The sequence below is a fragment of the Capricornis sumatraensis genome, chromosome 9 (assembly GCF_032405125.1).
Source record: "Capricornis sumatraensis isolate serow.1 chromosome 9, serow.2, whole genome shotgun sequence".
NCBI lineage: Eukaryota > Metazoa > Chordata > Mammalia > Artiodactyla > Bovidae > Capricornis > Capricornis sumatraensis.
In genome coordinates this window covers 87,069,173-87,213,351 of record NC_091077.1, presented here as the reverse complement: position 1 = coordinate 87,213,351, position 144,179 = coordinate 87,069,173, and the positions used below count along the sequence as shown (strand labels likewise).

At 37.9% G+C, this 144,179-nt stretch overlaps 1 protein-coding gene across 3 annotated transcripts; it reads left to right on the top strand.

Moving 5' to 3' along the window:
- The first annotated feature begins 39,066 nt into the window (after positions 1-39,066).
- TMEM161B (transmembrane protein 161B) lies at positions 39,067-111,335 on the top strand. 3 transcript variants are annotated; one of them, XM_068980441.1, is made up of 12 exons: positions 39,067-39,123; positions 62,104-62,207; positions 75,671-75,754; positions 77,843-77,940; positions 81,390-81,546; positions 99,904-100,055; positions 100,473-100,533; positions 101,027-101,167; positions 103,812-103,925; positions 107,522-107,696; positions 108,971-109,067; positions 110,245-111,335. In XM_068980441.1, the coding sequence occupies exons 1-12, from the start codon at positions 39,121-39,123 to the stop codon at positions 110,520-110,522; spliced, it is 1,464 nt and encodes a 487-aa protein (XP_068836542.1). In that variant the 5' UTR covers positions 39,067-39,120; the 3' UTR covers positions 110,523-111,335. The 3 variants fall into 3 exon arrangements, with proteins under 3 accessions (XP_068836542.1, XP_068836543.1, XP_068836544.1); XM_068980442.1 differs by lacking the exon at positions 108,971-109,067 and having other exon boundaries at positions 110,245-110,476; XM_068980443.1 differs by lacking the exons at positions 39,067-39,123; positions 62,104-62,207; positions 75,671-75,754; positions 77,843-77,940 and having other exon boundaries at positions 81,418-81,546; positions 99,942-100,055.
- Positions 111,336-144,179: the final 32,844 nt, after the last annotated feature.

Here is a 144,179-nt window from a genome sequence, read left to right as displayed (position 1 = left end):
TGAAGAAGCTGAAGTTGAACAGTTCTATGAAGACCTACAAGACCTTTTAGAACTAACACCAAAAAAAAGATGTCCTTTTCATTATAGGGGACTGGAATGCAAAACTAGGAAGTCAAGAGATACCTGAAGTAACAGGCAAATTTGGTCTCGGAATACGGAATGAAGCAGGGCAAAGACTAATAGAGTTTTGCCAAGAAAATGCACTGGTCATAGCAAACACCCTATTCCAACAACACAAGAGAAGACTCTACACATGGACATCACCAGATGGTCAATACCAAAATCAGATTGATTATATTCTTTGCAGCCAAAGATGGAGAAGTTCTATACAGCCAACAAAGGGTCCATCTAGTCAAGGCTATGGTTTTTCCAGTAGTCATGTATGGATTTAAGAGTTGGACTATAAAGAAAGCTGATTGCCAAAGAATTGATGCTTTTGAACTATGGAGTTGAAGAAGATTTTTGAGAGTCCCTTGGACTGCAAGGAGATCCAAAAAGTCCATCCTAAAGGAAATTAGTCCTGAATAGTCATTGGAAGGACTGATGTTGAAGCTGAAACTCCAATACTTTGGCCACCTCATGTGAAGAACTGACTCATTTGAAAAGACCCTGTTGCTGGGAAGGATTGAAGGTGGGAGGAAAAAAGGACAACAGAGGATGAGATGGTTGGATGGCATCACCAATCAGTGGACATGAGTTTGAGTAAGCTCTGGGAGTTTGTGATAGACAAGGAAGCCTGGCATCCTACAGTCCATGGGGTCACAAAGACTATGACACAACAGTGATTGAACTGAACTAAACTGATTCTTTTCCATGCAGCTGTCCAGTTTTCCCAACACCATTTATTAAAGAGCTGTCTTTTCCTGTTGTATATTTGTGCCTCCTTTGTCATAGATTAACTGACTATAAAAGCATGGATTTTTTTCTAGGCTATCTAATTTATTCCATTGATCTCTGTGTTTTTATGCTAGTGCTATACTTCTTTGGTTACTGTAGCCTTCCAGTATAGCTTGAAATTAGGAAGGATGATATCTGAAACTTTCTTCTCCTTTCTCAAGATTGTTTGGCTATTCAGGTCTTTTGGTGTGTTTTCATACAAATTTTAGAATTACTTGCTCTAGTTCTGTTTAAATGCCTTTGGTATTTAGATAGAGATTGTATTGAATCTGTAGATTGCTTGGGAGTATGTTCATTTTAACAATATTAATTCTTCCAATCTATGATACATATTTCCATTTGTTTGTGTCATTTTCAGTTTCTTTCATCAGTGTCTTACAGTCTCCAAGTACATGTCTTTTACATCCTTGGTTAGATTTAGCCTAGGTGTTTTGTTCTTTTTGATGCAGTTGTAAATTGGATTGTTTTCTTAATCTCTCTTTCTAATTCATCATTATTGTATAGACATGCAACAGGTTTTTTGTATATTAATTTCATATCCTGCAACTTTACTGAATTCATTTATCAGTTCTAATAGTTTTTTGGTGTTGTCTTCAGGATTTTCCACATATAACATCTTTTCATCTTCAATCAGTGACCGTTTTACTTCCTTTTCTATTTGGATTCCTTTCGTTTCTTGTCTGATTGCTGTGACTAGGACTTCCACTGTTATACTAGATAACATTATGAGAATCGGTATGCTTGTCTTCTTCATGATTTTAAAGGAAATACTTTCAGCTTTTCACTGTTGAGTATGATACTGGTTGTGGGCTTATCACATATTAATATAAACTTTATCATGTGGAAGTATGCTCCCTCTATATGCACTTTGTTGAGAATTTTTATCATATGTCAATGTTGGACTTCATCAAAAGCTTTTTCTGCATCTGTTGAGATGATCATATGATTTATATGCCTATCCTTTTTTTAAAAAGTCCTTAAAATGTAAATTAGTTGAAAATATTAAAATATATTTATTTGCTAAAATAATCATTTCATCACTTCTTGTTTCTTCTCTGAATTCCTCTCTGCTATACTTCTTAAAACAGATGGTATTGCATAGTTATGGATATTTTGGGAATTGGACCAAGAAAATAATTTAATTTAAATTTATGGGAATACATTAAGGTGGTTCATGGTCAATTTGTGAACAGTTAACTTTTCTCCATAGTGCCCTCAATGTAGAAAAGGTCTAAGGAACCCTGCTTCCAACTGTGCTGACTCACCTGGTGAAGCTACAGAACTGAGGCATGTATTGTGATGTAAGTATATCACACAGTACCCAGAGGTTCTGTAGATAGTTGTGGGGACAGAGGGACCACGCATGAAATGTACACAGCTGGTTTAACTTTCCAATAATCAGAAATGCAAAAGCTTTTGACTGTGCGGATCACAATAAACTGTGGAAAATTCTGAAAGAGATGGGAATACCAGACCACCTAACCTGCCTCTTGAGAAACCTGCAGGTCAGGAAGCAACAGTTAGAACTGGACATGGTTCCAAACAGGAAAAAGGAATACGTCAAGGCTGTATATTGTCACCCTGCTTATTTAACTTATATGCAGAGTACATCATGAGAAAAGCTGGGCTGGAGGAAGCACAAGATGGAATCAAGATTGCCGGGAGAAATATCAATCACCTCAGATATGCAGATGACACCACCCTTATGGCAGAAAGTGAAGAGGAACTAAAAAGCCTCTTGATGAAAGTGAAAGAAGAGAGTGAAAAAGTTGGCTTAAAGCTCAACATTCAGAAAACGAAGATCATGGCATCCAGTCCCATCACTTCATGGGAAATAGATGGGGAAACAGTGAAAACAGTGTCAGACTTTATTTTGGGGGGCTCCAAAGTCACTGCAGATGGTGATTGCAGCTGTGAAATTAAAAGATGCTTACTCCTTGGAAGGAAAGTTATGACCAACCTAGATAGTATATTGAAAAGCAGAGACATTACTTTGTCAACAATGGTCCGTCTAGTCAAGGCTATGGTTTTTCCAGTAGTCATGTATGGATGTGAGAGTTGGACTGTGAAGAAAGCTGAGCACAGAAGAATTGATGCTTTTGAACTGTGGTGTTGGAGAAGACTCTTGAGAGTGCCTTGGACTGCAAGGAGGTCCAACCAGTCCATCTTAAAGGAGATTAGTCCTGGGATTTCTTTGGAAGGAATGATGCTGAAGCTGAAACTCCAGTACTTTGGCCACCTCATGTGAAGAGCTGACTCATTGGAAAAGACTCTGATGCTGGGAGGGATTGGGGGCAGGAGGAGAAGGGGACGACAGAGGATGAGATGGCTGGATGGCATCACTGTCTTGATGGACATGGGTTTGGGTGAACTCCAGGAGTTGGTGATGGACAGGGAGGCCTGGCGTGCTGCGATGCATGAGGTCTCAAAGAGTCGGACACGACTGAGCGACTAAACTGAACTGAACTGAACTGAAGAGAAAATGTAGGAGAAAAGCACTATAGCAGTGCCCTAGGCAGTTAAGAGAAATATTATGTTATTTCCTGGATCCCATTGTGTTTTTGAAACTATCATTCTTTAAAGATTTGTGCTTGTGCATACTTAATTGCTCAGTCGTGTCTGGCTCTTTGTGACCTTTGGACTTTATCCTGACAGGCTCCTCTGTCCAAAGGATTTTTCAGGCCGGAATACTGGAGTGGGTTGCTTTTCCTTCTCCAAGGGATATTCCCAATGCAGGGAGCAAAACTGCATTTCCTGTGCCTTCTGCATTGCAGGTGGATTCTTCACCCACTGAGCCACCAGAGAAGCCCATACTTTTGTAAATTTGTAAAATCCAAAAATTTACATTTTGTTCTGATTTCTCTTCTCATTCTAAGTACACATTCACTTTCTGACTCAATTTTTAAATTTAGAATTTAAAATTATTTAAAGAAGATCCCCAGATTGTATAAGCTTCTGGCTGTACAAAAAATTGAATCTTTCTCGGTTTGAGTTGTAGGAGAACGTGTGAAAGAAGGGCAGGATCAAGGGCAGGATACAGATGCTGCTTAATTCTACACTTTAAGACCAAATATACATTAAATGAAAGTTAAAATGAAAATATCTAGGAGCAGAATAAAAAATAAGATGTATACTATCTAAACTACTAAAATAAGAAAAAAGCAAGCTTCGTTAATTCCACAAAAGGCAAAAAAGAAAAAAAAGTACTATAAATAAAATGGCAATCACGAATAAATACAACCACGATAACTATAAGTAAGTTGAACCCCTATAATAAAATAAAGTGTCTCATTGGGCTTTGAAAAATCTAGTCGTATGCTTTTTAAGTGTAAAGGGAAATAGAATTTTAAATAATGTTGGAACAAACTTGTATCAGAACTACCTAGAAACAATATCAGAATCACCTAGAGATGCCATTTCATTAGAATCAGGGAGGTAGACTTTGGGATAAGGGGTTTCTCTATTTAGGACCCTAGAATGTCATGCAGTATTGTTTGCGTATCTGAGCACTGACACTTGTCATTGTTTCTAGAGAAAGAAATAGAGTACGGAAGAACAGGATAGAAGGTACATTTTCTTCTGCTCTTCACCATCTGCATTTTTGAACCCTTTTGAGTTTAGTTTCTTCATTAATTTGCTTTGATTTTCTTATCAATTGAATCTATTGTTTACTCAAATAATACGTTTAGCAGAATATTTAGGTTAAATCATCACACTTTAAGAATTGTGTGATTTATGACAAAGGTGCAATCAGTGGAGGAAAGGATTATCTTTTGAATGAATGGCTCTGGATCAATTGAATATGTACCAAATTTTGACCCTGACCCCTTCTTCACATTATACACAATATTAACTCAAAATGGACCAAAGATCTAAAGTGAAGGGTAAAGCAATGAAACTTCTAGAAGAAAACATAGGGAACTATGTTCATGACTTTAAGACAGGCAACGTTTTCTTAAATACAAAAGAACAAACCATGAAAAACAGAGACTGATGAAATAGACTTCATTAAATGAGTAACTTTCATTTATCAAAAGACATTTTTAAGAGAATGAGAAAATCATACACAGAATAAGAAGAGACAAATACGAAACAACTATTGACAAAGATCGTACATCCAAAATATATAAGGCACCACTATATATCAACAAGAGAGAGAAAAACTACTCAAGTTTTTGAAAACAGGCAAAAGATTTGAATGTACATTTCATAAATCTAGATAAATAAATGATCAGTGAGCATATGACAATGATTCAGTATCATTATTTATGGGGGAAATGTAGATTAAAACCATAATCAGATACCACTGCACCCTAACATTTTTGCAAATGGATACTACTACTCTTTTACAATGCTGGTGTAAGTTAGGACAACTCCTTTGCCACCATTTCCATCTTTCCTACACCCACCAGCAAATGGTGATCCTGCCACAAACTCTTTGCTCATCACAAGGAGACAGATTTTCTCACACGTAGTTTTTCCTTTCTAGTTCAACTGGCAAATATCAGGCACATGATAATAGTTAAGTGTATAAATCTGTACCAGCCTCCTTCCTTATCTATTCATCTTACCTTTACTTTTTGTATATTACTTGGTTCCTTGTTAGAAGACAAAGGGACCTGTATTTCCTCACTTATTAGTAGACAGGGTCTCAATCTAACAGACACAGCTTAACAGGTAAGCAGTGTATGCACTGGTGATGAACTACTGGCGAGAGGACACGTGGAGAGCTTCTTTAAGAAAACTTTTGTAAGAAAACTTCAAAATCTTGTACTACCCTCAAGGTGCTCTATATGTACTAATCACTCTATAAGTGAGGGATGAATTTAGCATGATTATGGTCAGAAAAAAAGCTAAAGGCCAGGATATTTAAAAAATTTATTTATTTTTTAATTGAAAGATAATTGCTTTACAGAATTTTGCTCTTTTCTGTCAAACCTCAACATGAATCAGCCATAGGTATACATATATCCCCTTCCTTTTGAACCTCCCTCCCATCTCCCTCTCCACCCCACCCCTCTAGGTTGATACAGAGCCCCTGTTTGAGTTTCCTGAGCCATTCAGCAAATTCCCATTGGCTCTCTATTTTACATGTGGTAAAGACCAGGATATTTAAGAAAGTGGAGTTGTCATCACATTCTAGGCACAACAGGACTCTCCTATGTTGTCTGTGTCATTTTCATTGTATCTCATCATACTGTGATGTATTTTCTTTCTTCTATTGTAGATGCTCAGAGTAACAAATGAAAACATGTACTCTTTCAACGTTTTCTCTCCATACCGTCCTACAGTCAAATCAGAGCTTTTAGGGGCTAGTGTTACCTCTCTCAGTGCTTTCAAAATTCACTTTCAGGAAAAATTCACTTCTTTCCACAGTTAACTGCTTGAAGGAATTACTGTTTAAAATGCAAACAAATGAGTTTCTAATGGTGGAATTTTAAGTTCTGACAAGGTGGCAGGGAAATGGAGGTTGGTTTTTTAGGCTAGCAACCCCTCCAACCTTTCCTCTGCTCCTTATAACTCTAACACATAATAATCTCTTTTCCAGTAGAGCTAGCTCTGTTTTCAACAGACTACAAAGTATAGCTATCTGATCCACCCTTAGTCCCGTGTAACTTTGATCTATTTTCTTTCAGAGGTATCGCCTTCTCAAAAAGCCAGGAGGAACTGGCAAGGAGTTGAAAAGAATTCTTTTCTTTTCCCTCCCAAGCTAAAATGACCTAAGTTGCAAGGACTGGATGATCTCAGTTTCTCTGGAAAGTACAGTGTTGTTTTTCATGGTTGTTAGTAAACAAAGAACAGAACACATCATTTGCAACACTTACCTAAAACAACCCTTCAGTTTATGACCTATTCTCCAAATGAATGGCCGCTTACAAAGACCTATCCATAGGTGAGGACTCTGAATATAATAAAATGCAAGCATTCACAACTTCTGTAAGAAGTATTTGCTAAACAAGATCCAACCATTGCTGCCTTTGCACTGAGTGTCAATATTTCCACTGTAAGTAAGTGGACGCCATTTCAATCGTTTATAACATGCAGTGTTAAAAAGTTACAAACCTGCAGCTTTAACATTTTAAAGTCAGTGCCTCAAAGTATGGAAGGTTTATAATCCAAAGAGATTGGTAGTATTATTATACATATTATGTTAATATCTTGCCATTATTTGAAGTACAAGGAGGTAATCAATGCAAAAAACTCAAAGAGATGGTAGGCTCAATTTTTTTTTTGGTGCGTTAACTATGCCCTAGTAAAAGATAGCTATAGAACTCTTCGAAATTCTCATGATCCAAATCCTGCTTTGTCTTTTCATATAAATAGTATACTACCAAAGAAACACCGTGATATGAGGATTAATATGAGTGTCCTTATACCTCAGTCAAAACAGGACAATCGAAAAGGTTTAGAGACTCTGCCCTCACTTTGTGTCGTTGATATAGCTTCTTGTTTTTACACAGACCCTTGGGATTTGTTATCTATAAAAAAAGAATGAATTTATCCAAGGAAGTAGTAGCCATGGCCTAAAGGAACTCGCATGACAAGATGACTAAGCATGTTAATAACAATAGCGATAAAGATTGCGCTTGCCATACAGTACTCATTTATTCCTTGCAATACCCTACAAGGTAATTATTATTCCCAGTTTAGAGAGGACAGCGAGGTGATGTAATTTTAACCTTACACAGTCAGGAACTGCCAGAATCTGAACCTAGGCACTCTGGCTCTTGGAGCGACATTTACACCCACCTGAGTTCATTCAATGAGTTAATCAGTTATTCGGTTTTTTAATCAAATATCTACCAAATATGCACTGTGCTCTTGGGCTCCAAGGCATACATAAATGAGTTAAATTAGACATGGTGTGTGCTCTTACAGAATGTACAGCAGTAAACACAAACATTGGTCAACTAGTTACACACACAAATGTAAAACTGCAGTGTGACAGGTACACAAAGGAGGCAATGTGTGAGGCTGAGCGAATCAGGGAGGTTGGGGAAAGCTTTGACTTACGCATGAGATACGAAGGATAGGCAGACGTGAACTAGACAAAGGGGAAAAGGAAGAGATTTCAAGGCAGAGGAAATGCCCCCGGCGAATTCCTTGCTATGAGCGGGAACAGGAAAAGAATAATTGAAGGAAGGCCAGTGACGGGCAATCAAAGAGAGCGAGAGTGAGAAGAGTTCAGGACAACACTCAGTCAATAGGACCGAATCGGCCAGGAGTTTGGTAGGGCTATGTTAGGCTATATCTCTGCCTTATGACCTTTTCTGAGACCTAAAAGATTTTAAATAGGGGGAGAGGTGGTGGTGGAATTACTTGAATAGATGTGTGTTTTAAAACGGCCCCTCTAACACTAATATTGATAATGGGATAGAAGAGGACGTGCGGGTATGACTAGATGAGTGAGGAGGTTGTTGTAGTGGTCCAGAGAGAGAGATGAAGGTAGTCTGGACTGGGTTGTTGGTGGTGATAAAGAGAAATGGAAAGAGCCAAGCTGTAGTAGGCAGAAAAATCAATAGGCCTGTCTTGCAAAATTATCTAAGTCAATTTGGTCACGTACGTTATTTTGTTCTTTTTGACAGTTAGAAGTCGTCACCAATTTTTGATGTAAGTGAAGAGGGTGGTTACCCTGACATAGCCCTGCTACTCAGTTACAGTGAAAGCACGTATTTGACCAAGTTCTATCATATAAACAGACCTTTTAAAATAAATGGTTATTAGCAAGGAGGTTTATGTACAATAGTTCATCCAGTCTCTTCTATAAATTCAATTAGGTTCCACCTCCCTTTCATGTCCTTTTATGTATCAGTAGTATGGTGTATTGTATCTATTGCTGCATAACAAATTACCTCAAAACTTTGTGACCTAAAGTAACAATAAACACTCATTAACTCATCGTTTCTGTAGATCAGCGATAAATCAAGTTGGCTGGGTGGTTTTGGTTTGGGGTCTCTCATGAGTCCAGATGCTGGCTGGGGCCGTTGTTAGCTGAAGGCTTGACTAGACCTGAAGGATCTGCTTCCACGATGGCTCACTTTAGCGCTGGCAAGATAGTGTTGACCGCCAGCAGGGGACCAAGCTCCTCCCAATGTGGGTGGCTCTGTAACAGTTTCACAGCACGGTGCCTGTCTTTCTCAAGAATAGATAATCCAAGAGAGAAAAAGGCAGAGTCTGCAATATCTTTTCAGACTTGGCCTTGGAAGGCACTATCTTCATTTCCAGACTATCTTAATCACACAGGTCATCTCTCTTCAGTGCAAGGGTGGAGAGAACTACACAAAGGGATGAATACTAACAATCACTAATATTAAGGGCATTAAGGATCAATTTGAAGACTGGCTACCACAAATGAGGGCTTCCCCAGGGGCTCAGCAGTAAAGAATCTTCCTATCAATGCAGGAGATGCAGGAGATATGGGTTCAATCCCTGGATCAGGAAGATCTCCTGGAAAAGGAAATGGCAACCCACTCCGGTTTTCTTGCTGGGAAAGTCCTATGGACAGAGAAGGTGGGCTGCGGTCCGTGGGGTCCAAAGAGTCAGACACAACTGAGCACGCATGTGCCACATATGACTACAACATGCATGAAAAGTTCGCTTAAGGTAGATGCAGTAATATTTGGAGGCAGGATTCAGACAACCAGAATCCAACAAATCAATAGCTAGATACAGGTTGGTACCTTTCCTAGAGATACAGATTATGGTGCTTGCTAGATTGTTATACCCTATTCAGCAAAAGTAGAATGTCTAAATTATATGAGGCAAACCATATACCTTGAACAACACTAATTTCACCAATGAAAACTGATTGTTAATATTTCATTATGCGAATTAGCAAAATTCTGATGTTGATCAAGATAAGTATGACAAAAGCACTTGCAGTAGCTTCTTCTGGAGTGTGGCTTTGTGGGTAAATATCAGCTGACCATATCTGGGAGTGTGAGTTCCTAATTATGGCAAGCAATAGCACTTATGACATAGCCTAAATCAACACACATATATATTCACACATATTGTCACGTTATCCATGCTCAATTACTTTAAAGTAAATTACAAACATCATGATACCATCCATGGTTTAGAAGGTATAGCCCATGAAAAGAGTAACTATCCTGGCCCATGACAGTTCCTGAATGATACTGCTCATACTGGATACAGTAAGTTAAAATGCAAATGACTGGTCATTAGTGATGCATTTCTGGGATTAGTGTATGTTGCATAAAGCACCTATATTGATTTTTAATTTTGAAGACAAAAGGCATTTAAAATTATATTATAGGGTTATCTGGGGAATTACATGAGTTATTACAGGGTTATTTGGGGAGTTATGTAAGTTAACAGTTTCAAAGTCATTAAGACATGTGCCTGAGCACGTAGTAAAACTGCTAGTAATGGGACAATGATGATGGTAGTGGTGATTGTCTAACAATGTCAGATAGTTAAATGCCTCTTCATGATTATGAGGTATACTGTACACTGGGGTAGATTCCACTGACACCATATTACTCTTTAGGACTGAAGGACTTGTTTGTCTAGCTGCTGGGAATGCTGTGGCTCACCACTCTCAAGATGTCAGCTCTATCAAGAAACTGTCTTACCCAAGGTCACACCCACTTCCTGGGGGCAGTCTTTTATCCAGTGTCTGATCATTGGAGGGTATACCAGGGCCCAGCACGCTTGCCTCAACTTGGAACACTGCTGAGGGCCACCCTAGCTTCAGAGCCACCCATAGCTTTGGTTTAGGAATTATTATAAGCTTTCACAGCCCAGCTTCTCCCTCTATCCAATTCTGCATATCACTGGAAGTGTTAATGCCAAGAGAACCTCCTAATAAATCTTCCTGCATGCAAATCTGTCTCAGGGCCTGCTTCCCAGGGAACATGACTAAAAGCATTGATGGTTATTTAATGAATTAAAATACTGCATAAGCAAATGTATCCTCTTTTATTGGTTGATAATCATTAGCACAAAGTATAAGTTTGAGATATGTGCTGTGCTTAGTAGCTGGTCGTGTCTAACTCTTTGTGACCTCATGGACTGTAGCCCACCAGGCTCCGCTGTCCATGGGGATTCTACAGGCTAGAATACTGGAATGGGTTGCCATACCCTCCTCCAGGGGATCTTCCCAACCCAGGGATTGAACCCAGGTCTCCTGCATTGCAGGCATATTGAGCCACCAGAGAAGCCCAAGAATACTGATGGGTAGCCTATCCCTTCTCCAGGGGAACTTCCCAACCCAAGAATCTAACTGGGGTCTCCTGCATTACAGGTGGATTCTTTACCAGCCGAGTAGGTCTATATAATTAAAAATGTTGTTCATTTAGATTTGAAATTTGTGATCTTAGGTTGGTAGTGTTAGTCACTCAGTCGTGTCTGATTCTATGTGACACCATGAACTGTAGCCCACCAAGCTCCTCTGTCCATGGAATTCTCCATGCAAGAATACTGGAGTGGGTTGCCATTCCCTTCTGTAGCGGATATTCCCAAGCCAGGGATCGAACCCAAGTCTTCCACATTGCAGGCAGATTCTTCACCATCTGAGCCATTAAGTTGGTGGTAGAGACTAATAGAATAAGTTTTTAATTAAAAGCCTAATTATATTAAATATTATTAGAAAAGCTCTAATTTATAACTATTATCTAATGTATGGAAAACAGAAAAGGCCATGACAACCTTTGATATAGGCGGAGTTAGTATACAGAGTCAACTTTTTATTTTAGGCTAGGGAATGCTGCCAGAGAAGGCGATGGCATCCCACTCCAATACTCTTGCCTGGAAAATCCCATGGATGGAAAAGCCTGGTAGGCTGCAGTCCATGGGGTTGTGAAGAGTTGGACACGACTGAGCGACCTCACTTTCACTTTTCACTTTCATGCATTAGAGAAGGAAATGGCAACCCACTCCAGTGTTCTTGCCTGGAGAATCCCAGGGACAGCGGAGCCTAGAGGGCTGCTGACTATGGGGTCGCACAGAGTCAGACACGACTGAAGCAACTTAGCAGCAGCAGCAGCAGGAAATGCTACAGTAGTAAACTATGCCAGAATTTCAGAGGCATCTCACATAAAAGTTTCTTACTTGGGCAAATCTGCTAAGAGTCCAGGAGTTTCTCCAGGGCAGCACTTTATGCAGTGACTCAACATTCCAGACTGCTTCCTTTCTCTGGTAACTCCTTCTTAATGATGCCTCAGGGTTCTTTGTGCCAGGAAAGACAGCGTGGTGAATCCCATGCTGACTTGTAAATGCTTTGGTGTAGAAGTAACGTTCCACCTCTGGCCACTGTTCATTGATAGAACTAGCCACACGGTTCTGCCTCACTTGCAGAACTAAGAAATATAAACTCTTACATATCTAGGAAAAAAAAATGAAAATGTTGAACACTGGTCATTTTAGCCACAAGAACGCATTTACACTATGTGAGAGACACTAATATTTTAGTGTCCATAAGGATCATTGTATGAGAGACATTTAGTCTTTTTTATTGTTTTTGTTATATTAAAATGTATTTGTATGTAAACATATACATGTAAATGCGGTCACAGCATACATAATTTTTAGGTCCTTTAAAAAATTGTGTTTATATTTTTGTTCATTATATATGTATATATATTTATATATATATTTTAAATTGGAGTATAATTGCTTCACAATGTTGTGTTGGTTCTGTACAACGAAGTGAATCAGCTATTTGTATACATATATCCCCGCCCTTGTGAGTCTCCGGCTCAGTCACTGCCCCATTCCACCCATCCAGGTCATCACAAAGCACCGAGCTCAGTTCCCTGCGATAGACAGCAGCTGCCCACTAGCTCTCTTTGGCCCACAGTCGTGTGTATATGTCGATGCTCCTCTCCCAGTTTGGCCCACCCTCCCCTTCCCCGCTGTGCCCACAAGTCCATCCTCTACGTCTCGTCTCTGTACCTGTCCTGCAAGGAGGTTCATTTGTACCATTTTCCCACATATGGGCATTAATATACAATATATATTTTTCTCTTTCTGACTTACTTCATTCTGTTTGACAGACATCCATAAGAAATTCACTCTTGGGACAAACTCTCTGTGTAGATCTTATCCTAGGAGAGGAATTAATTTTAAGTTTCTGTGTTTATTTGATTGGAATTCTGTGTACAATTTGATTGAAAGTAAATTTAGTTCAGTATAAACAGAGAGAATTAGCAGCTAAAGTAGAACCCAGCAAGGTGTAAATAGTCTCTCAAATCATAAGATAAATAGTTTAAATACAGATTACATTTGAGTGAGCTGTGAAAATTTATGTAAAAATATTTTTTCAGAGGCTTCCTTAAAAACGAGATAGTAAACTTTTAAAATAAGAATGAAATATAAATAAAAATGAGCTTTATCTGAATTTACTTTCATGTTTAACCATTTATTCTTTTAAATAAAAAGAATAAAAGTAATATTAAGAAAATAAATAATTAATTTACTTAATACCATGGGGTCAAAAAGTCAGACACAACTGAGCGACTGAACTGAACAGAAATATACCTCACACCTTTATTTCTATGGCACGTATCAATAAAAAAAGTTTCACATGAAAACCATTTAATATTATTGGTTATAAGACAGTCCAAAGCTAAACATAAAAAATAAGTTTAAACAAAAAGTGGAAAATGAAACAAATTTTCTTGCTTTCTAAAACTGCAAAGATAAACATAATTCTCTTTTGGTGTATAGTTGCATAAATGGTGACCCACTCCAGTACTCTTGCCTGGAAAATCTCATGGACAGAGGAGCCTGATAGGCTGCAGTCCATTGGTTCGCTAAGAGTCGGACACAACTGAGTGACTTCACTTTCACTCTTCACTTTCATGCATTGGAGAAGGACATGGCAACCCATTCCAGTGTTCTTGCCTGGAGAATCCCAGGGACGGAGGAGCCTGGTGGGCTGCCATCTATGGGGTCGTATAGAGCTGGACACGACTGAAGTGACTTAGCAGCAGCAGCAGCAGTATAAAACTTTATCATGTGTAATAGATTAGCATAGTGATCACCACAATTAGGATATGAAATTCTTAAAATTATTCTGCTACCCCAAAGTAATTTCCTCATACTACCCCTTTATAGTTATACCCTCTCCCAACCCTAAATCCTGGCACCACTTGTTTGTTCTCTATCAGTGTACTTTTGCCATCTTGAGAATGTTATATAAATGGAGTCATAACTTTTTGAGGCTGATTTCTCATCAGCACAATGGCCTTGAGATCCCTGCAAACTGTTGCATGTACCAAATTTGTTCGTTTTATGGCTGAATAGTGTTCCATGATATGGATGTACCATAGTTTATTAATTCACCCATTGGAGAGTATTGGGTGGTTTCCAGTTTTTAGCTGTAACAAATAAGGCTGATTTGAACATTTATGTACAGATTTTTGAGTGAATGTAAGTTTTCATTTCTCTAGAGTAAATATCCAGTAGTTGGATTACTGGGTTTTATGATAAGTATATATTTCACTTTGTAAAAAACTACCCACTGTTTCTAGAGTGGCTGTCCCATTTTACATTCCCCTCAGCGAAGTATGAGACATAGCTAGTCCATGTCTTGTCAGCACTTGGGATAATCAGTATTTTTTATTTTAGCCATTCTAATAGGTGTGTAGCATTATTTCATTGTGGTGCTAACATGGCCAATGAAGTTGAACCACAATAATGTCTTACATAAAGTTTTGCATTTTTATAAATTTTTTTTAAACATCTAAATTAATTCTTACAGGAACAGTGTGATGTATTTCAAGTGATAAGAGGCTGATATAAAGTAAATCTGGAAAAATCAGTCAAATGTAATTACCCCAATGCAGAATCAAAACAATTTAAAACTCAAAAGGAACATGGAGATATTTTACAGAAAACTGTCCCAGAAAGGTTAAATGACTTCTCACACAGCTGGAATTTTACCAAAAGCCACACTTCTGATACTTGAATCTCTTCCATAATGTCCAGTGAAGTAGGTGACAATTTATGCTTGAATCCTTCAAGTGACTGGAAATTCACTCATTTTTTGCCCCATTCCGTTAGAAAGTGTTTCCTGACATTGAGCTGAAATGGCCTATAAACAAATAAACAAGTTTGTTACTGTTTGACGTTGACCTGAAATGGCTTACTATAGCTCTTGTCAGTGGGTCTAGTTTCATCCTCTGAGACATTCCTAAGGAAGTATGGACCCTTTTCCTTATGAAGGCACTTCAGATACTTGAAGACAGCCATTATGCTCTCACACATAAACTCCAGGCCAAACATTCACATTTCCTCCAGTCGTTCTTAGATGAGCTTGTTTACCAACCTTGCTTGTGTGTAAACTTGCCCTAGATTTCTTAGAGTGAAAAATACTGAACAAAATGTTTGTAGTCACACAGCCAGAATTATCTAGGCATTTTCCAATTATATGAATTCACTACAGGACTTAATAAATTTTTCTTGCTTTTCACTTAGTGTATTCCCTTCCATCATTAGAAATATTTGTAAGTGTAGTTTAAAAAATTTAGGCTAAATATTTTATTTTTAAATTGTTTCTTTTTCAGATGTGTTACATTCAAAATTCGAAATATTTAAGAAGGTTTATGGGCTTCTCAGGTGGTGCTAGTGGTAAAGAACTCATTTGCCAATGCTGGAGACGTAAAAGATGCAGATTCAATCCCTGGGTCTGGAAGATCCCCTGGAGCATGGCGATGTACTCCAGTATTCTTGCCTGGAGAATCCCATGGACAGAGGAGCCTGGTGGGCTACAGTCCATAGGGTCACAAAGAGTTGGACACAACTGAAGCGCTTATTTAACTTCTATGCAGAGTACATCATGAGAAACACAAGCTGGAATCAAGATTGCCGGGAGAAATATCAATAACCTTAGACATGCAGATGACACCACCCTTATGGCAGAAAGTGAAGAGGAACTAAAAAGCCTCTTGATGAGAGTGAAAAAGGAGAGTGAAAAATTTGGCTTAAAGCTCAACATTCAGAAAACGAAGATCATGGCATCTGGTCCCATCACTTCATGGGAAATAGATGGGGAAACAGTGGAAACAGTGTCAGACTTTATTTTTGGGGGCTCCAAAATCACTGCAGATGGTGACTGCAGCCATGAAATTAAAAGATGCTTACTCCTTGAAAGAAAAGTAATGACCAACCTAGATAGCATATTCAAAAGCAGAGACACTACTTTGCCGACTAAGGTGCATCTAGTCAAGGCTATGGTTTTTCCTGTGGTCATGTATGGATGTGAGAGTTGGACTGTGAAGAAGGCTGAGCGCCGAAGAATTGATGCTTTTGAACTGTGGTGTTGGAGAAGACTCTTGAGAGTGCCTTGGACTGCAAGGAGATCCAACCAGTCCATTCTGAAGGAGATCAGCCCTGGGATTTCTTTGGAAGGAATGATGCTAAAGCTGAAACTCCAGTACTTTGGCTACCTCATGCAAAGAGTTGACTCATTGGAAAAGACTCTGATGCTGGGAGGGATTAGGGGCAGGAGGAGAAGGGGATGACAGAGGATGAGATGGCTGGATGGCATCACGGACTCGATGAACATGAATCTGAGTGAACTCCGGGAGTTGGTGATGGACAGGGAGGCCTGGCGTGCTATGATTCATGGGTTGTAGAGTTGGACACGACTGAGCGACTGAACTGAACTGAAGTGACTTAGCATCCAAGAAAGTTTACAGTGAGAAGTCACGATCCCTAGCCTCCTATGAATATAATATGATATTATATAAAACAATATAATATTGATATATAAAACAACATATCAATATTACATTCTCATAAGACACATGATTCTAATTATGACATTCCATTTTATGACTATACATTAAAATTTTTATCTTAATTTTTTATTAATATTATTGTGGGCTTCCTTATGTATATTTTATGTATATATTTCAGATTATTTCTAAAAGTAGACTCCTAGAAGAAAATAGCTGCATTACATAGTATGACTTGTCTTACTATAACTTTCCACAAAGTTGCCACTTTATATACTTAAAATGTTTATAAATGTACACCAGCAGTTTATGTGTCCATTTTACGACACCTTTACAAGCATGGAATACTATCATTATTGATTTTTTCAAATTTGTTGTTCTGATTTGCTTTTAACTGAGAATGAATTTTTTAATGTTTTTATATCTCTATTTTATATCTCTACTTCCTAGTAGTAAACATTTCCTAGTGATAAAGAACCTGCCTGCCAATGCAGGGAACATAAGAGATGCAGGTTCGATAATTGGGTTGGGAAAATCCCTAGGAGTAGGAAATGGCAACCCATTCCAGTATTCTTGCCTGGAGAATCCCATGGACAGAGAAGCCTGGTGGGCGACAGTCCATAAGGTCACAAAAAGTCACACACGACAGAAGCAACTTAGCATGCATGCACACATCTCTATTGGCTATTTGTGTTTCTTCCTTAGGGTGTTTAAATCATTGCTGATTTTTAGAAGATAAACTTGTATGAGCTAGAAGAGTATCTGCCCATTGATACTTAACAAATATTGTTTCGTCCATCTTGTTAAACTATTGTAATATATCTTATCTCTTTACAAGTCTGTTTCACCTACCAGATTTCAAACTAGTGTAATCCGAGGGCAATACCTTCATCAGCTTTCTGAAGCCTGACGGAGACATATACAGAGGATAGATGTTCCCTAAATGTATTTACTTGGCTGCACTGGATCTTAGTTGTGGCACACAGGATCTTTAGTTTCAGCCACGTGGGATCATTCAGCTGTAGCATGTGAACTCTCAGTCGTGGCATGTGGGATCTAGTTCCTTGACCAGGGATCAAACCTGGGCCCCCTGTATGGGAGCACTGAGTCTTAGCCACTTCACACACTGGAAGTCCCAGATGTTCCCTAATTTTATGATATCTAAATGAGTAAATAAACTTAAAAACTTTGTATTAGTTTGCTGGGTCTGTATGGTTATGGATTCCCCCAATTTTTAAAATTCCAATTATGACTATCTAGAATTTAGCCCAGAGTCAACATCAAGCTGTTCTCAAGTTTGTTAAAGCCCCTACTCTTCCCAACTTCGAATTGGATAAAAATTTGATGAGTATGGGTTTTCTCAAGTCAGTGAAATACAGTGTTGAGCCATATAGGGACAGTAGTTCTACACTAAAAACCTCTGGAGAGGCTGAGTGCCTCCAGGAGTCAGTACCCTTTGAGTATTAAGCCACTGCCTGAAGGTGCTATCTTGTAGCCCTGTTTCCTCCCCAATTTACTTGTGAGTTTATGATGAAAAATGTCAGTAATGCTTGTTGGGCACAGATAAATATTGTGTACTGCATTTTATTGGTGCACGGGTCTAGAAACCCTGTCAGGAAGAAAATAAAATTAGAGAGAGTCTGGTTGATAAACCCATACTGTATTTGATTGACTGCAGCTTTATCTTACGGGGTTTCCTGATAGCTCAGTTGGTAAAGAATCCACCTACGTTGTAGGAGACTCCGGTTCGATTCCTAGGTTGGGAAGATCCACTGGAGAATGGATAGGCTACCCACTCCAGTATTCTTGGGCTTCCCCTGTGGTTCAGCTAGTAAAGAATCCACCTGCAATGAGGGAGACCTGGGTTCGATCCCTGGGTTGGGAAGGTCCCCTGGAGAAGGGAAAGGCTATCTATCCACTTCAGTAGGATTGCAGAGAATCAAACATGACTGAGCGACTTTCACTTTCACTTTTTTCTCTTATAGATTCTCCCGGAGCGTCCTGTTATTTCCTTTTAGATTCTTGCCTAAGATCAGAGTACTCCTGATGGAGGGTTAGATGTGTTAGGGACTCTCAACTCAATGAATAAAGTCCCAATCAAGTCAAGATTGAAGGCAGGGTTTCCAAATCATGTGGATTTCCATACTATATCCCTGGAACTCCTTTAGTTGTCCATGATCTTTTCTCTATTTCTGAGGGTTTGAGACTGCCAGCGACTATTGAAGAGTACCTTTTCCTCTGAATAGTTTGTACATGATTATGAAAAGTATTGGCATATAGACAGCTGTAACTCCTGCTACAGATCAAGAGAGTGGGGAGGGAGAAGCATTTGTCAATCCAACAAACTGTCTGAGGACATGAAATACTCTTTGACTATTAGAATATTCTGCCACATGATTTTCTGGTTCTATTAAAGCACGGTAACCCTGTCAGGTCTCTTCCAAACTCTGACATACACTGTCAAAGCAGACTGTGGGATCTGTAATTTGCTAACTCCATCCTGCTTCATGTATTTCCTCCAAGGAGTCCCTTAGACCTTCTTCACCCTCCAGCAATCCATTTCACAAGCCCCCATTCCCTCCAATCCAGGGAAGACTAATACTGAGATTCCCTTTAAACTCTTTGTATTAACTTCATAGGGTTGCTGTAACAAATTACCACACACTGATGGCTTAAAACCATAGAAACGTATTCTCTTACCGTTCTGAGGCCAGAAATCTGAAATTAAAGTGTCAGCAGGGATGCACTTTTGGAGGACTTAGAAGAGAATCTGCTTTTCGCCCCTCCCAGGGCCTGGGAGGTGTCAGCAGTTTTTCACTTGTGGCTGCCAATCTCAGCCTCACTGTCACACTGCCGCCTCTTCCCTGTGTCTCCTCTTCAGCCTGTCACATAAAGATACTCGTCGTTGAAGTTACAGCTGATCAGACAGTCGAGGGTGACTGATCTCTTCATCTCCAGATCCTTAACTTAATTACATCTGCAAAGACCCTTTTTCTAAATAACGTAACATTCACACTGTTCCAGGGCTTGAGACATGGGCATTATCTTTTTGGGTGCTACTATTCAACCCACTACATCTTGCTTAAGGTTACAATTTTTTTCCCGCTTATTTTAAGTTTTACCTCTTGAAGTTTTGAGGAAGTTCAAGAAATCTGTTCTTTCTTCATCACCTTAGCTTTGAAGACTGTGGCTTCATATTGTGCACTTCTTTGGAAAATTCAATCTACTCCTTTGTTTCTGGTTTTTCTTTTTTTAATTCCCCCTTCCCTGGGCAAATGAATATTACACTAACGGGGAGAAACAGCCCCCCAAATTCCAGGTTTCAGATTTCCACGTGTCACCCTGAAAGCAGACATTTGCCCATGTCATTCTAGCAATATTCTGTTTTCCATAATTCCTCAAAGATGGGAAAAATGCTCAGGTCTTATTTGTACCCCTTGCCCTTCCATCCCCAAAATGTGCAGTACAAGCAATTCATATTAGATGATGGATTCTAAATTGGAACTGTTAGGTACTTTCTTATAATTCCTTCTATTTGTTAAGAGTACTGTTTCCTGTCACTATTTATACTACTCTTTTGGCTAATATTAGTAAGTTCCTATTTACTTGAGTCACTACTATCAGCCTGGCTCAGTGTTTTGAATGCATTACTTCCATTACTCAGAACAATCCTATGAGAAAGAAATACTTATCTCCATTTTACAGATAGGGACAAGGAGACCCAGGTTAATTTAACTGAGTATTGAAACAGAAAATTATATCCAAGTTTGCCTGACCTCACAAATATACAAAATTTTTTCTGCTATGTCAACCAGCTTCTCAAGTTTCCTTTGTAGAGAATGAAGAAAACAATATTTAAGGAGTCTGCTTTCTCTCTCAGCTCTAACCTTACAACAGAAGCTGTAAGTGGGCTTTCCCTTTCTTGATCTTCTGCTTTTGAATAGAATTTTTAAAAACCCCTTCTTTGCCTTTTCTTAGCAATTTTTTTTTTTTTTTGCAAGTCTCACTTCATTTGGGAGTTTCAGGTTTCTTGACACTATATTTTAAGGCCCATGTTACCTTCTTATAATTATCCTTGGTATGTAGCGGTTTACTCCCAAGGTTTCTGTCACTTCCAATTAGCCAAGCAATTCTTCCTTGTTGGTCAGAATTAGGTTCCCCAGTTGTTCTGTTGGGACATCAAATCATGAGAAAGTCAAATCAAAAAGTTGTCAGATGTTTTGCTTTTAGGCAATGAAACTTTCAGGTATCCAGCTATTTGAATTTTCTTTTTTGATTGTTGCATTGCTGCAGGTATTGACAAATAGTATACTGTAGGGTATTGTGGTATCAATAATGAATCCTTTTACGAATAACTGCATGTGGCAGTACACGTTTGGAATCAGTTTTGAACCTCTTAAATAAAACAATGTAAAGCAGTTCTGAGCTTCCCATTGTCTATGTGTATACCTAGTCATTCTAACATATTCCACATTCAAGTTCATCACATGGAAAATATTTTTTTATTTCTAGTAAACTAGGTTTTGTATCTCATTTTGAGTGTAATCCCAAACCAGAAAGTGAGAGGCTAAGGAATATGACCTCTCTGGAGTAAAACAGATGTCAGGAAGTCTGTGAATTAAGGTCATAAAACAGAGTTCTATGAATTTTGATGACAAAAATATTATAACTTAATTTTTGCACAGCTTTAAGTGAAATTTAGCATTTCTTTCAATTGTGAACATAGGCAACAAACCAGTGTTATCAGAAGTACCAGTGATTTTTTTTCCAATAAAAATCACAAATATTTCCCCATTGCATTACTATAGCTGTAGACATCTCAAGAAGTAATCAGTATTCAGTACTTTATGGGTATTATTTGACCCTCTGCTAGATTTTGAAACATTTGGTTTTCAATGTGTTAATAAAGAAGCACATGTACAGGATATTTTTGTTGAATAACTTGATTACTATATTTTAGTATGGTTGGGCAGAAGCATGGCAGCTGTGACAGAGAAGCTCTATAGAGTCAGCAAAAACAAGACCAGGAGCTGACTGTGGCTCAGATCATGAACTCCTTACTGCCAAATTCAGACTTAAATTGAAGAAAGTAGGGAAAACCACTACACCATTCAGGTATGACCTAAATCAAAGCCCTTATGACTATGCAGTGGAAGTGAGAAAGATTTAAGGGACTAGATCTGAAAGACAGAGTGCCTGATGAACTATGGATGGAGGTTTGTGACATTGCACAGGAGACAAGAATTGGGACCATCCCCAAGAAAAAGAAATGCAAAAAAGCAAAATGGCTGTCTGAGGAGGCCTTACAAATAGCTGTGAAAAGAAGGGAAGGGAAAAGCCAAGGACAAAAGGAAAGATATACTCATTTGAATGCAGAGTTCCAACGAATAGCAAAGAAGTATAAGAAAGCCTTCCTCAGCGATCAATTCAAAGACATAGAGGAAAACAACAGAATGAGAAAGACTAGAGATCTCTTCAGGAAAATTAGAGATACCAAGGGAACATTTCATGCAAAGATGGGCTCAATAAAGGACAGAAATGGTATGAACCTAACAGAAGCAGAAGATATTAAGAAGAGGTGGCAAGAATACACAGAGGAACTGTACAAAAAAGATCTTCATGACCAAGATAATCACGATGGTGTGATCACTCACCTAGAGCCAGACACCCTGGAGTGTGAAGTCAAGTGGATCTTAGGAAGCATCATGATGAAGAAAGCTAGTGGCAATGATGGAAGTCCAGTTGAGCTATTTCAAATCCTGAAAGATGATGCTGTGAAAGTGCTGCACTCAATATGCCAGCACATTTGGAAAACTCAGCAGGGGCCACAGGACTGGAAATGTCAGTTTTCATTCCAAAGAAAGGCAATGCCAAAGACTGCTCAAACTACCACACAATTGCACTCATCTCACACGCTAGTAAAGGAATGCTCAAAATTCTCCAAGCCAGGCTTCAGCAATACGTGAAATACATGAAATTCCAGATGTTGAAGCTGGTTTTAGAAAGGCAGAGGAACCAGAGATCAAAGTCCCAACATCCAATGGATCATCAAAAAAGCAAGAGAGTTCCAGTAAAACATCTATTTCTGCTTTATTGACTATGCCAAAGCCTTTGACTGTGTGGATCACAATCAACTGTGGAAAATTCTTCAAGAGATGGGAATACCAGACCACTTGACCTGCCTCTTGAGAAATCTGTATGCAGGTCAGGAAGCAACAGTTAGAACTGGACATGGAACAACAGACTGGTTCCAAATAGGAAAAGGAGTACTTCAAGGCTGTATATTGACACACCACTTATTTAACGTATATGCAGAGTACATCATGAGAAACGCTGGACTGGAGGAAACACAAGCTGAAATCAAGATTGCCGGGAGAAATATCAATAATCTAAGATATGCAGATGACACCACCCTTATGGCAGAAAGTGAAGAAGAACTAAAGAGCCTCTTGATGAAAGTGAAAGAGGAGAGTGAAAAAGTTAGCTTAAAGCTCAACATTCAGAAAACGAAGATCATGGCATCTGGTCCCATCACTTCATGGGAAATAGATGGGGAAACAGTGGAAACAGTGTCAGACTTAATTTTTTTGAGCTCCAAAATCACTGCAGATGGTGATTGCAGCCATGAAATTAAAAGATGCTTACTCCTTGAAAGGAAAGTTATGACCAACCTAGATAGCATATTAAAAAGCAGAGACATTACTTTGTCAACAAAGGTGCATATAGTCAAGGCTATGGTTTTTCCAGTGGTCATGTATGGATGTGAGAATTGGACTATAAAGAAAGCTGAGCGCTGAAGAATTGATGCTTTTGAACTGCGGTGTTGGAGAAGACTCTTGAGAGTCCCTTGGACTGCAAGGAGGTCCAACCAGTCCATCCTAAAGCAGTTCAGTCCTGGTGTTCACTGGAAGGACTGATGTTGAAGCTGAAACTCCAATACTTTGGCCACCTGATGCAAAGAGCTGACTCATTTGAAAAGACCCTGATGCTGGGAAAGATTGAGGGCAGGAGGAGAAGGGGACGACCGAGGATGAGATGGTTGGATGGCATCACCAACTCAGTGGACATGGGTTTGGGTGGACTCCCGGAGTTGGTGATGGACAGGGAGGCCTGGTGTGCTGCGGTTCACGAGGTCACAAAGATTCAGACACGACTGAGCGACTGAACTGAACTGAACTGTATGACATAAGGAAGAATTATGCAATACCCTCCATCTAGGTTAAAGGGAAAAAAGATACTTAAAAAATGATGAACATATATTTTATTATCCAAACTGGGACACTTTTGAGAGTGAAAGAGTGCTTTTAGTTATTACACCATGAAAACAGGCAAACAGGACTGTTACAAGTAAATCAGCATGTATAATCACACTACTTTTATATTCCTTGCATTCCCCTGCCTTAGTCCATCCTTTCTTTCTGTAGCAAGACATGATCACTACCTTGATTTTGAGGTTATCATTCTGTTGTTTTATAGATTTGCCTCTTATGCTAGTACTCAAAATACTGTTTACTTTTATTGATTCTTTGATTTATAGACGTGGAATCCTCTGTACTATTCTTTTGTGAGTTGCTCTTTTATTCAGTGCTGTTAGACAGTCGTCCATGTCCATGGATTTGTGATACATTTTCCCCACTGTTGTATTCTACTGTATATGTAATATATTTAACCACTTTACTATTGACAGACAGTTGGGTTGTTTCCATTTTTTTCTGTTATAATAATGTTAGGAATTTTCTTGCTCATATACCCTGATACACATTTTTCCTGAGTCATAAAAAACATGTGGTTTTTAAATGTTTACTAGATAATGCCAAATTATTTTCCAAATGGATATACCAATTTGTTCTCCAACCAGTAGTGTAGAAGTGTTCTGGTAATATTGTCAGACTTTAAAAATTTTATGTGGTGGGTGTGAAATAATAACAAGCATGTGGCTGAGCATGTCTTCAAGTTTCCTCCTTTATGAGTTATGTTTATAGTGTGGTTATTAAGAGCATTATCTATTTTTTAAAAATTTAAATTGTAGTAATTCTTTATACAATTTGAGTATTAATTCCTTTCCTAGTAATATGGGTTGTAAAGATAACAAAGCCTATGTCTTGTCTTCTACTCTACTTAGGATGTCTTTAAAAAACTTTTATTGTGGAAAACTTTAAGCATATATAATAGTATAAAAGTATGTAGAATAATGATCTCTGATTTATCTACCACTGAGCATCAATAGTTATCAACTGATAACCAATTCAGCTTCATTTATACTACTACTCACTTTCTCTCTCTTAATATTTTAACATATATCCCAGACATTATATTGTTACATCTCTAAATATTTCCATATACATCTCTAAAAAATAGGCATCTTTAAAAATTACTATAACACAAAAAATTTGCAATACTTCCCTAATATCGTCTAGTATTCACTAAGCCTCCAAATTTCCAGTTATCTTAAGTGTGTGTGTGTGTGTATGTGTGTTTTTTAAACTTTGTTTGAATCATGATCCAGATAAAGTCCTGTGGTAGCAGGCTTCGAAAATGGTACCCAATGATTCCTTTAATGTAGAAGGCATAGTGGCTTCTGTCTCTTTCTTTTGGATTTCTTGCTGAGAGGGGAGCCAGGCTGTTATGTGGAGAGGTATATTGTGAGAAACTGAGGCATTCTGCTAAATAACTAATAAAGAACTGAAGCATCCTAACAATGACAGTAAGCTATGTTGGACATCTAGCATTCAGTTCAGTTCAGTTCAGTTGCTCAGTCGTGTCCGACTCTTTGCAACCCGTGAATCACAGCACACCATGCCTCCCTGTCCATCATCGACTCCCGGAGTTCACTCAGACTCACATCCATCGAGTCAGTGATGCCATCCAGCCATCTCATCCTCTGTCGTCCCCTTCTCCTCCTGCCCCCAATCCCTCCCAGCATCAGAGTCTTTTCCAATGAGTCAACTCTTCGCATGAGGTAGCCAAAGTACTGGAGTTTCAGCTTCAGCATCAGTCCTTCCAAAGAACACCCAGGGCTGATCTCCTTCAGAATGGACTGGTTGGATCTCCTTGCAGTCCAAGGGACTCTCAAGAGTCTTCTCCAACACCACAGTTCAAAAGCATCAGTTCTTCAGTGCTCAGCTTTCTTCACAGTCCAACTCTCACATCCATAAATGACCACTGGAAAAACCATAGCCTTGACTAGACAGACCTTTGTTGGCAAAGTAATGTCTCTGCTTTTCAGTATACATCTAGGTTGGTCATAACTTTCCTTCCAAGGAGTAAGTATCTTTTAATTTCATGGCTGCAGTCATCATCTGCAGTGATTTTGTAGCCCCCCAAAATAAAGTTTGACACTGTTTCTACTGTTTCCTATCTATTTCCCATGAAATGATGGGACCAGATGCTGTGATCTTCATTTTCTGAATGTTGAAATTTAAGCCAACTTTTTCACTCTCCTCTTTCACTTTCATCAAGAAGCTTTTTAGTTCCTCTTCACTTTCTGCCATAAGGGTTGTGTCATCTGCATATCTGAGGTTATTGATATTTCTCCCGGCAATCTTGATTCCAGCTTGTGCTTCTTCCAGCCCAGCATTTCTCATGATGTACTCTGCATATAAGTTAAATAAGTGGTGTGACAATATACAGCCTTGATGTACTTCTTTTCCTATTTGGAACCAGTCTGTTGTTCCATGTCCAGTTCTAACTGTTGCTTCCTGACCTGCATACAGATTTCTCAAGAGGCAGGTCAGGTGGTCTGGTATTCACATCTCTTTCAGAATTTTCCACAGTTGATTGTGATCCACACAGTCAAAGGCTTTGGCATAGTCAATAAAGCAGAAATAGATGTTTTACTGGAACTCTCTTGCTTTTTCGATGATCCATTGGATGTTGGCAATTTGATCTCTGGTTTCTCTGCCTTTTCTAAAACCAGCTTGAACATCTGGAAGTTCACGGTTCATGTATTGCTGAAGCCTGGCTTGGAGAATTTTGAGCATTCTTTTACTAGTGTGTGAGATGAGTGCAATTGTGTGGTAGTTTGAGCATTCTTTTGCATTGCCTTTCTTTGGGACTGGAGTGAAAACTGACCTTTTCCAGTCCTGTGGCCCCTGCTGAGTTTTCCAAATGTGCTGGCATATTGAGTGTAGCACTTTCACAGCATCATCTTCCAGGATTTGAAATAGCTTGCCTGGAATTCCATCACTTCCACTAGCTTTGTTCATAGTGATGCTTTCTAAGGCCCACTTGACTTCACGTTCCAGGATGTCTGGCTCTAGGTGAGTGATCACACCATCATGATTATCTGGGTCATGAAGATCTTTTTTGTATAGTTCTTCTGTGTATTCTTGCCACCTCTTCTTAATATCTTCTGCTTCTGTTAGGTCCAGACCATTTCTGTCCTTATCGAGCCCATCTTTGCATGAAATGTTCCCTTGGTATCTCTAATTTCCCTGAAGAGATCTCTAGTCTTTGCCATTCTGTTGTTTTCCTCTATTTCTTTACATTGATCACTGAGGAAGGCTTTCTTATCTCTTCTTGCTATTCTTTGGAACTCTGCATTCAGATGGTTATATCTTTCCTTTTCTCCTTTGCTTTTCGCTTTTCTTCTTTTCACAGCTATTTATAAGGCCTCCCCAGACAGCCATTTTGCTTTTTTGCATTTGTTTTCCATGGAGATGGTCTTGATCCTGTCTCCTGTATAATGTCATGAACCTCAGTCCATAGTTCATCAGGCACGCTATCAGATCTAGTCCCTTAAATTTATTTCTCACTTCTACTGTATAATCATAAGGGATTTGATTTGGGTCATACCTGAATGGTGTAGTGGTTTTCCCTACTTTCTTCAATTTAAGTCTGAATTTGGCAATAAGGAGATCATGATCTGAGCCACAGTCAGCTCCTGGTCTTGTTTTTGTTGACTGTATAGAGCTTCTCCATTTTTGGCTGCAAAGAATATAATCAATCTGATTTTGGTGTTGACCATCTGGTGATGTCCATGTGTGGAGTCTTCTCTTGTGTTGTTGGAAGAGGGTGTTTGCTATGACCAGTGCATTTTCTTGGCAAAACTCTATCAGTCTTTGCCCTGGTTCATTCCATATTCCAAGGCCAAATTTGCCTGTTACTCTAGGTGTTTCTTGACTGCCTACTTTTGCATTCCAGTCTCCTGTAATGAAAAGGACATCTTTTTTGGGTGTTAGTTCTAAAAGGTCTTGTAGGTCTTCATAGAACCATTCAACTTCAGCTTCTTCAGTGTTACTGGTTGGGGCATAAACTTGGATTACCGTGATATTGAATGTTTACCTTGGAAATGAACAGAGATCATTCTGTTGTTTTTGAGATTGCATCCAAGTACTGCATTTCGGACTCTTCAGTTGACCATGATGGCTACTCTGTTTCTTCTAAGGGATTCCTGCCCGCAGTAGTAGCATTATGGCAGCTAGATGCTAGCATCTAGCATTATTTAAGCCATTAAATGATTTTTGCCCCTGCTGACATCTGGACTGTTACATCATAATAGACAGTGAGCCACAAGCACTCAGCTAAGTCACTCCTGGATTTCTGACCCTCAGACACTGCATGAGGCAGAAATGTTTGTTGCTTTAAAAGGTATGTTTGGTGGATAGTTTGGCTATAAAGTGCTACAAAAGTAACAAAGATTTGGGTACCTGAAAGTGGGGTTGTGACATAACAAAAACCTAAGATATAATAGTGACTGGGACTTCTATAGTTCAGTGGTTAAGACTCTGTGCTTCCACTGTAAGGGACACAGGTTCGATCCTTGGTTGGAGAAATATGGTCCTAAATGCCATTGGTGGAGGTGAAAAAAAAAGGGGGAGTGGCTTTATACAGTGGCAAAAGATGGAGGAAATTGGAAAGCATTAGTGGAGAAGGCAATGGCACCCCACTCCAGTACTCTTGCCTGGAAAATCCCGTGGATGGAGGAGTCTCGTAGGCTGCAGTCCATGGGGTCGCTAAGAGTCGGACACGACTGAGCGATTTCGCTTTCATTTTTCACTTTCATGCATTGGAAAAGGAAATGGCAACCCACTCCAGTATTCTTGCCTGGAGAATCCCAGGCTTGGCGGAACCTGGTGGGCTGCCATCTATGGGGTCGCACAGAGTCGGACACGACTGAAGCGACTTAGCAGCAGCAGCAGCAGCAGTGAAAGTTTGAAGAGGTTTGGAGAAATTATTTATAAATGCATAATAACTTTGAGGAGGCTACAGATGAGGTCTTAACAGATTAAAAATATCTTATTGGAAATTAGAGCACAACTGGCAGAAGGTTTAGGAGATTTGTCATCTGCGGTTATGTGCAAAGTAGAAAATATGCCTAATGAACAGGGTGAGTTGGTTAAGGCAATTTCCAGCCAGAGTAGTGTTGAAGATGTCACTTGGTTTTTCATTGTTGTTTATAGTAAAATGTGAGAGGGGAGAGAGAAGTTAAAGGAAGAACCGTCAAACAAAAAGGAGCCAGAACTTTGGGGATTTGAAGATTCCCAGTCTCTGTAGGTGACAAATGATGTTAAAATTAGTAAATGGCTCAGTACAAGAACAAATGCAAAGCAGTAACAGGAAAATATGAAGTTGGGGATGTAGTTTTAAAGCCCTTTAAGAGCTCAGAAAGATCTAGTGTGGGGCTTCAGTGTTTTATTCAACATAAAGAGTGTACCTGACAAAATCTCTCAAATTACAGGGCTTCTAAGAATTTTGAGGGTGTGGTGCATCAAAAGCCCGAAGTAGAGAAGGGTTTATATGGAAGATATTTATGGGCCTTGTTTTGTCTAATGGCGAGAATTCAAATAAAATTCACAGGAGATCCACAACATTTATAAAGGGATTATATCAGCAGAATATAATGTTTTAAAAGAGACTTTTAAAAGAGAATTATATTAGTCAGCTGTTTGCCAGCCTGAACTGGAAAGGATAGAGCACCAAATTCAGAGACTTTTGGACATACAAGCTTCTACAGGCACACAAGTATATAGCTGTAAATATGGAAAATGGAGGATAACTCAGTGGGTGGACCTGAGGACCAGAAATTAGTTAAGAGCCCGGAAGATTTACTCTGACATCTTGAATCTTAATCAAGAAACTGCCAACCTGTTCCCCGGTGGATTTCAGAATTTGTATGAACCTGTGGACCTAACTTATGCACCTAACTTCCCTCCTTTTAAACACACATCTGTAGCAGTCATCCTATTCTATGTTAAGTTGTGGAGCAGATGCTGTGTGTCTTTATTCCCTGATGGCTCAGATGGTAAAGAATCTGCCTGTAAAGCAGGAGACTTGGGTCCAGTCCCTGGGTCGGGAAGATCTCCTGGAGAAGGGAATGACAATCCACTCCAGTATTCTTGCCTGGAGAATCCCATGGGTAGAGGAGCCTTGGCGGGCTAGTCCATGGGGTTGCAAAGAGTGGGATGTGACTAAAGAACTAACACTTTCACTTTCGGATCAAGAGGAACTCTGAAGATCAGTGTTTAAGGCAGTATACCTGAAAATCCTCATCCACACCTAGAATTTACATTTTAGACTTTGAGTTAATGCCGTAATAGGATGAAAGTTTGGGGGAGCTTTGGTGGAGGCTGAGTGTACTTGTCATACTGGAAGAATGTGCCTCTTTGGAGGTCAAATTTTGGTAGACAGCTTCCAGGTGGGCATGCTGTTGCATAATTTCTTCCCACACTGTTTCAGGGATCCTCTGACAAGAATGGTACACCATTTTGGGTGATTTTTAGCTTGTCTTGGATCACTCTCTCTTGGATTACTTGCTTTGGGGATGGCCAGGTGCCATATTATAAGAACACTCAGGTAGCCTTGTGAATGAACCATCTTGGAGGTAAATCCTCTATGAACAGTCAAGTCTTCAGAAGACTGCAGCCTAGTTAACAGCTTGACTGCAAACTCCTGAGACCCTAGGTCAGGAGACTAGCTAAACCACTCCTGGATTCCTGACCCTCTGACTCTGTAAGTGATACATCTTTTTAGTTTTAAGCTGTTAAATTTTAGGGTACCTGTTACACAGCAATAGTTAACTAACACAAGTTCACACATTGCTTCATATGTCTTTTAGATGTGTCTCTTTTAATCTACATTTTTCCCCCAATTTTCTCTCCCTCTGGCAGCATATTTGTTGAAGTTAATCTGTCCCATGACTTCTATAGATAAAATTTTTCTGATTGCACATTCACGGTGTTTAACATTCTCTGTATTTCCTAATAATCAGGTTTGATTTTTTTGGCAAAAATTCTTAATAGGTGGTGGTGTGTTTTTCCATTAAGAGGCGTATAGTTTCCTTATTTGTCATGTTAGTAGTTGTTGATATATTGATACAATGAATAAACCTGTTTATTCATTAGGAATCTTAAAATGTTCTAATTTTATTATTCATTGTTCACTTATTAATACATTTATACAGAAAAACTTCCCCTCATTTACTATTTGCTTACCTGTGGTACAGTTCATATAGGAAAGACAGGACAAATAATTCACTTTTTAAAAATTTGTTTTCAAAATAATGCATGATTCTATAACATCCTTTAATGTTGACCAATTAGATGCTCTTTGTTGGTTTTATTATTAAGAACTCATGAATTTGAGGACATTAGATAATTACAGATATTCCAATCCACTGCATTTAATATGTCCCAGTGTGCGCTCAAGGGGATTTCAGGATTTCTATAAACCTGCGTGTCCTTATTGATACTCAGTCATTCCATCTCTGGCCAGAGGGATGCTTTTCAGTTGGATCCTGAATCATTTGATGTGATCCTGGTAGACTATGACAATTTCCTTCCTAAACAGAACAACAAAATGTTTCAGGCTCACTGTGTACATTTCCTATACCTAACTGAAATTAACTACTACTCCAAGGGCTTATGAGGTCTTCTGAACAGAGTTTTAAAAATGTATCTGAATGTAATTTTACCTAGTATACAGGCATATCTTTTGAACTGTGGTGTTAGAGAAGACTCTTGAGAGTCCCTTGGACTGCAAGATCAAACCAGTCAATGCTAAAGAAAATCAGTCCTGAGTATTCATTGGAAGGACTGATGCTAAAGCTGAAACTCCAATACTTTGGCCACCTGATGAGAAGAACTGATTCATTGAAAAGACATTGATGCTGGGAAAGATTGAAGGTGTGGGGAGAAGGGGATGACAGAGGATGAGATGGTTGGACACCATCACGTACTCAAAGGACATGAGTTTGAGTAAACTCCGGGAGTCAGCGATGGACAGGGAAGCCTGGCGTGCTGCAGTCCATGGGGTCGCAAAGAGTTGGACACGACTCTGCGACTGAAGGGCATGGTGCTTCACTGGTGGCTCAGCGGCAAAGAACCCACGTGCCAATGCAGGAGATGGTTTGATCTCTGGGTTGGGAAGTCAGACATGGAGTCAGACATGACTTAGCAACTGAGCGCACACACACACTATAAGGGCATACAGATATCTCACCGTCTTGTCTTCTGAAGGTTTAACAGGTTTTCCTTTCACATTTAAATCTTTTAACTCACCTGGAACTGATTTTTTCTGTATAGTGTTAAGTGTGTGTGCATGTGCTCAGTCATGTCTGACACTTTGGAACCCCATGGACTGTAGCCTGTCAGGCTGCTCTGTCCATGGGATTATTCAGGCAAGAATAAAGGAGTGGGTTGCCATTTCCTCCTCCAAGGGATCTTCCTGACCCATAGACTGAAGACATACTTTCTGCGTCTCTTGCATTGGCAGGCAGATTCTTTTCCGCTGATTCTTTATTGTGCTTTACAGATACTGTTTTTTCTTCTTCTTCTCTTTTTTAATTTTTTACAAATGGAAGGTTTGTGTCAATGTTGCTTTGAGCAAGTCTCTTGGTACCATTATTCCAAAAGCATTTGCTCACTTCATGTCTGTGTGTCAAATTTGGGAATTCTCAAAATATTTCAAACCCTCCACCAGCTAAATGATTACAACTCAACTGAAGACTCAGATGAAGATTAGCATTTTTTAGCAATATTTTTAAAGGGATAGTAATATTCCTTTAAATGTTACTAATGCTTATTAAAATTATGACTAAATATAAACAATAATCTAAGGACAGTAGATTATTTTTTAAGACATAATGCTATCTCACACTTTAGAATACAGTATAAACATAAATTTTAAGCCACTGAGAAACAAATAATGTGACTCATTTTATTGTGGTATTTGCTTTATTGCAATCTGAAACCAAACCCACAATATCTTCAAGGTATACCTGTAGTCCTTCTTCTGAGAACTCGAAGAGCTGGACAAAATATAAAATGCATATCTGAAGGCATCAGAGAGAGCTAATGAGGTAGTAGAAAATCCAGAGAAAGAAAATCCCAGAGTTGTTGAATCCAGCATTTATAATAGCTTCTCTGGGGTACCTGATGATTCTTGAGAAGATGGTTGAGAAGCTGAACAGAGCTTCTGATTAACTCAGTGAGTTAGACAAAGACTGGATTTCAGAGACTGCCCTGGTTAACTCTACAGGCTTCAAGTTGAGATCTTAAACGTCTATACTGAGGCAAAAGTTTGAACTAGAAGCAGACCTTCCAATCATCTAACCACACTAGGGTGATTCTGGATTACTAGTGGCCAGAGCCTCTGCCAGGAGACATAAATCCTTCCTGCTGCTACTGCTACTGCTGCTGCTGCTAAGTTGCTTCAGTCGTGTCTGACTCTGTGCGACCCCATAGACGGCAGCCCACCAGGCTCCCCCATCCCTGGGATTCTCCAGGCAAGAACACTGGAGTGGGTTGCCATTTCCTTCTCCAGTGCATGAAAGTGAAAAGTGAAAGTGAAGTCGCTCAGTCGTGCCCAACCCTCAGCGACCCCATGGACTGCAGCCTTCCAGGCTCCTCCATCCATGGGATTTTCCAGGCAATAGTATTGGAGTGGGCTGCCATTGCCTTCTCTGAAATCCTTCCTATCAACATCCTAAACCTCAAAGTATAGTTTCCTTCGCTAGTTCTGGCATTTAAACAAAAATAACATAACATAAATTAACAAAACTTTATAAACAAAAAGATATAAAATAAGAAAAAATACATGAAAGTAAGATAATATGATAAACAACATACACAATGAAGAAACAAGAAGTTTCAGGTAACAGCAGATCCCAACGTCACTCAATGTGAGTTTTAAAGTAGTTATGCTTAATGTTTGAGAAAAAAAAAAAGATCAGAATGAGATAGATTACTGGATAGCTAACAGGAAAACTATAAAACAGAAGCAAAGAGAAATGCTTGAACTGGTAACAACCAAAAATATAATAACTGAAGTCAATGTTTCAACAAATTAAGTTTAATAGAAGTTTAGAGACTATTAAGAGAAGAATGAAATGACAGGTAAGAATTAACCAGAATGAACCACAGCGACAAATAAATGGAACATAAGGGATAAATTGAAATGATCGAATATATTATACATTTAAGTGGAGTACCAGGAGGGGGGAGGGCAAGGGAGTAGGGCGGAAACAATAACCGGTGAGAGCTGAGAACTTTCCAAAACAGAAAAAACATGAGACCCCAGTTTCAAGAAGCACTACAAACTCAAAAAAGAAAACAAATTATATTAAAAAAAAATACAAAAATGTTTAGTCACATTGTAATAAAACTGTTTCAATTTTAAGATGGACATCTTATAAACAGCCAAAGGAAAAAACAGATTAAAGGGGCAAAAATAAAACTAACATTATTTCTCAAAAGTTTTTGGAAGCCAGAAGCAATGGAATATATCTTCAAAATGATAAAATACAATAGCTGCTAATTCAGCAAAAATGTTTTTTGAAAATGAGGTGAAATAAGTAAGTTTCTTTCAGGATACAAAAATGGAATCTGTCCCCAGCACCCATGTACAAAGGAGATACTAAAACTTGTTCTTCAGGAAGAAGAAATAAGATGCCAGATAGAAGCTTAGAAACTCAAGGAGTCATAAAGTACAACAAAGTAAATATTTGAGAAAATATAAACACATATTAATCATATAATGTCTTAAGGAAATATGTATTAAGTAGACACAATGTATGGAACATGCAGTGAGGCAGTAAATGATGTGTTCTTGGGTCCTTACATTGTCTAGGAAAATGTGTAATATAAATTACTAAATAATACATAAGAGTCAAGCTTATGGTGTGGAAGAAATGGAATAACAAAAGATAATCTAAAAGAAGGCAATAAAAGGAGAAACTCAATAAGAGAGATGGGACAAATAGCAAATAATGATACATTTAATTCCATGTATATTAGTAATTGTGTTACATACAAGTCAACTAAACTCTTTAATTACAAAAATATTAGCAAATTAGATTTAAAAAATAAATTCGTGCATATAACTCGTTTAAAAAAATGTAAAAACACTTAGAATAAAATCTACATTATGGGTGCTTTCAATTGCTTTTAATTTTGCTCTTTCCTACCTGCAAACTTACTCTTCTTGTAGTCACTATGCTTCAACCAGGCAGGCCTTTTTTTGGTCCCTAAGATATTCCAAGATAGTTCATGCCTCTGGGTTTTGCATTTTTGTCCCCTCTGCAAGCATTTGTTTCCCCAATTTCTGCAAAGCTGGATTCTCCTGTCAAATAGAAGTTTAAATAACACTCTTTTGGAGGTTTTCCTAAGGACTTCCTGGGTGGCTCAGATGGTAAAGTGTCTGTTTACAATGGAGGAGACCTGGGTTCGATCCCTGGGTTGGGAAGATCTGCTGGAGAAGGAAATGGCAACCCACTCCAGTACTATTGCCTGGAAAATCCCATGGACAGAGGAGCCTGGTAGGCTACAGTCCATGGGTCCCAAAGAGTTGGACACGACTGAGTGACTTCACTTACTTCACTTAGAGGTTTTCCTTAGTCACCTATTCTAAAATATTCACCCATTTTAACTCCCTACCTAGCACGATCTTGTAGTTTATTTATGGTCTATTATTACTAAAATGTAGTAGGGACCATGTCTGCTCTATTTACCACAGGTTCCCCAAATCTAGAACAGTGACTGGGACACAGTAGATACTCAATAAATACTTAAAGAATGAATAAAATGAGTTTAGGTTTTAAACCTTTCTTACAGTTTTATTGCTCTTGGTAGTGGCTGTTAAAAGAGTGAAAGTGTTAGTTGCTCATTCGTGTCCGACTCTCTGCGACCCTGTGAACCATAGCCTGTCAGGCTCCTCTGTCCATGGAATTCTCCAGGCAAGAGTACTGGAGTGGGTTGCCATTTACTTCTCCAGGGAGTCTTCCTGACCCAGGAATCGAACCTGAGTCTCCTGCATTGCAGGTGGATTCTTCACCATCTGAGCCAGCAGGGAAGTCTCTGGCTGTTTAGACTTTCCTGATCCCAAAAGGTATCAAATGATATCAAGATCCCATTTATGTCTGGTAGTGACCCCTGGAAGTATGCACTATGTAATGTGTAAAAGTCATAGGAATTTTTCCACCAGTAACTCAGATATGTAGCAAAGTCTTAGATATAACTATAATAACAAGTAAATAAAGAAAAGCTTCAAAGGAAAGCTCCTGAACTACTAAAAAGTTGCAATACATTTCTGGAGAACATGTTTGTTTGTATGTTTTTCCCACATTAGAAAGGTGAGAGTAAATAGGTGAATGTTATAAAACATAATTTTTTATGGGGGAGGAACCCCTTTCATCCACTCCTAAGTAAAAAAAATTGAATTAAAAAAATTACCTTCTTACAGTTGTTTTAGAGTGGTAATTCCAGTAATGATGATTTATATATTTTGGTTACTTCCTTTTTTACTCTTTGTTTTATACTCAGTTTTTCACATCAAAGCAATCACACCAGTCACATTTTCCACTGGAAAGACTAGCTTAATGGCTTCTAAAAAATAGCTAGATAATATACCACTAAGTGTATATGACAGAATTTGACCAATCTCTAATTGTTAAAGATTGTTCCTACTTTTTAAAAATCATGATTAGTAGTCCTACAACTAACATTTTTGTCCATAAATCATTTTAAGGGTAGTTTAACTGAAGTGATTTTGGTCTACAACATTTATTTAAATGGTATTTCTCAAGGGGGAGAAGGTGGGCAACACAAAAGGGTCCCAGGCACTTATCTCTAATTAGGAAAACAATATATGTTGCAGGGAGGTGTGGAGATTACAAAGGCATTGACTGCATAAGCGTAAGTTATTATATTAATTAAAGAAAAAGCAGTGGAAATTTCTTATAGGAGCTAATCTGGAAAACATTTTGCAAAAAATATGGAGCTGGACTTTGAAAAAATGATAGGTCTTATTGTTTGAAAATGTTCCAGACAGGCGGAGGTGTTGAAGGAGATAACTAATTGTTGGTGTTAAGTATCCGAGAACAGTTCTTACTCAGGACAACTCATCACAGAGCCTGAATAGTGAGCGACTTTGATTTTTTATCAAAGATTGAACTCCTAACTTCCTTGCCAGAAACAACCAAATTTCTTCTTAATCTCCATCATCCACATCTTTGTTCCTCTTTCATTCTTCCCTTTTTTGTTCCTCTGTCAAAGACTCTCATCTAAGTAACGAAAATAGGTAAATTCCTCTTCTTCAAGGCTTGCAACCTTACACAACATTATAACTGTTGGAACCTTAAAACATGCATGCCTTTTAATCTTATTAAAACACTGCTTGTAACAGATCTTTCACACTAAGAGAATTAGGAACATTCAAGGATATTAACTAGGTTATTTATCAACTTGCCCTACACCAAATAAGGAACATAGAGTCACATGATCTATTAAAAATGATTAGCAGATAATGAATAATGACTGTGATTTTCTTTTGTGGTTTTATTCTGGCAGCAATAAATTCCACCCTAATAATTTCAATCTTATTGCCACATAGGAGGTGATGCTTTGTGAACCTCAACGAGGCTGCTAGTTCTAGCACAGTAAAACTCCCGGCGGCAGAAATGAGAGCAAGACTTCACGGGATGTGTTGTCAGTGATAGACTTATAGCCACTTCCCTTTTCCACCTTTTCTTCCCTAAGTATAGCAGCTGCTTTCCACAGACACCCCAGTCGACAGACTCCAATTTCTCTCTCCCACAGTTACCATCTGCAGATGCCCAGGGGCTTGTCTGTTTACAACCTTGTCCCAAACAGCAGAAGCGGAACCCTCCGAGAAGTTCTGGATTCGTCCTCAATAGGACCTGTTTCACAAAATATTTCCCAGCCCCTCTCCACCTGTTTCCAGTGTTAGTACTTAGGATATCTGTATCTTCTCTGTCACACTATGCATTCCCCAATAAACAAAATTTAAAGTGAAAACTAATATAGAGCAAATGCCCTGTGCGTTTCTTTCGGATGACTCAGAACTTTCATGATTCCCAGGATCTTTCGACCATGTTTAGGTTGGGTATCATGCTCTTCAGGGACTTTGGTAAGGAAGGTGAAACTTAACATCTCTAACCACCATTGCCAACCCAACTTTAAGTTCTTCTGAAGGCTCCTAGATTCCTGTTCCAATTCCAGCTTTTCCGACAAAACTAGACCCTAAGGCAAAAAGACATCCTCCAGATGAAACTGCAGATACAGTCAGGGATCCCTGAATGGTTAGATGAATTTGTGGGTTAAAAGTACTCTGTATATCCATTTTAAGTCTGTCACTAATACTATGTATAACCAAACAAAACGAGAGAGTTGACAGGTACACTTAACACAACATTTTGAAGGTATACGGAAGTTGTCTTTGGGGGAGGGGGGAAACACAATATTACAAGGAATCCGAAAGTTTGGTGATTTCAATCTAAAAGGAAATCGTCCATACTGGAATGTATTAAATAGGCAGAATTCTCTTGCCAGTTTCTCTGCTCTTGGTGGATGCAGTTCTGACTTCGGCTGGTATCTGAACAGGGCAGAAACGTCTCACGATCAAATTCCACTGCCCTGAGGAAGGACAGAGCTGGAGGACCCACAAAGCAGAGAGCAGAGACGACGCAGGGAAGGGTCTGTAAGGATTCGGAGTCTCCCAGAAGGGACGGCCAGAAAAATGAGAAGGTAGAAAGAGAAAGAAAGGGCGTGGCTGAGCTAAGGCACTTTCCACGTCGTCTCAGAAAGACTGCGGCTTAACTGGGGTTTTCTTCCGCTCGAAATCCGCTGGGTCTGGAGTCGACTCTCTCCGTGTCCACGAACCTGTATCTCCATCACCTAGTAGGGCCCACACCACCCAATCTACCTCCGGATCCTCGCAGGCGCCGCAGTAGCGCGCCGCCCGCCCACCTACCTGCGCTGCGCCTGCGCCTCCCCCACCTCCCGCGCTCTCAAGGTCAGCGCCGCCCCCGGCCTCTAACCTAGCACCCACGGAAGTGGCAATAGAGGACGTCCTGCGTCGCCTCACCTCTGCGTGGCGTGGGGTCGCCAGCGTTCGGCAGAGGGGCGGGACTTCCTGTCCCGCCGAGAAGAACTTCCGGCCGAGCCGGAAGATCCTCTCCCTCGCGGTGTCGAGTGGCTCCCGGCTGCAGGGTTGGGAGGGGAGGTCCCTGACGACCCCGGTGTACTCCTGGGCGTCGGGTCCACGACCTTTTCTTGGCGCCATGGTGAGTCCTCCTGTGAGGGCTGGAGTGAGAGCACTGGGGGGAAGACGGGGCCAGGAGGTCAGTCCTGTGCAGGGAAGCCGGCCGGGTGGCCAGCTGAGGATGGAGCGGGCGGGAGCAATGAGATGAGCGGTAGGGCAGGACCTTACCACCTTCCCCGGGGCTCTGGGACCCCCGAGGAAGCGACGTCTGTCCAGCCCAGCCGCTGGATCTGTCCAGGAGTTCAAAATAGGTAGAATATTCATGGCCCGTTCACTGTGGACGGCCGTGGGGTCAGGTGGTCCCAGAGTTGACCTTGCCCGGTTGATCACCTCCTCCCTCCTCTCAGCTGTAGGGCAGTGGCCAAGAACTTCAGATCTCAGAAATGCTCCTGGCCTTTCTGGGTGGACCCAGTACTTCCCCTTCTTATAAAGGATCAACACGTGTCACTTAAACGGCCGAGTCAGTTTATCTTTCAGACTTGGCCCTTGGGAAATTGGAAAAGGTCTCAAAAAAAGGTCTGGACTGAATAAGGAGGGTCTTGATTGGAAAGGAATGTTGCAGGGGCGTGGGCGAGGAAGCTGTGGGAGTAGGGAGAGTACTTTGACCATAAGATCTGTAAGAGCCTCAAATATTAGGCAAAAAGGGTTTTCTTTTATGAGGAGGAGGAAACAAGGCTAGAAAGAACTGAATGTGGGGAAGTGAGATGAAAGGGTAGTATGATTGGACTATAAATCAGAGAAAGTTTTACCCCCTAGACAAGACTTTTGAGGAAAAACTGTTGGAGGTGTATCCTGTTTCAGAGTGGGGGTGGGCCAAAGTTCAGGAATCTGGGGGAAGAGATCATATAGTTTGGGTAATATCTTGCTCCAGTTGATGTATGGGGACAGGCAGTTGAACTAGTCATTTTTAAAGCAAAGAATGGTAATTTGCAGGCATTGTGTCTGGCCTTGTTACAGGGCTTCCCAGGTGGCTCAGTGGTAAAAGAATCTTCTTGCCAGTGCAGGGAATGCACGTTGGATCCCTAGGTCAGGAAGATCCCCTGGAGGAGGAAATGGCAACCCACTCCAGTATTGCCTGGAAAATCACATGGATAGAGGAGCCCTGTGGGCTCTGGTCCATGGAACCGCAAAGAGTCGAATGCCACGGAGCACACAGGCAGCCAATTCTTGTATCTTGCTTCCCTAAGCCTTATGGAGACTGTTGGTTCTTTGCAGTAAGCTGTTTCCAGAAAGGTGGTGGTGGAAGGATTTCTTAACCTTTGCTGTTTTCCAATATGACAGGGGTCTGGTTCAAAATTGTCAAGTTACTTCAAATCCTCATCTGGAGGATGTTCTGCCTTGGAATTTGGAGTTTGCTGTATTTTTTCAGGATCAAATGTTGACACTGTTCAGTTGCGTATGATGATTCACTTTTGAATGACTTACAGAAATGTAACAGACTGTGAAACAAAGGGACTTCAAAATAATGTGGTTCCTAATTGTATCAGCTAACCTCTTGACTCTTTTGAGGCAGTAGTTGGTGTGTATTCTTTAAACCTCAGTGAATAGTACAATTTGTAATTATTAAGAGTTTGTTGTTTTTTCTTCCTTTTGTACAATGAAATTAGACAAAGATAAGGAACAGAAGGACTAGAATGAACCAAAGATAATGACTAGCCTAACCACCTTCCTCTCTCCCCCCAACCCCCAAATTTACAGAGGGAAAAATCTGAGGTTTAGAAAGAGGCAGTGGTTTACCTAAAGTAGCAGTAGTTTGGCACTTTTTCATTTTTTAACATATCAAGTAGGTAATACTTAGAATCTTTGTCAATATGTTTGGCCAAACCACAGAATGGAAAGCAGAGCCTTTTTTATTTTACATCTTGATTTTTTTTGTTTTAATCAATATAAACTCATGATCCAGATCAAAAATACTGAGTGTTGACTCGTAATTTTTTTTATGTTGTGAAAGTCAATTGTTCAGTCGTCTCATCATGTCCAACTCTTTGTGACCCCATGGACTGCAGCACACTAGGTCTCTCTCTCCCTTACCATCTGTCAAAGTTTGCCCAGGTTCATGTTGATTGCATCGGTGATGCCATCCAGCCGTCTCATCCTCTGATAACCCTCTTCTCTTGCCCTCCGTCTTTCTCAGCATCAGGGCCTTTTCCAGTGAGTCAGCTGTTCACATCAAATGACCAAAGTACTGGAGTTTCAATTTCAGCATCAGTCCTTCAACGAGTATTCAGGGTTGATCTCTCTTAAGATTGACTGGTTTGATCTCGTTTCTGTCCAAGAGACTCTCAGGAGTCTTTTTCCAACACCATAGTTTGAAGGCATCAGTTCTTCAGTGCTCCACTTTCTTTACATTCCAGCTCTCACAGCCGAACGTGACCATTAGGAGACCATAGCCTTGGCTGTATGGACCTTTGTTGGCAGAGTAATGCCTCTGCTTTTCAACACACTGTCTACGCGTGTAGGCCTGTTATAGCTTTCTTGCCAAGAAGCAAACGTCTTCCGACTGCATGGCTGCAGTTAGCATCCGCAGTGATTTTAGAGCCCAAGAAGAGTGGATCTGTCACTAGTAGTCGTGTGTAGTGTAGTAGTAAGTAGTGTTAGTCGTTCAGCTGTGTCCAGCTCTTTGCAACCGCATAGACTGTAGCCTGCCAGGGTCCTCTGTCCAAGGGATTCTCCAGGCAAGAGTATTAGAGTGGGTTGCCATTCCCTTCTCCAGAGGATCTTCCCGACCCAGGGATTGAACCCTGTTCTGCTGCATTCCGGGCAGATTCTTTACTGTCTGAGCTACAGAGAAGTCCTGTAATCTGTCATTGCTTCCACCTTTTCCCCTTCTATTTGCCACAAAGTAATAGGGCCAGATGCCATGATCTTAGTTTTTTTTAATGTTTAGTTTTAAGCTGGCTCTTACTCTCCTTCACCCTCATCAAAAGGCTTTTTAGTTACTGTTCACTTTGTGCCATTCGGGTGGTATCATCCATATATCTGGGGTTGTTGATGTTTCTCCCGCCTATCTTAATTCCGACTTGTACCTCATTAATCATGATGTGTTCAGCGTATAGATTAAACAGGCAGCTGACAGCAGACAGCCCGGTCGTACTCCTTTCTCAATCTTGAACCAGTCAGTTGTTCTATACTGTCCTGACTGTTGCTTCTTGACCCGCATACAGGTTTCTCAGGAGACAGGTAAGATGGTCTGGTATTCCCATCTCTTTTAAGAGCTTTCCATGGTTCTTTATGATCCACACAGTCAAAGGCTTTGGCGTGGTTGATAAAACAGAGGTAGATGTCTTTCTGAAATTCTCTAGCTTTCTCTGTGATCCAGTGAATGTTGGAGTTTGATCTCTGGTTCCTCTTCCTTTTCTAAACCCAGCTTGGGTTTCTGGAAGGTCTTGGTTTGCATAATGCTGAGTCCGTAGAAAATTTACTAAAGGAATGAAGCTATGTTTTTATTATACTTTTTGAATATTACCAACTTTAATCAAATAGATTTTTACACCATTTAGGTTGATTGTGGGTGAAAAGTAGATCAAACTCCTAGAATTATAGGAATCTCATGGCTTATTTTATATATGTAGCATCCTGTTGTAACTTTACTGCTGGGATTGTGCTCAGTATGTTGGTTGGTTAAAAAAAAAAAAGTGAATCTCTGCCTTAATTGGAGTTAATGAGTTTTCTTTTTGGGAAATGGAGAAGGCTTTTGGGAAGAGATAATGTGATAGAAGTTAGAAATACATGACTAACACAGGGGAAGGAAATTCTGTTGGGGGGATGGAGACACAATAGGTGGCTTCAACTGAGTTTTGAAAAGTTAAATTAGGACACTCAGTTCAGTTCAGTCGCTCAGAGTGTCCGACTCTTTGTGACTCCAGGCCTCCCTATCCATCACCAACTCCCAGAGTTTACCCAAACTCATGTCCATTGAGTTGGTGATGCCATCCAACCATCTCATCCTCTGTCGTCCCCTTCTCCTCCTGCCCTCAGTCTTTCCCAGCATCAGGGTCTTTTCCAATGAGTCAGCTCTTCGCATCAGGTGGCCAAAGTATTGGAGTCCAGCTTCAACATCAGTCCTTCCAATGAACACCCAGGACTGTTCTCCTTTAGGATGAACTGGTTGGATCTCCTTGCAGTCCAAGGGACTCTCAAGTGTCTTCTCCAACACCACAGTTCAAAAGCATCAGTTCTTCTGTGCTCAGCTTTCTTCACAGTCCAACTCTCACATCCATATGTGACTACCGGAAAAACCATAGCCTTGAGTAGATGGACCTTTGTTGACAAAGTAATGTCTCTGCTTTTTAATATGCTGTCTAGGTTGGTCATAACTTGCCTTCCAAGAAATAAGAACACTAATTCTTAATAATTAGGACACTAATTCTCAATTTAAGTTTGCATAGGATTCACCTGTGATACTTGATAAAAATGCATATCTGGGCTGCCTTATTGAGAGAGTGGAGTCTCATAATTTAATTTTTAATGAGTTTTACAATTAAGCCTCAAACTTGTGGTCCTGAAAGCACTTTGAAGGAACTCTAATGCAGCCATTAGAAACTTTGATAGGGATATTGAGGTTTTTGTGCTGAGTGATAATCATACATGTGGTTTGTTGATGTGTTGGATTATATTAATGGATTTTGGATTGTTGAACTAGCCTCAAATACCTGGAATAAATTCCACTTTGTTGCGGTGTATAATTCTTCTCATACATTGTTGAATTTGATTTGTTGGTATTTTGTTTAGGGTTTTTGCATCTATGTTTATGAGAGATACTGGTCTGTAATTTTTTGCTTTTCCATGTAATCCTTTGCTTGATTTTGGTATTGGGGTACTTCTCTTAGAATGAGTTAGGAAGTGTTCTCTCTGCTTCTATCCTCTGATGAAAGAGATTGTAGAGACTTGGTATAATTTCTTCCTTAAATGTTTGATAGAAGCACCAGTGCACCCTACTGGGCCTGATGCTTTTTGTTTAGGAAGGTTATTATTGATTCAATTTCTAAGTAGATATAGGCCTGTTCACATTGTCTATTTCTTGTATAAGTTTGGGCAAATTGTATCTTTCAGAAATTGGTTCATTTCATCTAGGTTATAAAATTTGTGAGCATAAACTTGTTCATAGTGCTTCTTTATTATCCCTTTAAATGTCCATGGGTCTGTAACGATATCCCCCCATCATTTCTGATATTAATAATTTGTGTCCTCTCTTTTTTTCCTTACTTGATAGGGCTAGAAATTTACTGATTTTATAAATCTTTTCAAAGAACCAACTTTTGGTTTCATTGATTTTTCTCTGTTGATTTCTTCTTTTCAGTTCCATTGAAGATAATTCATACTATTTCTTTTCTTTTGCTTACTTTGGATTTAGTTTGCCCTTTTTCTTGCTTCATAAGGTGATGCCTTAGGTGATTTAAAACCCCTTTTAATACATGTATTCAGTGCTATAAATTTCCCTTTAAGCACAGCTTTTGCCGCATCCCATAAAATTTGAAAAGTTGTGTTTTCATTTTCATTTAGTTCATATATTTTCTCTTGATTTCTTCTTTCATCCATGTGTTACCTAGAAATGTGTTGTTTGGGCTCTGTGTGTTTTGAGATTTTCCAGTTATTTTCTCTTATTGGTTTCTAGTATAATGCCGTTTTGCTCTGAGGGCAGACTTTGTATGATTTCTATCCTTTTAGATTTGTTAAATGTTTTATAGCCCAGAATGTGCAATTTGAAGGATGGATTCTGGTCAGGTTTCATCAGTTTGCCACATGGTGGCAGAGATTTGGGTCTCTTCTCAATTCCCTGACTTTTCCTCCACTTCACTCCTTTCCAAAAGAGGCTTAGTTCAATTAATAGTAGATACTATCTTCTTGGATAGCATTTAGTTGGTTGAAGGTTGATTCTTGAGACTGATTTATGCCTTTGTCTCTGCCCACTTTTTAGATAATTAATTTATTTGCTTTGGGATAAAAACTTAAATATAGTTGATTTTAGAAAATCAGACCATATTCTAAAGTGTTCATTTTTTAAGAGAGAATTTATTATTTTCCTGTTACGATTTTTGAACACCAGCTTGCCCTGCTGTTGTTTAGTCGCCCAGTCGTGTCTGACTCTTTGCAGCCCTATGGACTGCAGCACACCAGGCTTCCCTGTCCTTCGTCATCTCCCAGAGTTTGCTCAAACTCATATCCTTCAAGTCGGTGATGCCATCCAACCATCTCGTCCTCTGTCGTCCATTTCTCCACCTGCCTTCAATCTTTCCCGGCATCAGGGTCTGTTCCAATGAGTTGGCTCTTCACTTCAGGTGGCCAAAGTATTGGAGTTTTAGTTTCAGCATCAGTCCTTCCAGTGAATATTCAGGACTGATTTCCTTTAGGATTGACTGGTTTGATCTCCTTGCAGTCCAAGGAACTCTCAAAAGTCTTCTCCAGCACTATAGTTCAAAAGCATCAATTCTTCAGTGCTTAGCCTTCTTTGTGGTCCACCTCCCACATCCATGCATGACTACTGGAAAAACTATAGTTAGAGGAACTTTGAAGAAATAAACCTGATTTGTAAATTGCGCTCCTACTCTTTGTATACTACCTACTCTTGAGTTACAGGAAAAGAAAATTTCTAAAGTCCCGGTAAAATGAACATTCTCTTGGTTTTAACTGAAATGATTGTCCCTTTTGTTTCACCAAACACTTAAAATTCGTGCTCTTACCTCAAAAGTATTTGTTTGATCATTCGTTCATTGTCTGTTAAGCAGTATCTGTATGTCACATGCTGTTCCTGGCAACAGAGACGTAACTCTATAAAACAGAGACTTTCTTGTCTTTATGGATCTTAGGTTATATTGAGAGTCTGATGATAAGCAATTGAGATATAATGTTTGTTAGTCGTGGTAAATACAATAAGAAAAGATAGAACAGAGTTAAGGAAATGATTGGGGTGATGATTTTAGATAGGGCATTCAGGGAAAGCCACAGAGAGAGGGTGACACTGGGACACATTTGAGTTCAGTATGCCTGCTGTCTTTGAAAATCTGTTTAGGATTGCACCCAAAAAAGTGTTGTAGTATCAGGTACAAAGTTCATAGTGTCTTTAACTATAGTGTGAATCTTTCAGTAAAGTCATGTATGATTACTTTTCTGTATAGTGAACAGAAAAATGATAGAAAAGTTTTTTAAAATCTTATATTAATAGGTGATACTACATTTTACTTAATAGATTGCATTTTTTATGCCACATATTGTTAGTCTTTTAAGTTATTACAGATCTTGAGAGAATACAACTTGTTCACTCATAAGTATTCTGAGCTTACAGAGTATCTTTTACTTACATTAAACAGACTTAGTAATTCTGTTGTTAAAGTAGATTAAGTATATTTTGTGTTTTGACCATAGACAAGATTTAGAAAAACCTGAAATAATTTCAGCTTTTGATACTTCAGTATTCAAGTTCAGAATCTTGATAGCTGATTGTAGTGTTTTATTTATTTTTTAAAAGTTGTGTTAAAACCAGCTGCTCAAACATTCGTATCTTTAAGAATGACTTTGGGAAAAGTACAATAAGTATATGGCACTGAAAGTCTACTTGAACCAGAACTAAATGACCTCTATAGTTTGTTTCAAGGTCTGTGACTCTCAGTATGTGGATTTGTGAATATTATTGATGTACTTTTAGTTGAATGTACATTGAAGGGACCAAGGAGGGAATATTCAATGTGTATGGAGTTTAAGAAGGATTTAATAAAGGATTGATTGGTCTAGGTCTTTAAGTGTAAGTAGAAGTATGTTGGGTGGATAAGAAACTGAATTTTAAGTACTTTTCCTCAATAGCAATAGTAGCTACGTTTATTTAGAGTTAATATTTATCTGCTCTACTTAACTTCTCCTTATCTCCCTGGAGAAGGAGATGACAACCCTCTCCAGTATTCTTGCCTGGAGAATTCCATGGACGGAGGAGCTTGGTGGGCTACAGTCCACGGGTCGCAAAGAGTTGGACATGACTGAGCTGACTTCACTTTCACTTTCACTCAACTAAACATTTATGAAGTAATCACTCTTGGGCTTTTTCCTCCCTAACCTCCTACTATTTTTTTTTAATCTCCATATTTTACCTACTTTTTTTTTTAACCTCTGTTTTGCAGATACATAAATGGAGGCACAGTGAGATTAGGGTAACTCACCCGAAATTGTATATCCAGCGGTGGCGAAATTTGACTTCTAAATCAGGCTATTTGACCACTATACTGTTGTGGCAATCTTACTGTTTATCTTTGATAAATTTTAGCTTAATGAAAGGATTGAATTTCAAAAACATTCTCCTATAGAAGTAATACTATAATTAGTGATTATATTTCTAGAAAATCGTTCTAACCTAGTTACTACCCAGTATCACATCTCATGGTATTAGAGAAAAATTATTACTGTCAAGAAAGCTGTAATGATTGGCATTTCTAACTCAGATGCTAAATACATCGGACTCTGCTATAGTAAGTCACAATAAGGATTCTTTCATATCCCTTTTATCTTAACTGGCACTCCCTCACACCGGAGCATGAATTTCCCTTAGGCCTGGGGATGAACTTCCAGTAACACTGATAAAGTGAGGAACAATTAGAGAACTGGGGATAAGGACCTTTGGTGAGTTAGAATTTCTTCAGTGTAAGCCTGCAGTGTTTTAAGGTTCTTCCAGGTGTGTCTCGTGTGTCACAGCCCACTTTTCTTGAGGGCTCTCAGGACTGGCTCGCTCCTTTTCTTTTCAGTTGGATCACCTACTGCTTGCACCTAGAACTGTGTTTCCCCCCGGAGCTGCAGAGAAGAACGTAGTCTTGTAGAGTATCTTGCCTTCCTTTGCAGATGTCCAGCACACTCTAGTAAACGTGTTTATTGCTAGTAGAATTTGTGGAAGTCACCTCCCCATGTAACTTTGGACTAACCATAAACTAGTTAGCTAGCTAGCTAGCTATTTATTACAAAGATTCTTTAGGGGAAAAAATGGAAGTCCTTGATGATAGTGATCAATCTTTGCAATAAGTTCTTGGGACTAGGGAGGTTTGGATTGTGAGGGATGACATGGAAATACTTAGAGGCCTTGGGAGACTTTTCTCCAACAGTAGAAATTACTTATGAAGAAGAAAGTTCAATAAGCCCCATAGTATAAATATATGATTATAGACTGCCATCAGTTAATGTCACAGATAAGGCACTTCAAAGGCTATGGCTGTTTTTTAAATAACCTTATACTTTTAATCTTTTTGATAAGTAATACACAGCCCTTTGAAATAGCAGTCTTGAATCCTATTTTTATATATAGTTTTTAACGTCTGCCCTTTACACAGTGGTTCGCTGACTTATCTTTCCCCTGTTGATTGCCACTGTTTGCCTTCATGCAGTGATCTGCTTAGAAAAAGCAGTGCCGTAGTGTCCTGCTTTCTTTTCCTGAAAAGGAAAAGTCAAAGTGGAGGATTCCGCTCGACCAAAACTTCATTAACTTGAGTGTTTATTAAGTATTTTTCTCATTTCTGAAGATTTTGGCTATTTTTATGGTGAGTATAAATGACTGACTAGAAAATAGTTCCAGTTCTTTATGGTTTATGGGCGTAGGTATTTGTGTTCTGTGATTGCAGTCATTTGTTTCTGGTTACAGGCTTGTTTAAAAGAGAAGCCATGCCTTATTTTCCTCAAAAGTTTTGCTTTTATTAATAGCTAATTGATTAGTAGAATTTTACTTCCATTTAAGTTTGTGCCTACTGCCTTCCTGCTCTGTTCCCTATTTTCTTAATTAACATTAAGACAGTGAAGCCTCACTGTGTCATTTATTCCTAGACAGTTTCATTCTTTGGATAGGTCAGTTGTTTCATGCTGAATATACTAATCTTTCCCTAATTCAATTTTTAAGACAGAAAGGAAGTTGAAAGGAATCTAGAATAACAGCAATTAGAATTAAATGTCAAAGAAATAAATTTTCCAGTCAGGAGGGACAGAAAAGGAAGCTTTGGTTAAAATTTGTTGTAGTATATGTAGTAAGTTTAACTGTGATATTTGTTCTTTAAAGCCATTTTTTAAATTTGATTTGAACTAACACTTATTTTTGATTTTGATAGTTTCTCAGTCATTCCCATCAGAAGTTGTTAAGATTATCATAGTTCCTAAAAATGTTTTCAGGTCATAAAGAAAATAAAACATTTAATAAAAGAGAATTGACCACATAGCTGAGATAAATTTTTTTTTTTAAAAAAGGGGAGACTAGAACTTTTGGCATTCACAAGTCTCCTAAGAGAAATACTGCAAACTACTTGTTGAGATAAGAATGTTGGGCAGTGGGCTAAGTGTACTTCTTTACATTAACTTGGATGGAGCTCTGATTTCCTTTCAGCTCTCCTACAAATAGGAGCTCATTTAATTCTTAATGAGGAGAGAACAGTTATTCTTTCCCACTGGGAATGACTACCTACCACAGGATTTGATGATGACTTAGTAATGGTAGATATGTAACTGCAAACAATCTATTGTTTATTTAATTAAAGTAATTGCAGTCATCATCAGTAAGCTCTTTCAAGATTTCAGAGATCATTTGCCGACTCTTGTCTTTTTGTAGATAAGGAATGAGTCCCAGAGAAGGTTTGTCTGGTTGCTGTGCTATCACCAGTTAGTGACAGAACTATCTTGATTGTGATGTTTAATTACTCAACATATTAAAATATTCACAATGAAAGCAGTTTCTAACAGTTAACATTAAGGATGCACATTAGTTTTCTTGACTTTTTTTGCTTACAATTTAGAGATAAGCTGAAATTTTTATTTTAAATTTGTTTAATAAAGCTTTATTAGTGTATTTACAAAAGTTTGAAAGGAGGTATTTGCAACACTTATTGCATTAAACTGAGAGGATTATCTTGTAAAACTTGCTACGAATCTTACTCCGAGGTATGCAGAAAACATGATATCTTTCAGTCTTAAATAGTTTTCTTCTTTATTGAAAATAAAGTTCAGTATTTAGCACGTATAGGAACATGAATGTAGTGAAGAACTGTGGGCAAATTATGTTTTATCTTTTTATTTCATCTAAAAAGTGAATATTCTACTTTCTTTCCTAGGATTGGAGTTTGAGGCTGAAGAAGTGAAAATGAGATGACTGTAGTTCTAGAAGGAGAGAGACCCTTAAATTACAGCTGAGAATGATAAAGGCTGTTTTGGAATTACGTGTATGTTTTTTTGTAGCAAGGAAGGTTTTATGGAGGAAATGAATGTTGAGGATGAGAAAGAATTGGTTTGAATAAGCAAGATGATTTGTAAATGTGAAATGTAAGTTTATTAGTTTTGACTAATAGCTTTTTTGAATATAGATCTATAGGGATATTGTTTATATTGTCAGGAAGTATTCTTACGGTTATGGAAGAGTAGCAGAATTTAGGGATGTCTTCTTCTATTGAACCTTTTGTTTGTTACTTATCAGTATTATAATAAAACATTTATGCCTGCTTTAGCTAGAAATAAAGTTGCTAACATCTTTAAAAATACTTCATTTTTCATCAACATTTTAATGACTATGGTATTGCTTTATATGAAATATTGCATATTCAACCTACTGTAACTGGAAAATGATCTTTTAAGATAAACAACTATTAATTTCAACTCTAATACATTAAGATGTTTTATAAATTATGTTTAATTAGAATGTCCTCTGTTCTTGTGAAAAAGTATTTTTATCCTTGCCCTCTGTTTGTTGTTGATCTTCCACTTTGCCTTATCAGTTTATATCTTGGGGAAATATCTGAAGTTTTTTTCTAAGTTTAATCAAATTCTGAAAAATGGCTTTATATCATCACCTTTAGCAGAAAGTCTGGAGCTGATGTTGTTGAATATAGTTATGTGAAATTCATGCATTCTACTGTGTTGTGGTTCTCACTAAGATATTTAGGGTGATATTTACCTAGGCATTTTATTGGTTAGTGGGTTTTGACCTTAGTTTTAAAGTACATTAGACATCTTATTCTGAATTGGGAGACAAAATTTCTGCTTCTATTTTTTACTTTAAGGAAATTTAAAAAACATTTTGTGGCGCAAAACATTGATGTTTTGCAAACTGAACTCATTCTGTAAATGTTTAAATTTGAAAACCCATGTTTGATTTCAGATCACAGTTGTTGATAATTGTGTTTTTCAACTCCCTGTCATTTTATGTTTACCTATATATTATGTATATATAATTCTGTTTGTAGTAACAGTTTGAACTGTATGAAATTGCTATTTTGTGGGTCAAAACAGTTAAGTATATGATTTCACATGATTCAATCAATAAATCTGTATTAAATATCAATAGGTGACTTTATTCAGATTCTTTAGCCACTTTTTAAAGTCTCTGAACCTTCCCACAGTCACATTGCCAAGATCCTGACCTTGGTGTGGTTGTTTTTCAAGATCTCTCAAACTTTGTCCACTTCGGTGATTTTCTTTGGCTCTTTTGACCAGCTACTTAATTATCCTGCAGATTTAACCTTAACTCCAGATCTTATTTCTCTGATGTTGTACCTAAAGCTTCGTCTTTCAGACAAAGGTGCTTGGCAATTATTCATTCAATTCTTCTGTTACATTTCTGTCAAAATTCTCAGGACTTTTGAATTTCTCACAAAATTCCCTCCCCTCTTTTGTTTTATAGATCAACTCCCCATCCCATCATGGTTTTTAGGGAACAATCTGAGGACTTTGAAATGATATATAATGAGTTTTCCAAAATGACTATATCCAGTGGAAAGCAGGGCATCATAGATATTGACCTGATTTCCACCCCCTCCACCAAGTTATGTAAACTCTGAAGACCTTGGTTTTTAAATTTAATACATCTCTTTATCTTTTTGTGTACTTCTCTTAGGTAAAACAAGGTCTCATGAAGTTTTACTTTCGGCTTAGGCCTTTGGTTTCATCTATTTCTGATTCTTAATATTCACAGTTAACTCTTGATTAGAATATTTAGCAGCCTCCTTATATTGGTCCCTTCGCTCTTGCCTTATGCATATATATTTCCCCCACTACAAATATATATATATATATATATATTTTATATGTGAGCCATTCTAGTAACTGTCAGATTCTCCTCTTATTGCTTAATTTCTCCAAAGAATAATTATGCCCATTATTTGTGTTTTATCTTTACGTAACCACTTAAGTGTAATCTTTACCTACTTGCAGAGATAACTATTAATCTCAAGCCTATTTCCTTCCCCCCCCGCCCCCCGACAAATGTTAATTTTGCTCTTGTTTTTGAAGCTGTTTTAGTTTAGGCTCTAATGATGTTTGTTGGACTATTTCAGAGGATTTGTAATTTTGCTCTTTGCCTCTAGTTACTTTTACTCACCTCTTAACTTTTCCATGGTAGTGGCAGTTTTTCATCCAAAATATATATGATTTAGTTGCTTCCAGGCTTAGGACCCTGGACTTCTCAGTACCTACAGAAGAATCCAATGTGTGCAGCCCATACCAAAATCTAGCCATGTGTAATTCAGCTCATGCCATTTGCATTCTTGGTACAAATTTGTTGTTGTTTAGTTGCTCAGCCATGTCCAACTCTTTGAGACCCCGTGGACTGCACCACACCAGGCTTCCCTGTCCTTCATCAACTCCCAGAGCTTGCTCAAACTCGTATCCATCGAGTCTGTGATGCCATCCAAACATCTCTTCCTTTGTCATCCCCTTCTCCTCCTGCCTTCAATCTTTCCCAACATCAGGGTCTTTTCTAATGAATTGAGTCTTCACATCAGGTGATGAGAGTATTGGAACTTCAGCTTCAGCATCAGTCCTTCCAATGAATATTCAAGATTGATTTTCTATAGGATTAACTGGTTTGATCTCCTTGCAGTCCAAAGGACTCTGAAAGAGTCTTCTCCAACACTACAGTTCAAACGCATCAATTCTTCGGCACTCAGCTTTCTTTATAGTCCAACTCTCACATCCATACATGACTACTGGAAAAACCATAGCTTTGACTAGACAGACCTTTGTCAGCAAGTGATGTCTCTACTTTTTAATACACTGTCTTGGTTTGTCATTGCTTTTCTTCCAAGAGCAAGCGTCTTTTAATTTCATGGTTGCGGTCACTATCTGCAGTGATTTTGGAGCCCCCAAAATAAAGTCTGTCTCTGTTTCCATTGTTTCCCTACCTGTTTACCATTAAGTGATGGGACCGGATGCCATGATCTTCGTTTTTTGAATGTTGAGTTTTAAGCTGACTTTTTCACTCTCCTCTTTCACTTTCATCAAGAGGCTCTTTAGTTCTTCTCTTTCTGCCATAAGGGTGGTATCACTTGCATATCTGAAGTCATTGATAATTCTCCCGGCAATCTTGATTCCAGCTTGTGCTTCATCCAGCCTGGCATTTTGCATCACGTACTCTGCATATAAGTTAAATAAGCAGGGTGACAATATACAACTTTCAGTTCAGTTCAGTCGCTCAGCCGTGTCCAACTCTGTGACCCCGTGAACTGCAGCACGCCAGGCCTCCCTGTCCATCACCAACTCCTGGAGTCTACCCAAATCCATGTCCATCGAGTCAGTGATGCCATCCAAACATCTCATCTTCTGTCATCCCCTTCTCCTCCTGCCCTCAAACTTTCCCAGCATCAGGGTCTTTTCAGATGAAAAGACCTCTCTTCGCATCAGGTGGCCAAAGTATTGGAGTTTCAGCGTCAACATCAGTCCTTGGCGATGAACAGCCAGGACTGATCCGCTTTAGGATGGACTGGTTGGATCTCCTTGCAGTCCAAGGGACTCTCATGAGTCTTTTCCAACACCACAGTTCAAAAGCATCAGTTCTTCAGCTCTCAGCTTCTTTCCTAGTTTGGAACCTGTCCGTTGTTCCATATCCGGTTTTAACTGTTGTTTCTTGACCTGCATATAGGTTTCTCAGGAGGCAGGTAAGGTAGTCTTATATTCCATCTCTGGAAGAATTTTCCACAGTTTGTTGTGATCCACACAATTGTAGGCTTTAACGTAGTCAATGAAGCAGAAGTAAATGTTCTTCTGGGATTCTCTTACTTTTTTTATGATCCAGCAGATGTTGGCAATTTGACCTCTGCTTTCTCTGCCTTTTCTAAATCCAGCTTGAACATCTGGAAGTTTTCGGTTCTCATACTGTTCAAGCCTAGCTTAAAGGATTTTGAGTATTACTTTGCTTGCATGCGAAATGAGTGCAGTTGTGCGGTAATTTGAACATTCTTTGGCATTGCCCTTCTTTGAGATTGGAATGAAAACTGACCTTTTCCAGTCCTGTGGCCACTGCCGATTTTTCCAAATTTGCTGGCATATTGAGTGCAACACTTTAACAGCATCGTGTTTAAGGTTTTGAAATAGCTAGAATTCCATCACCTTCATTAGCTTTGGTACAAATGGATGTATCAGATCTTGTATTTCTTTCCTTTCTGACAGGGGGATACTACTCTAACCTTGTAACGTTAGTTTAGATGTCACCTCTGTGAACAAGTCTGTCCTGCCTCTCCCATGTAGATTTATTCTCCCCCTTTGTTGGAATGCACCCATAATACCGGGCACTGACCTCTACCATATCACTTATCACATATTATTTGTAGGTGGTAGTGAATGGTGGTTAACATTTCAAGAGTTTGATAAGATCAACTCGTGATGGAAGAAGTTGTCCTCTCACCTTGAACTTAAATATGGATTGTTTGCAAGACTTAAGCTAGACTAGATTGTGGCCAAATCAATCATATTCACATGTCAAAAGATAGATAAAATTTTAGATAGGTTTTTGTCTGAAGAAGTAGGATTGGAAAGTAATTTTGTCATTTGAAAGTCTAGAAAAACACATTTTAAGAATCAGAATTAACTTATCCAGATCTATTTAGGGTTGAGAGTATTTTATGTTCTAGACGACTGTTCTGTGTATTTCTTCAGACTTTATCACTGCCTGAGTGAAATGTCCCTCAATGCTGCCTTTTGCTCTCAATCACTCCTTACCAAGCAGCCTGCTTATTATTTGACTTCCAGCATATTATTAAGACAGTAATGGAATGGCGCAGTTAGTGAGCTTGAACATCTGATCCACTTGGTAACTTGGTAACTTCCACTGTATATTCATTGTTAGAACTCTTACAAACCTGATTACTGCCAGTCTGTCTGATGTAGATCGATTGTGCCAGAGAAACATGTTTTGTGTGTGCTCTGAATGGCTGAGGGCACAGCCTAAGTGGGAGGCCTGTGGGAGGCTGGTCAGTCCACTTCCTTGAGTTTCCTTCAGTCTGCAGCTTTCCTGTCGGTGACTCCAGGATTCTACCAGTCACCAAAACTAAACTATTTTCTTAAATAACCTTTGAGACGTTCCTGTTTTATTCTGTAGTTGTTTTCCTTTTTCATGTTCAGTCATAGTCAAAGTTGATTGGTTTCCTACTGACATACTTTTTAGTTTTGTTCTTTCCTTCCTAGTTTCAACTGTTTCTACCTTATTAGTCTTAGGTTTACTCTTTGATTGCTCAGTATATTGTTATGTCTAATTTTCCTTCTATGCTCCTTGAATTATTTCATTCTCCTACCCTTGATTGTTTAAAAGCCTTCCAATGTGATATTTGCAAATACCTCAGATCAATGCATCCTCTTGATTTTAAAGATTTTTAACAATCTAAAATTCTGTCTTCATCTGACATCTCACAGTTCTTTGTAACATATTGATGTCTGCTTTGGTTGAACGAAGTTCCTAGTGGTCCCATGGTTACTCTGTTCCGATTTGTCATTTAACCTGGAATTCCCTTCCTTGGTTTCATTTTAATCATCTACTCTGAAATTTTTCTGTTCAATTTTTTGAATTTATATAACCCTGAACCCTTGTTCGTAGTACTATGCAATTTTGTGCTCCAAAATTGTCTTAATGTGTTTGTTGTTACCTAATACGATAATCTTGGGTTTTAAGTTCTGTCAAGACGGTTTGTTTTGTAGTAGTGTCATTCATCCATTCAGCCATGCTGTGTGCCTTGGAATTGTTCTAAATGTCACTGCTCTGAGTATTTGAGATAAACAGGAGTCAGAGGGACAGAAAAGTCCTCTGGCAAGTTTCTAATACTAGCCGGCAAGATATTGGATGGGTATTAGGCAGACAGCCTGTATTTGTTAATTAAAGTTTTGTTTGCTTTTCCTGTTTATAGATATAATTTCTGTAGTGATGTAATTTGAATTTATAGATTTTTAACATTGTTTGATCGAGACCCTATCTCATTTGTCACATGATGAGTAGTGCTTCTATATAAGTTCTTGCCACCAGAATAAGAGAGTCTGCACCCCTCCTTCCTGCTGCTGCCTTTAGTGCAGGCCCTTCTTTCATACCCGAGCAGTTGTCTTAGTACCGCTGCCCTAGCCCTCATCTAGTGTTTACAAGGTATCCAGAGTGACTTTTCTTAAGTTCTGATGTGGTCATATTACTTTTCATGGATTTCTTTATTGTTTTCAGGTTGAACTTAAGTCTGTAGGTTTTGCCCTTCAGTATCTGGTTTTGGCCTGCTTGTCATCCTGTGTGAAGCAGATATCATTGGTGGTTCACCAAGCTGAGTCCACGGAGTCTTAACTTTGCCTTTACTTTCCATGATGCCCTTTCACAGCTCTTGTCCCTTAGTATGCATGTTGCATTCTGGTAGAATCCTCTGCCTATGCTCTCATCCCTTTGTATTAAGAGTTTGAGCAAACTCCGGGAGATAGTGAAGGATAGGGAAGCTTGGCGGGCTGCAGTCCACGGAATTGCAGAGTCAGACAAGACTGAGCGACTGACCAGCAACTGTTTACTCTCCTACTGGCCTGACTTCTCACTGATGACAGGGACTGTGCTGTTTCTCCCTATTATGTGCAAGTGGTTCAGTGCATGTCGTTTGTTGCTCAGTAAATGTTCATTGAATGCACTGAAACAACTTAGAGGAAAACACATCAGGTTGGATTAGGAATCTGGGTTCTGGATAAGTTTGTGACTGGGTAGTTCTATGGTGTTTGTTGTTTGGACCCTGATAACCTCATTTGTAAATTGTTGGGAGATGGTTTGCTTAAATGCTCAATGTGTGAATTCTAAGTTTTATGTATATCTAGATTGAAATAACGAAGTTCACATCTTCTTTTGTAGTATAAGTTATTTAAGCGTCTCTAAGAAGTCTGTCTCAACATGTCTAGCTATCACTAAAATATGTAAAAAGTTAAAAAACCAAAAATGGGAAGGTCATTGGGTAATATCCTCTTTCTTTTTTTTTTTCCCCTTCTCATTTATTGGGGGGTGAGTGATAATTAAAACCATCTGGGGTGGTTTGAGTTCAAGTATGTTGCTGATATGCCTTCTGATTGTAAACAATGTATACTTTGCTTTCAGTCTGTTTGTCAACAGGAGAGCTAGTTTAGTGAAACGAAACAAAAGGTCAGCCCCACTGAGGTTGACATAATATTGTTCCAAGTTTGAATTTTAAAATTACAACATGTTTTTCTCTAAGTTGGGGGTTTTATTGTCAGAATTGTCAAGCAAGGTAAAATACTGCTATTTGATATATTTTATTTCTTGGAGAATTGGTTAATTTTCCTTGGTAAGAATTTTTTTAACCTACCCAGAAATGATTACTAACAAAAATTGAAATGATCATTCTTCTATAAACTAAAGGCAAATAACTTTTTCTTGCTCTTCATGGCCTCAGGTTAATAGATGTGGAAAGGTTGAAACCTAAGTTGCCCCAACGTTTCACCCTTCTTGGGAGCTTACGAGCTATTTCATAAATGACTTTTCCCAGTTCCAGTTATCAAGAGAATTGAAGCCTAGGGGCAACCAATCTGGACAGAAGCCATCTCTTTGGTCAAGTTATTGTTTTGAGGGCCTAATAAAACCATTAAGGCCACTTGGCCAATGACCCATAAGGTTGCGTGCTTGAAACTTCAGCCATGATGGACTTTATTGTATCGGTGCGTATCTACTCAGTTTAATAGTTTTTTTGTGTGAAGTTTATGTTTGTTTATGGTTAAATTTACTTAAGCATTAGCTTTTAATTTAAAATGATGAAAGATATTCAGGGAATTTGGTTTTTACACTAAACATTTCAAAAATTCTGTTTTGTACAAACTTAGATATACATGGGCACTTAAGATGATCAGTGAAAGCAGGTTATTAAAATTTTTTTTTAAATTTCACATAATTGTGTCTCTTAATTAATGAGTTGAACATATTTTAATATGTTAATCCCTGGCATGTACACTGTGATTGTCAATTGTATAGTAATGTCTCAAAAGTTGATCTAAGTTTAGTACAAACAACATATTAAGTTGATAATACATAATTCTGTAAAATGGTTGTCATTTTGAAAATATATTCCAAGGACTCTTTTCCAAATAAATATGAAAAGGATTAACTTTGGGGACATATTTCCCACATAATTTAAAAATTATTTCTCAAAAACATTAGGTGGATTCTTCTATTGAGAAAAAACAACATTTTCTTTTAGTCCACATATACAGTTACCTAACAGCTGATTTATTCTTGGAAGGGTTTATTGACTTCTGTTAGAAAGTTGGAAGAAAATTTATATATTTAACAGTAAACAGATGAGGTTTTGAGAAAGTACTTTCAACTTTATTTTAAAAAGATGGAAATGGCATAGTAAGATAAGTGAATAGAGTGAAATTACATTTTTGAATGTTTTTTAGTCAAACATTAGCTACAACATTGAGAATGATGTTTGCCTTTCACGAGGTTGATCTCTTTAGTTCCTCATTTGCTTCAGTATACCATCATTCTCTGAATTCTTCAACAATATCTTTAGAATACATTTTTCTTCTTACAACCAGAGATACCATTGTAATTTAAATCGTTATCTTTTTTGGTGTGGATCACTGCAAAGCCTAGTTGCTGCTATGCTAGTCAATCCGGTTTACTGATTTTTATTTGTTTTGGACTTCACATGGTTTACATTCTTTAGTCCTGGTTTTATCAGCAGTATCTCATTATGCTTAGTGATTTGGAATAAGAGGAGAGAATTTGGTATGATGACTTTTTTCCCCAGTTCATCACAATCCATCATATATATATATATATATATATCTTCCAGATCAGTCTTTCTGAAATGCCATTTAATACCTGTAACATTTATTAGATATGACTAAGATACAGTTTCAGCTATTAAGGAGCTTGCTGCTGCTACTGCTAAGTCGCTTCAGTCGTGTCCAACTCTGTGCGACCCCACAGATGGCAGCCCACCAGGCTCCGCCATCCCTGGGATTCTCCAGGCAAGAGTACTGGAGTGGGTTGCCATTGCCTTCTCCATTAAGGAGCTTACACTCTAATAAATTGTTACATATGTTTGTGAGAGATTGTACTTGACCTTGAAGATTCTATGATACTATCAGATTTCTTTCAAGGCTAGATGGAGGTTCACTTTTTCCACAAAACTTTCCCTGATTCCCTGACTAAAAAAATTATCTTTTGCTGTTACGTCTGTAATCTCAAATAGACTAACCTTCTGACATACTTGCTAATGTATTTCTTGGCCTTGTTCTGCCTGAAAGCGTTCTTTGTAATGGCATTCACTGTATGGAGATTGCAGAACTTCTATCACAAACTATATAGAAAATAAGATAGTAAAAGCAAGTGATAGGAAATGTGAAAGAAAAAAGACAAAAATGTAACCTTTGATGTTAGGAGAATATAAAAGTGGTCTGAACCTTAACCCAATTGGTAGAATTTAAGGCATTAAAATATCCACATTGAAACCAGAATTGAGGCAGGTTTCAAAGGCATTTTAAAAACAGTCCTGTTTAAGAGCCATTTTGCTCCCCTTTTTAAAGAACTCTCTGTACATACAAAAGAAGGCATTTGTTCTTTTACTAATTGACTTGTAAGAACTCTATATAATACCTAACAAGTAAATAATACCTTTGGGCTTCCCAAGTAGCTCAGTGGTAAAGAATCCACCTGCCACTGCAGGAAACACTGGTTTGATCCCTGGGTCGGGAAAATCCGCTGGGAAGGAAATGGCGACCCACTCTGATATTCTTGCCTGGGAAATCCCATGGACAGAGGAGCCTGGTGGGCTACAGTCCGGGGAGTTGCAAGAGTCTAAACAACAACAAACTATCCCTTTATGATATGAGTTACAAATGTCTTTTCCAATTATTTTGACATTACTTACACTGTTTCTCTATGAATAAATTTGATTTGATTTTTCTTAAAATCTCATGTTTTTAGAGCACTTTAAGGTTTGCAGCAGGATGGATCAGAGTAGAGAGTTCCATATCCCCTGTCCTGGCATGTGAATAACCTCCCATACTTTCAGCCTCCCACATCATGATAGTACATTTGTTATAGTGATGTACGGTTGATTGAACAGTTTGTTAAAATCAGTGAAATCTGATTTTTTCAAAAAAATTTTTAGTGTTCTTTTATCCCTTAGGAGACTGATGTTATTTTTTATGGTATGATTCCATTTATTTTGTTTTCTAAATTTATTTCTTATAGAAGTAACGTTGGTTATTTTTGGAAAAGCCTTCTCCTTGAAATTAAAGAAAAACAACTTATCCCTTAATAGGAATGATAATTATGACAATAACAAGTATTGGCTGCGTTCTCTGAAACAGGCACAGCTTGATTAGTAGGTCGGTTGAATTATTATCTTCATTTTATAGAAGAGAAAATTAAGAATAAGGGGAAATTATTGCTATTTTTTTAGAAAGGTGAAATGTATTAAAATACTAATAGGAAGGATTTAAATAGAGAAGAGATCTGATGCGAAGAGCCAACTCATTGGAAAGGACCCTGATCCTGGGAAAGATTGAAGACAAAAGGAGAAGGGGGCGGCAGAGGATGAGATGGTTAGATAGCATCACTGACTCTATGGATATGAGTCTGAACAAACTCCGGGAGATAGTGAAGGACAGAGGAGCCTTGTGTGCTGCAGTCTGTGGGGTCGCAAAGAGTCGAACACGACTTAGCAACCAAACAGCAACAGGAGGGAAGCTGTTCACTGGATGAGGTTTCTGAAAATCCGTAAGAGGATGGGCTCTGAAGCACCGAGGGATTTGCTTTACACCGGAGATACTCTGTTGTTGTATTTCTAGAGGGTGTGGAAGAAGAAAACAGGTACAGATACCAGTGATTGTGAGCATGTTGGTGTCAAATGAGAGTTCTCATTTGATGCTGTTGTTTTATTCTCTGTGAACTGGAAGCTGTCCTCTACTGAGTCAAGAGAAGTTTGGAGGGAGTGGATAAATGAGGAGTTTGGGATTAGCAGATGCAACTTGCTATATGTAGAATAGGTAAAAACAAGGTCCTACGGTATAGTAGAGGGAAGTATATTCAATATCTTGTAATAACCTGTAATGGAAAAGAATATGTGTGTAAAGTACATGTATATGTATGTGTGTGAAACTGAATCACTTTGCTATGATTGAATTTTTTTTTTTTTTAAAGAAGGAAGAAGTTTAAGGGAGGTTGGAGGTGTGAGGAGATGGGAGAAGGTCTGAATTAGGTATTGCAGAGAACAAGAGAGGGACTGATGAGAACAAACTGGGCATTTTTGGATCGTGTTAAAAGCCTACCCATTGAAAGTTCGTGATGATAGGATGAATTAAATTTTTTTTTTCTAGTGACTTTCCAGCATCACATTTAGTATAGTTAATGCTCTTGAGTTGTTCATTGCCACCTTAGAATTAAAAAACAGGCATACTGCTTTTAGAACTAGCTAGCTAAGTGTGTTGAATAGAGTAAATTTGGAAAAGGATGGGGGAAAAAAAAATCACTATTTTCTGCTTCATTTTGGTACACTCAGGTAATGGAGAAGATTTCTTGGAAATAGATTTTGAATGTGTATGCTCCCTAATTTAACTTTTGTTAATATGGTTGTGACCCTTGGATAACTTGTAGAGGATTATGAGGTGAGATCCCATATGGCAGAATAATGGGTGTTTTGATAGTAAACCCAGTTTTCTTACAAAGTAAAATTTTCAGAACGTATAGAAAGCTTTTCAGCGGTGTCCTCAAATCTAAATTCATTCATTGTTAAACTCCTCTGTTTGTTTCTTTGCACAGGGTGTGATAGGTATACAGCTGGTTGTTACCATGGTGATGGCCAGTGCCATGCAGAAGATTCTACCTCACTATTCTCTTGCTCGATGGCTACTCTGTAATGGCAGGTAAGGCAAGGATAGGCTGATTCTGACTGGCACTCTCCTCTCTGTTTACCAGCCTGATTAACCTCCTAGAAGTTAAGTGCTAATTCCAGTTTTCTAAAAACATGAAAAAGGAAAATTACAAGGAAAATCCAGCTTCCTTATTTCTCTTACTTGAGACAGTAGTAGTTTGTTGAGTACAAAGATAATAGCATGATCATTGTCAAGAATTAGTCTCTTCTTTCTCTATCCCTTTTTGAACATGGCCACTGGAATTATCACATGACTTCTCTAGTTACCTTTTTTAAAAAAAGTTGGTCAATAAGAGGAAGTGACTGTAAATTGAAGTGCTTAAATTTTCACCATTGTTGGAAAAAATGACTCAAAGCACCTGCCCTGTTACTGGGGACTTAGTTGAGAGTATTATGAGAGTTAGGAGTTCTTTGTTTTACTGTTAATAAATAATTTTAAACTTTAATTTAGCAAAGAGGGGGTGAAGTTGTTTTGTAGGCTTTTAATTTTGTTTAGTGCACTATAAGCTTACTACTACTACTGCTGTCCCCTCATGGAGAAGAACTAAGTTACCTTGCTGAAAGTTAAAGAATAAAATAAACAGTACAGAAGTTAAATACAGTTAAATACAGGTATCAGGAGGCAAAAGCAGTAAAACCCTGCATATAGAAATACATGCCACAATCTTGTGTGATTATGAAAGGCAAATTACAGGTTTGGTACCATGACAATAGTTTTACTACAGTTACTTGTTTCTAATAAATAAATAGATTCTATTATTGATTTGTATATCAGTTTTCTATTTAGACCTTTTAAGTTAGAACCCTGGAGAAGGGAAAGGCTACCCACTCCAGTATTCTGGCCTGGAGAACTCCATGGATAGTCCATGGGGTCACAAAGAGTCGGATACGACTGAGCGACTTTCCCTTCACTTTAAGTTAGAAAGCAATGGACAGCTATTATCTGCTTAATGATTTCATATACTGCAAGACCAATAATAAGCCATTCTATCCACAAAGCTTAATTTATTTTTCAGTTTTAAGTATATTCTTTTGTGCTTTATGCATGTTCCGTATCAGTGTTTAAATATAGGAAAATACTATTTAGATTGTCTGAAAAGGTTTTTTGAACACTGATATGCGCACACACGCATGTGTATGAAAAGTGTGGGAGAACAGTGGTTTAAAAATATATATTTTTATTAGCAAAGTAAATAATGACTAAGGTTTTAGTAAAGTTAAAACTTCATCCAAGGTATTCATAAGTGAAAAAAGTAAATCATCAGTGACTAGTTTTTAACTATGTAGGGTTATGCCCTGTGTAGTCTTACTTACTTGTAGATCATGAAAGGGTGAATATCTGCTGGGCAAGTACCAATAATTCTAAATAAATAGAATCTGAATTAATAAACTAGATAAAATACATATTAAGGTAGCTTATTTTCTATTGAGAATTGCACATTTCTGGTTTTGTCTCCAGGGAGCCTTCCTGTCCCTTTTGGCTTTAAAGATCTTGGCTGTCTTATCCCTTTTTAGTCATTAGGTAGTTTCTGTTTTCTGTAATCTGCAGTCCATTTGTTTCTTTAAAACTAAAACTTCCAGAGATTGAAAACTGATTCTCTTTGTTAATTTTGAAACAATATATTATATTTAAAATTGCTGCTCTTTTGACAATTTATCTGTCATGTAAGTATACATATTGCTAATTTGAAGAGGAACTCAACCTTCAAAAATAAACATGAAGTTGATAAATTTTGTGATCTTGATTTTCTTTTGTAAATAGATTAACTTTAATATTAATTAATGCTGTCTCTAATTCCAAATCAAGTTCCAAGGAATACCAATCAGGATTTTCTAGTGATTCTTTTCTGCTATAGTTTCATTTCCTCTTTGTTTGTTTTGCTCTTTATTCTTAAGATCATCTATTGATATTTTTCTTTAATATTAAATCTGAAATTTTTAGGTCATGAAGCTATATTCTGACTGTTGTTGCCTAATTCTGTTGAATAAGAATGTTGATTTTATCATTTTGAAATAATTACTGTTTTACAAACCTTTTGTGACATGGAATGACACCGTTTTAATATTAAGAAAATCTAAAATCTCTTCTAAATTGCTCATGTAAAAATATTGATCAGAAACGACAGTTTATATTTTAAACAATGTGTTGTTGCTGAGTCGAAGGAAGAGAAAGGGAAGAAGATCTGAGGGCGTTCTTTGTCGTTTGTAAAATGCTTGAAGAAATTTGAAGGGAGAAGCTTATGAGAGAACTTTCGAAATTATAGATAGTGTAGGATGGTTTGGGAGTGGCTGTAGTGAAGAGATTCAAGTGAATAGATGGTGTAGATACCACGGTAGTTTAATCACAAGTATGACAGAAGAAACTTTAGTTTTGGTATCTGTTGACTTAATATTTTATCATATATTCAGATTGTAAGTATTCATGTTTTTCTTAAAAGTTATGGCTTCTCTTTTTATCATGTTAATTAGTTTCTGTCCATATCTCTCATCAACTTCTGTCTCTTTTAGAATGGAAGGTGTGAAGTGGCACCTGTTTCTATTATGTTGACTTAACAAGTAAGCCTGCTAATTTCCTGAAGTCAGTACCTTGAAGAAATTCGCAGTTTTTGCTTATATATTAGCCTGTTGATTTTTTATATTAAAAAATTGACTAGTTTTCTGGTTCTTGGTTAAATAACATTTATATTTTGCAGTTAACATTGTAGATATCTAAGTATTTTTTTAATTAAGTGCATAATCTTTAGCCTGGTTTATTTTCGTTAATATTACCTTTACAACGTTAAAAAACTTTGTATTGGTAAAATTTTTATTTCTATTACCCCATTTGCATCTCTACACTCTGAACTTGGAAGAAGACATGTATTGGGGTATTTTACGACCTCTGAAATCTCAGTGTCTGAACTTAATAAAAGTTTGTCAGTCACAGCACAGGACAGGAATCAAGGTCAAATGAGGGTACCTGAGAGGGGTAGGGCAACTCTCCGTGTAGCTCCTTCACAAACTGATGATTCAAGTGTTACTTAGGGATTCTAGGCTGCTGCTTCTGTCTTGTGGCTCTTCTGTTCCTTCTGCTGCTTTGGAGTCCTTTTTGTTAGATGCTGTGCCAGTTGAAAAGACCCTGATGCTGGAAAAGATTGAAGGCAAGAGGAGAAGGGGACGACAGAGGATGAGATGGCAGGATGGTATCACCGACTCAAGGGACATGAGTTTGAGTAAATTCCGGGAGTTGGTAATGGACAGGGAGGCCTGGTGTGCTGAAGTCCATGGGGTCACAAAGAGTCAGACACGACTGAGCAGCTGAACTGAACTGAACTGTGCCAGTTGGCAAGTAAAGAGAGAATGGGCTCTGTTTTTTTCAGGAGATTCTAGGGGCCAGGCTTAGAAGTAGATACATCATTTGTGCCCACATTATATAGTCTGGAGCCCTGTGACTGGTTCAGACCAAAAGTGCATGGCAGGCTGGGAAATATACTTTTCCTTGTGCTTGGAAAGTAAAAGCAGGATTGATGAGTGCCTAGTCCTCCTTTGTTGTAGGTAATATTGTCTCCATTTTTAGATGAGAAATTGTAGCTTTACTCATGTTCACGTACTGAAAAGTGAGGCAGATCCAGCCTCTTACCCAGTGAAACAGATCCAGCCTCTTCCCCTGGAAGTCTGACTCATAGTCAAATAATTATTTGATATATGGTTATTCATCAAACTCCAGACCCTCGTCCTGGAATGTACTTAAACCGAATTTTGAATTTGGTGGAGGTAAACTTTTCTACAACCACTGTGACTTCTGCTGGCGGTTTACAGAGTAATTTATTTCAGGTTTTCTTTTTTCTACCTTTTTTCCTAGTGTGCTTAACCTTCTAGAAGATATCCTCAGGTTACAGGAAGTATATGGTTTCTCTTTACTTACTCTTCTGGCTTCTCTAGGACTAGAGTCATCTTTTATTCTAAATTTAAAGGCACATCAGCATTTTTCTGATTACCAAAAGCATGCTAAGTGTGAACTAGAGTTTAAGAAATATCATGTTAAAATTATACCTCTCCTCACCATTTGAGATTAAATGTGTTCCGCATTACTAAGTCATAATTATTTTGTATTCCATCCTTCTACTTTTTTATAATAGAAAAATGTTTTTCTCCTAGAAAATGTTATTCTCCTTTTTTTACATGCCTTTTTATTAGACTGTTGAGGCATTCCTGCTTTAAAAAGAATTTATGAAACAGCATCTTTCTTGCTGTTACCTGTGAGCAAATTACTGACCTTGAAGAACTCAGATGTGGAGTCTAGTGCTCAGGTTGCTCTTCCCATCCCTTCCTCTCCAAAGGAAGGAAGGATTGTGGGAAGTTGGTTTCTCTGTACCTTTGCTCTGATCGTTTGTTCTAACCATTGCTCAGATCACCTGCAGATGTTAGTTCTTTATCGTGTCCAGTATACCACTGCTTTGTAGCCAGAGTATTCTCTACTTTCTATTGTAATTAAAGTTCCTTTTTGTTTTGAAGTTTGCTTGGCCCCTCTTTTCATGGAGAGGTAAGTGGTTAGGTTATATGCTTTATACATTTGAATAGTGGGTTTTGCATGAGGAGCAAGATTTGGCTTTTTGTCCTTTATAGCTTCCTTGCTGAACCTGCTTTCTGTTCTCCTGATTGTTCAGCTCAAACCTTATGCATTTTTCTCTACCCCTCATCCCCCTAGCCTCTCACTTTGGTCTGATACTTCCCTTCATATGTCCCTGACTCAAAATATATTATGGTTGGATTTATTCTGATTTTGTCTCATCCCTATATTGGGTAAAGAGGATGTGACAACACCCTGTTCAATTGCTCTTAATTCTTTTTGCCTTTTCTCTTTCGAATGTTGCCTGATCCAAGATTTTGCGAATTCCCTTTGGTGAGAGAAACCTACTATTCAAATGCTCAGTAGGTGGGACCTATGACCTAAGGGAAAGGTTCAAACCTTCAGCTACTACCCTTACGGAATGCCTGGTCCTTGCTCTCCTGCCTTAGCTGTCTTAATCCGTTCCAGAATGTCATGATATTCTAGTAAAGTTTCCAATAAGTAACAAGAGAATGTATTAATATATATGTAATAAACAATTTTTTTGTTACTTGTACTGAAAGATTTTCTAGGTTTTAGGTGGTGTTTGTTTTCTCTTGTTTTTTTTTTCACGTCTAAGTTATTACTTTGAGATTTAGAATAGAAACCAAAACTGTGTTATAACCTATCTTGTTAAAGAGTTTTGTATGATTATTTATGTATTAAAGTGGTTTTTAGCTTTCTCTCAGTACCCAGCTTTTTCATATTTGTTCATGTTTAGATTTTCATTTTAAATTTCTGAAGTTTTTACTTCTAAAAAAGTTTTTAAGTAGTTCACTTTAAATAGCATTACTGTTTAAATTTTTGTTTGTTTTTATGAATCTAGGTCAATACATTCTGTATTTTCTAGTATTTTTTTTTTAGTGGTCTTGAAACTGCCTTCGTAAGAAAGTTTATAGCCTGTTATCTTATGTAAGAGGTTTATGCAAGAAAATTACTGAAAAATTATTTCAGTGATTTAGTGGCATTTGACACAGTTGGCTTTGTTATCTGAGACACTTTTGACCTTCTGAATTAAAGTGAAAGTAGCCAAAGTAAATGTCAGAAGATACAGTTTAACTTAAAATGCAGGAGGTTCGGTTTTGTTGTAAATTCTATTAATACTGACTCTGTTTTTTTTTTTTGTATTAGCACAATACATGCTTGTGATGTAGAAAAAGACAATAAATTAATAAGGAGGAAAAAATAAGAGATAACAAACTGTATTCCTTTCAGCTAAAGACAGTCTCTGTGTAAATTTTGTTGTATTTCCTTCTAATCTTTTCATAGTTCCCCCTCTTGGATGTGATTATTTTATGTGTAATTTTACCTCATGCTGCTTTTGTTTAACATGAAGTATTTGTCTTTAATTGTATTTTTGTAACCATTATCCTTAACATCAAATCTAAGACTAATAAACTTTTATATCTGTTTTCTAAGCCCATATTTCAAAGGCCTAGTGCATCAGGCCAGTTATTGCAAAATTTAGGCTCTGATTGCAGAAAGTAGGGAAAACCACTAGGTCATTCAGGTATGACCTAAATCAAATCCCTTTTGTACTCAATATGCCAGCAAATTTGGGAAACTCAGCAGTGGCCACAGAACTGGAAAAGGTCCGTTTTCATTCCAATCCCAAAGAAAGGTAATGCCAAAGAATGTTCAAATTACCATACAGTTGCACTCATTTCACATATTAGCAAGATTATGCTCAAATTCCTTCAAGCTAGGCTTCAGCAGTACATGAACTGAGAACTTCCAGATGTACAATCTGGATTTAGAAAAGGCAAAGGAACCAGAGATCAAAGCGCCAATATATACTGTATCATAGAAAAAGCAAGGGAATTCCAAAAAAGCATCTGCTTCTCCTCCTTTGACTATGTGGATGACAACAAACTGTGCAATATTCTTAATGAGATGGGGATGCCAGGCCACCTTACCTGCCCCCCGAGAAATCTGTATGCAGGACAAGAAGTAACAAAAAACTGGACATGGAACAACGGACTGGTTCAAAACTGGGAAAGGAGTACATCAAGGCTGTATATTGTCACCCTGCTTACTTAAGTTATATACAGAATTCAGTTCAGTCACTCAGTGGTATCTGACTCTTTGCGACCCCATGAACCGCAGCACGCCAGGCCACCCTGTCCATCACCAACTCCTGGAGTTTACTCAAACTCATGTTTGTTGAGCCGGTGATGCATGAAATGCTGGGGTGGATGACTCACAAGCAGGAATCAAGATTCCTGAGAGAAATATCAACAGCCTCAGATATGCAGATACCACCTCTCTAATGGCAGAAAGTGAAGAGGAACTAAAGAGCCTCTTGATGAAAGTGAAAGAGGAGAGTGAAAAAGCTGGCTTAAAAGCCAACATTCAGAAAACTAAGATCATGGCATCAGGTCTCATCACTTCATGGCAAATAAAAGGGGAAATAGTGGAAGCAGCAGATTCATGGACGGAGGAGCCTGGTGGGCTGCAGTCCATGGGGTCACTAAGAGTCGGACACAACTGAGCGACTTCACTTTCACTTTTCACTTTCATGCATTGGAGAAGGAAATGGCAACCCACTCCAGCGTTCTTGCCTGGAGAATTCCAGGAATGGGAGAGCCTGGTGGGCTGCCGTCTGTGGGTTCACACAGAGTCAGACATGACTGAAGCGACTTAGCAGCAGCAGCAGTGGAAGCAGTGACAGATTTTATTTTCTTGGGTTCTAAAATCACTGCGGACAGTAGTGACTGCAGCCATAAAATTAAAAGATGCTTGCTCCTTGGAAGAAAAACTATGACAAAACTAGATAGTATATTAAAAAGGAAAAACATTACTTTGCTGACAAAGATCCATATAGCCAAAACTATGATTTTTCCAGTAATTGTGTGTGGATGTAAGTTGTACCATAAAGAAAGCTGAGCACTGAAGAATTGATTGCAGAGAGATCAAACCAGTCAATCCTAAAGGAAATCAACCCTGAATATTCATTGGAAGGACTGGTGTTGAAGCTGAAGCTCCACTACTTTGGCCACCTGATGCAAAGAGGAAAAAACCCTAATGCTAGAAGAGATTGAGGGCGAGAGGAGAAGGGGGCAACAGGATGAGATGGTTGGATGGCGTCACTGACTCAGTGGACATGATTTTGAGCCAACTCAGGGAGATGGTGAGGGACAGGGAAGCCTGGCATGCTGCAGTTCATGGGGTCACAAAGAGTCTGACACGACTTCATGACTGACGAACGACAACAAAGTGCATCACAGGAAGCAGGTTCCAAGTCATTCTTTGCAAAGGAAAAGACCAAAAATTTAGGCCAAAACTTAAAGTATGGTAGATGGGAATCATACAATATGAAATCAAATTCTACGAAGCAGTGACTATTGAAGAAAAGTGTGTAACTATACCTTTATTAGTAAGTTTTCCTTTGTTTTCACATCCTTAGATGGCTACTCCATGCAGCTTTTCGGCCCCAAACCTCTCTTCATTTACACATTCCTGCCTCAGCCTCGCTCTAAACTCTTAAAGTAGGAACCTCTCTCTCTCTCTATCTCTCTCTCATCTTCATGCCACTTACGTTTTTTGTTTTTTAGTGTTTACATATTTTAATTTTGGCCTATGGAGGAAATCTGTTGCTATTAAGACCCAATAGCTGCATTTGTGAGGTATACCCCATCCCCTCTAACCTTCACCCAGACTTTGCTTCTTTGGCCATTTCCCGTCTTCCATGCCATTAATTGCTTTATATCTGTAGGATTATTTCTATTGATATACACACATATTTTAAAAATGTTTCCCATTAAAAATAACAACAAATAAACAGGAGTCACAACTCTGCCTCCCTTCCTTTTTAAATAGCAAAGCCCCTCCCATATCTATTCCTTAGGTTTGGCTTATTTCCGTTTTTCCTTCAGTGCTGAATTTATTACATACTTGTTCTCATAAACTCAGTTTTCCCACTTCCTTATTAACTGTTTAGCCTTCTACTATGTACACGCTAGTAAAGTAATGCTCAAAATTCTCCAAGCCAGGCTTCAACAATACGTGAACCGTGAACTTCCTGATGTTCAAGCTGGTTTTAGAAAAGGCAGAGGAACCAGAGATCAAATTGCCAACATCCGCTGGATCATGGAAAAAGCAAGAGAGTTCCAGAAAAACATCTATTTCTGCTTTATTGACTACGCCAAAGCCTTTGACTGTGTGGATCACAATAAACTGGAAAATTCTGAGAGAGATGGGAATACGAAACCACCTAACCTGCCTCTTGAGAAATCTGTATGCAGGTCAGGAAGCAACAGTTAGAACTGGACATGGAACAACAGACTGGTTCCAAATAGGAAAAGGAGTACGTCAAGGCTGTATATTGTCACCCTGCTTATTTAACTTCTATGCAGAGTACATCATGAGAAATGCTGGACTGGAAGAAACACAAGGTGGAATCAAGATTGTCGGGAGAAATATCAATAACTTCAGATATGCAGATGACACCACCCTTATGGCAGAGAGTGAAGAGGAACTAAAAAGCCTCTTGAGGAAAGTGAAAGTAGAGAGTGAAAAAGTTGGCTTAAAGCTCAACATTCAGAAAACGAAGATCATGGCATCTGGTCCCATCACTTCATGGGAAATAGATGGAGAAACAGTGGAAACAGTGTCAGACTTTGTTTTTTTGGGCTCCAAAATCACTGCAGATGGTAACTGCAGCCATGAAATTAAAAGACGCTTACTCCTTGGAAGAAAAGTTATGACCAACCTAGATAGTATATTCAAAAGCAGAGATATTACTTTGCCGACTAAGGTCCGTCTAGTCAAGGCTATGGTTTTTCCAGTAGTCATGTACGGATGTGAGAGTTGGACTATGAAGAAGGCTGAGCGCCGAAGAATTGATGCTTTTGAACCGTGGTGTTGGAGAAGACTCTTGAGAGTGCCTTGGACTGCAAGGAGATCCAACCAGTCCATTCTGAAGGAGATCAACCCTGGGATTTTTTTGGAAGGAATGATGCTAAAGCTGAAACTCCAGTACTTTGGCCACCTCATGTGAAGAGTTGACTCATTGGAAAAGACTTTGATGCTGGGAGGGATTGGGAGCAGGAGGAGAAGGGGACGACAGAGGATGAGATGCTGGATAGCATCACTGACTCTATGAATGTGAGTCTGAGTGAACTCCGGGAATTGATGATGGACAGGGAGGCCTGGCGTGCTGCGATTCATGCGGTTGCAAAGAGTCGGACACGACTGAGCGACTGAACTGAACTGAACTGAACTGAACTGATGATTTATTTTCCTGTTAGGTGATCTTATTAATGCCTATGTATTTAAATACCAAAATTAGAGGTATTTAGAAAAATAGATTCACACAATTAAATCTGAGAATATTTTAGAAGAAAATAGATCCTAGAAAATGTAGGGTCTTAAAATATTTCATTATTATAGAACTCTAAATATAAATTAAGTTTTCCTGTAGTACTAAGATTCTTTCACTGAGAATTATTTCCTCAAAGAAATAACTAATTTTAGGTTTTATAAATGAGTTATTGCTTATGTGTTCTCCTAAATGTTACATACTCAGTCCTCATTATTTGTGGATTCTGTACTTGTGATTTGCCTAATTGCAAATTTATTTGTAATCCCAAAAGTCATACTTGTGGTGCTTTTGAAGTCATTTATAGAAATATCTGCAGAGTGGTAAAAAATTTGAGTGGCTTATTCTCAGCTGAGGTCTAGGTTCCCAGTTGAGGTCTAGGTTCCCAGCTGAAGCCTCTTGTTGTACGTCTCATATTGTAATCAGGTGTCCTTTTTGTGGTCTAACTAGTCCACCTTTTCACATTTTTCTTTTTTGGTGACTTTGCTATTCAAAATGGCCCCAAAGTATAGTGCTGCGGTGCTTGATATCTAGTGTTCCTAAGCTCGAGAAGGTTATGATGTGCCCTATGGAGAAGATTCACTAGAAATATTCCCAGATACCAGGAAAATATTATACTTAAGATTACAGTTATTTAATAAGTTTCGTTCACACCCAAGTTTTATTACTGGTGACCGTGAATTTAATATTAATCAACAATATATATTAAGGTATCTTTAAACAGAAACACACATAAAACAAGGGTCTGTACTGATTGATTGAAGATGTTGTGACTGGAGGCTCGTGGGAACCTAACTGTGTATTTCCCCTAGGAGCAATGGTTCAGTGTTCGCGGCGACTTTATAGAGCATAAGTACCGCGAATAACGAGAATCGACTGTAAGTTAAAATTCTGGACTTCAACTGAAATTTCAGGAAGTGCCTCCTTATCCGTGTTAAGTATAGTTTAGGGCATTTTGGGTTGGGATTGTATTTTATTTTAAAACCCTTAAGAGGAGAACTGCATTCATTCATTGATCCTTTTTGAGCACTTACTATATGCCAGTAACTGTACTAGTTTTGAAGTATACAGGAACAAGTAAGTCACAGAATCTTTACTCCAAAGATCTGTCAGCTAGAGGAATATTCCATTTTACCCCAATCAGTCTGATACCAACTGCAGTTCAATTTTGACACTAGCTACCTGGAGTTAGCACAGATTCCATCAGTTAAAGGCAAAATCCTCCATAAGAATGCACAGGCTTTGGATGCCAGCTGCAAGTTCTTGGGATCCCTGGGCCATACTCTTGACAACCAGCATTTCCATGACCCCTTCAGTTTCAGTAATTCTGTATAACAGTTAGAACCAAAGAAAGTGCAGTGATCACAGTTTTATTAATATAAAGATTACACATTGGATGAGGTTTGGGAAGGAGCACAGCGTTTCCGTGTCCTCTCCCTGCGGAATCAGGGCGTGTCCCCCTCCAGGTACTTCAGTATGTTTAACAGCTAGGAAGCTCCTCGGAGCTTCGGTGTCTAGAGATTTTATGGAGTTTCATTACATAGGCACGATTTTAATCATTGGCCCCATGATTGAAACTTAATCTTCAACACCCTTCCCATTCCTGGAGGTCAGCTGGCCGAAAGTTCCAGTTCTAATTGGGTGGTATTTCTGGTGACCCACCTCCATCCTGAAGCTATAAGTGGGGCAGTAACCAGATGTATTCTTTATTATACCACAGAGAGACTGCCTTATAAAGCATCAAAAGTAAATTAGAAGTTTGCCAGTAGCAGCACAGGTATTTCAAGCAGAGGGAAGGATATATGCAAAAATGCCAAGGGATGAAAGAATTTGTGGAATAAATGTCACTTAGTCTAGGTAGAAGGTCATGTTCAAAAGGGTGATTCTTTTTTTAATTGGAGGATAATTGCTCTACAATATCATGTTAGTTTCTGCCTACATCAACATTAATCAGCCATAAGTGTACTATGTCCCCTCCCTCTGGAACCTCCCACCCCCAAAAAGGGAATTCTTGAGTCTGATGAAGTAGACAGTAGATTGTGAAAGGCTATTAAAATAAGAGGTCACAAACTCTCTATTTGGCATTGTAATGTGTATTTTAGCTTTAATGCAAATGTTTAAACATATACAAAGAACAGACAGAATGATACCATGAATATATAACAAATATAATGAGCTCCCATGTAGTCATTACAATAGCTGTTGGCCAGTTTGTTTCATCTGTACTCCCTCTCTTCCCCCCAACATTATTTTGTAGCAAATATTATTTCATTCACAGATATATCAGTGTATATCTCTAAAATATATGAACTTAAAAAAAGTTACTGTAATCCCATTATCACAGCTAAAAAATTTTAACAATTTCTTTATATCACTAAATATTTGCTCATTACTCACATTGCCAGTTCAGCAATATTTTTAAAACAGAAAATCAGCAGTAGCATTTTTTTAAAATTGAGGTGTTTCACTTTAAAAATCTAGATTTTTGTGGTTGAAAAATTGGAAGATCTTTCAGTATGAGGTGTCTGTTTCTTTTTCACAACAGGATATTGGTTGGTGTCTTTGCTTAGCTTCCTTACTCACTTCTTTACTCTGTGAGGAGTCTTGGAAAGGATTTATGCAAGCATATATGCCTTGATAGGATCTGCATTATGGACAAAAATAAATGTGGGATTAGAATGCGTTTAGGAGAGATTCTAGGGGAAAAGAAGAGGAGTTTTGCTATAGTCAGCTAGAGAGGAAGATATGCTGAACTGAGGTCCTTTCAGGAAGTAAGCAAGTTTGGAACTTTTAAGAGGTAAAGAACAGAATTAATGCTAATATATGGAAAGGGCATGTTGAAGGTAAAACCCAAATATCAAACTTAGGTGACAGAAGTTCAGGTGAGACAGGAAATTTTGAATGAGCAGGTGGGTGCTTGGGAAGGAATAAATGACTTGTCTGGATATTTTGACTGGGTAGTGGAGGTAAATACAATCAGATGTTTCTGGAACCCTAACCAAAGAGGGTTAGATATGGTTAAGAGTAAAGGGTTTTGTTAATACAGCAATTCACTCTAATTCTTACATCAAGTTTGAAAATTCTCCAGCTAAATTAAGGAAGGAAAGAAAAGCAAAGACTACTTGTAGTTTTGGGGGCATTCAGAGGACTCTTTTTAAGACAAATAACAATTCCTTCTGTGTAAATGAAGGATGGGTAGAGAATTTGAATGTGTTCCTGCAAGCTTGCCTGCAGAGTTCACACCATTTATTGTTAAAGTAAGACAGTAGGATCTTAATATATATTAATAGTGTGTCAGTTGTAAGAGAAGCACGTACAAACAACATTGTAGAGTCTGGCATCTAGTAAGTGCTTGGTGGGTGTTTGCTGAATTTGAATCTAAACCTTTTAAGGCTTAAGCAGTCGTATCTGTTCAGGTTAGAGTTTTTCACCTGATATTTCCCTGCAGTGTCTTCCCAATTAGGAAACTCAGTAAATGTTTATAGAGTAAGTGAATAATTCTGATGGTCTTAATTCTTTATTTAAAAAGAATAAATTTTTTTCTTAGTTTGAGGTGGTATCAACATCCTACAGAAGAAGAATTAAGAATTCTGGCAGGAAAGCAGCAAAAAGGGAAAAGCAGAAAAGACAGGTAAGTTATATTGTTCAGTTTGTAAAGTATTAAATATTCTACAGAATTTATGGAAATATATTTTGGTACTTTGGTTAAAGTAACATATACTGATTATGCTATAAACAATTGGAAAATCTGAAATAAAAATCCATGATCTAAAATAATATTGAATTGCCCAATATATTGAATATTGAGCATCCAATATGTAGTAATCTAATATATAAGCACAAAAATGATAATTTTACTTGAAATTGTTAGTAGGGGGTTGAGAGACCCATAACCCATGTCTTTGCAACTCATTTAAAGATACCAGTTGGTTTGGGTTCTTTTCCAGATTTTGCTACCACCCAGAAATTGGGCAAATTCATTTGCTTTTTACCTCTTTTCTCATTTTTTTTTTAAATAAAAGGGTGAACAGTGTAACTTCTTAGATCCTTACAGGTTCTTAAATATTCAAATTTTATAAAGACAATTGCCTGTTAATAAACCTCACTAAATAGACTCCAGCAGCCTCATCTATGATGGGGAAGGACCAAACATAGTAATTTTGAAAGATTCTTCCAGCTTTAAAATTTTATGTCCTTATTTATATTGAATCTAAATAGCAAGTACATGTCAGTTAGCCTCTCTAAATGGGCCTTAGTTTCCTTAACTGGGGAGAACGTCTTAGGATCTGAATCTGTGATTCTTATATATTGTAAAATGTCAGTGATAACCTGTTATCTCCAATTCCTCATGTATATCATAAAAATTATATTAATGTGGGTGAATGGATTTATAGGTACTGAAAAGTTTTTTTGAACATTAATGATTATTTGAAATGAAATTGGAAGTTTGAAAAGTCTCTTTTCTGATTTGGCCACCATTTTCTTTTTCACTTATCATTACAAATACACCATGAAGATCATTGGAATATTAAGTGTAAATCCTCCTTTGTATTCCACTGGTTATATTCTTTAATAAAATATTTCTGTCAAATGTTAAAATTTTCAAAGCACTTTTATACAGTCTTATTTAATCCATGCAATAACCCTAAATATTCATTATTAATTTAATTTATGTTTTGCTAATAAGGAAGGTGTTGCTTAGAGGTGTTGAATGAATTGCTCAAGTTCACATTTTAATCCAGGTCAATTTTTAGTTTCTGCATTTCTTTTTAACTGCTCTGCATTTGCCTCTCACAGCTACCATGGTCAACATTTGTGAGCTTAGGTAGTATAGTATTTATTTTATAAACATTTGAATTTTTATTATATGCCTTGTATCCAATAATTTTGTTATTTTTATAATAATTTTTATATGTTGAAAATGCTTTACATTTACAAAAAGTTACATTAACAACACTGTCCTGTTTTAGTAGCAGTAATTATTATTTGATTTATTGACATGAATTAAAATTTTTATTGAGGTTTTCCCAGTTTATACTTATTAAAGGATAAATACAAAGTCATTTCTTGGTGTTATAATTATTGTTACTGAAACTTAGTTTATTGCTTTTGATTTATGTTTGATTGTGTTTAAAATTAAATTTGGAAATAATACACATGACCTGAAGAATTCTGTTGTTTTCCTCCACCCATGATTCTTTGTAAAAGCAGCTCTGAACTGGCCTTGCATATTTCTGAATTTCTCATGCACATAAATCTTCATATATATTTTCATTTCTGATTTGTTTATAGCTACAGGTCTGTTTATATGTATGTATGTGTGTACGTGTATAATTTCAAAGTGAAATGCATTTTGTCTTCATTTCCTTTTACTTGTGTGCCTCAGGAAAGAGATGTTAGGGCTATCTTTAAATCTCCAGAAGAGAGCAGGAAAAATGGGGTGAAATGGTAAGCTAGCAGTCAAGGTTTTGTTTCTGTCACTAGTATAGGTGACTCTTTTCCTGGTATGTATGTTATCTTAATAATTTACATCCGTATTTTGTAGTTCCCCTTTTGAAAACTACTTTTTAGTGCCTTACCTCCTTTTTGATAAAATATTAGAACTTCTACCTCTTTTTCGCTGTGAAATATATAACCTCATTTGTAGCTAGTTTGATACAAACACTTAAATAACAGTGAGGGTAACTTGTTTTTTGTGTCACTTGTCTGATTTTTATAGGAAATATAATGGTCACATTGAAAGTAAGCCACTAACCATTCCAAAGGATATTGATCTCCATCTAGAAACAAAGTCAGTTACAGAAGTGGATACTTTAGGTAAGGGAAATCTGGGTAAAGTGTTCTGTAAATCTCAGTTTTATATTATGCTAGTGAAAGTACTTGAATTTATCTTTTGTTGTTAGATTCTTTTGTTTTCCTAATCATTAAGTCCAAATACAGACTCTGAAATCTTTCTCAGAGCTAAGAAAGCTCAAAATGACTTCATCTGAATTGAATTTGTTTTTCTATCCACCTAACTTATAGTAAGCCTTATTTTTTCCCATTTTTCAGAAGAGGCTGTCTTATGCAAGTTTGTTACACAGTTTTTGTATATGCTGAGGTTACAGTTTTTACTACCTCACATTCTAAGTTGCCATCTGTATCAGTTTACATGTTTTATAATGTTGCTTGTAGAAATGCATCTGTATGTTTGTATTAAGCTACCTATATTTAAAGCAATTCAACTTAATGTTATATTTAGTAGAAAGGAAAATGGTTTTAGAATGATGAATTGGATTAGAAATAGGAAACTTTACTTATTCAAGATTTTATTGGATATCTCTGAATAAGTCAATCAATTTTCCCCCTGTATATTAGTGTTTAAAATTATATAACTATAATGATTTTAAATTTAAAGTGAAATTTATATGAAACTATTCAAATCCTAGAAGTGAAAAGCATCTGATGTGATATTGTTTAAAACACTAGTTTTCAGACTTGGCTGTATATCAGAACCACTTAAGCAGCTCTTTAAAGATAAAGATTCTCTTATACCTACACTTGATGATTCAGTAAATCTAGAGTGGTTTCTGGGAATTTCTATTTTTTAAAATGTTCCACATGGTTCTGATTTTTTGACTAGGTTTAAGAACTACAGTTTTACATGATAAGAAATTAAAATGACATTTAAAAAGTAATTTTGGTAATGCTGTATAATGTATCATTATGTAATTTGGTCCTTCTTGGATTAAATCACACCACCACAGAAAAATCTTAATATATAGATTCACTTCACACCTCATAAAGAATTACTTTGTGAAACAAGGTGGCTTCAATACATTTGAAAGTTGATGCTACATTTACAAGATTGTATGTGTGTGTGTATATATATATATGGAAAGGGTATCCTACAAAGTGTCAGTGATGAACAATATACATTTGTTGTCTAATGTTATTCAGACTATTGAGACTGGTTACCTCATCCCCTTTTTTTTTCTTTTTAACTATTTTTCATGCAGAATTTAAAACATGTAAAAGCACTTGAACTTTTTGATTAGTTATCCCATTTGTTTTGTTAATCGGATAGGTGTGGGTACTTGTACAAGAATACTTATACATGTTTCCTGATTTCTAAAACAGAATTTTGCTGTTCTTACTAATAACTGATGTTTAATGGATAATTATCAGCTAATCAACCTTAATAATAGTTTAAATTGACTACTTATCAGACATTGTTATATGTGCTTTATTTGTATTATGTTGCCCTCACAGTTCTATGAGGTATGTTAACTATTACTGACTTTTTTTTCCTCCAACTTTTTAGATAGAGGAGTTAAATAACTCTGAGTGTGGTAGAGACATTTAGCGAGAATAAGGCTACTTAATGAACTTAAAAAAATTGAAGTTAGGGGTAATGTGGTTTCAGTATTCAAAATACTTATTCAGTATTTTGTTTTACAATTTTGAGCAATAAATTGCAAATCGTACTTGTTAAATAACTGATTGTGTAACATCAAGATTATTCTAGTTAATCAGAGTAAGAGAGAGAGATGTTATTTATGTTTATATTTATGTAGTCATTTGTGAATGCATGCTCTGTTTCTCTGTTTAGGTAAAAGTAGAGGGTTTTCTACCTGCCCTTTAGGTGCTCTCAGGAGGCTAATACAAATCACTGGAATTGATGAATTCTCAGTTTTTAGTGCAATATTCTATTGAGAGGCATGTATATAATTACATTATTGAATACAGAAAGAAGAATGTAATACTTGAGTTATATATATAACCAAGAATATATATAATTTGTTCTTTTATTGAATGTATGTATTATTGATAGCCTAATAACTATCTTTAAAGTCTTTCAGTTTGTGTTAGCTATCTGTTAGTCAAATCTCTTAAAGGACATAAGAACATTTGAACGTCACCTATCTGTTGGCTGTGAATGAGTTCCCTGGGGGAAGCCTGTGTGAATGTGGGCAGGCATGGAGAATTAGAACATTTACTTTAACTTTTGTTAGTGAAAACTGAAATAACTTTATCTGTAGATAAACAGATATTTGTCTATCTGTTCCATCCATTTTCTCTGCCGTCCTTCCAGATGATTATTTAAAAAGTTCAACTGAATGACTACAGGGGAGGAAAGGGTTCTACAGAGTAGGATTTCTTCAACTACTTAAGGGTAAATCTTTCATACTGATGTTCAGAAGTTATTATGTCTATTACAACAAAAAACCTAAAGCAGTTAAAATAGCTTGAAGGCAAAGTAAGTGTGTTAAACTGACATGACTAAAGAATATACCTAATTATGAAAGGAAGTGGAAGTTTTGCTGTCACCTCATGAAGATGTAAGTTTGGTTAGTTTATTTTCATATTTTAAATAACTTATTTTGAGTGGTATTTTATTTTTAAAAGCCTTTTTTTTTCTTTGTAAATTCTGATTTTAAAATATCCTCAGGTGTTACATTTTACAACTAAAAATTTCCCAGAGTAATGTAGATCATTTTATTATGTGCCAGTGAGAACATGGGAAATGGTGTTCTGGTACATGATATATTTCCACATTTCTAGAAGGTCTTTTGCAAAATGATATTGATCTTTGAGACTATTCTCTGGCAGAAATAAACCAGAATATCCAAGAAAAGGGAATGGAATTATACTTTGAGACAATGTTAATTTTAATGTCAACCCTTAAGGGTGGAATAGTTTGTTGAAGGAGTATGGTTTTATGGAGAATTGACAGGCATTTCTTGAACTTTTCTTCTAGAGAATAAAAAGTATATTTACTTAATTTATTATTTTAGCCTGCAGTAACTCACAAAATTACTAATCCTCCGTTAGTAAGGTTAGTAATATGTGACATGAAGCCCAACTCTCTTGTTTCATAGAAATGAATATAAGTAAATCTGTATAGTACTCTATCAAGTTATATTCTAAAGCTAAAATATTATTGCTCAGATTCTTTTTTTTAAAGTAATGATTTATAATTTCTGTGAAAGCTAATCATTTAAAAAAATACCAACTCATTTTGCAACCATATTTTAATAACCATTTAAATAATTTTTGGTAATCATTTCAGTTTTATTATTTAATTTACAGTGTATTAAAGTTTAGTTTTGGATGCCAATATTCTCAATATATTTCTCACATTTTTGGATTCTCATATTTGCATACCTTACATGGCAAATCATCAAAAAATAAAATCTCAAATTTGAAGTTAATTATAGATAAATTTTCCTAAAGCTGTTTTTCAGTTTAAGTAAAACTTTCTTTCTTAAACCTTTATTTTTCAGCATTGCATTACTTTCCAGAATACCAGTGGCTGGTGGATTTCACAGTGGCTGCTACAGTTGTCTATCTAGTAACTGAAGTCTACTACAGTTTTATGAAGCCCACACAAGAAATGAATATCAGCTTAGTCTGGTGCCTGCTTGTTTTGTCTTTTGCAATGTATCCTTCAAAACATCATTAATATTAATTTATGAATTTGTTTTCCTTTTACAGCTAACACTATTAGATCTCATCTCTGATTTAGAAAGGGTTTTAGATCATTAGAGAATGTTTGTTGAAATCCTCTTTATATACTTGGAAAAAAATTTTTTTAATGGAGGTAGATAGTTTAAAAGGTGAAATACAAGGAAAGAAAGCAGTTCCCTCCCTTTCCTTTCCTGTCTGACTCATGTCACAGAGGGAGCCCCTTTTACCTCTTTTAGTTAGTTCTTTGCAGCTTTCCTTACTCATGTTTATATAATACATGATAATGGTGTTTTTTAAATTTTAGATATTATTGCACCTTTATTCTCCTTCCCTTTCCTTCTTTTCTTTCTAAATACGGAGGTTTTTTTTTTTTTTTGGAGAAATCATAAAATATACTCTATTTGGACTTAAAAATTTTGCCCAATAGTTATTTTAAATGCATGAACCTATGTGCACACTCACACGCACACACACACACACACACACACACACACACACATAGAGAAGTTATTCTGATAGTGGTGCTTGGGAAATTTGTTGCTTGTGCTTGGGAGGTTCATATAGAAGAAGAAATTAGGACATCAAATGAACAAAATAGAGGAAAAATATGGTCATTTCTTGACTCTGGGATTGTTGAAGTTAGTGTCTAAGAATATTTGGCATTATTGGACCTCCTAGAAACTTTTAATGAATTTTTTACTTTCCAATAAAACCTCTAGGTTTACTGATAACACTGAGGACTTTGGCATATTCAGATTCCTAACAGATGTTCTAAGAATAAGAAGTTGGGCAGATTGATAATGTCACGTAGCTTGGTTTCTTGGTAGTATTAGACTCCTCTCAGACGAAGATATGCATCAAAGTTAACATAATACTTTTTTTTTTTTTTTAATTAGAGGATAATTGCTTTACAGTGTTGTGTTGGCTTTTGCCATATAGGAACATGAATCAGCCATAGGCATACACATATCCACTCCCATCCCATCTCACCCCTCCAGATTATCAGAGTACTAGGTTGAGCTCCCTGTGTTATTCAACAGCTTCTCATTAGCTGTCTTTTACATGTGATAATGTGTGTGCTTCTGTGCTACCCTGTCAACTCGTCCCACCCTAGGAGACAACTTTTTACTTAAATCAGTAGTTGCTTTCAGTTACACTGATGAAAATATTATTTATAGTTAAAGCATTGTAGTATCTTGTTACCCTCCTCAGACAGTTTTCTATTCTTATTGTATAGAAGCTAAACTCTATAGAATTCTAAACCTTAGTAGTTCAGATACATCTCTTCTTTTTTTTTTAACTGAAGTATAGCTGATCTGCAGTATTAGTTTCATATTTATAGCATAGTGATTCGGTATTTTTACGGATTATACTCCATTAGAAGTTGTTATAAGCTAATGGCTATGATTCCCTGTGCCTTGTGATATATCCTTAGGTTAGTTAGATTAGTGTTAGTCACTCAGTCATGTCCGACTGTTTGTGACTCCATGGACTGTAGCCCATGAGGCTCCTCTGATGATGGAATTCTCCAGACAAGAATACTGGAGTGGATGGCCATTCCCCTCTCCAGTGGATCTTCCCAACCCAGGGATTGAACTCAGGTCTCCTGCATTGCAGGTAGATTCTTTACTGTCTGAGCCACCAAAGAAACCCGAAGGGTGAAACGCATCCCTGAGTGGGCTTGAACCACGTTCGGTTAACAGCTATATCCTTGTTGCATATCTATTTTATTCATAGTAGTTTGCTTGTATCTCTTAACCCCATACCTCTAATTTTCTCCCCCTCGCTTCTCCCCTTTCATAACCACTAGTTTGTTTTCTGTTGGGTGTTGTTTTTTTTTTGGCCATGCCGCATGGCATGCAGGGTCTTAGTTCCCTGACCAGGACTCCCTACAGTGTAAAAAGAAACTCTACTTAGTGAGATGTTGGATTTCTCTGAATGATTCTTTAACTTTTATCTCTCCCTTTCCATTTATTTTATCCAGTTTTCTTGATTTTTCTCTTACTTTTCTCTTTTAACCCTTTTGTTAAATTTTTATATCAACTTAAAAAAAATTAAGACTTCTTTGAAAGCTCCATTTTCATAGCAGTCATGTGTCATGGTTGTGTAATATCTTTTTAAGAACATTAATAGCTTTTATGCTTCAATTTGTACTTTGCATTATTTATTTTCTGAGTCTCCCTCTTCCTCCCTTTTTGTTTTAATCACTGTCTCGTTCAAAATTGTTCTGGAATGTCTTATGGTCTTTGAGTATCTATTTATATTCGGAAGGAGGGGTTAAAAATTGGAAGTTTCTTGCAGATGGCTGGAGCTTGTTGATTGGTAGGCTTTTTAGTGGCTAATTGAGTGAAGGGCTGGCCGTGTCCCATATGTGGGATCTAAGCCTGACAACTAGTGTTATGAGAGCTGATTGGGGAAGGCTCAGAGACTCAACATTCAGTGTGCAGGCACTGATTTAAATGCATGTCTGGGTCCTCCCCCTGCCCCTGTTCTCAGCTCTTCATTGTCACCTGAAGTTTTACCTAATACCCCCAAGCCCAGTCTTTTCTGGTTTAATATCTTTAAAATTTAATTCTTCTGGGTTCTGCCAGAACTGGGGGAGAGCCATCACCTTAATCTCTGTAAGTCGGCAAATCAGAAGATCTGGAAAGTCTGATTATACTAATACAGACTGTTGTTATTACTAATAATGACTGTTCATTCAACCAACCATGTTGTTTTCCTACGTTTTGCAGCCTTACCTTTAGAGGTCCCTGCTGTCTCTAGTTCCTGACTTTTGTACCATGGTTTATGAATGAATTGGCTTTCTTCTCACTGGGTTCCTTGCCTTGTAGATCTCACATAGTAGAGAAAATTGAAGCCTAAATTAGTTACTACTTGTGCATTTACTTAATGTCTTCCAAAATTTGTTGTAATTTTTTTCTACTGTCATTTCTTTTCCTAGTCTTTGTTTTGGGGAGTGCTGCTTTCTTCCTTGTGTGGTTTATTTAGTCAGAGTTGGGGAGTAAGAGAATTAATAGATGTTTTCCATTTTTTATTTAATCCAGTGATCACTGAACTGTCTTTTAAACTTGTTAGGGGATACCATTTAAAATACATGATGCCGTTTGATATTCAGTACCACTGTGCTATCCTTCTGTTGACTCTCTTGGATTGATTTAGGTATAATTTAGAGTAGAATAGCCTTAAGAGTTGAACAAAGCCTTAAGAGTTGACATCTTCACAAGATTTATATTGTACTGAGTATAAATACTGATCATGTGTGTTAGTTGAATAAGACCCCCAGATATTCAGTGGTATACTTACTGAAGAGCAGGTTAAGTTCAAGGGTTTAAAATATTACTATTTAGCTCTATAGTATTAAATAAGTGAAAAATCATTTAGTCAGAATGAACAGCGTCCTTAGACATTGTCATATTAAACATACTAAAAATATTATGATAATTAGCACTAGCTGAATATGTCATTACTTTTTTCATACTGTGAGTTTTTATATTCTCTGAAATATTGTTTATTATGATATATTCTTGATTTTGTTTCATTCTCTGTTTTGTAGCTATGACAAATTTATGTTAAAATGCATATCTTGATACCCAGTTTTATTTAATGTGATACAGCCTTTAATGTCTACTTACCAGAGAAATTAGAAAAATGTACTTCTTAATAGCTATTCAAAGTATTGTTTATGTGAATAAATTTTTTACCTTTCATTTCACTCAGTAATGCCCCATAATGCGAGAGCAAAGGTCCTAAGCAGTCTTCAGCACTGAACTGGCTCTCCTCAGTTTGAAGTAGTGCACTTGCGGAAGGCTCCAAACAATAGCATCCCTGCAGGGATCTGGTCGCTGGCTGTCTCTCCATCCCAGGGAGGACAGAAAGTGGTGAAGGGCTTTATAATCCAAGCTATTTTCTGCCAACTTTGACCCTCCTCAAAGCGGGTAGGGAAGAAGAAGGAAAGTAGAATTGTATATATGCTTGGGTACATGATTTTCTTTCGAATGTGTAGCATGTGAGAAAATGACCTGCTACCTTCAGTGGCATGCAGGAAACCAGAATTAAATGCCTGATATCCAGATTAACTCCAAAGAAGAGTCTGTTAATAGCCTTTTATCTTAGTTATAACATATCTGGTATGCCTTTCACACCCTATGAACAGTCTAACTGCAGTGACCTCTGTCTGGCTTCTCTTTATTTTCTTATTGTATGTGCCTACTTATTAGTCAAACACATGTCTCCATTGATTACATAGGACAATGGCTCCACTTAATTCTAGAGTCACACATACATCAGTCGATTCAGAAATTCTCTGCAGTTGTTACTGATGAAATAGCCTTTGTTAAAATGGTCTGCAAATTAGACACATATAACTTAAATAATTGGTTCACTTCAAAGTGAGGAAGAAAACTGTCTTAACTTTTCTGCTCATTTTCCTTCTTATCAGTTTTTACTTGACATTCTTGTGTTGGACAACAATTATAATTACAGAATCTTGAAAGTTTTGAAAAACAAAAGAATGATTTTTTAAAAAATATGTGACACTCAAATCTTGAACCCTGGAACTTAAAACTGGTTCATCTCTTGTTGTCAGCTCTGCTTTCTTCTTGAACTGAGATGTACACGCATCTAAGCTCTCACACCTACCTCCAGTCTTACTCCAAAGCCCATATTAATTCTCAGCTCTACTCTCTTGCCAATTTGTAATTCTAACCACAATTTATCCAAGGCTGTATGTTCTACTTCCATTTATGCCAAATTTATGTTATGTAGAAGATAAAGGGTAAAGAAAGCCTTATAATGAGGATGGAGCAGTTGTAGTAATTGTCTTTCCTATATGATGACCCTTGAAGTTTCAGTTGCTGGAGAAATGTCCACTGATTTCGTAATATGAAGGATATATTTTCATTAAAGAATAAGAAAAGTATAGAGGTAAAAATGGTTTTTGCAGAATTCGAAGATCCTTTGGTAGAAATAAAACTTTTAAAAATTAAAATATTGTACAATTGATGGTTTTTTTTAAAAAACCTTTTCTTATGAATAAGCTGTATTGCAGAGTAATACTGAGTTAATTACGTGAATTTAAGTGAGAAGAAAGCTGTTCTACAAAGAATGGTAAAGCTTCTCAGTAGTCCTGTTATATTTGGTTAAAGAACTGGATCATTAGTCACATTTCCACAGGGCTTGTATAGTGTGGATGTTTTAAGGTACAAAGCCCCATGATACAAATTTTTAAGACTGTGTTTTAAAATTGAATTTGCCTTGGTTGCCAGACATGCAGATTTTATGCAAATCAGAAAGTTGTGAACTGTTTAAATTGAAATAAATTCTTAGGTTTTCTGTGTTAAATATCCAGTTCTGTATGTAGATTTGTAAACTAAAGGTCTACAAATTGAATGCTATACTTGTTTGCTATAGGAAATAGACAACTGCAACAAAGTAGTATGACTTAGTCACCACTTCTGAATTCCTTAAACGATTCTAAATTATTCTTTACAAAAATGTTCTGCCTTAGATTAATAGCAAAAATGAAACACTAAACCCTGCAGTGAACTGTGTAAGATATCATGTTTCCCAGTGAAAAAGGAACAGACTCAGGGTACTTGTTTTGTCTTGAAAATTTGGACAATACATAGTTTGTCAAAACCTGATTCTTCAACAAACTTTTGGAGATCTTCTATGACATTTATACTGTCAAATTCTTTCAGCTAGGAAGTGGTAGTTTTTCTTAAGAATCTAAAAATATAAGGCTAACTGTCATTGTTTTGCTTTATTTTAATCGGAAGATTAGTTAATAGTTTTTTGTTGTTTGCTTTTTTTTTTTTAAGCCAATATCTTTATGCTTTCAAAAATCTGGTCATCATTTTTCCACAGTCTGATTAAGTTGAGGCTGGCTGTAAACTATTTTATAGGATGGGTTTAAAGTTGCATAATAGTTTTTGGCTTTTATTTATCTGAGAATTTTAGGTTCGTTTCTTTTCTCTTTAACTAAAATAAAGTAATTGAAGCTTTGTCTCTTAAGAAAATATGAAAAAATGTTTTAGTTAAAAATTTATCGAAATTTTGTTGTTTTTTTTTAAACATTTGAAGATAGGATCAGATTATTATAAGAGGATTTTATTTGGTAGCTCTTAAGGATTATCACTTTACTTAATTTATTTTTTAATATCTGTTCTATAGCAGAACCTTAGTATAGTTTCTCGATTTCTCTACAGCAAGAATGCAAAGTATGATGTGATTTTTGAGTATTTTGTTTGCCTTTTCTTATGGAAAACTAGATGTGATAAGTTTAATCATTTGAATAGGAAAAAACATTAGGTTATTGTTAGTGTTCCCCAACAATATAATCTTTCACAGATTAGGAAAACTTTGCGTGTACATGCAAATTGCTTACAGTGGAAATGTGATCTATTTTTAAAAGATAATCACACATTTTGTGAAAAACTTGAGAAACATCTGTGAAAACCTCTCTGTTTATTCCTTTGGATACTGTGCAATAGATTTGTGTATTGGCAAAAAAAAGCTAGCACTATTTCGTATCAGAATATGATTTCTTGGTATTTCTTTCCTTCTCAAAAGAGCATCTAAACATATTGTTTAATAACAATATGAGGTTAGGGTATAGGATACATTTTCTTAATCTGAGAATTGGGTCTTGAAGGTGTAAATTAAGTTAAAACATGGTAGTACTTTAACACATCTATGTTATTAAAGCTGTTATCCTAGATGAGAGAAATTCGCCATTTTTAAAACAAAAAATTAAGCCTGTTCGCTATTTGAAAGCTCTTATCTCCAGCTTAAAGATGTGTCTATTTAAAATACTTCCTACTAAGTAAATCTTCCAACCTGTCCTTGATTTTTCTTTTCTGTTCTTGTTTTTGTATCGGTATCTATAAATTATGGCCTAATTACAGTATGAAAAATGTTGACATTAAATTAGAAGTTTAAAAATATCCAGCACATGATAGCAAAAATGTATTCCATCCGTAACTGGACATGGAACAACAGACTAGTTCCAATTAGGAGAAGGAGAACGTCGAGGCTGTACATTATCACTCTGCTTAATGTTGTCACCCTGCTTATTTAACTTCTATGCAGAGTACATCATGAGAAATGCTGGGCTGGAAGAAGCACAAGCTGGAATCAAGATTGCCAGGAGAAATATCAATCAGATATGCAGATGACACCACCCTTATGGCAGAAAGTGAAGAGGAACTAAAAAGCCTCTTGATGAAAGTGAAAGAGGAGAGTGAAAGAGGAAAGATGGCTTAAAGCTCAACATTCAGAAAACGAAAATCATGGCATCTGGTCCCATCACTTCATGGGTAATAGATGGGGAAACAGTGGAAATGGTGTCAGACTTTATTTTGGGGGGCTCCAAAATCACTGCAGATGGTGATTGCAGCCATGATATTAAAAGACGCTTACTCCTTGGAAGGAAAGTTACGACCAACCTAGATAGCATATTAAAAAGCAGAGACATTCCTTTGCCAACAAAGGTCCGTCTAGTCAAGGCCATGGTTTTCCCAGTGGTCATGTATGGATGTGAGAGTTGGACTGTGAAGAAAGCTGAGCGCCAAAGAGTTGATGCTTTTGAACTGTGGTGTTGGAGAAGACTCTTGAGAGTCCCTTGGACTGCAAGGAGATCCAACCAGTCCATTCTGAAGGAGATCAGCCCTGGGATTTCTTTGGAAGGACTGATGCTAAAGCTGAAACTCCAGTACTTTGGCCACCTCATGCAAAGTGTTGACTCAGTGGAAAAGACTGATGCTGGGAGGGATTGGGGGCAGGAGGAGAAGGGGACAACCGAGGATGAGATGGCTGGATGGCATCACCGACTCAATGGACGTGGGTTTGAGTGAACTCCGGGAGTTGGTGATGGACAGGGAGGCCTGGTGTGCTGCAATTCATGCGGTCGCAAAGAGTCGGACACGACTGAGCAACTGAACTGAATGGGACAGGATGCCATGATCTTCGTTTTCTGAATGTTGAGCTTTAAGCCAACTGTTTCACTCTCCACTTTCACTTTCATCAAGAGGCTTTTTAGTTCCTCTTAAGTTTCTGCCATAAGGGTGGTGGTGTCGTCTGCATATCTGAGGTGATTGATATTTCTCCCAGCAATCTTGATTCCAGCTTGTGCTTCTTCCAGCGCAGCATTTCTCATGGCGTACTCTGCATGGAAGTTAAATAATCAGGGTGACAGTATACAGCCTTGATGTTCTCATTGTCCTATTTGGAACCAGTCTGTTGTTCCATGTCCAGTTCTAACTGTTGCTTCCTGACCTGCATATAGGTTTCTCAAGAGGTAGGTCAGGTGGTCTGGTATTCCCATCTCTTTCAGAATTTTCCACAGTTGATCGTGATCCACACAGTCAAAGGCTTTGGCATAATCAATAAAGCAGAAATAGATGTTTTTCTTCGTGGCAAATAGATGTGGAAACAGTGGGTGACTTTATTTTTCTGGGCTCCATAATCACTGCAGATGGTGACTGCAGCCATGAAATTAGAAGATACTTACTCCTTGGAAGAAAAGTTATGACCAACGTAGATAGCATATTCAAAAGCAGAGATATTACTTTGCCGACTAAGGTCCATCTAGTCAAGGCTATGGTTTTTCTTGTGGTCATGTATGGATGTGAGAGTTGGACTTTGAAGAAAGCTGAGTGCCGAAGAATTGATGCTTTTGAACTGTGGTGTTGGAGAAGACTCTCGAGATTCCCTTGGACTGCAAGGAGATCCAACCAGTTCATCCTAAAGGAAATCAGTCCTGAATATTCATTGGAAGGACTGATGTTGAAGTTGAAACTCCAGTACTTTGGCCACCTGATGAGAGGAGCGGACTCATTGGAAAAGACTGTGATGCTGGGAGGGATTGGGGGCAGGAGGAGAAGGGGACGACAGAGGATGAGATGGTTGGATGGCATCAATGACTCAATGAACATGGGTTTGGGTGAACTCCAGGAGTTGGTGATGGACAGGGAGGCCTGACATGCTGTGGTTCATGGGGTCACAAAGAGTCAGACGTGACTGAACTGAACTGAACATGCTGTTTATTTCAGAAATGAAGATCTTATAAAGCAAAATAAGCTAGCATTTAAAGGAGGTGTTCCATTCAGGTAGAACTGAGGGGTTAATTAAGAGGCTCTTTAGTTCCTCTTCACTTTATGCCATTAGAGTGGTATCATCTGCATATCTGATGTTATTGATATTTCTTGGCAATCTTGATTCCAGCTTGAGCTTCTTCCAGCCTGGTATTTTGCATGATGTACTCTGCATATAAGTTACATAAGCAAAATGCTCATACACAGCCTTGTCGTACTCCTTTCCCAATTTTGAACCAGTCTGCTGTTCTATGTCCAGTTCTAAGTGTTGCTTCTTGACAGATTTCTTAGGAAACAGGTAATTTGGACTGATATTCTCATCTCTAAGAATTTTCCACAATTTATTGTGATCACACAGTCAAAGGCTTTACACTTAGGAGATTGTAAATACACTGTTCTGATTTAAGTGGAGGCTTGTGAACTATTGAATGAAAGCTTGAACCTTTGGGCCTAGGCAGAGCATGGTATTTTACATCAGAATATTTGTTTGTGTGTTTACATTATGGGTTATGGAAAGGTTTTGTTCCAGTATGGGGCTCAATAAGTAATTGGTTTGAAGATTTATCTAGTATGAATTCTGGGTGTAGGCATTATAACATTTTAGGTGTTTGAGGTATAGGGTTATATTAACATTTTAACGATATATGATTATGCTTCCCACCTGCATTTGATTGCATCTAATTTTGTTTTTTCTTCCTTTAGCGTTGACATACCTTATAAGTTGTTTAATAATTCTGTAGTATCAAAATTTGGCAGTAGGTATAATCTTTGAGAAATTTCTTTTTCGTCGTTTGATATCACTTCTGGCTGAAGATGTTATTTTGCTTTTTAGTGTAAGTGAAGGAGTTTGAAATTGTCTTCTTTATAGACTCTAGTATCCATTTTCAGTAAAAATGAAGCAATGTTTTTCCAACCTAGACTTGGGCCCCCCAGGCAATGAGAGAAATCATAGCTAAGTCTCAGAAGCTTTTTTTTTTTTTGTGGTGTTTGGAGTTTTTATGTTGTGATTTTAAATATTGCTCCTTTTCCCTTATTATCTCCTTATATGTAAGCCCTTCTTTAGAATGCCAAGAAAGAGATGGACCCATAGTGTTTGATACTAATAAAATGAACCACTAGCTTTGTTTGTTTTGTTTTTAAGTTGTGGCGAAGAGATAGATAAGGAGCATGGGATTCAGAATATCCTGGAGAGAAAAGTTTGAGCATCTATTTTCTGGGATGTCTTTACCACTTTTTTTTTTTTTTTAATTAGTTAGTTGACTGTGTCAGGTCTTAGTTGCAGCACACAGGATCTTAGTTTCGTGATGCAGGATCCTTCGTGCAGTGCAGGCTCCAGAATGTTTAGGCTCAGTAGTTGTGGCAGGCAGGCTCTGCTGTTGGCACGTGGGACCTTGCTTCCCCAGTCAGGCATTGCTAGGTGGATTCTCAGCCCCTGGGCCACCCGGGAAGTCCCATGTCTCCACTTTTAAACAGTGTTTCATCTTTCATAAAACTCCATCTTGCATGTTAAAAGTTAGATGAAGTTTAAGACTTGTGAAATTGTTCTTAACTTGCTATCTTAGAAAACTGGGTACTTTACTTTGTTATAAGAAAAGCTACACTTTGCATGAGGGAAAGATCCTGTAGTCCTCTGTTTAAAAATTAGATATTTTCCCTTTGTTATTTGCTTTCATATTTTTTACACTTAACCTGGCTTCAACTCTTACTGAAGTGATTTATATCACTTCTTAATCATAAGTAAAATTAAGTTGTGCTTTAAAATTACATAATTTTAAAAATAATTGTGTATAGACTCTTATAATGCTGGTCTCTCCTCTGAGGAGTTCAGAATATTAACCAGGGAAGTCTTAACTTTGTAGTGTTTCTTTATTAATTGAATTACCAAAAAAATCAATCACAATGTAAATTTAAACTGCAGTGTTGATTACTTTAGTTAGAAAATTTGGAATAGGAAACTATTCCAAGAGCTTAGATGATGCAAGAGGGCTTAGAGTTATGCTTTGTAACCTTTTTTTGTACCTGCACTCACAGCTAACTCCTCTCAGAAGCATCTTCCATTACAGACAATATATCTTCACCCACGTTAATGGGATGGGTTTGCACTGAGGGTGGGGCAGGTCCTGCCTTTATCTCCTCTAGCTGGAACTGGTGTTTACTGTCATTTTCTTCCTGGATACCTAATCTTCCTAATTTTTTTTTCCCCTCGAGAGTCTTTCCACTTTAAGCAACTGTAGACTATCAGTGTCTTTCATGTAAGAGCATAACTGCAAGAACTCTGAAATGAATGATATTCTAATTGAAAAGGAGAAAAAATAGTAATAGGATGTGTATGCAATGATTAAGTTATAGAGAAGTTTTAAAAGTTCACTTACATCTTTAAATGACATGGAAACCAAATGTGCTTTGTTAAATACCCATTAATCATTTTAATTGAAATTAACATCCTATCAATTTGACAGCCTTGCTTAGGCTTAATGTAACAAAATCATGGCAACTTCTACAGTGATGCAGTATACCCTTGGTGCTTATAAATGATTTAGTAGCTATTAGCCAAAATAGGAAGAGGATTGACAACTATGTTTAGGGAAAACTTATATGATAATGTTAGATGATTTAAGAAAGCATTTTGAAGGAATAGCACAGAATTCTACGTTACAAAGTAAGAACTAGAGTATAAATATCACTCTTTAAATTCTTACTGTAATTTGCAAAGATTGTTAGTTTTGCAGATATATAAGACTTGTAAATTTATTTCCCTTATTAGAAAATAATTTGGCTTCCCTTTTCTCCTAATGTTCAGTATCATAGAAAAACTGACATCTGTTATTATGAGGGTTAGCCTCTTTAGTACGGTTTGAGATATCTGTGTATTGGTTTATAACCAAGAGTCCTGCAGAGTTAAATTGAGCAAGACTGTCAGGGCGCTGAGTATTTGGTTAGGGAACTAATGTAAACCAGTGGCATTTGCTTGTTTATTAGTTTTAATTTTTACTTTAAAGAAGTAATTGGCTCAAATACTTGACCATTATACATACATATAACCTGAGTTATGGTGAACATAATACATTTAGAATGAAAGTAATGTGCCTGGTAAATGTCTTCAGAGGTGTATGCTGGAGCTCTACATATATGTATTTCTGATTATATGTGTCCTAAAACATGTATTTGCTATTACAAAGCTGAGATCTTTTTAATCAAAAAGTTCAGAGGTTGTCATCTTGCTTTTCATGCGTGGTTTTCTCTTGTCTTAAAAGGAAATCAGGTATTTCATAGAATGTAGCACTATAACTAATATCTTTATAATAGTCTGTAAGGAAATATATTAAAAAGTTGAAATAAGGACTTCTTGGTTCCCCAGTGGCTTAGACTCTGCACTTCCACTGCAGAGGGCGAAAGTTCAATCTCTGGTCCAGAAAGTTCCACATGCCATGTGGTATGGCCAAAAATGAGTTCAGATAAATTGTTAAGACTGCAGTTTTTAGATGGTACCTCCAACTTGCATATAGATTGTATTCTGAAATGCTTGGAAATAAAATAATCTTTTAAGAAAAATAATGCTAAAAAGGCATTTCCTCCCAGATTAGCCCATGAAAGTTCATTTGATCTGTAACTAGCACACACGGCCACGTTATTTTTCAAAGAAAATAATGCTTTTGCTAGTAAGTAGTTAGGAAAATAAATATGAGCAAGTGTTTATCTTGAATCATGGTATTTGAGAAAAAGTAAGAGAAGTTCATGTGAAAGGAAGATTAGCTAGAGTGGAATTAACTGAGGTGTGAACAGTGAAAGTTGGGAGAGGGGATAATACTGCTTGAAAAGTGACTAGGGTGGTTATTAGTGATACTTCCCATCACACACTTCTGAAGGGTTGATTGCCCCAGGAATAGATGGATAAAAATGAGCTAGTCTTGTGCTTCACTTTTTTTTTTGACATTTAAAAGGGGGAACTGTCTTCTAAATAAGCTTTAAGAATACAAAGCCTAAGCCTTTAAATTTAGAACATCCTTTAAATTTATAACCCCGAGTGGTAAATAATTTGTATTTTTGTTATTACCACAGATGAAAACAGATCTTAGAGTAAAACTTCTTCTTTATTGTTTTTCACTTTGAGTATATTATCCCAGAGAGTTGTTGGTCTTTATTGTTGTTGTTCAGTCTCTAAGTTGTGTCTGACTCTTTGCGACCCATGGACTGTATAGCACACCAGACTCTTCTGTCCTTCACTTTCTCCCAGTGTTTGCTCAAACTCATGTCCATTGAGTCAGTGATGCCATCCAACCGTCTCATCTTCTGTCACCCCCTTCTCTTGTCCTCAGTCTTTCCCAGCATAGGGTCTTTTCTAGTGAGTCGGCTCTTTGCATCACATGGCCAGAGTAGTGGAGCTTCAGCTTCAGCACCAGTCCTTCCAGTGAATATTCAGGGTGGATTTCCTTTGGGATTGACTGGTTTTAATCTTTTTGCAGTGCTAGGAACTCTCGAGTCTTCTACAGTACCACAATTCGCAAGCATGAATTCTTTCACAGTCAGCCAACTCTTACATCTGCACATGACTATTAGAAGAACCATAAGTTTCACTGTACAGACCTTTGTAGGCAAAGTCATATCTCTGCTTCGTGACTGCAGTCACAATCTGCAGTAATTTTGGAGTCCAAGAAAATAAACTCTGTTACTGTTTTCACTTTTTCTCCATCTGTTTGCCATTAAGTGTTGGGACTGGCTTGCTAGCATGTGTAATGAGCACAGTTGTGTGGTAGTTTGAAGATTCTTTGACATTGCCCTTCATTGGGACTGGGATGAAAACTGACCTTTTCCAGTCCTGTGGCCACTGCTGGGTTTTCCAAATATGCTGACATACTGAGTGCAGCACGTTAACATTATCATCTTTTAGAATTTTGAATAGCTCAGTTGGAATTCTGTCACCTCCACTAGCTTTTTTTGTAGTAATGCTTCCTAAGGCCCACTTTGACTTCACACTCCAGAATGTCCTAGATGAGTGGCCACATGGTGGTTATCTGGGTCATTAAGACCTTTTTAGTATAGCTCTTTGTGTTATTGCCACCTCTTCTTGATCTCTTCTGCTTCTGTTAGTTCCTTACCTTTTCTGTCCTTTATCATGTCCATCCTTGGATGAAATAAATGTTCCCTGTGCTGTGTGCTTATTTGCTCAGTCGTGTCTGACTCTTTGTGACCTTGCGGACTATAGCCTGCCAGGTGCCTCTGTCCATGGGGATTCTCCAGGCTAGAATATTGGAGTGGGTTACCATCCCCTCCTCCAGGGGATCTTCCACCCCAGGGGTCGAACCCAGGTCTCCTGCATTGCAGGTGGATTCTTTACTGTGTAAACCATCAGGGAAGCCCTCTAAGAGCTGTAATAATGGTAATTATAGAGGAGCTAATACATATTCTCATGCTCACCATAACTCAGGTTATATATATATGTATAATGATCAAGTGTTTGAACCCTGGATATCTCCCAATTTAAAGGTCTATTAAAGCATAGAATTAATACTGTTTCAGCTTACCTGGATTACTGTGTAAAACATTATTTCTATGGCAAAATTTGTTATTGTTTAAGTACCTGCTTTATTTTTGGGGGCTCCAGTATTACTGCAGATGGTGACGGCAGCCATGAAATTAAAAGATGCTTACTTCTTGGAAGAAAAGTTATAGCCAACCTAGACAGACTATTAAAAAGCAGAGACATTACTTTGCCAACAGAGGTCCGTCTAGTCAAGGCTATGGTTTTTCCAGTAGTCATGTATGGATGTGAGAGTTGGACTATAAAGAAAGTTGACCAGTGAAGAACTGATGCTTTTGAACTGTGGTGTTGGAGAAGACCCTTGAGAGTCCCTTGGACTGCAAGGAGATCCAACCAGTCCATCCTAAAGGAAATCAATCCTGAATATTCATTGAAAGGACTGATGTTGAAGCTGAAACTCCAATACTTTGGCCACCTGATGTGAAGAACTGACTCTGAAAAGACCCTGATGCTGGGAAAGATTGAAGGCTTGAGGAGAAGGGGATGACAAAGGATGAGATGGTTGTATGGCATCACTGACTCAATGGACGTGAGTTTGAATAAACTCTGGGAGTTGGTGATGGACAGGGAGGCCTGGCGTGCTGCAGTCCATGGGTTCACAAAGAATCAGACACGACTGAGCAACTGAACTGAACTGAAGTACCTACTATGTGCCAGTCACTTTTTGGTGCTCCATCTGAGCAGTGAACAAGAGACAAGAATTACTGATATGAAGTTTACATTCTAGCAGAGATTTATTTCAACTTGCATTTGGAAGATCAAAAAAATCACCTGTCTTTATTACCTTCAGGTTGGCTTACTTAGGGTAGATGCCCATAGCTAGAGCAGTTGGGACTCTGTTTACGTTTATATCCAGTATCCTAGGTAGGATCCTAATAGAGAATGGGTAGTAACTATATTAGCATATTTTGAATAGAATCAAAGTACAGCTTCCTTTTAAAGTGGAAGGACAAGGGTCCTTATCCTTGCTTATCTGATCCTGAATAAGAATTCTTCTGACTATGAGAATGTTTGAACAAACCATTTACTGCTGCCAAGGCAGCTCTATTTTTAAAATGATTTCATGTGTTATTGCTAAACTATCCTGTACCATAGGTGCTTTAAGCATTTCCATAGACACAGTATACAAAATTGTTAGCTGAATGTACTCTGGATCTAGAAAACTTAGATTTAAATCCCAGCTGCCTCTAATCTAGCTGTATGATCTTGGTCAAGTGTGTGCATGCATGTGTGCATGCAGTCACATCAGTCATGTCTGACTCTTTGTGACCCCATGGACTGTAGCCCACCAGGCACCTCTGTCCATGAAATTCTCTAGGCAAGAATACTGGAGTGGATATATATATACCTCATCTTCTTTATCCATTCCTCTGTCCATGGGATCACAAAGAGTCAGACCTGACTGATGTGACTTTGCATGTATGCACGCACCTGCCCAAGATGATGCAGCTAATCCCTTATCAGTCACATCATTTGCAAATATTTTCTCCCAGTCTCTGTGTTGTCTTTTTGTTTTGTTGATTGTTTCCTTTGCTGTGCAAAAGCTTTTCAGTTTTAAGTAGGTCCTGTTTGTTTATTTTTGCTTTTATTTCCATTATTCTGGAATGTGGATTAAAAAAGATTTTGCTGTGATTTATGTCTGAGAGTGTTCTGCCTATGTTGTTTTATAGTGCCCAACTAACGTTTAGGTCTTTAATCCATTTTGAGCTTATTTTTGTGTATGCAGTTAAGGAATGTTTTAATTTCATTCTTTTACATGTGGCTGTCCAGTTTTCCCAGCACCATTTGTTGAAGAGACTGTCTTTCCACATTTGTATGGTCTTGCCTCCTTTGTCATAGATTAGTTGGCTTTTTTGGTGCATGGGCTTATTTCTGGGTGTTCTGTTCTGTTCCATTGACCCCTGTATTTCTGTTTTTGTGCCAGTACTATCCTGTTTTGATGATTGTAGCTTTGTAGTAGTCTGAAGTCAGGGAGCCTGATTGTTCCAGCTCCGTTTTCCTTTTCAAGATTGCTTTGACTATTCAGGGTCTTCTTTGTCTCCATACAGATTTTGAGATTTTTTTTGTTATAGTTCCCAAGAAGATGTGTGAATACACCCCCCCCACCACACACACAATGGAGTATTACTCAGCCCTTAAAAAGAGTGAAAAAAGACTGTTTGCAGCAACATGGATGGACCTAGAGAGTGTCATACTGAATGAGTGAAGTAAGATGGAGAAGGAGAAATATCATATGACATTCTTTATATGTGGAATCGAAAAAGAAATTATAGAAATGAACTTACAAAACAGAAAGAGACTCATGGACTTAGAAAACAAACTCATGGTTGCTGTGGGGAGGACATAGTTAAGCACTTTGGAAAGGTAACATACACACTGCTCTATTTAAAGTGGATAACCAGCAAAAACCTATTGTATAGCGCATGGAACTTTGCTCAATATTACATGCCAGCCTGGGTGGGAAGGAGAATGGATATGTGTGTGTGTGTGTGCCTGAGTCCCTTCACTGTTCTTGTTTATTTGTGATCATGCTATAATTAATTGGGATTAACTGCTATACCCCAATACAAAATGTTTTTGGTGTTAAAAAATAAAAATAAAAACATGCTAGAGTGGATTTCCACGCCCTCTTCCAGGGAATCTTCCCAACCCAGGGATCAAACCCTTGTCTCTTATGTCTCCTGTATTGGCAGGCGGGTTCTTTACCACTGGCACCACCTGAGAAGTATGAACCTGTCTGCCACAATTTTTTTAAATCTGGAAAAGTAGTGATAATAGTTGGCTAATGTAGGGATGAAATGAAATAATTGCTAATGCTTAGCACTTGGCAAGTACTAAATGACAGCTGTTATTATTTTTCATGCTTGACATATAATTTACGTTAAAGTTGCTTTTCTAGATTTTTTGGCCAAACAACTTATTTTGTTGGGTGGGTTTATGCTTTCCAGGAGAACAATTTGATATAACAGAAATCTGGATTCTAGCTGTGAATCATCCACTGATTGATCTTGATTAATTATTAAGAGGGAGTTCAGATAAAATAATGTATTTAGTATTTTCATATGAAATTTAAATATTTTAAAATAGGTGAGCATGTTGAGTCTTTGGTTGATTTTGAGTACTCAACAGAAACCTGTTTTTTGTTTCATTGTAGTGTGAAATGGTGATCCCAGATGCTCAGTTTTTGTACCGAAGCTTACCAATGACTGTTACAAAAACTTTTTGTAGTTCTCAAAGTTTAAATTAGTGGATGATTTACAGATGATTCCTGTGTTTTTTGTTTAATTCTAAATATAAACAACTTGACAATCACACCCAATAAAAAGAAGTTCCCTAAGATGCTTTTCATGTCACCAAGACCCTATTTCATAAAATTATTGTAATAACCTCCTACTGAATTTGAGTTAGAGAAACTGGAAATACATTGTTTTCCTAATTACAGTGTAGTATATGTGCATGTTTTATTTTAAAATGTTACAAACTTCTCTTAGATTTGCTTTGTTTTTATTTTCTGAAAGACTAATCAGATTTTCATTAGTTTTTCACTTCCTTCCAAAAGACACCTTGTAGAGAAATATTGTAGAATCAAAATGAATGTTGTAGTCAAATTTTATTGGAGTTCAGGTCCTGTAAAGATGGTTGTGTTTAACTTCCACAAAGTTATTTGTTGTTTTTCCTGAACTTTTCCTTTTGCAGCAAAGTTCTATTTTCATTAACTACACACTATTTTAAAGTAGAAGATGGTGGTGAAAGATCAGTCTGTGTTACCTTTGGATTTTTTTTCTTTGTGAAAGCAATGGCTGTCTTGATTGTAACAGAAAACTATCTGGAATTCGGACTTGAAACAGGTAATAATTTAATATAAGTTCTTAAAATTAGGTTTATATTCTGAAATGGTCTAAATAACCTTTATTATTCTTAAGGTGTTTTTTTTTAGCTAAGTTTTTCCTAGCTTTTTCCAAAAATGCTCTCCCCTCCTCATTTTTTCCTTAAACTTAAATAAGTGTTTCTGATGCTAATGTTTACTCACATATATAAAGATGCAGAGTTTAATGCAAATTATATGGAATGTATATATATCAAAGGGATGTTTTCAAAGGCTATTTCTCCTAATAACTAAATTTTATTGCATTATGACATACTAATTAGCACGTAAAAGAGCTGAGCTTGTCACTTCAGAATTTAAGATACTCTAGCATTTTATTTCCAAAGAAAGATTCTGTATTTTACTCCTATGATAAGAGTAAATTTTCTTCCCCCTACAGGGTTTACAAATTTTTCAGACAGTGCGATGCAGTTTCTTGAAAAGCAAGGTTTAGAATCTCAGTAAGTTTTTTTTAAATTAAGTATTATTCAAGTTAAATTTTTCCATTTTTAGTAAAATAGCACTTACTGTAAGTAGTTCTTTGTTTTTAATCAGTGAAAAGAATTCTTTTTTAAGTAGGACTGTCTCTTTTAGCAGTATCCTCATATTTTTTACATTTGTATAAACTTAGTATCTTTTATAGAATTCGGATTTGAATTTGCTGTTATTTAACTTAATTCCTCTTCCATCAAACAGTAAATGAAATTCATGAGTCACATTATTTTTTGCCGAATATGTAGGTAATATTGTTAAAAGTGTTGCTTAAGAGATGTCTGATTAAGTTCATAATTCACTAAAATCTCTTATGGTGGTGGAATAAAGAACTGTCTTTCTGTAGGAGTTTACTTTGTATTACTTGTATTATTGTGATTTATAAAGTAATTAGTAGAAAAGAAAACTTCTAGAAGGTTCACTTCAAAAACTTACCAGCTTTTTTAAAAATTTTAATTTTAGGGGTCCTGTTTCAAAACTTACTTTCAAATTTTTCCTGGCTATTTTCTGTTCACTCATTGGGGCTTTTTTGACATTTCCTGGATTACGGCTGGCTCAAATGCATCTGGATGCCCTGAATTTGGCAACAGAAAAAATTACACAGTAAGCGGAAAATGTACATAAGCACATGCAGATAAATATATGTTTTCCATCTTAATGAAGGTATATTATTGTAATGAAATCATAAATTATTGTATTGAAAATTAATAACCATTTGATGTCACACTGCTTCCTCTTTCTACTATAAGCAAGTTTCTTCCATTCTTTTCTAAACTTTAAGTCCTGTGTAAGAAAAAACACTAATTATTAAATTTCTTTTCTTCCTGTTAAAATGGAAATATTAATATTTATGTTCTTTTGAACTCAGAGTTCAATGTTTATGATATCATAATCTCTACCACTGATCTGAGGATCTATGGGAATTTCTTTAAATTAGAATTTTCAAGTTAAAAGTACTTATTTATATTTCATATAAATGATTTGATTTAACCTAATTTTGTATTTAAAGCATTTTATTTTAAAATGTTTTGAAATTAAATCTGTGCACATAAGAAATGTTTGTTTTCTTTATATTACTGACCTATTTGTAAGCTTATTTTACTTTGGGATTACTAGTACTGTATAGTGTTAAATTACAGTTTGCTATTTTAGTTTTCAAATACAGAGAAATTGTATTTGAATCTCTACATGTAAGTCAGAGCCCAGTTACTATATTCTTTGTGGTTGTCAGAGATTCTTTTCTTGGTGTAGACACCTTGGCAGAGGAACAGATTTTTATCTTCATCATTTCATATCCAGATCCAAATTTCCAAATCCTCTTTTTGTTTTGCAGTAGAAGCCCAAGTTGGGAATATTCCATTTTTATATATGTATTTATAGTCATTAAGTTTCTCTGAATAGTCATATTTCCTAACATTTCTGCTCTTTAAAAACCTACATTTAATGATGCTGATTCTCTGTCTTATCACGTTCTTATCTCTCCTACCTCTGTCATTTTCCTTTATTTTAATTTTGAAAATGTTTCTGTGTTTTTCCTCTCCTCCCTTTTTTCCTGCATATGCTTTGTGTGTGTTTACTTATTCTCACCTCCTAGTACACACTCCTTCATTCCTCTTTTCCACTCCTTTTACTCAGCATGCTCTTGGCTACATCCTGCTTTTCTCCCACCATCCGTCTCTCTAATGGCTTCTTTTAAAACAAAACCTGGTTCTCCCCCTCCTCTCTACACACACACACTTCAGTCCACTAACCCCAGTGTTATGATTTAAATAAGCTGAAAGGGTGGGTGGAGGGGAGCCCTTCACCAGCTACTGAAACCGCTGTGGGCTGCTCCTTGATACTAGAGTGTTCCCTAGCAACACTGCATACCTAATACTGCTGCTTTCTTCCCCCGCACCCGATGGTTTACCCAGGCTCTGGGATGAAAGAATCACTTTATGAAAACATTTAAAGCATTTAGTGGTAGTTTGGGATTGGAGACACTGAGGGTTGGGGGAGTGGGGGGCACATTTTCTTTTCCTTCTCAGAAAAATGTAGCTTTTTCCAATTTTTCCCTTTGGGAATCTGGAGTTTTATTTTCCGTGTATTACAAACGGCCCCTCACACATACACACATTGTGTGGTAGCACTCTGCCCGGATACAGGGTGTGGCGAGCTAGTTTTGTAGTGAGGGCAGCAGACTGGCGCAAAGAGCTGCGTTCTCGTCACCCCGGGGCCAGGCAGTAGTACTCGTACTCGCTTCAGGGCCAGAGTTCCGCCTCTCCCTGGTCAGGTAGGTCTTCATGGTTTCCCGAGCCAGCCGCTTACTCACAGAAATCACTATCACTTGCGCTGCACTGGTATTTTAAAGTGTGTGCGTGTGTGTGTATTTTAAACCCTGCAGTTTAGTCTCTCTTCCTCGCATGGCTTGTAATGAAAACAGTACATGGTAATAAAATAGTCTGAAGAACGTCTTTCTGAAACAAGGACAGTCTTTTATCAGTCATCTGTCTGTAGGGTACAGACTTGGGGCAACAGTTAAGAATGACGTTGCATCTCACACCTGAAACCTTTTGCTGTATTGGGTATATTGCCTTGTGGGAGTACCGTGAATTTCTCCTGGTTTGTATAGGATAGGGAAATTCATTTCAGATGCATTCATAATTCTTCAAGAAGAAATAAAAATGTGAATCATTTATGATTTTAACAATTAATTAAAACATTATACATGATCATTACAAATGCAGTGGCTTCCACCTGCCGTATCCCGTCTGGTATTTTGGACCTTGTAATAGGTCTCTTATTTGTAAGTAATCAGAAGCTGCTTTGTGTCTGCTGGACTGAAAAATATCAGAAGATGACGCCTATCCTGAAAATCCACTGGATTCATTGATTAGAGAATCATTTAAATACCAGTGTATTAAATCAGGGATACAGTAGAAGATTGTTAAAGAACCCTAGAGTGGGAGTGAACAGATTTAGATTTTAGTGCATAATCTCTTTCTCGCCTGTAATATTACCACGTGCAAATCGTTTAACTTTCCTCAATCTAAATGTTCTCATCTGAAACATTAAAATAATAAGGTGTTTTTATAAGGGCTCAAATTAGTGTTGAGTGATAATGATTAATATAAAATAATGGTGGCAACAATACCTTAATATAGAATACTGAAATTAAAGTTCCTACATTTTTTAAGTTCCAAGTTTCTGTAGTTTATTAGTGTATTTTGCTTCTGGATTTTTATGTTTATTTCTTACATACTTTCAGAACATTACTTCATATCAACTTCTTGGCACCTCTGTTTATGGTTCTGCTCTGGGTAAAACCCATCACCAAAGACTACATTATGAACCCACCATTGGGTAAAGAAAGTGTCCCTTTGTAAGTATGGGTATTTGGGGGCTAATTTTTATTTTATTATATAATCAAAACTTTTCTGAAATGTTTTTTACTGTGTTCATGTTTTTAATTATAATATTAAGAGTGTATTTTTAAAACATTAATAGAAATGTTTTAAAATATAAAATGGAAATTATAGGTCATCATTTAAACTTTTGGTGATCTTCAGTATGATTGTGAATTATTATTACTCTGCACTTATATTATCTTATGCAGTTGTAAAAGTTTTTCTGCTTTTTCACTTGATGTCCAGTTGATATCTGAGATTTTTCTTTTTTTTTTTGATAGCACTTGTTTTTAAGACACTTCGTACATTTCTGTTATTTTTTCTTAATTGTGAAAATTATAAAGGGAAAATTTTATAAATGAAAGTTCATATATTCAGCCCCTTAAGAGTTATTAATATTTTCCGTATTGTTTTTTGTTTTATTTTTTGATAAAGTATCTTTTCAAGTAAACCAGAAGCATAACATTTTTACCCCTAAGAACTTCAGTATGCCTCTCTAAAAAATAAAGATATTTTTCTACATGACAGTATTGTCATACCTATCAAAATTAAAAATAAAGCCTTAACATTATTATCTAATAGCAGGCCTTATTCCCCAATTAGACAGCTGTACTTTAACAGGAGAAGAAGAAAATAAACAGTTTGTTAAAAGGCATTAGTAACTGTACTTGATATGTTAGCTCATTAGCCTTATGGAACTGTTAGAGTAATAAAAAGATTCAGGCAGAGCTGGTTCAAACCCCAGTTCTGATCCTCACTAAAGCTGTCACTTGAGGGAGATTATTTAGCTTCACTGAGCCTCTGTTTCCCCATCTGGAAAATGAAGATAATAGTATCTACCTCACAAGGTTATCATTGGAATTAAATGAAAGAACACATGTAATGCAACTGGCTAGAAGTAAGTGCTTAATAATTGTTCCTTCCACTGCTTTGCCTTATCAAAATTAAAATAGAAAAACTTGACTAGTCATTGATTCCACAGTATGCATTTTACATGATGCATTTCTTTTAGACCCTGGTACAGATTTGTGTTGGAATAAGTATAAAATCAGTGATGACCATGATTTTTTTTGTTTAACACTTAACCCTATTGAACTAAGAAAGTATACTTTGAAGTCATAATATTTTTTCCCCACATAAGTAAGCTTTAATGGTAATTTCAACTTGACAGGTTCACTCTGAGTATTTAAAAGTTAATCCTAAGGATTGTAGGGTTCTAGACTAAGGTAGAGAATCTGCCTGCAGTGCAGTGTGGGTGACCCAGGTTTGATCCCTGGGTCGGGAAAATCCCTTGGGAAAGGGAATGCAACCCACTCCAGTATTCTTGCTTGGTAAATGATGGAAACAAAATTATAGTCTTATCTGTGCTCCATTTTATTCCTTTTTTATTTGTTAGATAATTACATTAAGTGATTAGACAGCAGTGGTTTTAAATTTTTGTTTAAAATCCAAACCCATGTGGTAGATTGAGAAAGAATGGCTGCCCATTAACCCAGGTCCTTCGTCTGTCACATGGAGTAAATGGTTGGTCAAAGGCCTTTATTTGTAGTGAGAGGCAAAAATGGTTAGAATGTAGTTTCCACCCAGAAATGTATTTAAACTCATCCATCCATGTGTTCTGCTTGGGCATCAAGAAATGAAATGCAGGCAGAGTCCATGTGTGCTTGTAACCTCTTAAGAAAACCAAAAGAGAACCTGTACAGTGATAACTAGAATGGCTTCTAGAATTTGGAGGAATTTCTTCTGCCTTTTCTTTACCTGCATATTTTGCCTCAGCTCAGACTCTTTCCTGAGATACCCTATCATATCAACTGACCAAATCCTTATGAAGTTAAGTAAGCAATCTGAATTAGAGGTACTAATTAGATAACTATTAGTAGAACTGTAAGGAGAAGGCAATGGCACCCCACTTCAGTACTGTTGCCTGGAAAATCCCATGGACGGAGGAGCCTGGTAGGCTGCAGTCAGTCCCTGGGGTCGCTAAGAGTCAGGCACGACTGAGCGACGTCACTTTCACTTTTCACTTTCATGCACTGGAGAAGGAAATGGCAACCCTCTCCAGTGTTCTTGCCTGGAGAATCCCAGGGACTGGGGAGCCTGGTAGGCTATGGTCTATGGGGTTGCACAGAGTCGGACACGACTGAAGTGACTTAGCAGCAGAACTGTTACCTAAATCCTGAACTCCTCGTAAACAGGGCACATATTTTTTGATTCACTGCCTCGTACCATTCCCTTCATTTCTATTACCTGTCATCCTCAAAGTGTATATACTAGCTGTCTTCAGAACTCTACCAGCCGAGCCCCCTGGTTGCACCACACCAGGGAGCACAGTGTTGTCTGTAGGCCCTGCAAGGGTTCAAGGCTGTGGATGGTCCTAAATCTTTGTGTACTCTCATTCTCACATGACTGATGCTTTAATCTTATTGTTTATTATAATGTAAATGTATTGATAAAAGTTTGCCTTTATGCTTCCTAACCAATGTGCATTTCTCATGGCCTTGTAAAAAGGAAACCAGTAAAGAGCATGCATAATAAAGCCTTTGCTCCATCCCTCTATCACCTCTGTTTCATAAGTAGTTCAACCAAAACTGTATCCTTTCTCATCTTCTCTGCCTTTTCTGTTTCCTGTACTGTTTTTCAATTTTATTTCCACAGGCAGCTTTTTCTGTATTGTAGTTTTAGTCCCTTTCCTAGGTGCTTACACAGAACAGAAGACGGGGATAATAGAACCTATTTTGGAACAAAGTGTTGGTTTTATATCTCTTCCCACTCATTCTTCCTTATAGCCATCCAGTCTACCCTCATAGTCTTTAAGAATTTGGGGGAGACACTTGTAAGTTCCACATCCTGTCTGGCAGATCACTAGACACATTTCAACAGTCACATGTTTAACTGCCTGATAGTACTAGAAATTTGAATAGCGTCAGGCTCGGTATAAGCATTGTCTTCAAATTACAATGTTATCTTTTATCTAAGCAGAAACCATGGTCTTTTATAAATCTTAAACCCCTAAAGGACATCAGAATTTACCTCTTCTTTCTAAAGTCCTTTAAAGAGCATCTGATTTTATTGTATTATATCAGAATTCTTGATCCCAGTCAGAAATTCAGCAGAGTGAAAGATCCTACTCAGCTGTTTATGTGATCAGGCAAAACTGTAGCCAGAAACAGATGGGTTGTTAACTCAATAGTTCACGGGCAAGCTCCTGGGGTTTCCTTCCTTCTTTCTTGTAGTCTCCAGTTTAAGAACTCCCAGCTTCCCTTTTTGCTTAGAGTCATTCCCCTCCCCCCATGCCGGGAGGATGGATAGAGAAAGGAATCCCAAGTATTGCTCTACTTTTTTCTTTTAGACTTATCTGGTACTTCTTCGTTTCATGATGCATTTATTTGTTATGCAAATGAAAGTATCCTCTAAGTCTGTGATAGAGTGGGACACTTTTCATGTCTCCAGTTGTAACCAAGTCTAGATTTACTTGTATTAAATATCTTATCCAGTGAACACTAACACATATAACTAGCATGCTAGCATTTTTTGGTCTTTGAGAGCACCATATCAACTTTTTGATCTGTAGAATGACAGAAGCTACGTTCGATACTCTGCGACTCTGGTTAATAATCGTGCTCTGTGCTTTGCGGTTGGCCATGATGCGTAGTCACCTGCAAGCTTACTTAAACTTAGCCCAGAAATGTGTGGATCAAATGAAGAAAGAAGCAGGGCGAATAAGCACAGTTGAGCTTCAGAAAATGGTAAGTTTTACACTGTTGCCAAAATGAAAAATAGCAAATACTGATGGCACTAGCAGTAAAGAACCCACCTGCCAGTGCAGGAGACCTGGGTTTGAACCTGGGTCAGGAAGATCCCCTGGAGGAGGGCATGGCAACTCACTCCAGTGTTCTTGCCTGGAGAATCCCATGGACAGAGGAGCCTGGCGGGTTGCAAAGGATCGCATGGGGTTGCAAAGGATGGCATGGGGTTGCAAAGTATCAGACACGACTGAAGCGACTTAGCATGCGCATGCACAAAAATAAAAGTGTTTGATTTCCTTCAGTAGTAGTTTCATTCCATGATATTCTTATTATGAACAGATAGAATAATCTTAAACTGACAGATGTCAGAGACATTGATCTGATTTTGGTGTTAGGTGAAGAAAGGGTCTCAGTTCCCCTTCCTGCCTTAAGTACTTTTAAGTATCAGACAGTTTGGGTTACAAAGCTGTGGTATATCTACGTTTGCTAAATGGGACTCCCCTAACTGATCTGAAAGACATCACAGTATATTGTATAGCTTTTGTGACTTAAAGAATAGGAAATACTAGCTTTAGTGACTAAATGTATTCCTTTTAACATTAATCCAAGTACTTGAACATGGAACATAAATTTTAACTTAATGGAGAGCCCAGAGAAGGAAGGTGCTAGGAATCCATCCACCGATGTAATGAACTAGACCCACAAGCTGATCAAGTCTTTTTAAAGAAACATGGTGTCAGATCCTCTTGTTTTTTACTCTGGAATTTCATCTTGACTCTGTCAAGATTCAAATAACTTTTTATGTTTTACCTTTCATGTATTTTCGTACTTTGAATTTTACTTCAGTCTAATGTAAATAGGGATTAATATTTTTATTTATGAGGGGGTTCTGTTCCTCTATGACTTTTATTGTTATTTACTTTGATATTTTAGGTGTCTTCAGAAATTTTAGCATTTTGTTTTATATTTGAAATAAGTGAATATATGCCATTTGAATTTCACTGATTTTGTTTCTCCAATTTGTATTAATCACTTAACAATTTTTAAGGGATTTAATGCTTTTTTCACATTTTAAAGAAGCTTCAAACTGAGCCTTTCTGAAGTCAGTCTGGGGGCATTTATAATGAAGTACAAATTTATTTCCAGTTAGCTTTCTTCCCATGGAAGGATTATTTATCTTTTAAGCGATTCAGTTTGATGATTCAGTTTGATACAAAAGTTTAACTCATTCATAACATGTCAGCTGTGTTAGAAACTTAAAAATGTTGTTCCAGGTCGCTCGAGTCTTTTATTACCTTTGTGTCATTGCGCTGCAGTATGTGGCTCCTCTGGTCATGCTGCTTCACACAACCCTGCTTTTGAAAACTCTAGGTAGGCATATCCTGGCAGCTGGGAAGCTCATTGCTCTACTTTCTACCTGTAACTCATAATGTTTTCTGTTAGCTATGAAGAAATATGCCTCTTAAAATTGATTCTCTCTTTAGAAGTTTTACGAGGAAACATGGGAACCTTTAAGCTCTAGAAGTTGATTCATTGATTTATCTTCTTGATTTTGAAAATCAAAATCAAGATTATAAAGATTTTGAAAATCTTTATAATGGTAAAAGAATTGTTTGCTAAAGGTTAATTCTGAGTAACTTGAGTAAGCACTTTTTAGTCTTAATATTTTGTATTTTAAGATTGTGTTAGTGTATAACGTTTAAATTATTATGAGGTACTTTTAAATTTATGAATTGGATCTTTTGGTGGGTTCTACTTCAGATAACTTAACTTGGATAGAGTAAGATTTCTCAGTTGCAGAACAAAGTTCTTCTATAAGTCTATTCACTTAACAATCAAGCCCCTCTGTGGTGTTACTCAAGAATTATCTATTACCGAGTTGAGTATTTCTTTGCTTAGATCTGGCGGTCTGCCAGTGTAGGGGTTTTGGAAGCCCAAGAGAATTGAAAGCATTGTTGCGTGGACTTGTAGATACTGTAGAGCTGATGACAGATGTAAATGCTCTTTCAGGAATCTATGGAAAAGAGTGGCTCAGTGGGAAATTATATGACTCATATCCTATCAACTAGGAAAGTGTATGATGAAAAAATTTCTGGAAGCTATTAATAGTCTCTCACATTGGGATCATAGATAGTTTCTGAGAAAGAAATTACTCTGATATTCTAGAGGTAGAAAAGATTCTAAGAAGTTACAGAATCTGTTCTGTCACTCCAGTAGAGGTAGTTGATTCATGCATTATACAGGGAAGAGAATGTTTGTTATTTTACCAGATTTTAATGCAGTTAATTAAAAGTAAATTAGTTTTTGGCTTTTATGTGTAGTTCTACTGAGAAGGTTAGATGATAGTCTGGTCAAGTTAAGTGAATTTTCCCTAAATATGTAGAAAGCTTATTATTTTACTTTATTTTCAACATAAAATAATTTGTTGTGCCACTAAACTTCTTGTTCTTAATTTGAAATATAAGTTAAGGAATTTTTGTTTTTTTTTTAATAAGAAGCTTTGGAATTACTTACTTTTCACATTTTATTTGCATCTTTAATTTTCTAGGTAATCATTCCTGGGGGATTTATCCAGAATCTATGTCTGCCTTGCCAGTGGATAATAGTCTACCCTCCAATTCTGTTCACTCTGAATTACCATCTGCTGATGGGAAGATGAAGGTAACTGTTACACAAATAACAGTGGCACTGAGCAGCTTAAAAAACATTTTCACTCCTCTGCTTTTTCGAGGACTTCTGTCTTTTCTGACCTGGTGGATTGCTGCTTGTCTCTTTTCTACAAGCCTTTTTGGGCTTTTCTATCACCAGTATCTCACTGTGGCATGAACCTCAGTTAACAAAAACGGATATCAAAGTCACACTTTGAATTCAAATATCGTACCCTTGAAGGGCCAACTAAAACCGGAAGAAAGCAAATACAAAGGAAAGAAACCATATCAGAATATCTTGTTTTAAATACTTCCTCTGTATTCTCAGGGTGGATTAATGGTATTAATATTTTAAATTAATAGAATAGGTTGTTAACTGCTCTACTGTGGTGTTGAAATTTTAACTCCTTGCATTAAGGGATGTGAGAGGGCTATCTGCAGGTGTAATACTTCCGATGACCTTGGTTTACAGAAACCTCCATCAATCTTTAAACTTCTCATATGACTCCAGTTATTGATTGGTTCTGTTAATGGTATTAAGGTACTGTTGATATTCATAATAGCTGCCTATAGAACAATCTTCAAACTGAGCCATGCTTTAGGGGAGGAGAGGGAGTTAAAGTCACTTCTGTTGGTAATATACCAGTCACTCTTCAAACAGCAACAACGGCAAAATCCAACAGAAAGGAAGAAATAGCTACTGTATATTACAGTAAAGAAAGCTGCATAGAAATTTTAAATTAAATGGAGATGTACATGCTTAATATTTACAAGTACTGCTGCTTGAGAGTAGCGAGAGTACTGCTTTAAAATCTGTTCTGTCCAACTTGAGGGATCTTTTAAGTGATTGGCTACATGAACATTTGCAGTCTTGCCATTAGGTTTGGACCTCCCATATTTTATTTTATTCTATGATCCTAAGTATAGTTCTTTTTAATAGTCCAAAAGTATTTATCAATGTTGATCAGACTTTTAAAAAATTACTTTGTAATCCTGCTGACTACCTGTATGTATTGTACATATATATATTATATATTAAATATATAATATATTGAGATTATAAAAGATGAAAATATTGGATTCTTATAATATTTTAAGTTGCTGAATGTATGTTAAAATGTGATTGAATGAGATGCGTTTGTATCTAGAAATTTTCTTTCTTCCTGGAATGAGATTAAAATACGTCTTGAAAATTCATCTGAGTAAGCAGTTTATTTATGTTGCCTGTGTGTGAGAGTCTAGAGAAGGAAGTGGTCTTGCCTGGAGAACGTCCATAGGGTCGCAGAGTCGGACACGACTGAAGCAACTTAGCACACACACATGTGTGAGAGTACTTCCAATTTTATAAATACTTAGGTGATTGCTCCCCAACTAAAATTCTTTTTCTACCATTAAAAAAAAAATTAGAACCTTTCCCACTCTAGACAAATCTGGTGTCATTTAAGCCTATGTTATATAGGACTTGTTTTGTTTTAATTTTGTAGAGATTTTATTTGCAGTGTTTTTACTTAATAGGACAGAAATTGAAGTAATTTGAGAAATTCAAAAAAATGGAGAAAAATAATAAATTTTTTTGAATGCTTTTTTACATAGGGATGAATATAAAAGATAAACAGGTTCCAGCCCCCCTCAAATGAGTAGATATTGGTAAATATTCTTGCATTTAACTATCTTGTGAGGCTTGTATTATGTTTCAGTGCTATTGTCACTCTTGAAAGCAGTTTTGAGACTCTTCCATCTTTTGGCATTATTTTCAAGCCTTGTGGTTCATATTCATTTGAATAATCTCAGTATAGCAAATTCCTATCTTTTGGTATAGATTAAATATTTTGAAAATAGCTGATATTTGAAAAAGACTAAGTAATAAAATAAGTGCTTAAGTTGGATAAAGGTCTTTGAATAATTGTGAATATAGCCTAATGATAGTTCATGTGTGTTTCCAAAAGAAGCATACCAAATATATCTTGAGATATCAGCATTACTAAAATAAGTATCTTATAACAAGATTACAGTGAAGTATGACACATATTTTGTATATGAAAGTTCTCACATGTTGGACTTGGAAAAAAATCTCTCCTGTTGTTTATAACCATTCTTATTTTAAAAGCTATATTATGAAAGTTACAATTAAAGTTATTTTGATTTTCAAAGATTGTATAGTGGAGTTCTATGGAGGGAAAGGAATAGAATTCATTATTAGATGGACTAGCATGTATTTCTGAAATACTATTTATTTTACTCTTTTTAAACCTGAATTCTCCCTGAGTATGCTATGAATTTATAGAAGCCACTGGTTAATTGAAGTGGTGGACTTAGTTTTTTTAGCCTTTTAAAGCAAATTTTGAGAGAAAGATGATTGTAACTACTAACTGGTTAATTTAAGCATGTTGTCTTTGTATCAAAGATTATATTAAATGCAAAAGGGTCTGTACTTTATGTAAACTGAGTAATATTTTTAAGTCGAGATATAATTCATATAAAGTTGTAGTATAACAATGGTTTTTTGATACATGTATATGTTGCAGAGAGACTGCAAGTAATATTTTTGAATATCTCAAATTAGGTCAATGGAACTATTTTTTACATTGGACTCTATAATCGGTATAAATGCTTCAGAAATCAGTTATTTTTATTTTATATTTTTGCCAGATTAACTGGGAACCCATAAAATCTTGCTTCCTATGATCTGTAGAATGTTACTTGACAATTTGTTGGTTCCTGCCCCCAGCCCCTGCCATTGCACTGTAAAAATTAGAGCTCTGTTCTACTCCCATTGGTTTGTCCAAAATGAAAAGCATATAATTCTATCTTAATATTGTAGTTATTTTGATAATCTTTGGTTTTTCCCCAGAATTTCAGTTGTTATGCATAAATGACCAATGTATCCTTGCAGTGTGGACTCATTGTCTTACTGTTTCTGATATAAATATCATTGGTAAAATAGTGACATTTCTTCTTAAGTTATGATTCAGAAGAGATATTCATCTATTAGTGGAATTGATAGGCCCAGGAAGCAATAAGTAGAATTCATTATGAAGTCTGTAATGGGAACTTAACTGGGTGGATTTTATTCTTTCAAGTGAAAGATTAAATTCTCAGTATTGGAAAGCTTGGGGTCTCAACATTCTCTGAATTTATACACACTTTCTGAGCTATCTTATAATTGAAAATGGTCTATCATGGTATATGGCTATTCAGCAAACTAAGTCATTTTTGAATGTCGATCATCCTGTGTCTTCACAGAGCTTTAGGTGGCTTAAAGAATCAGATTTAAACACACTGTCCTAGAGCTTGAACCCAGTGTCTCAAATAGTCCTACATTCTCATCATCTAATTCCCATTTGTCTCATTATGTCTGTACTCTGAGTTTATAGCTGAGCTGATTATATGCCATGAAAACTCCAACATGGACATTAGGCATTAAGGATGGTCAAAGAGCTGATGTCAACCTTTCCCTTCTTTTTTTTTTAATCTTTAATGATTCAGAGAGTTTGCATTTTTTTCTGTTCTGTTGTTCTGTTTTTTATTTCTTTTAAAACTCCCTGTATGTAGTTATTCCTCCCCTTTCTCCCATTTGGCAGAAAGCTACCCATTTTATTAAATGAAGTAGCATGATTTTGTAGCAAGAATGTTGACCTTGGAATCAGGAAGCATTTCTTCGCATCCCATTTCTACCGGCAATTTGTTTGTTTGTTTGTGTTTTTTTTTTACACTTACTAGACATTCAATCCGTACTAATTAAATAAAACTGAATTATCATCACTGTTGACCTCAGGGGTGTGTGTGTGTGTGTGTGTGTGTGTGTTAGTCTCTCAGTCTTGTCCTACTTTTTACGACCCTGTGGACTGTAGCCCACCAGGCTTCTCAGTCCGTGGAATCCTCCAGGAAAGAATACTGGAGTAGATTGCCATGTCCTTCTCCAGGGGATCAAACTCGGTCTCCTGCATTGCAGAAAGCTTATTTATTGTCTGAGCCACCAGGGAGAACCTCAGGTTAATCATATGTTAAATAAAGCAAATAGTTTACATTAAATATATAATTGTATATTTCTAAATCTGATATTAACTTCTGTTTATGTTAGCATGAGCAAAATGAATAACTACTTTTGGCTTCAGGAATGGTTACATATCATATTAGTTAGAAGACATTCATTTATTGTTAGTTGAGAATGACTTCACAAAGAATATTTTCTCCAGGAGTATTTTGGTTTCTACTCATTTAATTCTTTGTTCAATAAATATGCATTCAGTTCAGTTCAGTCACTCAGTCATGTCCAACTCTTTGCAACCCCATGAACCGCAGCACGCCAGGCCTCCCTGTCCATCACCAACTCCTGGAGTCTACCCAAACTCGTGTCCATTCAGTTGGTGATAACATCTAACCATCTCATCCTCTGTTGTCCCCTTCTTCTACCTTCAATCTTTCCCAACATCAGGGTCTTTTCCAGTGAGTCAGCTCTTCGCATCAGGTGGCCAAAGTTTTGGAGTTTCAGTTTCAACATCAGTCCTTCCAATGAACAGCCAGGACTGATCTATCTGCTTTAGGATAGACTGGTTGGATTGCCTTGCAGTCCAAGGGACTCTCAAGAGTCTTCTCCAACACCGCAGTTCAAAAGCATCAATTCTACGGTGCTCAGCTTTCTTTATAGTCCAACTCTCACATCCATACATGACCACTGGAAAAACCATAGCCTTGACTAGACAGAGCTTTGTTGGCAGAGTAATGTCTCTGCTTTTGAATATGCTATCTACTTTGGTCATAACTTTTCTTCCAAGGAGCAAGCGTCTTCTAATTTCATGGCTGCAATCACCATCTGCAGTGATTTTGGAGCCCAAAAAAATAAAGTCTGTCACTGTTTCCACTGTTTCCCCATCTATTTCCCATGAAGTGATGGGACCAGATGCCATGATCTTCATTTTCTGAATGTTGAGCTTTAAGCCAACTTTTTCACTCTCCACTTTCACTTTCATCAAGAGGCTCTTTAGTTCTTCACTTTCTGCCATAAGGGTGGTGTCATCTGCATATCTGAGGTTATTGATATTTCTCCCAGCATCTTGATTCCAGCTTGTGCTTCCTCCAGCCCAGCGTTTCTCTTGATGTACTGTGCATATAAGTTAAATAAGCAGGGTGACAATATACAGCCTTGACGTACTCCTTTTCCTATTTGGAACCAGTCTGTTGTTCCATGTCCAGTTCTAACTGTTGCTTCCTGACCTGCGTACAAGTTTCTCAAGAGGCAGGTCAGGTGGTCTGATATTCCCATCTCTTTCAGAATTTTCCACAGTTTATTGTGATCCACACAGTGAAAGGCGTGAGTGGGTAGTATTCCAGAAATTGCCCTACATACATCGGTAAACAGCACATCAAAACTCTGCCCTCTAGGAGATTATAAACAGGTGAATATGAATCACATGTGGGATAGGTTAGACAGTGAGTGATAGCTCACTGAGCTACTGAGCAGGAGTTTGGTGGGGAGCGGGGGGTAGGGCATCAGGGAAGGGAGAATATGAAGTTGGAGGGCTGGGGTTAAAATTGTAAAGAGTCTTGAGGGAAAGCCTCACTGAGAAGAAAAGTTCTAAATAATGCTTTGAAGGAAATGAGCACCATCATAGTGTTTTTCTTATATCGCTGTGGTTCATTGGTCAACAAAACATCCTGATTACTTGGATTTTGCTAAGTGTGAGGTCACTCAAGAAATATTTTAAGAAATGAACAGTATTGTATATTCCCCTTTTCAGTTGGTGCATGGTACAGGAAGGATTATAACCATTTAATCAAATGCCTCTTGTTTGCTAATGGACTAAAATACGCAATAAGTATAATCTTCTGAGTCTACTTTTTCTAGTTTTTCTGTCGAATGCTTTTTAACTTAATTTGGACATTTAAACATTTTATTTCAGTAGAACTTAAAAGACGCAAAGGGTTTCTAAAGAGTTGAAGATGTGTCCATTTGGTAGACAGTATGATGTGTGTATGACAGATTTTACCCCAGTCATAGTATCAGATACTGTTACACAAAGGTAACATAGCTAATGATGAATTTGGATTAATAATATCAAAATTTTAAATATAGAGCACAGTTTAAGTATATTAAGTACCCATTGCTAAAGAATTAAGTATGAGGGAGATATATTTTTTAAAAGAGCACTCTATGTACAAAACCTGGCTTTAACATCTATTTGGTTTATTTGAAATGCATTCTCTTTCTGAAACTCTATAGTGAAACAATGTATACTTAATGGAAATTCCAAAAGACTAAACAAATGAAACCCTGTTAGTTGACTTACTTTAAAAAAGTGGCAATGATAAGATTAGGAATTACTGTAATTGTGTTTTGTTAATATGTGTATACTTGTTTCTTTTCTATTTTTAACAACTACTTAAAACATGAAATGCAGTTTTTTCCCACATATTTAAATTTCTGTCATTCTAGTCCATGGTCTGTGTACCTGTTTTGGGTAAGTGACTGATGTCTAAAGTTGATGACCTGTCAACTTAATAGTCTGTTGAAACTGAAGATCCCATCAAAATGAATTATAGTAATAAACAAACAATTTATTTTAAAAATTTAATAACAATTTTTAATTTAATAGTAAAATTTTCAAAGAGCAACAATGCAACTTTAACTGTTGTCACTAGAGTAACTGGGTATCCACATTAAAATAATGAATAAAACGGTTTATTCATTTTTTAAGTGAATCTATATCTCATACTACACACAAAAATTAGGAGGGACCATAGTTTTCACTGTAAAAGATATAACCATAAAGTTTTTAAAGGAAGTAGAAGAATATTTGATCATTTTAGAAGTAGAGGTTTCTTAGGACACTGTTTTAACCAGAAGGTTTAATGGTAAAATTTCATAGAGATTAAATTTCTGCTCATTAAAAAATGTGTTAAGAAAATAGGCATGTCATAGTTTGGTAAAATATTTGCAAAACGTTAGACAAAGGACTCATGTTCAAGATAAATGAAGAACTACTAACAAAAAAAGAATGGGCAAGAAATATAGATAACTTCACAGTTAAACAAAAGCACGTGAAAAAGTACTTAATCTGTAAAAATGTTAATATGATCCCTTATTATAGTTTCTTACATTTATTGCTTGAGTTCAGTTGAGCTTCTTAGATCACTAGGTTTTTACCTCAGGCCAAGTTAAAAACTGACTTAATTTTTCCATACTGAGGAAGGAAGTAGGAATGCAGTTGCATTGCATTGTTGGATTTTATAATAATTTTTTTGATAGCTCTTTCTGCAGAAAAAAGTGTTGAAAGAAAAGTATGGTAGATCTTTACAAGTTACCTGGGTCAACCACAAAAGGCTTTTCAGTTACATCGTCAAACATATGCAATAAATTTTATAATAGTTTTCTTTGCCTTTTAAAGTATTGATTCTGCTTGAGAATATTAAAGTTCTTGGCAGAAGTAGGAGATTTCAGTTTTAGCATTTTAATGGAAGACGGCTCTGATCTTGTCACTTTATTTGAGAATTTGGAAGTAAAATTTTTGTACTGGCTTGCAAAACAAAATATTTTTTAATCTGTTATTTTAAAAAATTGAATTTGCCCCACAACTCATTGATACCCTGTTCATTTTTTTCCCCCTAGTTTTGTTTTTCCCCCTCTGTTTAATTTTGGATAGTTTTTATTGCTGTGTCTTGAAGTTCACTGTGTTTTCCCCCCCTGCAGTGTCTAATCTGGTATTTAACTCACCCAGTGTATTTTTTATCTCATGTTCAGATTTTTTTTTTTAATATCTAGAGATGCAATTTGGATCTTTATTTTCTCCTTGTCTCTCTTTAACATGTTCATATTTACTTTCTTGAACATATAAAATATATTTATAACAGTTGATTCAGTGTCTGTGTCTACTAATGTTATCTTCTGTGTCACTCTGGAACTTGTATCTATTGATTGGGTTTTCTTGTCATTGGGGTTCATATATTCTTGCTTGTTTGCCTCCTGAAAATCTTGGACTGGAAGCCAGACACTGAATTTTGTCTTGTTGGGTGCTGGATATTTTTATATTCCTTTAAATATTTCTGAGCTTTGTTCTGGAATGTAGCCAAGATCTTGGAAACCTAGGAGATAGTTTGATTCTTTTGAGACTTACTTTTAAAATGAGAGCACCCTTTAAGTTAGTGATAATTTTTACCCGTTACTGAGGAAGTACTCTGTTGAGTACTCTACCAATGCCCCACATGTTACAAAGCTTTTTCACTTTCAGTTCATTTCAGTTGCTCAGTTGTGTCCGACTCTTTGCGACCCCATGAATCGCAGCACGCCAGACCTCCCTGTCCATCACCATCTCCCGGAGTTCACTCAGACTCACGTCCGTCGAGTCCGTGATGCCATCCAGCCATCTCATCCTCTGTCATCCCCTTCTCCTCCTGCCCCCAATCCCTCCCAGCATCAGAGTCTTTTCCAATGAGTCAACTCTTCTCATGAGGTGGCCAGGTACTGGAGTTTCAGCTTTAGCATCATTCCTTCCAAAGAAATCCCAGGGCAGATCTCCTTCAGAATGGACTGGTTAGATCTCCTTGCAGTCCAAGGGACTCTCAAGAGTCTTCTCCAACACCACAGTTCAAAAGCATCAATTCTTCGGCACTCAGCCTTCTTCACAGTCCAACTCTCCCATCCACACATGACCACAGGAAAAACCATAGCCTTGACTAGACGGACCTTAGTCGGCAAAGGAATGTCTCTGCTTTTGAATATGCTATCTAGGTTGGTCATAACTTTTCTTCCAAGGAGTAAGCGTCTTTTAATTTCATGGCTGCAGTTTTTCACTTTGGTCTGATGGAAACAAGAACTACTACTACCTCTCTTTGAGTCCTAAGGATTTTTCTGCCTGTTCCTTTCTGGTGATTATGCTGCCAGCATTGCGTGATTTCCTCAGATACATCTATTGATCAGAACTCAGATGAAGATGAGAAAGAACTCTGCCAATCTCTAGAGCTCACTCTCTTTGCAGCTCTCCTCTCTGATATTCTGATACTCTTCTACAGTTTCTAGCTGCCTCCTCACCGTTGTGGTCTTCCTCTCTAAAATCTCTAACACTAGTCTAATCATGAGAAGAACATCATAGAAATCCCAAGTGAGAGTTCTACAAAATACCTAGCCAGTATGTCTCAGAACTGTCAAGAATACCAAAACCAGGGAAATTATGAGAAACTTAGAACCAAGCAAAAACTAAAGAGACATAGCAAATGAAATGTGGTGTCCTAGTTGGGATCCTGGAAAAGAAAAATGGCAGCTGGTAAAAACTAATAGAATCTGAACAAAGTCTAGACTTTACTAGGTAATTACAATGTACAGTATTGGTTCATTAGTTGTGATAAATGTACCATACTAATGTAAGATGTTAATAATAGGAGCAACCGGGGTTAGTGTATATAGAGCTCTCTGTATCATCTTTGAAATTTTTCTGTTATCTAAAATTGCTCTAAAATTTAAATGTTTGTTTAAAAATAACATAAATATTAGAATCCAGAAATGCCAAGTGAGTAAGAGCAGAGCTCCCAGTTAGGTTTCAGAATGTAACTGACAATGCAGTATGTTTTTCATGAAGCAGAATTGGTAAAATTTAAAGAACTTTTATTTAAGATTGTTTCTTGAGTTTGTGATGTTAAAATATCTTTTGCTTTGAAATGATGCTGATAGTGGATTTGGTCTACTTACTATACTACCACAATAAAAAGTTTATTAGTCCCCAAGTCTGAGAGTCATAAACTTCACCAGTTCATTTCCTGAAAACTGTTCCAGAAGTTTTCTCCTCCTCCTGGATAGAACCAAAATACTCTCATTTTATGGTGTTTGTCTTACATCTATCTCTACATACTTCTAAGAGTCTAGATAGGTTTCTGACATTTTCTAGCACTCTTGAGCAGAGGAGATATTTAAAATCAGAGGAACCAAATAAAAGCCGAGTTCCCACAGTCTCAGCTGTTCTCTAGCAGTAAAAGGAAATACCAGAATCTTCCAAAGTTCAGAATCCAAGAAAAGAGCATTATCAGCTCCCTCTCAGTGAGGTAGGAAATGAAGACTCTGGAGAGTACGGCATCTGGAGGCAATGGATTCAGAAGGTGAGTGGTAGAAATCTCCCCATAGTGAAACCCCAGAAGCATTAATCGTGGGTTTTTAGTTGGGTTTTAGGATGGAATAAGCTGGTTTGGTTTTTTTTTCTTCCTAGATTACATGAATTGAAAGTTCCACTGACTAATCTTTTGAGTTTATCTGAAAATAATTTAAACTTCCTTATGTGGCAATGGGAGAAGGCAATGGCACCCCACTCCTGTACTCTTGCCTGCAAATCCCGTGGGCGGAGGAGCCTGGTGGGCTGCAGTCCATGGGGTGGCTAAGAGTCTGGCACGACTGAGCGACTTCACTTTCACGCCTTGGAGAAGAAAATGGCAACCCACCCCAGTGTTCTTGCCTGGAGAGTCCCAGTGACAGCGGAGCCTGGTGGGCTGCCGTCTGTGGGGTCGCACAGAGTCGGACATGACTGAAGCGACTTAGCAGCATGTGGCAATAGCGAGTTAAACAAGGCAAGGTTTCAAGTGTTCTCATTAATAGTCATACCTCTATAAACTGAGTGTATGTTTTTTGTGATGTGTATCTTTCATTCAGTTGTGTATTTGTTTACACAGCAAACATTTAGTGGTTACTTTTCCACTGGAATGTGTGATGTGCATTTAATGAACAATATAGTCTTTGCCTTGAAGTGGCTCCTAATCTAGTTGGAAGACATGATTGCCATGCAGGATGGTAAGTGCTTTGTTAAGGATTGATGTAAGTTTGATTTTTAGGGAAAACTTCATGGAGGACAAAAATCTGCCTTTAAGAGTTTGTGTGGCTAAATTGCTGAATGTTAAGCAAATCAAAATGTTAAGAGTTATCAATTCTCTTAATGTTAAGAGCAATCAAGGCTGAAACCTCAAACTTAGTAGTTGGCATAATATTGAAAGGAAAAGATACATTCTAGAATCAGAGATAGGGATAGCAATATGAAATACTGTTTAAACGACTCTTAGAGAAGTCTGGGAATCTGAATTAATTCCTGCTTTGAGCAGGAGTGCTTATAAGATGAAGGGGGGAAAAGTAGATGATATATCTCAGAATCCCTCTCCTGAAACTTATTTTTTTTTCTAATTTGTCAATTTTGCTTATTTTGTTTTATTTTTCAATTGAGGTAAAGTTGGTTTATAATATTATGTAAGTTTCGTGTGTGATGACATTTTATTTCAACTTCTGTATTTATTTAGTGCAGTGTGCTCACCCCTGAAAGTTTAGTTCCCATCTGTCACCATACAGTGGGCCCCCTTTAACCATTTCACCCTCTCCCAAAACCCTTTTCCCGCTGGTAATCACTACTTTTTTCTCTGTATCTGCGTGTTTGTTTTGTTTGGTTTTTAAATTTTGTTGGCATTAGTCCACATAAGAGTGAATTTGTAATGTTTGTCTTAATCTGTCTGACTTGTTATATGTAGCATAAAATAATACCTTCAAGTGACAAATGGCAAGTTTTCATCTTTTCTTATTGCTGAGTAGTGGCCCATTACATACTTAAATACCACCTCTCTTTTATTCACCCTTCAACGGGCACTTATGCTGTTCCGTATCTTGGCTGTTGTAAATAATGCTGTGTTGAACATAAGGGTGCATATATCTTTCAAATTAGTGTTTTTGTATTCTCTGTATAAAAGCCAGAAATGGAGTACCTGGATCATATGGTGGTTCTATTCTTAATTTTTTGAGGACTCTCCATATTGTTTTCCATAATGGCTACACCTTTACATTCTCACCAACAGTGTGTGTTGGTTTCCTTTTCTCCACATCCTCTCCAACACTTGTCATTTCTTGCCTTTTTGATAATAGTCATTCTAAAAGGCATGAGGTGGTATCTCATTGTGGTTTTGATTTTCATTTCTCTGATGATATCGAACATCTTTTCATGTATGTGTTTGGGCATCTGTGTGTCTTCTCTGGGAAAATGTCTCTTCAGATCCTCTGCCCATCTTTTAATCAGATCGTTTGGCTTTTTTTGTTGTTGAGTTATTATATCAGTTCTTTATATATTTTGGATATTAAGCTCTTACTAGATATATGATTCGCAAGTATCTTTTCTCATTCAGTAGGTTGTGTTTCACTTTGTTCATGGTTTCCTTTGCTGTGCAGAAACTTTTTAATCTGACATAGTCCTATGTATTTCTGCTTTTGTTTCCCTTGCCTGAGACCAATGGCGATTAGAGTACTGCCTTTGTTTTCTTCTAATAGTTCTATGATTTCAGGTCTCAGACTGTTTTGCATTAATTTTTGTGTATGATGTAAGTAGTGGTGTAGTTTCATTCTTTTGCATGTAGCTGTCCAGTTTTCCCTTAACCATTTATGAAGAGGGTATTCTTTCTCCATTGTATCTTCTTTGTTCCTTTGTCCTAAATTAATGGACTATACATATGGGTTTATGTCTGGGCTCTTGAGTCTGTTCTGTTAATCTGTATGTCTAGCCTCCTGCCAGTACCATTCTGTATTGAGTACTGTTGAGTCGCTCAGTCTTGTCCAGCTCTTTGCAACCCCATGGACTACAGCCTGCCAGGCTCCTCTGTCCATGGGATTTTCTGGGCAAGATTACTGGAGTGGGTTGCCATTTCCTCAGGATTTTCCTGATCCAGGGATTGAAACTGTGTCTCCGAGTCTCCTGCCTTGCAGATGGATTCTTTACTGCTGAGCCCCCAGGGAAGCCAGTTTTTACTACTACAACTTGGTAATATAATTTAAAATCAATGAGTATGATACCTCCAGCTTTATTTTATTTTATTTTTTCTTCTCAGAAAAGGGGTCTTTCAGGGACTGGCAGTGCAGTGGCTAAGGCTCCGAGCTTCCACTGCAGGGGATGTGAGTTCCATCCCTGGTCAGGGAACTAAGATTCCCATGTGCTGTGACATGGCAAAAATAAAGAAAGAAAAGGAGTCTATTGTGGTCCCATATAAATTTAGATTTTTAAATTTTATTTCCATGAAAATCAGTCAATAAATCTCTTTGTAGTTGCTTAGGAAACAGAGCAAAAAACACTAAATGTACAGGGCATACATTTGTCCAGAGACAAAGCTAGTGGAGCCTAGAAGTGGGCTCTAGGCAGAGCCCTGAACAGAAGAGAGGAGCAATCGAATAGCAGAGCCTCTTTCTGCATTCATTGCCAAGGCAAAAATCATGTGACAGTTTGAGATAAAGACAGTTATTTGCTAATAGACAAAAGAAAGTTGTAGCAGCTTGTTTTCCTTTATCTCTTTAATGTTAACATTCTCTGCAAAATGTGCAGTTGTTTAAGATGGCTGGCTCAGACTCAGACTTCCCTTGGTTGTACTGTACCTGAGGTTGAATGGTGTTGGAGTGGCTGGGACATCCAATTAAGGGGAAGCTGAATTATAGATACACACCCTTCAGCTTTAGTGGGGGTGGTGTTTATGTGGCTTTCTGTCTGTTCCATGCACAGCTATTGCTGGCCATCTCTAGGCCTGGCTTCTAGAATATTCCTAATTCCTACTATGCTGACTCATCCAGCATGCGATGTCAGCCAGAGGTATGTCACCTGATGGAAATATGATTTTTCTGGATTTGGGGGCATTTGTATTATTTTCAAGGTTGTAGTAGTGATTTGATGTGATTTTTCATTCTCAATTATTTCACTTTTTAATCTAATTTTCTATATATAGTTTTATATGTTTCTTAAAGAGAGTCCCCCAAATTGTTTATGCTTCAGAATAGACAAAACTTGAATCTACCCATGTTAAATTTATCTATGGGACTGCAAACCATTCACTCTTCTGCTCCAGTATTCAACCAATCAAACAACAATCATTTGTCCATCTGCCTGCTAAAACATAGAAATACAAGGTAAAAAATTTTATTCCACATTTAGACATACAAATCTTTAAAAAGGAAATGCCTGGTTGAAGTAGTGTTTTCACCTGATTGACTTTCAGTTATGTGTAGCCAGTTACTCCAAAATTCTTCCTGACTGCCATATAGTTCCTTCTTTGTTTAGTACTGAAAGAGGATGAAAGGTGCAGGAATGGTTCTAGAGATGAGGGTGCTTTGTCACCCAGGGGGTTAACAGGGCAGGAGGAAGAGGCTGAGTGCTGAGAAAGCCAAGCCCAACCACTTCCCTAGTTATCATCAGTGTGGTAGTTATGAATGGGAACTGTGGACAAAGGAACCATTCCTCACAGGAACTTTTAAAAATGGTTTCCCAGAAAGCTAGAAGTCGGACTGGTTTTTAGGAAGCTGCCACAAGAGACCACAGAGCGTGAGGATAACTTAGAATAATAATTCTGTAGCCCCCGTGAGGCCAGGCAGCTTTCCTCAACTTGATTTTTCTCAGATGAGTGAGAAAATGGTTAAATGGTTTGGCATGTTGACGCTGGATGGATGGATGGATGAAGGCTGAATGTAAGCCTTTAGATTTAGTTGAGTGAGTTTTGAAGCCTATTTTTGTAGGTAAGAATATGTAGGTGAAAGGACCTAGGGAAAGAAAGACAAATTGCTTCCTGTCCCAGCAATACCAGTTCATATGGCCCAGTTTCCTCATCTGTTTTATGAAAAAACAATACCTTCCACGCAGGGTTGTTAAGAAAATAAAGATGAAATTATCAGTGATCGACACCTAGGAGATCAGGGCTTCATAGTGTGAGGTACATGAATGACCTTGAGAAGGGAGCTGCTAAGTCACTTCAGTCGTGTCCAACTCTGCGCCACCCCATAAACGGCAGCCTACCAGGCTCCTCTGTCCCTGGGATTCTCCAGGCAAGACCACTGGAGTGGGTTGCCATTTCCTTCTCCGATGCATGAAAGTGAAAAGTGAAAGTGAAGTCGCTCAGTTGTGTCCGACTCTTCAGGACCCCATGGACAGAAGTCCACCAGGCTCCTCCATCCATGGGATTTTCCAGGCAAGAGTACTGGAGTGGGGTGCCATTGCCTTCTCCCTGAGACGGGAGAGTGCTCAGCAAACTTCTTAAAATTTCATGCAAATGTTTTTGGGTGTGAACATTTTGAGGAGAAAGTAGTTTGTAACTTTATCAAATTCTCTGATCGGTGACTAAAAATAGATTAAGAATCATTAAAGTAGGAGCTCATTTCTGTTTGAGAATGAGTTTCAAAGGGAAAAGTCTAAAATTCTCTAGAATAGTCATCAAAAAGAACTGGGACAGAAGAGAATGAGGCTTCTAGTCGGGGGGGATGGGGGTGGGGAATCAAGTGGACATTGATTAAAGTAATTCTATATTTGTACTGAGTATTTAATACTGTTCTTAATTTGTAAATATATTTAGTTCTATGACAAAAAGAGTAGAAAATAATTTACTCTTTTTCCTGCCATGATAACATGGCTGATATATTTTCAACACGAATAATTTTAAAAAGCATTGGAGTGGGAGGTTAAAAATTAAGGACATAGTCTTGGCCCTGCAACTGAAAAATTATGTGAAAATTGAGCAAGTCATTTGCCTCAGTGTTCCCAAGTGTAAAATAGTAGACATAAACCACTCCCTAACAATAATGCTTAAAATTTGACTAATTTGTGAAAATATGTTGAATTCCTTTGACAGGAGGAGCTACGTAAGATCAAGATGTCATAACATTTTTCTTTTAAAATTTAATATGCTCTTTACACATGTGTTATATCCCTGGTGGCTCAGATGTTAAGGAGACTGTCTGCAGTGTGGGAGACCTGGTTCGATCCCTGGGTCAGGAAGATTCCCTGGAGAAGGAAATGGCAACCCACTCCAGTATTCTTGCCTGGAAAATCCCATGGACAGAAGAGCCTGGTGGTCTACAGTCCATGGGGTTGCAGAGTCAGACAAGACTGAGCCACTTCACTTTTTCACTTTACTTACATTATTGTTAAACAATAATAATGTCTCAAATTCATTTTAATCATTTATTGAAAAGCTTAAATTATTGGTATCTACACTTTAAAGTCCTGTGGTATTAGTAGTAGATATCATAAAAAATCAGTTTTGCTGCACGTCTGGTGATTTTTACACAGCTTTATCATATCAGCGATATCCTGTTGCCAAACTCCAAAAATCTCCATGCCCCACAGCACGCACACACACTAATTCACCCATCACCTGGCTAATCCTGCTCTTCATTACATCCTTAGCATAAAGATCACCTTCTTAGGGGGGACCTTCCTCCAACCTCTGCAGTTGAACAGCTTCCTCTCTTGCACTTATAGTTACTTGTGCAACTCTTATTTTCCCTGCCAACCTAGAAACATTAAATGGCAGGAAACAGGTTTTTTTCCTACTACTGCGTCCCTAGGACTTAGCAGATAGCCTAGTTTATAACAAACCTTTTAAAAAAAAGATTATTATTACTGTTAGTTCTTTTTCTTCCCCAGCTGTGCTGGGTGTTTGTTGCTGCGTGGGCTTCTCATTGCAGTGGCTTCTCTTGTTGCGGAGACCCAGCTCGAAGGCTTGCAGGCTTCAGTAGTTGTGGCCCACAGCCTCGAGAGCACATGCTCAACAGTTGTGGCTCATGGACTTAGTTGTCCTCCGGCATATGGGACCTTCCTGGTTTCTTTTAGTGGAGAATGGTATTTGGAAACCATTAGCTTTGGGATTGTCATCGTTCCCAAGCTCTCTCAGTGGACAAGGGATAGAGGTATGAATATAGGAGTATGAGGACATTAATGCTTGAAAACATTCATACATACACAACATGCAATCACTTCTTTTCATATCCATCAATATATATCGATATATACTGACAATGGCAGGGCTCCCCCTCTTACCAGCACGGATGCCTACCTTGCTCTGCCCACCTAATGCCTTCATTTGAGAAGAGGAAGGGATCAAAGACTACTTTTTAAATGTCTGAATTAAACACTAATGTAAGATGTTATTAACTTTTATCTCAAGTTTCTCCAGTCTCTTGATGTGTTTTATCTCCTTCCAGACTAATCTGCATTTCTCTGGATATGTGATAGGGAGAGTTCTGCTTCATTGGAAGAAGAATATAATAGAGTCCTTGCTTGATTTATTTTATCCTAAGTAGTTGCATGTGTTTGAAAGTGAAAATGAAAGTGAAGTCGCTCAGTTGTGTCTGACTCTGCAACCCCATGGACTGTAGCCTACCAGGCTCCTCCGTCCATGGGATTCTCCAGGCAAGAGTACTGGAGTGGGTTGCCATTTCCTTCTCTTGCATGTGTTTAGTTCAGTATTTTTGGCAGGAAATGCTTTACTGTAGGTCCCATGCCAAAAAAAACTTGGGATAATTAAAGAGCAAAACCAAAGAACTCCTACACATTTCCAGCTGCCTCCTAGGAAGGCACCCTTCCCACAGTTGAGAACCCCTGGAGCTCTTTGCAACTTATGTAATAGCTGCTTTCTGCTATATTCTTAGGTTCACACTAACTTACATGGGAACTCACATGGAACAGTTCCACTACATCAGTCGGTTCTATATTGAGTGTATTAGCCTTGTCAAATCAATGTTCTTTTTTGATCAAGAAAAATTACATGCTTTTGGGTTGGTAAATGTCCCCTGTTGATTTTTGGAGGGGGCTTCAGAGGCCCAAATCCAAATGCTGCTTTGAAAAGAGGTTTTCTTCTGTTATCAAAATGTCTCTTAAGAAGTACGCCAAGCCATAAACACAAAGCTGCCTGAAGCACCTGGGTTATCAATGTTTAAGGCCGCAATACCATATATAGGGCCGGGTGTTGCAGTGGTAAAGAATCCACCTGCTAATGCAGGAGATGCAAGAGACACGGGTTCAGTCCCCAAGTTGGGAAGATCCCCTGGAGGAGGGCATGGCCACCCACTCCAGTATTCTTGCCTGGAGAATCCCGTGGACAGAGGAGCCTGCCAGGCTACAGTCCATGGCCTCTCAGAGAATCAGACACGACTGAGCACAGCACAGCTGCTCCTAAGTCAGTCATGTCCGACTCTTTGCAACCCCATGGACTGTAGTCCGCCAGGCTCCTCAGTCCATGGGATTCTCCAGGCAAGAATACTGGAGTGGGTGGCCATGCCCTCCTCCAGGGGATCTTCCCAATCCAGGGATCGAACCTGTGTCTCTTATGTCTCCTGCATTGGAGGTGTGTTCTCAAAGAGTCCGATACTACTGAGTGACTTTCACATCTTTAACATTAGCACCACCTGAGAAGCCACAGCATGACACCTTATATAAAATGTGTGTTATTGGCTTGTTAGCTGTATAGTGTTCAGAACATTGGTAGATTACTTGGGTTTGGGCAAGTCAAATTCTGGTTAAGAGCCAGAGATATACTTAGCAGGCTTATCCGTAGAGAAAGTTCTTTCCTGGGTGGCCCAAGTCTGTCATACCTACTGAGGTGCTGAAGCCCGTACTCCATCTCTGACTGGACACGGAAAGGTCACGTTTCTCCCAGGCTCCACAAGCTGTGGAACAAGGTCATCCCCCTTCCTCACCACTGGTGTAAGCAGCAGCCAACCTGCAGCAGAAAGAAGCTAGGCCCTTCGGCTAGCCATCTTTCCTTCTGGGTCTTTGTTCGTTTGGGCTGCTATATAGACTGCCACAGAGTGGGTGGCGATGTATAAACAATAGATTTATTTCTTATGGTTCTGGAGGTTGGTAGCCTGAGATCAGATAGCTACGTGGTCGGGTTCTGATGAGGGCTCTCCCATGGAATTTCAAACAGCCATCTAGAGCTGTATCCTGTCACAGGCTTGTGGGAAAAGGGATGAGAGAGCTCTCGGGGATCTTTTTTATAAGGGCATTAATCCTGTTCATGAGGGTTCCACTCTCGGGACCTAATTACCACCTCCCGAAGTTCCCAATTCTTATCACATTGGTGGTTAGGATTTCCGCATAAATTGGGGGACATATTTAGTCCATTGCACATTGGGATTCAAAAGAGTAAAAGCTTGCTTGTGTCTTGCCCTTATGAATTTGAGCTCTTGTTTAGATGGGAAAAAAATTCTCCTAGTTCCACCAACTATATAAGCAGAGGAAGGAAAAATAAGGTTTAACACATGTTATGTTTGAAAAAAAAATCATATTAGACTCGAGAGTAAGTTCTATACAAACACTTGGTATGATTTAGAAAATTAGTGATGGGGACTTCCCTGGCAGTCCAGTGGTTAAGACTCCATGCTCTCATCACAGGGGGCACCGGTTCAATCCCTGGTCAGGGAACTAAGATAATTTCCAGCTGTCCGAGGTCATGGAAGACAGTATTACACTAGTCTGGTGCAATGCCCTCACTTAGAAAGTAATGTGCAGATTTATTTGGTTTGGAGTTGAATAACTTTGAACTGGGGCTGATACAATCCAGTATTCTTGAAGGATGTAATCTGAATGGGATCCATTCCAGAATATAAAGACAAAAGTAAACTAGAAAATTGTGTTGACATGACATTTTTAATGCTCTTCAGTTAGTGGTTTAAGCCATAGGAAATTAATTTTAACTCAAAAAGAAACTCATACCCTGTAAAGTGCATAACCCATTTCCTTTGCTATCTCACCTCTTACTCTCCCTAACATGGAGCATGTTATTGCAGGATCATGCCTCAAAACTTTATCAACAATCTTCTTTGTACCTGTGAATGGCCTCTTTCTGTTCATTTAGGTTCCTGGACAGACGTAACACACACACCCACACACTCTCTCTCTCCCTTTTGGGGAATCTTACCTAAAATCAAGTCTTTCTTAATCTGAGAACATCTTAGAATTTTGATTACTTGGTGCTATTGAAAAACAGAGAATTTTTTTATATCGTGTCCTTATGACCTCTTTTTTTTCCCCCTAACTTGGTGAACAACAAAAACAAGGAGAAAAAAACACAGAACAGTTTCACACCTCAAATTGAAGGAGTTGATTACTGTCATTCTGATGATGTGCCTTTTATAAGTTTGCAATGGTTAAGAAAGACTTTATGGTTTTGGAGCATGAGCACTTTAAAGTGATTCAAAATTATTGAAGAGCGACAAATTTTGTAAAGTGCTTCAATTTGTTACTGACTACAGCTGCAGTGGAAGGATTCGGCAGAGCTTTTAGTACTATGCACAGCCCCCAAATGCGCTCATAGTCTTCCCAGGTGCAGCTCCTTTATGCGCAGGGGCTCCGAGTGCTCTGCCCAGAGGTACTGTATTGCTAACAGCTTCTGTTCTGGAGACTTGCACACCACGAAAGAAGCGCTCACACATGGGTGTCCTTTTGGCAATGCTGCAAACCCCATAGCAGCCTTCTGTTGTTTGGCTTTACCAGAATTATAAAATGGGGGTATAAAAAACTACTGGAATACTGGTGTCTGAATGAGTGTAGGTGTATGAGGAGTGGAAAAACAAGTGGGATAAGAGTGGACAAGGTGGCTGAGACACTGAAAAACGAGAAGATAACCTTTTAGTTCTCTGAGACACATAGAGACTCATGTTTAAACAGCTAGTACTTTTGAGAGAGTGGGTAACTTTGTAATAGGTTTTTACCATATTTTTCTGTTTTGCCATTAATGTGCACTGTTTTGCTGGACTTTAATTTGCATGTTTAGAGTGTTAGTAAGCCCTGTTTATGTGAAAATAGGAAAGATAAGGCATCATCTTTGAAATTTAAACTGACCAGGTGGTTTGGATATTGACTTGTAATGTGGGGTTAGTAAAACACATGGATAATTCTTCCCTTTAACATGGGTTTAGGCAGCTGAGATGTCCTGCCTAGTACATTTTCTCCATGTGATGACTATAAATGGCACAACATTTAATTCTTTAGAACTAGAGTTGTAGAATTCAATTAGTTCATTAAGAGCATAATCTTACATCAGGACAAAGCTAAATGCAGAGAAGTCAGTTTAAAAGCGTACCCAATTCAACAGTGGAGTGGGGGGAGGGTGGCCTTTAAATAGCTCTTTAGTATGCAAATATTTGGCAACACTAAGTTTTTGAAAAAACCTTTGTCTTCGTGGTAACTTCACACAGGTGATCCTTAACCAAAGCTAAGGGTAGAGTCCACATTTTTCAGACTCTTCTCTCACCAGTCTGCTTTTTACCACCATGCTCTTGATCCTTCATTCTATTTAAGAGCATGAGGTAGCTCTTTCAGAAAAGGATTTAACATGTTAGAATATAGCTTATAAATAGATTTTTTAAAAAGCAGCATGCTATTCTAGTTTTTAATGTGTAAGAAATAGAATTTGCATTGGGATTTATTCATACAATTGCGTGCCCATGACCCCCAAATTTAAAGGCACTAAGTATTTCTTCACATCCGTCTTGGTGGAATTTCCAGTGAATATCTCTGCCTCTTTTATCCTGTAAAATATGAAGCAGGACTGACTTCTGACAAGCTCCAAGACTTCAGAATGACAGTACAGGTAAGGAAGGGCCCAGTTCCTCATACTGCCTTATGGACATGAGTGGGAAGATTATATGTGCTTTGAAGATCGGTGCTCTCTAGGAAAATAAGTTTATTTTCTGCCTCTTTCTGCTTGCCTTCTTTCCTTAAATGAATTTATACATGTAAAGAGCTTACAATGCTTGACTGTTGTTACCATTCTATTATTTGTTTTCTTATTTCCTCCTCTTCTTTACGTTTTTTTTTCCCCCCAAACAGCCATGTGTATGCCTGTCTTTTTGACATGCAACTTTCTCTTATCAGAAAAATTGAAATTGATGATGACTCTCAACTATACTCCAACGGGGGCACCAGATAATAAATACTGTGGCAAGTGTGTGTACCCACCCGCTCTGAATGTCAGAGTTTGTTGCAGGCAGTGCTTTACTGGGGATTTTCATCCAGTTTCATTTAGCTCTGCCTGATCCCTGTTTGTGTTTTATTTGATTAAAATGCAAGCACCCAGATATTTGTAAACAAATATTAAAACATCCTGGCATTCTGTTTTTATTAAGAAAATTGAAGAGTTGTAAATTGAAACTGCCAAAAATTAGTAATGAATACTTAGAGATATTTGTTCTTATTTCCAAAAAGTGGACAAAAAAGCCTAAGTAAGGGATATTTGAATATTGAATTAGTCACTTTCACTTTCACTTTAAACTAGCTTCAAAGCCAAGCAGGTGTGGTATGAAGCTCTTTCCCCTTGCTTCAAGAATGTGGTTTTATATACCAAAATGATTATGTATAAATGTCTAGTCAGTAACTTTGATCTAAAGAAGAAAATCTGATCTGCCTGAATTCAGTGCTTCTTTATGAAACTATTACTTCTGAAGTCTGTAAGTCAGGGTTTTGTTTTTTAAGTTAAATATATTGTATGAATACAAACATTTTATAAGCTCGATTATTATTTTGACTTAAACCCTTTATTCCATGTAAAGCTCTTCCTTTCTTCTTTCTACCTATCAAAATCTCATCCCTCATTTTCTGCTTGATATTGCAATCATCCTGGCTTAGAGCAATCTTTCCTTCCTTTGAATGCCTATTATTGCACTTGCTCAGGTGACCCCTATGATATTTATCACACACTGCAGACTCTTATTCCTAATACATCTTAATACATCTAATTTCCCAATCCTGACTGTCAGTTTTAGAACCTCGTCTGGACACATAGTTCATTCAGCATTTACTTGATGCATGTTTATCCACTGACCACAGTGTGCAAGAGCTGTGCTAGGCGCTGGAGGAGCAGCGGTGAAAAATAGATGTGACCACAGCCTCTGCGGAGCGCATCTGTAAAGTGAATAAATGAATGAGGGCCAAAGAATGTGTATCATTTGCATTATCAAGTAAAATGCTGTGATCATTGTCAAGGTACTAAAGATACTTTTGAGGAAGAATCTTAATATTTTGTGTTGCTAGGCAAATTTACATCTGTCTAGTAATGGTACGCCAGTTGTTGGTGTATATGCTTTTGCTACAAGTAGGATTTTTAGTTCCTTTAAGTAGCTTTTGAAAATATGTGTGGTATAAATAGATTTCAATAAATCCAACATTATCTCTTCTAGGCTCTTGACATAGGATCCCCTAGAAATAAACATTCATATCCATTTTATATTACAAAGCATAAATTTGAAAAAGAGTTACGTTTGACCATTTAAATCATCAAAGCTTGTTTCTTAGAACTTTCCAATTTATACTGTAAATTAGACTCAGGTTCATGATTAATGGGAAACTGCCAATAAAAAGCAATAAATCAGGTGTAGTACAAAATAAGTATAAACAATATGAAAAGGCTTTAAAATGTTTAAACAAAAACATCCAACTCAATATGGCAGTCTGACCCTCCTAAAACAATAGATTATAGAAAACCATCTTTAAAGGTATAAAGTAAAGAAATTAAGAGTCTTAACTGCAAAAGAGAGATTTTAAAATGTTCCAAAAGTTGAAAAACAGATGCAGGAGTGGCCTGATGCATTTTCCAGGGAGCAAACCTCCATTACCTAGAATATATGCAGAAGTGACTCAGGCAAAGAGGGGCTAATCTGCCCTGTGGAACCCTGACAGGCTCAGAACTCAGAACCTGCAGGTGTGAGGGAGGGTGGGCGTAAGATGTATGACTGAAACCAGGCATCTGACTGATTACATAGGATACAGTTAAAGCCCCCATTCCCAGGGCACAGAGTACAGGAAATTATACCATTTTTCAGGCTGTACGATGCCTTCTCAAGAGCAATTGCCAGAATGGCTCTAGGGAAGCAGGCAGTGACACCCAGAACAAGGCAGTGACACCCCAGAACAAGGCCCGTCAACTGTGGCAGGTGTGTGCGTTTCCACAGAGTAGCCAGCTTTCCAATCACATTTCACTTATTGAGCTGCTAGTAAGCAGGATCCTAAAGTGTTCAGAGAGCTACCAGTGAGCCATCTTAGTATTTCCTAATTATAAACAGAAACAAGTATCTCTAATTGTTTGAGAAAAGCCAGCAATATGAGTGAAAAAGGCCAAGAAAACCAGTCATTAAAAAAAAGGGAAACAGGCAGGGAAATGGCAGTATTATGAAGGAAACAGGTAACTCGAAGAACAGCCACAAAAACTTAAACATTCTAATTCATACCACAGAAAGGTTAGAAAACATAATACATCCATAAAATAAGAATAAGATGCTATAAAAAAGATTTGGATGCTATGAAAAAGAAATTATGCATCAACTGAATGGTCTCATTATTTGAAAATGTGATTTTCAGACTAAAAAAATTTGGTTGAACATTAGTGAATTTTTTGTTTTTTGGCTGCATGGTATATAGGATCTTGGTTCCCTGACCAGGATCAAACCCATGATCTCTGCAGTGAAAGCTTGCAGTCTTAACCATTGGACCACCAGGGAAGTCCCAAGATTAAGTGAATTTAAAGGAAAGTAAAGCAAGTAGGAAAATACAATGGAAATGCAAGGAAGAAAGAATTAATCTCAAAAACCAACTCTCCCAAAATAGGAATTTCAGAAACAAAGGAAAAAAGACGAAAGACAGGAGCTAGAATTGAAGGCCATGAGTCAGTTCAGTTCAGATCAGTCACTCAGTCGTGTCCGACTCTTTGCCACCCCATGAACAGCAGCACGCCAGGCCTCCCTGTCCATCACCAGCTCCCGCAGTTTACCCAAACTCGTGTCCATTTAGTCAATGATGCCATTCAACCATCTCATCCTCTGTCGTCCCCTTCTCCACCTGCCTTCAATCTTTCCCAGCATTAGGATCTTTTCCAATGAGTCAGCTCTTTGCATCAGGTGGCCAAAGTATTGGAGCGTCAGCTTCAGCCGTCAGTCCTTCCAATGACTATTCAGGACTGATTTCCTTTAGGATGGACTGGTTGGATCGCCTTGCAGTCCAAGGGACTCTCAAGAGTCTTCTCCAACACCACAGTTCAAAAGCATCAGTTCTTCAGCGCTCAGTTTTCTTTATAGTCCAATTCTCACATCCATATGTAACTACTGGAAAAACCATAGCCTTGACTAGACCTTTGTTGGCAAAGTAATGTCTCAGTCTAATCACATGGACCACAGCCTTGTCTAACTCAGTGAAACTGTGAGCCATGCTGTGTAGAGCCAACCAAGATGGATGGGTCATGGTGGAGAGTTCTGACAACATGTGGTCCACTGGAGAAGGGAATGGCAAACCACTTCAGTATTCTCGCCTTGAGAACCCCACGAACAGTATGAGAAGGCCATGAAAGTATCCACTCAATGTTGAGGACAATGAATAAATGCAAACTCATATTTGATACATTAATTAATAACAGTTTGAGACAGGAAAGGACTCAGAAAAATTGTCTCCTGCATTCTCAGGCTTAGGAGGTTACTTGAGCAAAATGAGAGGGGTAAAATGAGGAGGTTACTTTGAGCAAACAGGAGTGGTATAAAAAGAATGACTTGACATCCTATGTGGAAAACATTGGCTACAGCCCACAAAGTAATGAAAGAATTGCTTAGCCTTAGCCTGGCAATTGTGCAGAAAACTTGGAGAGAAATTTGTCAAGATTGGAGTAGAAAATGAGAGGCTTTTGGAGGGAGGTTTTAGACAGAGTAGATTCCAAAGATACGATACCATCTTAGATACTGCAAAATTTTTGGAGGCAGTAGATAATTGAAGAAAAAAAGACAATAGCACTTCCAAGATAAACAAAAATAAGATGAAATATCCTTATGGTTGTACAATTAATAATGTTTACACTGTCACAATGATTTAAAAACTTTATTGATTTTGAATTTTATATATTTAACTTATAAAAAGTTTATAAACAGCAATAAAGCAGAAGGTAATGTCATCCATTTTGGCAAGAGAAATGCAAAATACAAAATTCTCTTTGGGTAGTGAAAGACGGGAGGAGAGCTAAAGTGTGAAATCAGAGGATATTATCTGAGGTGCTTGTATCAAGAAATATATGTGAAATTTTATTATTTCGAATTTAAAAGGCAATGTAGAAACAAATGGGGAAGTATGGGAAGTGGTATAGGTAACCCATATCTGCATTTCCGATGACAGCTATATAAACATATTGTTTAACAGTATGGTGGTAATCATCAGAAAAAGAACAACCGGGAACAGTTTAAAACGTTTAAAGAGACTCTTGATGGGGGGACTATAATGGAAGTAGAGTAAGTTAGGGCAGGAGACTTGTGGCTTTTCATTTTAAGTCATTCTGTACTGTTTTGTAGAACCAGGTATATGCTTTACTTTGATTAAAAATTTAAAGTATTATAGGATTTCCCTGGCAGTCCAGTGATTAAGAATCAGCATTTTCACTGCCTAGGGCCAGAGTTCAAAATCTGGTCAGGCAACAAAGATTCTGCAGGCTGCATGATGGAGCAGGAAAAAAAAAATGATATAGACCCAGCTCACCTGACTCTCCAGTCCATGTTATGCTTCCTGCCAATCTATCTACTTACCTATCTACCTATTTACCATTAGTAGGATAAGTGTGATCCTTGGAGTCTTGGAAGCAAGTATCTGCTATTTTTGAGTACTTATGTAGTTTTCATGTTTGTATATTTCTTTCAACAAGGTATTGTCTAATTGCTAAGAGCTCTGTCTCTAGAAATAAAGTGCCTGTATTTTGAATCTTGGCTCCAACATAGACCAATCATCTGTATCAAATAATGCTCAAATGCTGAGCAGTAAGTTAGCCTTTACCGGTTTCAATTCCCTCGCCTGTAAAATGGTCATAATAGTCCATGTCTCAGAGGGTTTTCCCGGGAGATTGAGATAATCCACACAAGCTCCAAGAACAATGCCGGACGCTATTGCCTTCTGATCTTCCCAAGGAAGTTTAGATTTTACTTACCTCATTTCCATCAGTAGGAAGACTTTTAAAAAGAATTTTATAATGAACTGCTTAACAATTTTCTTTCAGATTTATGATATGTATTTAGTATTTTATTGTGTTCATTTTATATTTTTCATTTGAGAGCATAATAGGAATCACTAAAAAGCTGCCACTTCTCCTATGGTTCCAAGTAGTCAGATAGACATTAGGTAGCTTGGCCTGCACATTTATTCCTTAAAATTTGCTAATTTCATTTATTCTCTGAGCTATGTGCCAGGTAAGGTGATGGGAATAAGGTGAAGACATACCAGCGTTCTACCTCTGTCAACAAAAAGGCAGGCAAAACATGGTGCCCAAATCTGTATTTGATCTTCTGTCTTGTGTGAATCTGGCAGTGGTAGGGTTTAAGATAATGGTGTCTGGAATTCTGACTGTGCCTCTGTTAAGTCACTTGTAATCTGTTAACATTTGACAATTAAATGGTTGTGAACTAGTGTAGCAGAATGGTGCCAAAAATCCTGTCAATGAATGCAAGAGGATCTTAAGCAGCTTATCGAAATAAAAAAAAAAGGGGGGGGGTAAAGTTTCAAAAATGGTATTCAGCCTTTATTCTGTGATGAGGACAAAAATGCCAGTGCTTTAATTGCAAACATGATTTCCTGAAGCATTCCAAGTTTTCCTCAGAGACTTTCCGGGCCAGAGATTGACTATTTCTGTGCCTGCTTGGAAAGAAAAGAGCTTGATAAAAGTGCTGTGTCTTCTGGCACAGTTTAATCACTTAATACCTTGTTCCAATTGAAAACATAACCCAACCCCATTCAGAATATGGAGCACCTACACTTGATCTGTCTATGGCTTGTGCAGTCACTGATATTTCCAAAGGAAGTCTTGTAATGGTTGGCACAGAAATTAATTTCGCAGACTTGGGGTCAAATTCAAAAAAAAAAAAGAAACTCATTGGTGTAATTTGCTGCTGATGAGTCCTGAGAATGTTGCTCAGATTAAATAAGCTCATGTTAGCCTGGACGAATGGGCCCAAGTATGGACTGGGTGTTGGGAATAGAGGAGAGATGGGGGAAGAGGAGGAAGAGAAAAAAGATTATTGATGGAGAAAAAGACAACTTTGAGAACTTTCTAGAGACCGTAGTTTCTGTGTAGTTTGTGATTCTCATAATTGCTGTAATAAACTAGCTGTCTTCCAGAGATTGCTGTAAAGTTATCAAAGGTATTAATTCACTAACTTCAATAGCTAGAGGAAAGATTTAAGCTCTTTTTAGGGGCATACAAGTCTTAGAGATAACATCATTCCCGGGATGGTTTCCACAGTGAGAGGGAGTGCTATTTTAGAAGTTCACATAACATTTGGTGCTCTTCAATGACTATAAAAAGCAACACTTTCATACATGCAAAGGAATGCAAATGCAATGACGGTGGTGGCTGTGTTTTTGCTTATGAATGCTTCCAGGGTAGATCAGTTATTCTTAAACTTTTTACAATCATGGATCTCTTTGGGAATTTAGTGGAAGATATAGCCTCATTTACAGAAGAGTAGATATATGCATGTGTGCACACGCTCAGTTGTGTCCAACTCTTTGCGACCCCATGGACTGTAGCCCACCAGGCTCCTCTGTCCATAGAATTTTTCAAGCAAGAATACTGGAGTGGGTTGCCATTTCCTACTCCAGGGGATCTTCCCGACCCAGGGGTCAAAGGTGTGTCTCCTACTTTGCAGGTGGACTCTACCACTGTGCCACCTGGGAAGCAGATATATTGATAAATATATAAAATTCTTTATGATCCTTCCTGTACATTCATGGTCCCTTAGACCGTTAAGGGTAATGGGTCATGTTAGAAAGTTCTCTTAGACTGTTAAAACAGAATATTGCATAGAGTAGACAGTTTAAATATAGGCTATTTGTGTAAAATATTTATTTTGTATTAATATTTTGCTATTATGTAACCACAAGTTACATTTAAGTAAAATATTTCATAAACTCTACAATGTTTGAACTGTAGATTATTTAGTTCAGTCTCCATAATTAAAGATTTGAGTTCATCCAGCTAATTTACAGCACAGAAAATTTTATATTTTATGCATATATATGTGTGTGTGTGCACTGAGCTTTCAAACTGCTTTATGAAAAGAGTAGATTTAAAGGACAAATTTAACTTTTGAAAGGGCACCATTCCCTGTCAATAACATCTACTCTGATTTCTACCCCAACATATTAGGGCATTATGTAGCAAAATAAGGAAATAAATTAATAAATGCTTATAACTATATTTGTCAAATCAGAAAACCTCTTTAGTATAAATATTCCTAATATCTATATATTTTAAAATGTCATCAATTTCTAATTCAATAGTGTAAAAATAGAGTCTATTTATTTTTTCAAGGAATTTTCAAAGCAATTTTCATGAAGCTTTAACTTCAAGAAATAATTTCGACATCACTTTCCAGGAAAGATTAGTTGAAAACAAATAATTTTTGAATTATTAAATCGATCAATTTGCTAAAAATCAAATGGTTTCCAGTCCATGAATCAGCCACCAACAAGCAGAACAAATAGGAAATAAATTAGGTGCTATTAGGAAGGATTTTAATATTGCAATATTTCCTGTGTATGAGAACCTTCTGTGCAGAGTCGCCTGTGGGTGGAGGGGGGCCCTAATCTCTGCCTCTGCGGGTGTGGCTGTTGGTCTGGGGCTCACACTCTGAGAAACCCAGACGTAGGTTCTCAGCTTGTCCCGTGGGGGCATCGTTGTCTCCTCTAGAACTGCTATTGTTTTGGAAAACAGGGGCACTTCTGAGAAGGGTCGTCCCCAACTTCATTCATGGTCTATCCTCAGCGGTTGGGAAGAGGCGGTGTTGTTCGGACCTGAAGTTTCTTCCAGAAGTCTGGGTTCGGGAGGGTGTTACTGCCACTGGTGCACTCCCACTCTGGAGGCCCTGCAGAAAGCACTTGTAAGTGCAGGGACCATCCCCTGGGCGCCCCCAGCCCCACGCTCCCCGCCTCCCTGGGCCCAGAGCTGGGCTCAGGGTGCCACCCCTCTCCGCCCTCCACGCCCTTGCCAGGGATCTCAGGGTTGGGGCTCCAGGCTTTGAGTACAACTCGCTGCGGAGAACTCGGGCCCGCGTGACCAACGGGATCAAAGACTCCGGACCGTCGCCCGCAGGAAGCGCGGGGACTGGCCCTCCACTTCCTGGAAGTTGGGACAGCTTCGCGTCGCTCCCTGTCCTGGGGAGAGCAGGGGAGGGTGAAGTTGCCTCTCGGATCCCAGGGCTGGGAGGGCCCGACCCGGTGCCTAGGGAAGAGGCGCAGGCGTCAGGCACGCCCGCCCTCGGCCCCGGGTCCAGGCCTCCATCCACGCGCCCCGACCCGGTGGGACCGGGGAAAGGGGGACGGCTTTCTTGCTTCCGCCAGAGGACATTGCTTTGCGCTCTATCTCCTGTTTTCATCTACTTTTTTTTTTTTTTTCTACTTTTCCCGTTCCGTTTGGAAGCATGTACCTGTTTTTCTTTCCCCCAACACATCCTCTTTGCCCTTTCTCTGCATCCCGGACGCCCAAGGTGGACGTGTCTGTCAGCAGTTAGCCAGATTTGCCTCGAGTGAGCAGAGCCCAGACCCTCGATCCGCCAGCCCTCGAACCCCCGGAGCCTTGGGTTCTACAACTCGATTGCAGGAGTGGGGTCCTTCCGTCTGGGCAGGACATTTGAGGGATTTTTTTCTCCCTCCACGGATTCAACGTCAGAGAGCAACCACAATTATGGGCGCTACCACAGCGAGGAGCCCCAGGAAAGGCTGGGCCAAGCACCCCACAAACCCTCTCGTTTGGTCTCAGAAAGACTTTTTTAGTCCCTTCTCTCCATCGGAGCCTTACACTTTACGAATTTCCTAAAGGAAGGCAGGGGAGGGACTACGGAGGGAAAAAAGAGCGAACAGGCGACACTGGGATTATATATTTCATATAAAGAAACGATACATATGTAATTTTAGATTTTCTTCTGAATTAGAGTGCTGAGGCTATAGAAAACCTATTTTTAACATCCCCTTCTCATAACGGCCTTGATTGCTTAAATTGCTTCTAATCGGGTGGCACACGTTAGTGGAGACGAAGGACGCATGACAAGCAGCCCTCATTCTTTCGCAGATTTAGATAATGTCTCTGGATGAGTGAGTATCTTTTCCGATCAGCGTAAAAATGGGAAACTCAAACACAGTTTTCCTAAGGGATTTGTGCAATAGGGGAGAAATGTCCTGACCATCTTATGATCATGCAAATAGACGGCCTCTTACAGAATACATAGCTTAAGAAGCCAGTGCCAACGTTTTCCTCTAGGTTTGGCGTGGCACAAAGAGTAAACATACTTAAGAAAAAAGAAAAAACAGCAACTCACTTAGCCTTCTCCTCTTATTTAGCATTTGTAAAAGTTTTCAGCACACCTCTTTAAAACATGTATACCTGAGTTTCTCTCTCGCTCCGCCTTCCCATTGTCCAAAGCTTGGGCGTCCCTGAGCGCTCCTGGCGCTTCGTGCCAGCCCCGACAGCAGCGAGCAAAGGTCATTACCGCGCGGGCGGGCGCGTTTCAGCTTATCGAGAGAGCCAGCGACTGGGAGATACTTGGGGAGTTCTTGGACCACTCGGACGAATATCCCCAGCTTGAGTCTGCAGAGGGCCTGGGTCCGAGGTGAAGGCTGGTTTGTCTAAGGTGATCTCTGGCCATACTGGTGGGTAGGGCGCCTCAAAGGAGAATTTAACATGGAGACATACATCTCATTATCTCACCAAACTGTAGTGTCACTTTTTGCCATTACCCCCCAAACAAACAAAATGCATAAAGTTATTTGAGGCCAGAGGAAACGTGCCTAGAGGAAGTGTCCCTTTCGGTGTCTACTTGAAAGGCACCCGATTTTCCTCGCAATTCTTTGCTGCGATGGAAAGGAAACCCTAGAGTGGCACAGGGAAGCCTCCTTAGGGAACCTTAAATTGCATGACACAGCAGGGTTCTGGGTGAAGTCAGAAGGCTCTAGAGTGAGGTTGCTTGTGGGTCGTTCAAAGGCAAGTCTACCCAGGTCACCTGCCTGGAGGGTGCGCGTGAGCAGAGTCCCTGCCCCAGGGGACGTCTTCTCCTTTCCCGCTGAGCTCATACACAACTTTCCTTTTCCCTTTATGCATCAAAATGAGAACCCTTCCGTTCTGGATTACGCTTTAAAGGCCCACTGCTATACAACTTTACATTGGCCTTCAGAGTGAGTTTAGTAGTCCTGCGAGCAAAGATTAGGGCACTAAGACATTCTCAACGGTGTCATTCCGATTTGGTTCCTGCAATTGGCACGTGCCCAAACCCTGGCCTTGGTTGGGTCATCAGATACTGTCCAAACTCCCTGGCTGTCTTTAGAAGGTTCTCGGTTATGCAAGTTTCCCCTCTGCTAACTAGTTCCTGGATGGGTTGGAGGTACAGCGTAGAGAAAACATTCCGGATTGGAGGCACTGGCACTCCTAAAGGGTCGGGAAAATCCCTCCTGTTGAGGAGATGGCTTTTGGAGGCAGTTTAAAACCTAAGAGGCACCATGAAAGATTCTCCTTTAGAAAAAAAAAAGGTAGCTCTGGTGGTTCATACTCGGTCTTTTGGCAGGCAAAGGAGCGATTTCCTGGAAATGAAATTGGCATTCAAAGAGGGTCAGGTTAAGCCCAGCACCCCTGGCTGCATTTTGGACCCCAGAAGGGCACTTCTTGCCTCCAACCTATTTACAAAGAGAAAGGAAAAGGAATGGATAGAGGGAGGAGAAGGGGAGAGAGGAGAGCAGAAAAAGGGAGAAGAGGGGGATATTTAGCAAGTTAAGAGGTTAAATATTTGAACAGATTTGTAAATATATAGACAGCCCTTGTTATTTGGAATGTGTAATAATGCCTTTTGTGGTGCTGTCTGCCTGGGAGACCGCTCCCTAGCACCTTCCTCCCTGGCAAATCAACAGGACAGCTCAAAAGCTCGCAAAACAAAAACGGGGGTATGGGAGTGGGGGTGGGGGGAGGGCGATCCTCCTTTGGGGAAGGGAGATTCTTCTATACTGTCTTAAAAACAAGGATAGGAGGGAAAAAAAAGGAAAAGCAGAAGAAATAAAAATGTTTTGTTTTTCTTGGATATGATTTTTCAGGAGCATCCCAGGAAGCCATCAGAGGCTGAAGTAATTTCAAAGTGTTGTTTAACCTGATGACATACTCTAGCTCTGTTCTCTATTGTGCATCCACTATTCTTTGAACCCAAATCTTCTGACAAGCGTGTGTGTGTGTGTGTGTGTGTGTGTGTGTGTATTTAGAAAACGTGGGTTCACTAATAGGTCTTCCGTGGCTGAGCAGGGTGGTTTCTTCACGTTTTTCTCGCGTTTAGTGTTTTCTGGAAAACTGTACTGAGCGCTGTGGATGGCATCTGTCTTCTTGTGCCCGTGGGCGGAGGACACAGGCTGTGGGTGTGTCCCGCCCACAGTTGCGCGGGCGTGTGCGTGCGCGCGCACGCGTGTATACACGCATTCTCTACTGTGTGCCTCAAATGGAGCCTTTTTTTTTTTTGCCCCTGCCAGCGTCCTGTGTATATTAGTATTATGCAAATAGAACCGTTCGGCTTGAGTATTTTTTTAGGAGGGGGAGGGCATGAGCCATTTAAATTCTTCTCATATTTTATCGGCAGTCTTTCCACTGCATGTGAATTCACTGGGATACCTTTTCTGAGGTCCGTGTGTGTGTGTGTGTGTGTGTGTGTGTGGTGGTGTGTTGGTTAGTGGGTGTGTGGGAGAGTGTGTATAACCTGTGAGCCTCTTGTGAGTGATGGGTATTCTCTTCTGTATGTCTCTGCACCCCCCTTCATGTTTTGTGTTCTTAGGGTGATTATGTGCATATTTACATACGTGTGCCTGTTTCCCTGCCTACATGCATTGTCTTTCTCTTTAACCCACCCACTTCATATATATTCTCTTATCTTTTGGCAAAGTGCCTTTTTTTTAATCCCTCGAAGAATATTTATTGCTGTGATAATCTGAAATGAAAAGTGGTCTCCCATGAAGGAGATGGAAGAGAAAGGAGTGTTCATCTTTCTTAATAGACGGGGCAGAGCCAGTTGACTGGATCACAGGATTTCTCTGCACTTTCTGCGTGTCTG

Coding starts and splice junctions, on each gene's coding strand:
- TMEM161B (XM_068980441.1), top strand. Junction 81,547..99,903: donor CTTGTTTTGTCTTTTGCAAT/GTATCCTTCAAA, acceptor TTCCTTTTGCAG/CAAAGTTCTATTTTCATTAA. Junction 101,168..103,811: donor GCAACAGAAAAAATTACACA/GTAAGCGGAAAA, acceptor ACATACTTTCAG/AACATTACTTCATATCAACT.